This window comes from Phocoena phocoena, chromosome 13, assembly GCF_963924675.1.
Source record: "Phocoena phocoena chromosome 13, mPhoPho1.1, whole genome shotgun sequence".
NCBI classification, from domain to species: domain Eukaryota; kingdom Metazoa; phylum Chordata; class Mammalia; order Artiodactyla; family Phocoenidae; genus Phocoena; species Phocoena phocoena.
This window is the reverse complement of record NC_089231.1, coordinates 64,250,881-64,390,888: the sequence shown is the minus strand read 5'-3', so window position 1 is coordinate 64,390,888 and position 140,008 is coordinate 64,250,881. Positions and strand designations below refer to the sequence as shown.

Sequence of the window (140,008 nt, the reverse complement as noted above, 5' to 3'; positions counted from 1 at the left end):
CTCTGCGGCAGCACGAGAAGACTCACTGGCTGACGCGGCCCTTCCCCTGCAACATCTGTGGCAAGATGTTCACGCAGCGCGGCACCATGACGCGCCACATGCGCAGCCACCTGGGCCTGAAGCCCTTTGCCTGTGACGAGTGCGGCATGCGCTTCACCCGCCAGTACCGCCTCACTGAGCACATGCGCGTGCACTCGGGCGAGAAGCCCTACGAGTGCCAGCTGTGCGGGGGCAAGTTTACGCAGCAGCGCAACCTCATCAGCCACCTGCGCATGCACACCTCCCCCTCCTAGAAGCCAAAGACCCTTGTTGGCCTGCGGGCGCCCAGGAAAGCAGGGGCACAGTGGCCAGGCCCCGGGTGTGGGGCAGTTCCTGGTGCAGCTCCCCCCCCCCGCCCCCCAGAGCTTTAATCCACAGTCTGTACCAAGGGGAGAAGCGGGCAGCCAGCACCCAGCCCGAGTGCATGTGGCTGCTGCACTGTCTGCCTCCTGATCCTGCCCGGCCCAGTTCCCCGTGAGGGCCATGGCGGGGCCTGCGGGAGTGGGTCACGGGGGGTGTCCCGCAGGCTGTGTTGGAGCAGGGGGAGGGGGGCCTCCCTCCATGCTGCGGGGAGCAGGGCTGCCGTGGCCGGGGTGTCTGTGCTGCCAGCCTGGCTCTGCGGGGAGCGGTGCCAGAGGGAGGGGACAGCGCCCTCCCTTCTCGAGCCAGGGGTCACCGCTCACTGGTGCTGGGACAGTCAGGGGCCCCCACCGCCTACCTCTCCACAGCTAAAGAGCCCTCTGGGCCTGTGTGGCTGTTATTCCTACTGATCTGTTCCTTTTTTCTTTTTGAATTGTTTTTTAAACCAAAACCAACAAGAGTTTATTTTCCTTCCGGCCCCTCGGGGCTGAGCCTGGGTCTGCAGACTGAATGTACCGGGGCAGCCACCCCCCCTGCCCGACTGTGGGCTGGGCGCCCACCCTCCAGGCCCCAGAAGCCCTTCTTGGCCAAAGGCTTCCCTGGGCCCCGAGCCCTGCCTCGGCTGCCTCAGGAGAGAGAGTGCTTTTCCCATAGTTTCTGAGGAATATTCTTTGTTTAGAGGTACTTGTTTTTTATTAAGAGAAAACCCCGTGTAACGTGTATGTGAATGTTGGAACTGGAAGGTCTGGGGTTGGTGGGGGGCGGGGGGAGGCTGGCCGCGGTGCCAGGACGTTGGTACGCGTTTCCATTTTCTCCGTGTGTGTGGTGTGCGCGGTACGTGTGGACTCATGTCGCGTTTCCTTCCTTCCTTGCCCATCAAGGTGGAGAGACTTCTGACCTTTTGCTACCTCTTGAATTTGTGAGAACAGAACGTTGGTTGGTGATGGCAGTTGTGGCCGTGACGCTTGTGTTTTCCTTCTGTCGCCCTCCTGGGCCCCCCGCCTGTGCCCCCTCTCAGAAGGGGCACCTGTACTTCCTCTGTGCGCGTGTGGCCACGTGGCCACCCTGAAGGTGTTCTGAGTGTGCTGCTGGGCGTCAGGGAGCCCGAGCTGCCTCTCATCTGGGCCCGAGTGGGGGTATAGGTGCTCCAGTCCCTGGGGAGACCCCAGCACAGGACCAGGTGCCGGGAGACAGGAGCCACACAGTGGGACAAGTTCCTGGAGGCTCCCGGCCAGGCCAGGATGGGGCGGAAGTGAGCCCCCCCCATCCTGTCCCCTGGGCCTTCAAGAGCCTGACCTCGGGAGAGCAACAGCCCCTACCTGACCAGTGCAGAGGGGCTGACCACAGGGATGTGTATATTTTCTCCCACCCCCCTGGCAGGGTGGGGACCTGTTCTGCTTTGGCATCTCTGGGCGGTCTGGGGAGAGGCTGGCTGCCACCCATGGGCTCAGCTCTGAATCCCACCCTACCCTCACCTCTCGCCTTGGGCTCTCCACCAGCCTCAGACACCTCCATGGGCCTAGAGCCATGCTCACAAGGCCAGGCCAAGGTTGAGAGGTCGGCACCACTGTCCTCAGCCTACTGCAGCCACAGGGCTGGACCAGCAGCTTTATCTTTTTCATTTTGCTTCATGTTTTCATTTCTTTTTCTTTTTTCTACTTTAAGTTCAGACCAAAAAATTCCGGAGTCATCCCCTACCCCCACCCTCCACCCCTCCAGAGACCCTCCAGCTGAAACCAGAGCCTGAGTTCAGGGACCCGAGTGGTGGGTGTTGGGAATGGGGGCACGCAGGCCACGTGGGGCCCTGCTGAGCCCTTGGGGTACCCCCGGCCTCGGGCTGCTCCTCTCCCCTCTGGGGACTTGTGTTCCAGCAAGTCAGGCGGGGGCCCCTCCAGCGCCTCTGCTCTCCCGACCCCCCTACTCCGTCAGCACTTAAGCCACACGACAGAAGTCTGTAGCGGGAGCTACCTGGGCGTGGCCCCCGGTGAAGCAGGTGGTTCATGGCAGAGCTTCAGGGACTGGGCGCAGAGGCCCTCACTCGACGACCTTCCTGCGACGTAGTATTGTACCCACCTGAGTATTGTATCATATATCGAGCCTTCTCTGTATTTTAACAAGAAAGCGAAACACTAGTTTCCTATTTAAGACTTTAAGGGTTTGTGGGGCGGGCAGGGTTAACACGACACTTGGTTTTGTTTTCCTTTTCCTTTGGTTTCATGTGGAATGTGTGCTTGTGAGTGTGTGCATGGACGTGTGTTAGAGCCTCACCAGGAGATTAGGCTGTTGGAGGCCAAGGGCGGCTTACAGTTCTCTGCTTTAGTCACTTAATTCCTGAATGTTTCGGAGAAACAGGAAACAGAAAATAGCAGATGTCATGTAGGAAAGAGGATAAACAACAACAAAAAAAAAAGAAAAAAAGCTCACATCCAAATTCACAAAACCTATTTTTTAAACCAAAGCACATTTTGAATGCGTATGGAACCTCAATGGGCTCAGAAAAAAGATACTAATATATTTATCGCATTGTTTACATAAACTTTTACAGTTTCAGACCTCAGCAGATAAAAGGCCAGTCCCAGTGAACCCCACCTTCCGCCGGAGCCCCTTCTGAGTAGGCCCTGGAATGGCTCACGGGCAGAGGGGCCGCCGTGGGGCCGGGGCAGGCGTGGAGGCCCCTGAGCCCTCCTCCCAGCCCGGGCCTCTCCCAGCCCAGCTGGCACCAAAGAGCTTGGGCCCGTGCTGACCCGCCCCCCCAGGCCTCCTGGCTAGACTGTGGTGGTCCTGCCAGCTAGCACAGCAGGGGTGGCTGTCAGTTCTGGCCACAGGACCTGAGCCTGGGCTTGGGCCCTGGGATGGAGGTGCGCCCCCATCCCGCTTCTCTGCCTGCAACCCTTGGGTGGGTTGATGTGAGGGTCCCTCTCAAGCCAAAAAGCCAGGACCTTTGCACAGCTCCGTGGACTCCAGCGGGTCCCCGCCCCCTGGGGACCCCCACCTCCACCCCGGCAGTGGGAGGGGCTCACTGGGCCAGTCCTTACCTACACAGACGGTGCAAACACTCTGAACAGTGTTGTTTTTGTATCAATATGTTTGTGCAGTGATGAATGTATTTATTTCTCAGACTTGGGGCGAGTGAGCGGTAGACGGCTCCACCACCGCACGCTCCCGCCAGACCGAGCCCACCACCGGGGCTCCTTCAGGATTGCAAAAAAGGTAAAGAAGAAAAGATGAACCTTTAAGCAAATACGAATCTCAGAGACTTGCAGCATAGCCATACACCTCAGCCTGTGAAACGAACAATCTGGACCCAGATGGACTTTCAGAACCTCACACACCCGTGTGTGTTACTGTTGGTCGCCACTTGGGGGCTCTGGGCTGTCCGCCGCCCCCCGCCCTCACACCCACCCGTCAGTATTCACTGGACTGGCTGTGTGCAGGAGTGCGATCGGGGCGGGCTGGCTGGGCAGGCGGACCCCAGCCGCCCTCCCCGCGGCCGTCCTGAGTCAGGGTGAGGCCTGGGCAGCCGGGAGGGCAGGGATCAGGGCAGAGGTGGCCGCATCCGTCCCGTCCCCTTGGCTTGTGGGGGCGAAAGCAGAGGCGTCAGGCCTCAGAACAGACCAGGGATCCCAGCCCTACCGGCCCCCTGCAGGGACCAAGGCCCTCACTATTCCCCAGAGCCAGGTTGGGCATCATTGAACCTGTGAACCCGATGCCAGGAAGGGGTTGTGGAGCCGGGCCTGACCAGAGCCTCAGTCTGACATTCCAAATCGGGGTGGGTGTACGCTGTGGGAATTGAGGCTGCCTGGGACCCCCTGCCTAGGACCACCCATCCCCCACCGGGCTTGTCGCCCCACTTTAATTTTCTACCGGGAACCCCTCCCCCTACCTCACCTTGCTATTTATTGCTGTAATTTATTGACCTCAAATATGCTGCATAACAGACCTCACTCAGGGCAGAGAGGATCCCCAGGGCTCCCCCCCTCCACTTGGCGGGGCCCTGTGGGGCCAGGTGCTGAGGGGAACCTCTCTGTCCCCCACCCATCACTTGCTTTCCCCCTCCCCCGTTGAGGGACCCCAGGTTGGGCACTGGCCCATTCACAAATACCTCGAGGGGGAGGGGAGGGATGGGGTTATAGCTGTTTTGTTTAATGGGAACTGGAAGAGGGATCATGTCCTGCTATACGCGCCCTTCCCCGGAAGGGGGGACCACGATCGCACTCCTGTACTGGCCACCGCCACTGTCAGTCATCACACTGAGTTCACTTCCCTCGAGAATTTGGATAAATTCAGGTCAGAGCTGCAGGTATGCAACCCTCAAGTGTCATAGTAAAGCAGTTCACCGATCTCTCCATTCAGAAGCGTGCAGTCTTAATGTACAGTGATGAGAAACTGTTATTTTATGATCTTTTCATTAAAAGCTTGATTGAAAACTTGTGTGAGGCCTCTGTTCTCTGGCTGTTCTCTTGCTAAATGAGAAACTGCTTTCCTTTCTCTGTCCAGTGCTTCCAGGACCTGGGAAGGTGGGAGCTGGGGTGGACATCTTCCTGCCTCAGGCCTAAGGATGGGTTTCAGAGGGGCCTAGGCCCTCGGTGGCATGTGTGCGTCTGGAGTTGGCAGTTGGGTCAGCATCCTTTCTGGCATTGTTGGCCAAAGCTGGCCGAGGCAGTTTGGGAAGCAGGGGGTGTGTGGGTGGGGTGTGGACCCGGTAGCCTGGGTGAGAGGAGGTCTGGCCCATGCCCAGGACCATGCATTGGAACAGCAGGATTGGACTGGGGCAGGGGGTGCTCATTACTGCAATATTCCCCCCACCTGCCGCTTGGTCTTGGGGTGGGGTGGGTGGGAGCCGGGAAGGGGGATAATCTTAGTCTCTAGGGTCGGGGACAGTAGACCCTATTCCCTGGAGGACTGTCCCTGCTGAACCAGGGTGGGGGTACCAGGCTGAGTGAAGACCCAGGAGGAGGAGTGGGCTGGGCCTGGGAGTGTGGTCAGCCAGCTCAGCCCTCAGACTCCATGTACTGCAGGCATTCAGGCAGCTACAGGGCTGCAGCAGGCGAGCCCCCAGAAGAACATGGGCTTTGCTGCTCTAAATCTCAGTAAGTTCTGTTCAATTGTTTTAAAATTCTTTTTTTTTTTTTGGTATATCAAAGCAATACTCAAACATAGTTTGAACAATCAAATGGCTCTTAAAAAGGCTTAAAACAAAAAATGGTTTCTCATCTTCCCAGCCCATCCCCACATCGTGCAGGCAACCAGAGTCCAGCCTCACAGCAGGTGATCATTTCAGTTCATCTCTACCCTCTTCCCCTTCCCTCCTACCCCTGCAAATAGTTATTGGACATTTCCTGTGATCTAGGGCTTGGCAAACTTTTTCTGTAAGGTTGCCAGATAGTAAGTGGGCCATTCAGTCTCTGTGGTGACTCACCTCTGCAGTCACAGAGCAAAAGCAGCCAAAAAGGGTAAGCAGACGGGTGTGGCCATGTCCCATTCAATTGCATTTACAAACCCTGGTGCAGTGTGCAACTGGCCAAGCCATAATGGTTATCACCATGTACATTTGTTTATTGCTGGGCCAACTAGTGTATTGGCCCTTCTTATTTTTCTTGAGGTTTAATAACGATCTTATCTTTTTAATTGCTCGGTTTGATCTGAGCTTCTTTCTCCACCCTTTGACTCTGTGAAATGCCTCCCGGTACAGTTTTCCACAGAATCAGACACTGTCTGTTCTGACGCCTACTGTTCTGCACAGATTGGGCTGGCGTCCTGCCTTTTTGTCCTGCAACAGAAGTCCTGTTTTCTGGCTTCTGTGTGTTCTTTTCTTGGGTGACACGCTTGTTTGGTAGCGTATTTGCTCCAGTACCATCCTGACAAAAGAACACATGGGAAGCGGGTTTCTTGAGACTTAAAATGTTGAAAATGCTTTTAAATGACACGGAATTGGTAGTTTGGCTGGGTATAGAACTGTGGATTGGATGTCATTTTCCTGCTGAAGTTTGAAGGAGTTGCTCCCCTGGCTTCTACCTTCCAGCATGAGAAGAAGCCCAGTCCCCTATGTGTGACCTGATTTCCTCCCTGGAAGCTTTGGTGTCATCTCTCCATTTAGACGGTTTTCTATTCGTTGGGCAGGTGATGGGTTGGTTCTACTCTGCAGGCTCATTCCCTTCAGTAAACTCTTACTGATTTTTAAAGCATCTTAGCAACTTTTTTTTTAGGTGAGGTATAGTTGATTTACAATTGTTGTGTTAGCGATTATTTTAAATTTTCTTTCTTCTGTTTGTACCTTGATTGTTGCATTTTGTTCTCTTTTCCTGGATGTAATCTCTTTCTGAGGAAACTGTAATTTTTTGACACTTTCTACTGTTCCTTGCATTGTATCTAGTTCCCTTTTAGATCCACTTTTGGTTTGTTTTTATCCTGTTCTATAATTTTAAAGACTTTTCCTCAAATGTTGGGTGGTCTTGGCAGTTCATATTTAAGAATGAGACCCTAAAAAGCTACTCGGAACCAGTCCAACTGTCACCTAGGGTGTGTGGGTTTCATCGCACTCATCTTGCAGGTGGGATGGAGGGAATGAGCATCACTTCCCCGTGTGCAGAGTTGGCCGTGGTGCTTTTGACGGAGGCGCCAAGGCGAGGCCTCACGCCTCTTAGTGCGGATCATTGGAGGAGGTGGGAGGTGAGGGGTTACTCCATCACAGCCTGAGTGAGTTGGGCCTGGTTACAGAGTCATTCTGTGGGTGGAGGTCAAGGATGGGGTTGAGTTGTAGGCACCACTGTTTCCTTTCATAAAGGTTTTGTTTAAAATGTGCCTCTTTCTGAAAACCATCTGAGTAGGGCTGTGCGATGGAGGTGGTTTGAGCCAAGAAAAGGAGTCGGGCAGGAAAAGAGCTGCTCTGGGTGCCCTGGCGTCCAAAGAAAGGGACGGAGGGAGGGAAGAAAGGAAAGTTCGAGGAGAGTGAGCCGGAGGCTGCTCCCATCTTCACGCAGGAGGCAGCCCCGAAGCGGAATGTTTTCATAGACCTTCTGGAAAGACCTTTTCTGAGTTCAGCAAATGGAGAGGAAGCTTTTGGACGGCTCCCCCCGAAGCCGGGGGTGGGGTGGGGGGTGGGGCAGCGTGTCGTTAAAGGTCTTCACACTGCAGGATGTCGCTGCTGCTGATTCCGAGGGGCCCCCTGCCTCGTGGGGCACCTGGGAACGCGGCTGAGGGTAGATTTTTTTCTGGTCACTGTGGTTTACGATGTTACCTGGACTTACTGTGGTGATCATTTCACAATGTCCATAAAGATGGAATCATCGTGTTGAGCTCCTGAAACTAATGTTATGTGTCAACTATACCACAGTTGAAAAATGCAGTTGACAGTCTGGGCTTGACCCCTGGTTAAAGGGCCGGGTGACCCTCCCCCCACTGCCCTGCCCTCAGGGGCCACCCAGGACTCCCTCACAGCGGGGGAAAGCAGGCTGTGGGGGATCTGGCCGATGTAGCAAAGGACCCCAGGCTGGGAGCAGAGCATGGGGTTGACTCCTCACGGTTCTGAGGACCGGAAGTCTGAGACCCAGGTGTCCACCAGGTGGTCTCTCTCCAGAGGCCTCTGCATGGCGCGTAGATGCCCTCATCACCCTGTGTCCCCATCTGTTAGTCCCTCTGTGTGTCTGTGGCTAGATTTCCCCTTACAAGGACCCTGGTCAGACTGGGTTAGGGTCCAACCCAAAGACCCGTCTCCAGACACAGTCACATTCTGAGATGCTGGGGCAGGCCTTCAACGTAGGAATTCTGGGGGACACGCTTCAGCCCACACGGGGCACACAGACCTGCCATGTGCGGCCTCGGGTGGCTGTGGGGGTACCCAGTGACCCTCTGTCCGTGTTGGCGCCATTGGCACCCTCTCTCCTGCCTTGGGGCACAGGCCACCTCTGCCCTCAGCAGGTACCTGCTGGGGTCACAAGCTCCTCACTGAGGCATCGCTCCTCGCAGTGTGCCCCCTGGGGAGTCGGGGGTATCCCCAGAACCTGCCCACTTTGTGATGCTACAGGCAGTGATCCCTCGGCCCTGGGGTGCCTCCCAGGATGTGGGCAGAGCTCATGCCAGTGGCCGTCAGTGCACCCCCCAAGAATTCCTCTTCCTGTCCCCACACTGCCTGTCTGCTGACAGGGATGAAGACCTCAGTCTTCAAGAGCAGGGCGGGGGAGGCAGCCGCTGACCGGCCTCCTCCGGCCCTTGGTAGGAGGTGGGGCTGCAGGTGGGGGCAGCAAATGAGACAGCTCATCACCTGACCTGCCGTCACAGTAACTCAACGTCTAACCATTAAACAGGCTGGTGAAGAGCTGTGAGGAGCTGGTCAGACACCAGGCGCTCAGGCAGGGCCGCCCCACGGGTGGGGAAGAGTGCATGCAAAGTGTGGAGGCATCAGAGCACGTGGTCTGTTTATGGGACTGAGGTGGCTTCCCTGTGGCTGGCGTGGGAGACAGTGGGGGGCTGGCAGGCGGGCCCACATTGGGGGGACTCTGTGCCATTGAGCCATTATTTGATACGTTGTGGTTTACGGGAATCTTTTTTCTATTTATTTTGGCCATGCAGCTAGGCTTGCAGGATCTTATTTCCTGGAGCAGGGATCGGACCCATGCCCTCGGCAGTAAATGCGCAGAGTCCTAACCACTGGACCATCAGGGAATTCCCCTTTTTTCTCTTATCAGGCAAAAAATACAAGTTTCAAATACAAAAAAAAGGGACTGTGCACAACAGGCATGGATTTTATAACTATTCTTTCTCTGATTGGACAGACATTTATTGAGCTCCTGGCACCACGCAGATGTCCTCACCCGACCATGCACTGAGTGTGCAACCACTGCATTCAGCCCTGAAGACAGGGTTGGGGGCCCTGCACTTTCCTGGGCTGTGCCCCTCGGTGAGGGCGTGTGTGGGGAGGGAGGCCCGGAGAAGAGGACCTTGAACCTGAGTCCTGGGGGAGGGGCAGAGCAGGGCCAGCAGGCTGGGTGGGAAGATAGGCAGGTGCTTCCACCGGGTCCAGTGGGAGCAAAGGGCAGGGGCACCACAGCCGGGGGTCTGTTTCCATGGCTCCTGTCGCCCCCACCGCCAGGGAAGTGGCTTGGGTTTCACCGGAGGCTTCCTCAGACCCAGGCTTTCCCTGCAGAGTTTCCTCCTAAAGACCAGGGGCGGGGAGGGGTCAAAGCGCCCCTCGGCTCACCCTCTGAGGCTGCAGAACAGCAACCCAGGGGGTGGCCAATGTCACCGCCGTGAGGGCTGGATGCAGGCCCAGCTTCTCGCGGGGACAGGGCACCTGAGCTGCCACTGCCTGGTGACCTGTCGTCACTGAGCTTCCCCACGTAAACCGGGATCAGGACGCCTAGGCAGTGGGCGCGGTGTGGTCATGGGGACGCTGTGAGGGGATGGAGGGTCCCCCGGGAGTGCAGAGCTGTCCCACGGGACTGGAGCTTGTGTTCCAGGAGCCACGGGAAACTGGAAAGAGAAACAAGTGGGCCAGATTCTAGTGTGTCATTAAGCCCAGTATATTCACAGTATTTCATATGTAATCGATACAAAAATTATCAATGAGATGGTGCTTCGCAGGGTTCACATCTCAGTCGGGACCAGACTTTCAGGAGCTCGGCGCCACCTTCTGGGGCTGGACGTCCAACGCTGGAGCCAGTGATGGTGCCAGGCTCAGAGCCTCAGCCATGTGGTGTGAGTCACTGGCCCCCTGGCTCTATGAGGGAGTTTGGTAACAGCCCCACTTTACAGGTGGAGAAACCAAGCCGCAGAGCTGGAGGGGGATGTGGGGCACTCACACCAGCACCTTTTTATTTTTTTCTTTTCCATTACGGTTTATCACAGGATATTGAATATAGTTCCCTGTGCTATACAGTAGGACCTTGTTGTTTATCCATCCTATATAAAATAGTTTGCATCTGCTAATCCCAAACTCCCAATCCATCCCTCCCCCATTCCCCTCCCCCTTGGCAACCACAAGTCTGTTCTCTATGTCTGTGACTCTATTTCTGTTTCATAGGTAAGTTCATTTGTGTCATATTTTAGATTCCACATATAAGTGATATCATATGGTATTTGTCTTTTTCTTTCTGACTTATTTCACTTAGTATGATCATCTCTATGTCCATCCATGTTGCTGCAAATGGCATTATTTCATTCTTTTTGGTGGTTGAGTAGTATTCTGTTGTATATATACCACATCTTCTTTATCTGGTCATCTGTCAGTTGTTTCCATGTCTTGGCTGTTGTAAGTAATGCTGCAATGAACATTGGGGTGCATGTATCTTTTCGAATTAGAGTTTTGTCTGGATATATGCCCAGGAGCGGGGCTGTTGGATCATATGACAACTCTTTTTTTTTTTTTTAATTTATTTTTGGTTGCGTTGGGTCTTTGCTGCTGCACGTGGGCTTTCTCTAGTTGAGGCGACTGGGGGCTACTCTTCATTGTGGTGTGCGGGCTTCTCATTGCCGTGACTTCTCTTGTTGTGGAGCACGGGTTCTAGGCGTGCAGGCTTCAGTAGTTGTGGCTTGCAGGCTCTAGAGCGCATATTCAGTAGTTGTGGTGCACGGGCTTAGTTGCTCCGCAGCATGTGGGATCTTCCCGGACCAGGGCTCAAACCCATGTCCCATGCATTGGCAGGCGGGTTCTTTTTTTCTTTTTCTTTTTGTTTTAGCGGTACGCGGGCCTCTCACTGTTGTGGCCTCTCCCGTTGTGGGGCACAGGCTCCGGACGCACAGGCTCAGCGGCCATGGCTCACGGGCCCAGCCGCTCCGCGGCATGTGGGATCTTCCCAGACCGGGGCACGAACCTGTGTTCCCTGCATCGGCAGGCGGACTCTCAACCACTGCGCCACCAGGGAAGCCCGGCAGGCGGATTCTTAACCACTGTGCCACCAGGGAAGTCCTGGCAACTCTATCTTTAGTTTCATGAGGAACCTCCGTCCTGTTCTCCAAAATGGCTGCACTAATTTACATTCCCACCAGCAGTGCAGGAGGGACAGCTTTATGGTAGGCACCCAGCTGTATCTGCTGACTCCTCAGACTTTCCTATTTCTTTTTCTTGCTTCCTTGTAGGTCCTCCAGCACTGTTAGACCTGAGCAGGAGGGTCATTCTTGTCTCTTAAAATCTTAACGGGAAGACTGCTAATACTGCCTCCCTAAGGAGTGTGTTTACTAAGCAGCTTTCATCAGTTTAGAGTCCCTTTCGATCCCTCTTTAAATTTTCCACAGAAGAGGAGCTCTATCCCGCGTGCTGCTCCTACTGAAATGCTCTACTGAAGCTGGTGTTCTCCCTCTTTTATCCATGTGGTGAATGACGTCAATTTTTTGATCTTGAACAATCTCTGGAATAAAGTCTTCTTGGTTTCATGTACCTTTTTTTTTTCAATGTACCCCTTTGGATTTGGTCAGCTAATTATTTAGGACTTTTGCATCCAGCTTCATAGTCTAAATTGGCCAAATGAAAGCCGACTTTAAAAGGACAAGTTTACCTGCAATTTCACCAATGAAATAGCTTGTCTTTCTCTTGTTTCCTTTAAAGATCTTATCCGTGTACATTACAATCTTAGTTATTTCAGCATACATAGTAAATCATATTCTTTTTTTCACTAGACATCATATCTCTATGTATGCCACATAAAATACATCATTTCAGTAACTACAGTGGTGTCCTCTTTGTGATGACTGTAACTACCCACCTGAGTGAACCCACTTAACGTGTTGTGGTTTAAGAATTTTATTTTTTTCTTCCTAGATTAAGTTCCCAGGAGTGGGATCATTGGGTCCAAAGATAAGAACCTGTTTACGGATCCTGATCTCTTTCCCACAGGAGGCTTCTCAGTCCGCAGTGCCGTCGGCAGCGAGCGGGAACAAGCCAGCCTCGCCTTCTGCTTCAGGTGCGAGCACCCACCGGCCTGCGCGGTCCGATGGCTGCCCGTGAGCAGCGGTTCCGAAACGCCCCGCGCTCCATCCATTGTGACGCGGGTCCGGCGGCGGCGGGCAGAGCCGGGGCATGGCCGAGGCGCAGGAGCTACTGCTGCAGCTGCTGAAGGACAACCGCGACGGGCGCCTGCGGAAGCAGGAGCTGGAGGAACTGGTGCGCGGGCTGGAGGCCGAGAGCGAGAGCCTCACAGCGCGCCTGCACGACCTGAGCGAGCGCGAGCGCAGGTGCGGGCTGCTCCTCACCTCCACCCGGGCCTTGGGACCGAGCCGACGTGCGGGGGCACCGCGAGGTGGCTGGCATCCCGGCGTCACCCCGGGCCGCGGAGCCTCAGTTTCCCCTCCGCAGCCTGCAGCGGCAGCGGAGCCAGGCGGCGCGGGCCCTGCGCGGCAAGGCGAGCGAGGCGGCGCGGGAGTGCGCAGGCCGGGCGCACCGGCGGCTGGAGGCTGCGGAGCAGCACAAGTGGGACCTGGTGGGGCGGGGCCCTAAATGGGGCGGAGCCTTCGGGGGCGGGACCTTGGACGGGGCGGGTCTCTGGATGGGCGGGACCAGTGAAGGGGGAAGGGCCTTGAGTGCGACGGAGCCTGGGGAGGGGGGGCCTTGGACGGGGTGGGACCTTGTGTGGGGCGGGGCCTGAAGCAGGGTGGGACCCTGGACGGGGCGGGGCTGTTGGTGGGCGGGGCCAGTGTAGAGAGGGATCTTTAATGGGGCGGGGACTGCGGTGGGGGCGGGGACCTCGCAGAGGCCCGGACCGCCCCCTCGATCCCGTCCAGGAGCAACAAAACCGTCAGCTGCAGGAGCAGTGGGAGGAGCTGTCAAGCCAGGTACCTTCAGGAGACGGCTTCCGTCTCACGCTTCCCCTAGGAAGCCCCACCCTAGTCCCCATTTCCGCCGCGTCCCCGCCTCCCAGGGTAATCCCCACCCCTAGAAGCCCCGCAAGCCCCGCCCTCACAAGCCCCACCCCCCAGCTCTTTTACTATGGAGAACAACTGAGTCCGCAGCGCGCAGAGCGGCAACTCGGGACCCAACTGGTGGCTTTGCAGGTGCTTGGGTGGGGCCCCGAGGGCAGGAGCGCTGGTGTGGGCGGGGCTTTGATGACCTGAGGGCGGGGCCTTGGGGCTGAGGTCGGGCGGAGGGGGGCATGAACCTCTTGGCCGGGCGTTGGGGCGGGGTCTGGCGCGGCGAGCTCGGGGAGTGCCGGACTCCTGACCTTCCCTGGATCCTCCGGAAGAAACAACTGGAGCTGGTGGAGGCCAAGCACGCCAGGCAGGCGGAGGCCCTGCGGCAGGTGCGGGCGGAGCCGGGTACTCAGTGGGAGGGTCGGCTTGGGGTGTGGGTGGGGCCTGGGCAGGCGCCGGACGGTGGAGAGGGCTGACTTCCCCGAGTCTAATCAGGGCTCCCCTCATGCCAGAGCGCACAGCGGATGGAAGAGGCCTGGGCCAGCTTCCAGGAGCAGAGCGGAGTCTTGCAGGTGCCGCCACCCTCCACTCGGAGAGCCGCTCACCTCCGACCCCACTGCGGCCTCCTCCCCCGGAGCTGCCGGGGCCTGCCTCACCAAGGTCTTCCCAGGTGTGAGGACTCACTCCCAACCCTTCCAGGAGCTGCAGGGGAAGGTGATGGAGGCGGCGACTGCGCTGGACGCCTCGCAGGGCGGCCCGGAGCCGTAAGGGGTTAGGAATGTCGGGTGTGGGGAGGTGACTGTGGGCCCGGACAGAGGGCACATCGCCATGCCTGTCTCCACAGGTGCGAGTCGCAGCCTGGCCGGGGGCAGGGATGCGCGGGCTCGCTCATGGAGGAAGTGGCCAAAGCGGACTGTGTGAGTGCGGGCCTGGGCGGGGACGGGCTGGAGCCGGGACCTGCCCCCGGGGCCACCCACACACACGTGACCACCCCATAAGGGATTTTCCCCCCCTCCCCCAGGGACCCGCCCCTTGATACCAACCTCGCTGGGCGGCCACGCCTGCCACGGGACGGCCCACCCAAGCACCACTTCCGCATAGGGGACCCGCCCCGTAGTGCCACGCCCCCCACGGAGCGACGCGCACCCACGGGCTCCGCTCCCCCAGGGGGTTCCCCCCACCACTCCCAGGCGCGGAGCTGTACGTCGCTCCCTCTTCCCCGCAGAAGCGGCTGTTCGGCGGCGCGGGTGCGGCGGACATCAGGTGAGCCGGCGGCGGGCGCGGCGCTGGAGTCTGGGGTCCGGGGTGCGCCCGGCGCCCCGCCACCACCCGTCTGCCGGTGCGTCGTGGTCCGCAGGCTGTGGGCGCTGGGCGCGCTGCAGACGCTGCTGCTGCTCCTGGGCGTCGTGGCGCTGCCGCTGCTCTACCTGGCGCTGGTGAACCCCTCGGCCCTCCGCCGCGGGCTCATGCGCCCCGGCTCGGACGCCGCCATCCGTCGCCTGCGCTACACGCTGGCCCCGCTGCTGGAGCTGCGCGCGCGCGGGCTGCTGCCCGCCTAGTGCATCACGCCGGCTGCGGCCGCCAGCACCCGTGTCTCCCGCGTGGTTTCTGGGCATCAGGCGGAGGGGTGGGGTGGCGGGGGTGACTGGGGAGGAGAGGGGAGAGGGGAAGGGGGACTGGCGAGGGGTGGCGGCGAGAGACGGCGAGACGCGGGGGTGGCGGCGAGAGAATGGGAGACACCGGGGCGGGGGCGTCATGTGTCCTCGGGCCCATCGGACGCCGGGCTCCTCCGGGTGGACCTTGGTCCCGAGAGGCTGCCGGGCCCTCGGTTCCTCCAGCCCCGCCGCCCACTCGGGAGGGGTAGGAATTGTTACTAAACCCGCTCTCCCCTCCGGCGAGCAGAGCCCCGGGGCACCGGCTGGCGGGTCCCCGCGGAGGTCCGTGTCCCGCGTCCGCGTGGTGGTTACACAGTCCCCGCGGCGCCTCTCCTCCCCTTGGTCCGCGGCGCTCTCCCGCGTCCGGGCTGTGCGGACCGTGCGCGCTCACCACTGCGGTCTTCGCGGGCATCGTCTCTTCATTTATGTAAATGTTCTGCTTAATGGAGATGGACCTCGCGTTTCACTTAGTCTCTGATGCAGACGCTGCTCGATTTTTATTATTTACTTTTTTTTTTTTGGTAGTGAAATTGTATCTCCTGTGCACACATACGTGCGTTTTTGTTTTGTTTTTGCGGTACGCGGGCCTCTCACTGTTGTGGCCTCTCCCGTTGCGGAGCACAGGCTCCGGACGCGCAGGCTCAGCGGCCATGGCTCACGCGCCCAGCCGCTCCGCGGCATGTGGGATCTTCCCGGACCGGGGCACGAACCCGTGTCCCCTGCATCGGCAGGCGGACTTTCAACCACTGTGCCACCAGGGAAGCCCTGGGCACATTTTTTATATTTAAGGGCTAGGTGCATTTCTTTTCCTGCAAACAATTCATATTATTTTTTCATGTTAAAACTATAGGATTGTAGGGTTTCCTTCTCCCTCAGTTTTTTCAACGCTCTTTTTTAGGATGCATTTTACCTTCGAGATCTGTTGTGAATATTTCCCCAGTTTGTCTTTCGCTTTGTTTGGGGTGCTCTTTTGCTATGTGTTGTTTTGGTAACAATTTGCTTTCCTGTACTGATCCTGGATTTTCTGGGTTATGAAGGAAACTGTTCCCGTCTTCTTCCAACACTTGCATGCTTCCTTAGTTTATATTCAGCCTGTTGTCTGCCTCTGGAGGTAGGGACTTAGTATGGTTTAGGATGTGAGGACCTTTTGCATTTGCTTGATTGGGATTACACTGAAGTTAGGATAAGTTTGCAGAGAAATGTCTTCCAAGCCTCGGGCGACATCTCTCTCCATTTTTAATTTTTCTCAGCATTTTGTGGTTTTTTTAGTGTAAAGGTCTTTCATGTCTTTCCATTTATTCTGAGGGATTTTATGTTTGGGGTGCTATTATACATGGTATAGGATTTTTTTGTTTTAATTTCCAACTGTTTATTGCTGGCATATAGAAATACAATGACTTTTGTGTATGGACCTTGTAAACTGTGGTATTGCTGAACTACTCCCTTGTTAGTGCTTTGAAACTCTTCCGTAGCTTCCTCAGGATTTTATAAACAATCTTATTGTCTGTGAGGCAGGACTGTTTCTCTTCTTCCTTCCAAACTGTCTACCGCTGGCCACACACTCGGTACAAAGCTGATTAGAAGTGGTGAGAAGGAGTGCCCTGGTCTTGCTCTGGATCTTGTATTTCATCATGACTATGTTAACCATGTTTTTCTTAGAGATCTTTATCAGATTGAGGAACTGTTCTCCTATTTCTAGTTTGCTGATTTTTTTTTTTTGGCCATGCAGCACAGCTTGAGGAATCTTAGTTCCCCGACCAGGGATCGAACCCATGGCACAACAGTGAAAGCATGAGTCCTAACCACTGGATGGTCAGGGAATTCCCAAGTTTGCTGATTTTTTATTACGAATGGGTGTTGAATATTGTGCAGTGCTTTTTCTGCACCTGTTGATCATATGGTTTTCCTTCTTTAGTCTGTTAATGTGAATGACCCTGATTGCGTCTTAAGCCAACCTTGCCTTCCTGGGATAAGGCCCACTTGGTCATGATGGTCCTTTTTTACACATTGTGTTCAATTTGCTAATATTTAGTTAAAGATTTTTGTGCCTGTGTTCATGAGAGGGATGTTGCCCTGTCTTCTAATTTTCTTGGAAGGTCCTTGTCTTTTTTTTTTTTTTTTAATTAGTTAATCTATTTGGCTGCATTGGGTCTTAGTTGCGGTACACAGGATCTTTCATTATGTAGTGTGGGCTCCTCACTGCAGCATTTGGGCTCTAGAGCGCGTGGGCTTAGTTGCCCTGCGGCATGTGGGATCTTAGTTCCCCCACCAGGGATTGAACCCATGTCCCCTGCATTGGAAGGCAGATTCTCAACCACTGGACCACCAGGGAAGTCCCAGAAGGTCCTTTTTAATATCAGGGCTGTGTTGCCCTCATAAAAAAATGAATAGGGAAGTGTTTGTTCCTCTCTTTTCTGAAGGATAGTGTGTAACACTGGCATTATTGCTTCCTTACATATTGAGACCCATCTTGGCTTTATGATGAAAAAAATTACACCTCAATAATTTTAACACAGAAAAACGTATGAGTCATCAGTGTATGTAGCTCAGTGAATTTCCATAGAATAAGAAACAATGTTACCAGCATCTGATTCTCCTCCTGCCTTCCTAGTGGCTCCCTCCTTCAAAACTAACTTGTGTCCTGACTTCTAACACCATCAAATAATGGTGCCTGTTCTGGAACCTCAGGTGGAGTCATTCAGCAAGTACCTTTTGCTCAGCAGCATCCACACTGCCTGCTGCAGTTGTTCATTTATTTCCATTATTGCCCTGTATTCTTCTGCATGAATAATCACAATGATTTCTCTCTTGTCCAAGAACATTTTGGTCATTTACAGGTTTTGTTTGTTAGGAGTAGCGACCTCAGGACACTATTTCCTGCCCAGATTTTGTAAGTCTGTCGGGTATGTGTGTAGGCGGGGAACTGCTGGCTTGAGCTGCTCAGCCTTGCTGGATGCTTCACACCCAGCAGCAGCAACTGAGTTCCAGGTGCTCCACATGCCCCAATGCTTGACATTATGTATCATTTTATGTTTCAGACAGGCAGGGGGGTGAGTGGGTATCACATTGTGGTTTTAATTTGCAATGATGACTAATGAAGTTGAACACCTCTTACTATGTTTATTGGCTGTTTGGACAATGTCTTTTGTGAAATGCCTGTTCAGGTTTTTTGCCCATTTTTCTATTCAATTGTGTCTTACTGATTTTTTAGTAGTTCTTTATATATTCTGGCTGTAAGTCCTTTGAACAGATACAGGTAATTGCAAATATCTTCCCAGGTTTGTGGCATGTATTTTCATAGAGTCCAATTTAATTTTTTCCCCTTTATAATTAGTGTTTTGGTTCTGCTTAAGAAATCTGTGTGTTCTGAGGTCATCAAGACACGCTTCTGTATTTTCTTCTAAAAGCCTTTAAAGTTTACCTTTAACATACATCTTTCCAGTCCACCTGGAATTAATTTCTATGTCTGATGTGAGGTAGGCAGTCGAGGTTGAGTTATTTTCTATACTGCTATCCAGTTAATGCACCATTATTGCAAAGACCATCTTTCCCTGACTGCTCTGCAGTGTCTGCATGTATGTGGGTATACGTCCCTGGACTTCATCTCTTCCACTGTTCACTTGTCTTTCCTTGAACCAGGAAGCCACAGTGTCTTAACTTCCATGGCTTAAGTATAATTCTTTTTTTTTTTTTTTTTTGCGGTATGCGGGCCTCTCACTGTTGTGGCCTCTCCCGTTGCAGAGCACAGGCTCCAGACATGCAGGCTCAGCGGCCATGGCTCACGGGCCCAGCCGCTCTGCGGCATGTGGGATCTTCCCAGACCGGGGCACAAACTCGTGTCCCCTGCATCGGCAGGCGGACTCTCAACCACTGTGCCACCAGGGAAGCCCAAGGATAATTCTTGATATCTAGCTGGTGGGTCTTCAAGATCCAAATCGCTATATTTTGACCTTTGCATTCCCATATAGATTTTAGACTTGCCAATTTCCACTACAGAACTTTCTGGGATTTCGATTGGCATTTGCAGTGAAACTACAGATCAATTTGGGGAGAAACAAACATCTGTATAATGTTGGGTTTTCCAACCCATGAATATTTGTTTAGATCTTCTTTCTTTCAACATTTGTAGTTTTCAGTGTTTCTTATGAGTAGGTCATTAGATCTTTTTCTTGGTATTTGTTTAGGGTGCAATTGTAAATGGTACTGTTTTCATTTTTGTTGTTGTAAGATGTATGTACACACATACACACACACACATAATTGACTTTTGTATATTAACCTGTATTCTGAACCTTGACTATAGAATATATTCAGATTATTTTGGATTTTTATGTACACAAAGGCCATCTCTGAGTTTTATTTCTCCTTTCCAGATTCTTACACTGTTTCCTTTTGTGGCCTGACTAGACTGGTGAGGGCCCCCAGTGCCAAGAGCTGAACAGAGGTGGTGAAACACAGTATTGTCTAAGGGGACAGCTGTCAGTATATCACCTTTAAGCATTTCAGAGTTTTTCGCAGACACATCAAGGGAGTGATGTTTTGGGTACACCCCGTCCTGACTGTGGACCAAGCTTCCCCAGAAACTCCTCGAAGGTATCAGGCTCTTGGGTTGGTCTTTTGTCTCCTGCGTCATCGAAAGAGGAACTTGACTGTTTTAAGATTTTAAATTTCATTTTGTTTTCTGTCTCTAAAGAAATCTATTTGCTTGTCAGCTTGTGGATTTAGATTTTTCTACCCAGTACTGTAAATAGCATTTCTAACTTTTCAAGATGTGTAATTTGCCATATTGCCAGAGTCTTGGACGTGCCATTCAATTGACTTTCATTTTAAAGCCAGTTTGACAGGCTTTTCTTTCCAAGTATTGTGGTTTCAAATCAGTTCTACTGTGTTTGCGTGTGTTTCTACATTTTATAGTGTGTTTGTCCTGCACTTCCTATGCTCCCCCCTCTTCCTGGTCTTCTGTTTGATCTTTCTGGAAGTCACACCCGATATTCTGGTTTCCTTTCTACTTGAACAGGCTCACCTCTACCCACCTCCCCAAACCCGACCTTAAAGCATTTAACTTGGATCATCCCCTTGGCTCTTATGTGTATTTTGTCTGGTGTTTCAGTTCCACTCTTTCAATTTCTAAGTATTTAGGGTTCTTCCAGATATCTTATTGATTCCTAACAATTCCGTGGGATCAGCCTAACGTGGTGAACAGGTACGGATGGGGTGCTGCTGCTGATGGACTGCATTTCAATTAAGTTTTGCTGTGTTGGGTCTTCGTTTCTGTGCGAGGGCTTTCTCTAGTTGTGGCAAGTGGAGGCTACTCTTCATTGCAGTGCGCGGGCCTCTCACTATTGCGGCCTCTCTTGTTGTGTAGCACAGGCTCCAGACGCGCAGGCTCAGTAGTTGTGGCTCACGGGCCTAGTTGCTCCATGGCATGTGGGATCCTCCCAGACCAGGGCTCGAACCTGTGTCCCCTGCATTAGCAGGCAGATTCTCAACCACTGCACCACCAGGGAAGCCCCGGACTGCATTTCATAATCGCCATCAGGGCTACATGTGTGACGGCATCCTGTGTTCTATCACTTGTACAGAGAAGGATGTTGAAATCTCCAACTCTACTAGTTTATTTCTCCCCTGAATTCTGTCAAATTTTGCTTCGGAAACACACGTACACACAATGACGATGAATCTATTTCCTCTACTTCTGCATCAGGTCCATGACTATAAAGTGCACTGCTTGTCATCAGCATATAATTGGGTCTCATGTTTATCCATGTTTATAATTCCTGCCTCCTGACTGGAGTGCTCAGTTGTCCGTACTTAACAGAATTAATGATGCAGTGGGACTGTCGTCTGCTATTGCAAAACTTTTTGTCCCATCTTTTCTTTTTCCTTTCCTGCCTTCTTTTGGAGTAATTTAATATTTTAAAAAGTTTTTTTAACTTACATATTGGCTGCTTCTTTATATTTATTTATATTGTGCTTCCTGCAGCTGAGTGGGTGTTTTTCACCAACTCTGGAATCCTGTTGTGGCTGACTGGAGCGTCTCATTCAACTCTCCTTTTCTTTATGCCTCATTTTTGACTTTTTTTTGGTAATTTCCTCATTTGCCTCATTTTTGGTAATTTCATTGTTCTGCCTTTCACTGTCTGCAGTCTCTTCACCTGTATCTTACCTTTTTTTTTTAAGTTACTTTTTAAAATTAATTATTTTTGGCTGTGTTGGGTCTTCGATGCTGTGTGTGAGCTTTCTCTAGTTGTGGCGAGCAGGGGCTACTCTGTTGCAGTGCGCGGGCTTGGCATTGCAGTGGCTTCTCTTGTTGTGAAGCACGGGCTCTAGGCGCACGGGCTTCTGTACTTGTGGCACGTGGGCTCAGCTGCTGTGGCTTGCGGGCTCTAGAGCACAGGCTCAGCAGTTGTGGCACACGGGCTTAGTTGGGATCGCGGCATCTGGGATCTTCCCAGACCAGGGCTTGAACCCATGTCCCCTGCATTGGCAGGCAGATTCTTAACTGCTGGGACTCCAGGGAAGTCCTTACCTGCTTTTTAACCAATCTTATATGTGACTTACTTCTAGATATTTTGTCATCGTTTTTTTAGTTTTGGGTCTTTGGAGGGTCATGTGGGTGGGGATGGATACTGCGGGGAGGTTGGTGCATGAGGACGATGGTGTCCTGGAGTAGAGGACCTGAAGGTGGTCGAGAGGGACACCGGGAAGGACCGGAGCAGAGGCAGGATGCAGAGCAACGCCTACGGAGGAGAGATGAGAACGGGGCGGCCGGGTGGCCTCTGCGGGAGCCCTGAGAGCTATCAGGGAAAATACAGTGCTATTTTCGGTACATCTGTGCTGTGGTGAGTCGTCTTTGTGAAGCTCACAGTCAGGGCACCGGGGATGGCCCCTTGTGGCTGCGAGGCTCCTGGGCGGGCACCCCCCACCCCTAGCTGAACATGCACTTAGTACTGGATTGGTTCCAACGCAGTTTTTTTGTTTTTATTTTGTTCACGTTGGTTGAATCTTAGGTTGAATATAATTTTTCCATTTTTTATACACAAGAAAATACTTCATGTACCTCTGAGAACAAGACAGGGAATGTGTCCAGTGTAAGCATAGCTCACACCTGCGCAAAGACTGGCTCTGATTGTCATTCCAGCCACACGGGCCACGTAGGCGACACCTTGGGAGGCAGCGGGTTGCCGGGCTCTGCAGGGGCATCTCAGCCCATCTGTCCATCTGATGAGGTGGCAGGCCGTGCGCAGCAGCAAGCAGTGATTGCGGCACTCTGCCCCTCAGTAGGGGATGTCGTTCTGATAGTACTGGATCATGTCATAGGTCCGGCTCCTGGGAGCAGAGAGCAGAGGGGATTGTGAGGGGCCTGTGCTGGTCTGGGGACCCGACCCCCGGAGCCACCCTGCTACACCCCTGGAGGTCGAGTGCCCGATCGCAGACTTTTTGTCTGCCCGCCAGCCCCTCTCTCCCTGGGACACTTGCTCCCTCACCCATGGCCACAGCCTCCCTGTTATGCCCTGTCTCCTCCTTGCTCATGGGCCCCAAAGTGGGCTCAAGAGGATGCCCTTCCTCAGCCAGACGCCTGCCCTCAGTCCTGGGGCCCAGGATGTGGCCCGGGGGTGTGTCTGTAGGAGTTGACTCCCAGCCTTGGGGCCTCACATGTGGCTGGAAGGGGTCTGTGCACTCCCCTTCTGCCCCGCCTCACATCACCATCAGGAGAGCCTGCCTCATGCCGCCCTCCAAACCCCTCCTGCTGCCCTGAGCCACCCCACTTCTCTGCTCCCCAGTCAGCAAAACCAAGTGGCGCTCCTGTGCCACTGGACCTCGGCGGGTCCACCGGAGCCAGTTCTCTGTCCCCAGGGTGTGGACCTGGGGCCTCTGCACCTCCCGGGGCCTGGACTCCCCTCGCTCACCCTGTTGTTGAGCCTATAAACCTCAAGGCCACCTTCGACTGTCACAGCCCCTGAGAGCCTGTTCCCAGGCCTGTCACTGAGGCCTGGCCCCACCACTTCTAGTGGCCCCAGTTCCCCCACCAGGCCCCTCCTGTCACGGCCCCCACAGCAGCTGAAGGGGGTTGAAGCCTCTCAAAACTCACTTCCTGCCCCACTGGGCTGGGCGTCTCGGGGCAGTGCATCCTGTCACCTGGCCCAGGTGGGGGCCTGCACAAGTGCCCACTGAACACTGGATAGGTGACATGGGTGCATGGGTGGGGCAGGACAGGGTGACTTGCCTGTTGCTGAGGAAGCAGCTCTGAATGACCTTTAGAATGAAATTTGCGGCCTCTCGCTCTGTCATGTTGGGGCTGAACCTGTGCCTGGTGGTGGGAAGGGCCGTGTCAGGGCTGCCGCCCCCAGGGCTCCAGGCTGCCCTCCCTGCAGGGACGTGGCCTAGCCTCCTGTGGGGACACGGTTCCCAGCTGGCCTCAAGGGCTTGGGCTCCTTCCCAGAACCTCCCGGGCCCAGGGCCCTGCAGCCAGGGTAGGACTGGCAGGGGGCTGAGCCACTGCAGCCCCGGGGCTTGGCGCAGACACACCCTTGAGGGACGAAGGGCCGCAGGGTACATACTCCGCCTACGTCAAGGCACCTCACACACGGAAGGTCTGGGGACAGCTCCTCACCCAGGACCCCGTCTGTCTGGGCGTCCAAGGGGGAGCACTTGGCCTCGATAACAGTCCCCATTACCAGCACTCGAAGGGCTCCCATCTCAGGGGACAGCCGCCCCCCAGTGGCCTGCCTGCCGGACCTACTTCAAGAGCTTGATTGTCTGGCCGCGGAAGCAGGGAAGGCCCGTGTCCAGCATGAGAGTGACCAGAGAGACGACGGCGTCCATGTAGGGCCTGGGGAGAGGCAGGGAAGGAGGTGGACAGAGGCCAGCCTGGGTGGGGGCCCTGCCTGTGGTCAACATGCAGCCCCTGCCCAGGGCCTGCCCTCGGCCCCTGCCATGGTTCTGTGCCTGGCTAAGGAAGGGATCCTCCCTTCTGCACGTGCCATGCAGGCTTCAACAGACTCGGGTTGGAGTCCAGGTGTCCCCACACTGCTCTGTGGCATCAGCCACATGACACTTGGAAGCCAGGACCTGAGTCCCCGGCACGCAGCCTGGGGGTGCAGGGGCTCAGGCTAGGGAGGAAGGGCAGGTGGGGTGCTCAGAGGGGCCCCAAGGCGTCGGCAGGCGAGGTCAAGCCTGGGAGATGCAGAACGTGGCAGGTCACTGATGCCTGGAGCAAGATGCTGCTGGCACAGGTGGCAGAGATGTGACAGGAAGGCAAGGGCTCAGGGGGCCTCCCGTGCATCCCCCTGCCCCAACCCCAGTTCTGTGTCCACCAAAGGCCTGAGATGACCCGAGGAGAACTTTGAGGGGTGGGCGGGGCTTGCTGGATGAACGGGCCCAGTATGGAAGCCCCTCCCTGCCCCCCGCCCCACCCGCAGGGCTCACCGCACGGCCAGGTAGCCGCGGACACACATCTCCATGAACCACTTGAAGGGGGTGGCCTCCATCTTGCCCCCCATGATCATCACCATCTCGTCCGTCAGCTTGATGTCTGGTTCCCAGCCGAGGTTGCCACCCGGGGAGCTTTCAAACATGAAGCCAAAGTCTGCAATACCCCAAAGAGCCATCGTGCTGGGATCAGCTGCAGGGCAAAGCTGGGTGTATGCCCTGTAGCCGCTGTTTCCTGGGGACACTGGGGAGCAGCGGCTGGAAAGGAAGCCCAGCTCCCCAACCCCCAGAGCCCCTGCCCCGGTGCCCCCGCGGCAGGATGCCCACCCACCGATGTGGATGATGTGGCCCTTCTTGTCCAGCATGATGTTGCCGTTGTGCCGGTCCTTGATCTGCAGCAGGAACAGCAGGAGGCTGTAGGCAGCCATGCTGCGGATGAAGTTATAGCGTGCCTGTGCAGAGACAGCATGCTCAGGGTGCCCTGGAGCTGTGCCCTCTTGGGCCTGCGGGCACCCTGGAACCCCTGGGCCTGCACCTAGATCAGCAAGCCAGACCTTGGTAGTCGGAGTGACAAGTGGGTGCATCTGAGGTGCAGGGCTGTGGCCCCTTCCCCCCTTCAACTCCTGTCAGCTTTCTCCTGGGGAGCCCCTCTCGAGTCATGCCTTTCATCCCAAGGAAGGTTACAGATGCTCTGGTTTTACCCCCAGACATACGAGGACTTAGAAAACAGGGTGCTGACCAACGCAGGAGCTGGGGCTGGCGGGCAGTGGGGCCGCCCTGCTGCCCACCTGCTGGAAGGCCAGCGTGGACTCATCCCCGTACTGGCGTGTGAAATAGTCGTACATGCCAAAGTCGGTCTGGCGGCCCAGCTGGTCCCGAGAGGTACAGTCAGGGATGCACTCGATCACCCCGCACTAGGGAGGAAGGGCCGAGGCTCAGGCTGCGGGCACACCACAGGGTGAGGGACAGGGGCAGCGCCCAAGCAACTGCTTGGGAAACTTACCCCAGGGGCGGTGGCCACCACCCGGTACGGAAAGACAAAGAGATCCAGGCCAACCAGCTGGAAGATGTTTTTGAAGAGGTCGATGATCTGCAAGGCCAGCATGTCCTGGGAACCAGGAGAGACTCAGGGTCGTAGTGGGCTGCTGGCTCCAGGTGCCTGCGGCCCTGCCCAGTGAGGGGGAGGGGGAGGAGGGAGGGAGGCCCCGTTGAGCCTCACTGCCCACTGCTCCCTGGGCAGACTGCGAGGATGCACTGCCTGGCGGTGGGTGTGAGTAAGGGGCACCCATTCCCCGGGGCAGTTCCCCCTGAGCAGCCAGGGTGTACAGCGGGAGGGGGGCCACTGGAGAGGCCTCCGGGTTTAGCAGAAAGCCCTGATGTACTCCAAGGCAACAGAACCAAATGGGAAACCAAGGATTCCTATTTCTGTATGATGCTGAGAAGTGTGCCTGGAGTCTTGGAGAGAGGCGGGCCTGCCCCGGCCCCTGCACACCTCCGGCCCTGCCCTGCCTGCCCAGCCCACTACCTGACGGCAGTCGTCTCCCACTTTGAAGATGGCTGCTTGCCAGGAGATTTTCTGGCCATCGGCCTCCTGCGTGCTGCCCTCATCCTCGGAGTCTGAGCAGCACCGCAGACCTGCACAGGGAGAGGCTGCCTGTCAGCGGCGGGCAGAGAGGCCCTCTGAGGATGCTGGGGGTGAGCCCTGATCATGTGCCTGAAGCAACACAGAACCTTAGGGATCATCTCTGCAAAACCCTAAAGAGGCCAACGAGGCCCAGCAGACACCAGGGGTCAGTGGGTGGGGCCACAGGGCCAGGGTCTCTTCCTAAGAACAGCTGAGGAGCAAGGACCCAGGGCCACACCCTTGTGCTGCTGTGCTCCCGACATTCATGCCCCCCCAGAACTGCAGAGTGTGATGTATGTGGCAGCCACAGCTGAGGAACAACCATGCCCTGTCCCTGGAAGAGGCCAGAAGGATCCTTCACAGCACTTCAGGAGGGAGCAGGGCCCTGCTGACACCCCGGCCTCCAGACAGAGAGAATCGACTCCTGCTGTGGAGGCTGCCAGCCTGCGGTCACTCTCACGGCAGCCAAGCCGACCAGTCCTCCCCGGGGCCTCTGTCACTGCACACGTGCCTGCCACCCCCAGACAAGGGCCCAGACTGACTGGCCGGAGGCTGTCACCGTTCATGGGGACCCCAAACTACATCGGACGTGCCCCACTGACCTTCCTTCTCAAGTTCACTAACTCCGCATCGTTTCACCTTGAACTTAGCCAGATACGGGGCCTTTGCAGCGCTGGAAAACAAAAGAGAATGGGGTGCAAGTGACAGAGAATGGGAGCCCGTGAGGGGGAGTTTGCAGGTGGTGCCTCACCTCTGCATGGGCGTCCCGGACTTGTAGTCGATGTCCAGCACGATGGCCTCGGGGTTGCTGGGCAGGTAGCAGCCTATGAGGGACAGAAGGGACATCCCAGGGCCCGAGCAGGATGAGGCTTTCCCAGCAGACGGGGCTGTGCTGAGGCCTCAAGGGCCTTGCCTGCGGCACTGCCGACTCCTTGTTCCAAGGCCGGTAAGGCTGTCTTCCCTGACTCTGTGCTGTTTCCCTGGGCCCATCCTGACGTTCCACATGGGGCAACCACCTCCCGCAGACGCTTCTCCAAGAGGACACCCTAAACCCTCAGCTTCTCAAGCCACTGGCCGCCAATGCCACAGGACACAGGAGCCCCAGCACCCATCCACCTGACACCCCCAGCTCAACCCTGTCAGCGCAGGTTGAGAGAAGGCCCTTCCTGGTCAGGGACCACAGTTCCCCGAGCCCCCGGAGGTGGGGGTGCTTGAGGCGGGGTCCTGGTGGGAGGGACTGGGCCCCTGGGGAGCATGCAGGCCCCCACCTCATCCACCCTCCTTCCCTCGCCAGCCCAGCCTCCCTCACACGGCCCAAGCTCCACTCTGCTCTAGAGCCCAGCTGGCTCCCCAGTGCCTCGGGGACACGACCCAGCAGCATGGTGTCCTCTGGGAGGCTGAGTGTTCTCTGGGGCGGGGCTGGGCAGGGCTCAGCACAGTCAGGAGAGGCCCACCCAGGGCCCTGCACTGGTGCCCACCACTGAGGCGGGCAGTGGGCAAGTGTGCAAGGCCAGGGTTTTGAAGAACGAGTGTGTAAGACTTAAGAATGGAGAGCTGTGCGGTGACGTCTGGGTTCCCATCTTGTCTTGAAAAGACACGGATCTGACCACGTGGCAAGAGCACCAGGGAGTGGGGCATGGGCGCCCTCATCCTACAGGCCCTAGCACACCTGGGACACCCCTGCTCCTCCCTAAGTCCACTGTGTGGCCTGCGTTGCTTCTGTTACACTGGAGCTCAGGAAACTTCTAGAACCACAGCTGCCAAGGACAGGGCCTCGGCCTTCAGAAAACAGCTGTAGCTAGGAGAACCAAGAGTGACCACTGGCAGGGGCAGGTTCTGGAGAGGGGTTCTGGGCACCCAGGGTCCCCCAGACCCCCGTCTCACTGGCCTCGAACCCTGCTCACCAGGCTGCACCTTCACTTCAGACAGAGCCGACAGACAAGCCCTCTTCCTCTCGTCACCTTTAGGGTAGGGCCTGGAGAACAAGACACAGACACTGGTGTCTGTGGCTTCGGGGCACAGACAGGCCCTCCTGTCCGAGGGCCCTAGCCCTGCACTCTGCCACCTGGGGCATGGGAAGGGGGTGTACAATGCTGTGGGGGTCAGGCTGCGGGCTACGTGGTTTACTGGCAATGTGGCCTCGGGCAGACCCTCAGACCTCTGCGCCCCACGACAAGGCGAGTGAAATGGAATCACGCCTCACGTGGCAGAGGCCCAGGGAGTCCACCCTGACCCTCCATCTCTGCAGCCACGTTGCCGCTCTGCTTAGAACTGGTCAGGAGAGGACCATGGGACACATGGCCCGCAGTGATGGGGTAGCGGGGGAGCCTGAGCACTGGGGACAGTGTGGCGACTAGGCACCTGGAGGAACAGCACTAGGGCTCCCCTGCTGCCTCCCCAGGCGCTTGGCCAGCATCTGCAACCCTGGGGCCCCATCCTGCACAAATGGGTGGCCAAGACGTCCAAAGTTGGCGTCTGCTCCACGTGAATGAGGGCCCAGGAGGTGAATCAAGAAAGGACCTCGCGGCTGCAAAGGAGTCTGGTTTCCCTAACACCACGGGGACCATCAGAACCTGGAGAGCAGGTGTCCTCAGGCTTGGGCAAGACCCAAAGTGAACCTGAGATGTTGTTTTCTGTGCATCTTCTATGCCCACGGGGGCCCTGGACGGTGGGAGCAGACTCCCCGTCTGGCTGTTCCTTAGCAGGAGACGTCAGGAGTCTACGAAGCTCCTTGGGCAGCTCCCACAAGTGGGGCCTGGAGAAGATGCCACTTACTTGATGATGGCTGACACGTTAGTGATCTTGTTGAAGAAGTCGAATTCCCGCTGGTAGAAGTCCTTGGCCGGGCCAGACAGGGAGCTTGTGATCTCTTCCACCAGCTGTTCCAGGAGGTCGCCAATGTCAGCTGCAGAGAAACCGAGGGTGAGCCTGCAGTCCTGGGGACCCTCTCTCCAGACCCCACCCAGAGGAGGTCTGCCCTCCTCAGGGTGCTGATGCCCGTGAGGCTGTGGCGAGTGAAGGGCCCCAGGATCACGGATGCTCACGGGGGCCGCACCTGAAGCGTGTGGTGGTCTCACGGGAGTACCTGCATCTGACTGTCCCCTCTTCCAGGGAACGTCATTTTTACTTGAAGGAGTGACTAACAGATAAGGTAAAGTCACTCAGATGTAGACTTATGGCAGGTATTTTCTTGAAAATCAATAAAATGAATCTGCCATTTAAGGAAAACAACTACAAAACTTTGTTAAGCTTGACAAAAAAGCCTGACAGTTTCCCAGCACTCAGAAACGTTTCTGTCCTGTGAGGCAGCTGGGGCTCCACACACAAGATCTTTAAATACTGTGTCATGAAATGCGTCAGCACTGGAGACCCTGCCCTGCACGTTGGGTGTGACCACAGCGGGTGTTACAGGTCTTGCGAGGGGCGAGTGCAGGGCAAGCAGGGGCTGGATGAACAGAGAGTGAGGCTCACAACACAGTTCAGACTCCTCACTGCACTGAACCCCTGAGAAACCATCCCGCCAAGCTTGGTAGCATTGGCGGGGAGCACTCATGGGGGCCTGAACACCAGACACTCCTCCGTTTCCAACTATAGGTCAGCAAGGCCCAATCTCCTGCAGCCACTTCAGCCCAAACAGCATATTCTGACATGAAATGCAGAGGCAGAGTGAGGGGATCTCCCACCGCACTGATGACCTCATCTCCCACAGGCACTAAAGGGGCCTGTAAACGTGTTAAACAATGCTACTCTTCTTGCTCACTTCTTTAAAAGTTATGTTTATGTGAGATGGGTCTCTATTTTTTTTAATTTTAGCTGCTTTGGGGCTTTGTTGCTGCACGCAGGCTTTCTCTGGTTGCGACGAGCGGGGGCTACTCTTCGTTACAGTGTGCGGGCTTCTCACTGCGGTGGCTTCTCTTGTTGCGGAGCATGGGCTCTAGGCACGCGGGCTTCAGTAGTTGTGGCACACGGGCTCAGTAGTTGTGGCTCGCGGGCTCTAGAGCACAGGCTCAGTAGTTGTGGCGCACGGGCTTAGTTGCTCCGCGGCATGTGGGATCTTCCCAGACCAGGGCTCGAACCCTTGTCCCCTGCATTGGCAGGCAGATTCTTAACCACTGCGCCACCAGGGAAGCCCTCTATTTTTAATTTCTAATGTTGGTGAGTATGGATGGCCAAAGGCCACATAAACCCAAGCTCTTTGAGGTTCTGTAGTTTTCAAGGGTGTGAGGATCCTGAGATGACCTGGTTTGGGAAGCGCTGCCCGTGGAGCTGCAGGACCGAGCCATAGGGTCTTGGGAACCAGGCAGGGGTCAGAGGTGGGAGTGGAGGAATGATGACCCTGGGCAGGTGGTAAGTACGGGGTGGGGCCCGAGGGACGGGCACTCACGGTCTTTCTGGTGCCCCTCTTCATCCACATAGATGTTCGTCTTCATGTTCCAGATGAATTGGTGTGCCAGGAGCTGGGACTTGGATGCCGCCCACAGAATATATTCCCGCACATAGCCCATCTGTAGGAAAGCAAGGTCAGCCCAGGCTGGCCACACTCCACCAAGAGAGGCCACTCTTATCCAAGCAGCAATAACTCCACGCTTGGCAGACCCAGAAAGAAGCGTGGTCGAGCGGTGCCGGCTGTGAGCACCTCTCCTGCGCGGCGGAGTTGAGCCCGAGTCCAGCTGGCTGGCCAGCCGCCAGGGTCTTTGTCTATGCAGGCATGCACCAGCTTTTGTCTCCTCTGTTCCCTCCTCTGGACTCTAAGCCCTAGACTCTAACCAGCTTCTGCTGTCGTCAAGCACGACGCGTGGGCAGGCGGGTTTCAAATGCGCCCCTGTGGACTGGTGTCTAGAAGACGCTGCCCAGTGATGGACGGGTCCCAGAAAACCCTACGTCACTCCCAGCTCAGGCTGAATTCCCATGTCCTAGGTTACAAAGGCAGCTGGCCTTTCTGGAAGACTCCTGGGGTGCAGCCTCTCCCTCTCCACAGTCATTTGCGGCCCATCTGGTAAAGTATTCCTTGGACAGATGTCCTCAACTTGGGTGGGTGGGCTTCCCAAACAGGTCAAACTTCAAATAACCCAATTCTAACCCAGCAACTAGATCTAAAGATGAACCATGAATGTGCAACCTCCAGTGCAGGGTCTCCAGGCTTGGCCAGGGCATGGGGTGTTCTGGGGCCCTGTGGGCCCAGGGCAGGGGGGTGTATGGGCAGAAGCAGGAGGGGTAGACGCTGCTGCCCTCAGACGCAGGCTTGGGTGTGGCACCGTGATGAAGCGCGGGTGCTGAGGGCTCCGGGCTGTGGTCACCCCGTGGGTGTTTTCTGGCCAGGCCCTTTGCCAGGCCCCTATGTGCATGTACACTGTTACGGCTGAATTATCCACCCCCACACCCCATTCATATGTTGAAGTCCCCCCCCCACCACAGAATGTGACTGTATTTGGATATAGGCCTTTAAAGAACTGATGAAGTTACATGAGATCAGTAGGGGGCCCTGATCCGATCTGACTTGTATCCTTATAAGAAGAGATTAGGACACAGACAAATGGACAGCCACGTGGGGATACAGGGAGAAGCCGCCGTCTACACGGCAAGGAGAGGGCCTTGGGCAAACCAGCCCTGCTGACACCTGGATCTCAGATGTCCAGCCTCCAGACTGTGTGGAACGAGCTCCCTGTAGTTTAAGCCCCGAGTCTGTGTACTTTGCCAGGGTGGCCTGAGCTCACTAATACACATGCTGTCTCCTCCAACCCCTTGGCCACTCCACCCAGGAGACGGGGAGCTGGATTTGGGAGCTAGGGGACCTGCTGAGACCCCCATCCAGCAGGTACGGGTCCCAGGCCAGGTCGCCCACCCTGAGGAAGCAGCCAGCAATGTTTCCAGAACCTGTTCACCCAGCACAGCAGGACTGGGCCTTGGGTGCTGGACGACCACATGGGGGTGAGAGACCTCAGGCCCAGGTCCCAGCTCAGTGGCCCTGCTCCTGGGCTCCGTCCCGCTGCCCGCCCGGCCCTCCAGGCTGGTAGCCCTGTGCTGCATGCCTTACCTTGTCATACCTGAGGGCCTGCACAATCTGGGGGATGTAGAACAGGATGGCATCCTGTGTGGTGGGGGAGGAGCAGTCATGACTCAGGAAGGGGTGAGAGCACCAGGCAGGACAGGGGTCCCAGGGCCCCACCCCACCTGGACTGGCCCTGCTGTCACTCCACCCCCAGGACACGTCCTCACCCTCAATCAGGCCTGCCCTCTGTCCCCCCGTGGGGCTGGGCAGCCCCCCGAGGTCGACCCAGCAGATGGGCTCACCGGCGGGAAGGACCGTAGGACTTTGACTCCATACTGCGCCGTGAGTGGGTGTGGCGGGTACATGCTGGAGAAGTAGGACAGGCCTGTGGGTGGGTCTGCGGGTGCCCAGCACAGCACATGGCTGAGCTCGGGGGCATCGGCGTCGATGGTGTGCCAGGTGACCAGGAACTGGGGAGGAAGAAGGGAGTCACAGGGATGGCCCCAAGGAGTGAAAACTGCAAGGCATTTATAACAGCTTCTGACACATTACATACAACAGCACAACTTCAACCAGGGTGAAATACACTCAACGTTTTTCTACTATAAACACAGTAAATGATTCATCCGAAGAGTAGATAACACAAGAGATCAGAAAAATCGTGGTACCACTGAGGTCAGTGGGTTTTGGTTGTGTTCCTCGCCTCCAGGCATCCCTGGAGGCAGTTTTGTTTCTGTGCACTTAGGACCAGGCCCCAGCACACTACCCGCCATGCTACCTTGATGGCTTCGGGGATGTCACTAACGGCTCCTGGGTCCAAGCGAACCAGACGGGTCACCTCATTGCCAATAGCTTCTGTGTTTTTGAACCTACAGGCAAAGAGGGTGTGGGTGGCAGACACTGAAGACGGGGGCTGGGGGAGCCCTGGACTAAGGGATGTGGACCAACACCCAGTGACATCTGAGCACTGTGGCTACTGACATGGTGTTTACTGTGACCGGCTGTGACCCAAGGGCAGAACTCCTTGGAGCAGGAATGATCCTTCCAAGGACACCTCCCTTGGCCTGGCCCCCAAAGCACCCATCCACGTTGTGGCACCTGTGGGCCAGAAGGCACGCTAGCAGGTGGGAGGGTGGGTGCAAAGTGTTCAGGTGTGACCGCCCAAGGCTAAGGCAGGCAGCTGCTGCCTAAATACCGTCAGGCTGCGATCCTGTCCTGAGGAGGACTTAGGACCCGAAGAAGGAAGCAGTAAGTATGCACCATGGGCTCTGGGGAAGAAAGGCCCACCCTGCACGCAGGCACATGGAGTCTACTGGGATGCAGCACAGGGGGCCTGGGAAGCCCCTCTCAGCACCTACCAGCCTGAGTCCTGTCCCTGTTAAGAGCTGCCTCAGGACAGCTCACAGGACACTCAGTTGCCAGCCACCCCTCTGAGTAGCCTGCTGCCTGAAGATGCCACCCAGGAACCAACCCAGACCCCCCAGGCCTACCTCCCAGAGTAACCACAGGTGTTTCCTTTCCTCATCGAACAAGGTGAGGCCCTGGGGTGCCCTGATGTTATCTCCTCGGGCTCCGGGGTGCTGGGCCCCTGGCAGGACAGACCCTACCACTGCACAGGACTGGGGAGCATCTGGGGCTACGATGGCTCTTCCCTTACAGTCCTTGGCTGTGACACGTGCCCTCCCCCTGCCAGGTGCCTTGTGCTGGACCTCCGGCACGGCCTCTCAGGCAGCCCACCTGGCTGGCAGTTGCACGGCCAGATGAGGAGAGATGTTCCAGGCGAGGTTCACATTGTCCTTCCACTGCTTCTCGCTCAGGCTGATGTACTTGGACCTCCAATTGGCCACGCTGCTCTCTCCAGCCTGGTCCAGCTCTAGCTCCGGGGCTGACAGTGGGTTGTACCACGTGATGAGACGCTCGATCTCAGTGGCCTGGTGAGGGACACAGACACGGATGTGCCTCTGCGTGGCCCGCGCCCCTCCCCTACCCCAGCGCTGCAGGCATGGCGCACGGGCCTCACCAGCAGGGACAGCAGCAGCGTCCGGCGCTTCATGTAGTACTTGTGCAGCTGGGAGCCCCGGTTGGTCTTCTTGGACATGCCTGGGGATGGGGGGGGGGACGGCACAGAGTGTCCCTTGGAGCTGCTCTATGACCCTGAGGACCCAAGGGACCCGGCAGCAAAGCCCCACCGACCTGACTTCTTGGAGATGGTGGACATGCCGCTAGACAGCGGGTAGGTGTTGATCCAGCCCTGTGTAGCCTGCTGGCGCGAGCCAACCGCTATGTCCAGATTGCTCCGGGTGTCCTGGTTATCTGTGGGCAGACACTGCATTCTAGAAAGAGGTGTCTGGACCTTCACCACAGACAAAGCAGCTGTGGGGGAGCAGGTGGGGGAGACGGCCGGTGACGGCTTCCCTGGACGAACCAGGCGTCTGCAAAGTTCCTCATGAACCACTGCAGATGGAAGCTTTCTAAAGTGTGTTATGTTCCCCTGAGCCCAAAGCAAAGCAAATCGAGGAGCCGCCTTGATCAGTTATGGCACTGACCTCCCAGTGTCCTCCTACATGGCGATGACTCGGGGACCCGTGGGGACAGATGGCAGGGCTGCCTGCCCTGCTCTGAGTGGAGCCAAGAGCTGCTTACAATCACTGTGCCTGCTTTTCCCTTTCGTGGCGGCCAGGCTGTCCACGTGGGTCTGCCTGCAGAGACATGCGCCTCCCGCAGCCTGGGCGTGTGACCAGCTACATGCTTCAGAGAAACAAGAGCAGGGCTTCCTCCTGTGGGGGCGGCTGCTGGCTCCCACTTCAGCGCCTTTCCCTGACCCCGTCCACCCTCCATGCTCCAAGATGCAGCTCACACGTCACCTCTTCCAGAAACCTGCCCCTGGTCCCCAACTGCTGCAGGGCAAGTGCCTGTCCTCAGGGGACGTTCCCACGACCCCCCATGTTGGAGTCACCTGCCGGTAAGACTGGCCCCACCAGGTGACAATGGACCGTGCCCTATCCCTTCCAGCACATAGGCCGTAGTCCAATACAGACTGTCGGGCATGCAGGGGGCCCCTGAGAATGGCCCCGTGCTGGGAAGTTACACCAGGGGGTGTCTGCCTGTCTGCTTGGAGACCCTGCCCTCCTTCCTGCTCCCCAGCAGCGGCCAGAGAAGAGGTGACCGGGCAGGCATGGGCCTCTGGTGACCATGCAGCACAGCTGAGGCTGGGGCTCACCTGGGGGAACGAGCTGGCTGGCGGTCAGGTACTTCTTATCTGAGAACATGGCGGTCCAGAACTTAATCATTATGCTTATGTCCTCACGCAGCCTCTTCTCTCCCTGCGTAGGGAACTTTGGGGGACAACTGCAAACAGCCAGGGACGAGGGTGAGTGCCAGGGTCTAGGAGTCAGGAAGCGCGGCAAGGTGGGGCGCGCAGCCTCCTAATGACAAGTCGGGCCACTAAGCCGGGGGTCGGCACACAGCAGGCCGAGTGACCCAGGCCTGGGGGCTGGGGGTGGGGTGGGGGCAGCACCTGAAGTAGTCGAAGGCAGTGGAGTAGATCTTCTCGCGGAGCACGTTGCGGATGGTCGCATTGGGAAGCACGTCCGCGTGCAGGAGGGTCAGGCCGAGGGTCAGCAGCCTGCAAGACGGCCCCGGTCAGCGAGTGGCGCCTCCTGCAAACCTCTGCCTGAGCTCAGGGCCCACCTGCAGGCGGCAGAGCCCTCCCGCCAGGGCTGTGGATCGGGCAGGTGGTCACCTGTCTCGGATTACTGTACCCTGATGCCTTACGAAAGATTTTTTAAATCTTCACTTTTGTTGGGGGGAAAACAACATGTGTGTGACTCTGCCCCTCGGCCAGAAGCTTTGGTCCCACAAACTGCAAACCACTCCCTGAGGTACCATCACCTACGGGGACTACGAAGGTAGAACTCAGGTTCTAAGAACAATCTGCTTGGATTCTGCAAGATCAGGGCTGCCCTGCAGGCATCCGCAGACGCGCTGGTCAGGAATGGGCAGCCCTCCTGCTCGTCTCCATGGCCACTTCCCATGGCTGGGATGGTCCAGCATGGATCCTCTCCTACTAACCCATTCTCGTTGCAATTTGTAAAAGTATAGGTCCACAACAGACTGAAAATTAGGGAAAAAGAGAACTAGCCCTTGGGTACTGGTTTGAGAAGCACGGCCCGAGGGCGTGCCCAGTGGGCTTCAGGAACATGAGTCAAGAGCTCAGGGAGGGGAACAGGTAGACGGAGTGGTGCCCACCTGCAGGGGCCCCTCACCCTCCTTCCATCTGAGCCCCCAGGTATCTGCAGGCCCAGTCAAGAGCCCTCCCCATGCCAGGCCAGGCCCTCTTGCTGCGTCCACAGCGCCCCTGACCACCGCACCTGGTTTGAGGCCCACTGGGCCACATGCTGCCTATTGGGGTGTGTGCCCTCCCCCGGTGTTGCTGGTTTTGCACAGGGCTTGGTGTGCAACTGGCACAATCGGCCCCAGAGGGTAATGGGCCTGAGCTGTCACACCAGGCTCTGCCACACAGCTGGCCGTTCTTCCCTCTCCAGTGTGTCACCAGAATCCTTTTGCTGCTGCCCACCCCCAGCGTTTGGCTGGCCGGGTCCCCACATGAAGCACCTCCTGCGCACTTCCCTGCTGTGGACAGCACGCTGCCCCATGTCCCCAGCCCCGAGAGGGCGTGGTGGCCTCGGCCATCATGTGCGGATGCCTTTCCCAGGGGGGCTCGGTCAGTTTCTGGTGAACAAGTGACCAACCACAGGAAACCCGGGGGAGCAGGCCCTGAGGTGAGCTCTCACTTGAAGCGGGGCCCGATGGCCGCCACATGCCGGTTCATGCTCCCCGCAGTGCCCCCAATGCTCAGAGACATGGACCGCTGCAGTAAGCTGGAGAAGATCTCCACCTGATCAGAGCTGCAGTACTTGGCAATCTCGAACCGCTGCACCAGGAACTGGACGGAAAGGGATACGCTGCTGGTGGGGCCATGTTGCTGGCGGGGCCAGGTGGCCGCCCACCCTCGAGCCACCACTGCCTGCCAAGGAGGGGCTCAGGCCCACAGGAGGGCAGGTGGGGTCTACGGGGCAAAGGGACGAGACCGGCGGGGCGTGGGGAGAGAGATGGGCCAGTTACCCCCGAGGTGGGGCAGTCTTCAACCTGGAGTCCCAGGGCAGCCCCCGACCCCGGGGAAGAGTGGGTGGAGCACAGGGGAGACGGGGGTACGTACATCGATCCAGATGCAGTGAGGGGTCACCTCGGGGGCACAGGGTTTGGGCTGACTGGCTTCCGACGCAGCCAAGGGGTCTGCTTCCTTTATCTCCGCAGAAAACAGGCCGAACTTCTGCTCCACTGTCATCTGCCAGGCCCCCGCCATCTCCCGCATGAACTGCAAGAATGCAGATGTTAGCCCCTCCGTGGGGCGCAGAAAGAGGCTTGCTGGTTTTTTGGCGTTTTTTTTGCGGTACGCGGGCCTCTCACTGTTGTGGCCTCTCCCGTTGCGGAGCACAGGCTCCGGACGCGCAGGCTCAGCGGCCATGGCTCACGGCCCCAGCCTCCTCCCGGACTGGGTCACGAACCCGTGTCCCCTGCATCAGCAGGCGGACTCTCTACCACTGCGCCACCAGGGAAGCCCCCGTTTTGTTTTTTTAATCATAAAAGGAATATATGCTCACTGAACAAAATTAGAAAACCGAGGAAGGTATGAAGGAAAAAAAAAATCACTAAGATCTCCCCATGATCCCACTTTCCAGCCTTTTTTCACCAGAAGCCCCTCCTGGACCACAGCCAGGAGGTGTCCTGCTTTGTGGTACAGCCCACCTGTGACAGCACTGCCTGGAAACCACGCAGGGGAGGCCGCCTGCTCAGGGCCTCTGGGCTGGCAGTGGCAGGGGCGTGGCGGGCTCCAGAACCCAGTTCCTCCTCTCCACCCCCATGGACCCCACACGACACCTTTATGCCGCTATCCGGGCTCAGGGAAGAACCGTGGGGGCCGAGTGGAGCCTGTGACCCCACCAGCCTGGGTGAGGGGTTCGCAGGGGAGCAGCCTCTGTGGCCTGACAACAGCCAGTGGCTCCTTCCAGGGCATCCAGAGCCCCTGCGGGGACACGGGAACCCCATCCCTCCTCCCATTCCATGGCTGCTCAGGGCGCCAGGCAGCCAGTCTCAGGTCCCCTCACCCACTCGTTAGCAGGAGTGAGCAGTGGGAGTCGGGGCAGCCCTGAGGAAGAAGGCAGGGAGGTGACACTCGCCTCTGCCCTCCTCCCTGCCTGCAGGCACAGAAGCCATCTGGAGGCCATGAGGTGAGGACAGAGTCCAGCGCAGACAGAAGCCCATCCACGACACAAGGATGGACTCCCGGCGGTCGCCCCTGCAGCCAAACGTGTTGCAGGGTGGAGGGTAAGGGAGCAGCCCACCAGGTTGCCTGCCCACCATTTGTACCCCCGTCCTGGTCGCCACCTTGGCCAGGGCCTGCCTTCCAGGCTCGTGGCATGAGTGTGAACAAACACAACTCAGGTCCAGGCTGACTAGAAGCAGCCTACAGACTGCACGGCGCTCTCCGCTGGGGGCAAACAGCTGTGAAGGGAAGCGGGGATGGCGTGGCGGCATTTCAGGCAGGGCGGCTGGGGAGATCCCAGGTGGAGGATACAGCTCAGACCAGCCCTGGAGAAAACCTGTTTGAGGACAGCGCTGCCGGGGAGGGAGCGGCACCCGCAGTCTAAAGCAGGAGCCCACCGGGGCCGGGACAGCAGGGATTGCAGGGTGCCTGTGGCGGCAACAGGGGGCAGAGGGGCCTTGCTGGTCAGACACTGTCCACCTCTGCTCTGCGTGAGCACAAGCAGCATGGACAAGTCCGGGAGTGGAAGGGTCCTGATCTGACCCATTTTCCTGGCTCCTCTGTGTAGAGAAGGTGGAGGGGCCTGGGGGGATAGCAGGGGCTGGGTTGTCTCCAAGTGCAAGGGAGAGACAGGGGCTGGGCCAGGCTGCTGGGAGGTGGTCAAATTCTGAAGATGCTTTAAAGATAAAAGGTAGACCTGACAGGATTCGCTAAGGCTCGCCGTGGAGTGTCGGGGGGCAGAGAGGGCCATGAGGATTTTGTCTGGGCGTTTACAGACTGCGGGACGGTGGGGGCCAGTCTGGGCCTGTGCTCTTGTTACGGGTTACAGAACCAGGGGACCAGAATTCTTTCCTGTCTCAGTGGAACGAAGGCCCAGACCCTTGTGCTATATGAGACCAATAAGATTGCTCAGGCTTTATCTCCCCACGAATGCAAAAGACTCCAGCAGCACCCGCCTCTGAGTTGGGGCTACGGACGATTTTTGTTTTCTTCTTTGTGCTCATACCTTCCAATTGCTCCATAACCAGCAAACATTGGCAGATAATAGAAAAAATGAAACACCAGGGTGCAATGATACTAAAGACATAGAAATATAGGGGAACGGCCCCCACTTTGGGGTGTGGAGCATAGTTGGGCCTGGACAGCAGATCGTTGCAGAGGCCAGGAGCAGGGAGACAGACAGCCTTCAGCCTTGAGCCAACAGCAAGAGCTTGGTGACACCAAACCCACACATAGCTGTCGGGCTGTTGAGGAGGGCAGGTGAAGAGCTGCCAAGAGCTGCTTTCCAGAGAGAGATCACATTTCCCTGGGAAGGATGAGCCCAACAGCCCGGGGCCAGCACTAGGTCTGGCACGAGTGGTGGACGGACCTGCCAAGGCCCAAACCTCAAGCCAGCCGAGCTAATGATGATGGCAGAGGCAGGGGACAGACTGGAGTCTGACAGACCCCAAATGACATAGCAATTTGCTTGGCATAAAAACCCCTCCTTGGGGACTTCCCTGGTGGCTCAGTGGTTAAGAATCTACCTGCCAATGCAGGGGACACAGGTTTGATCCCTGGTCTGGGAACATCCCACATACTGCGGAGCAACTAAGCCTGTGTGCCACAACTACTGAGCCTGTGCTTTAGAGCCTGTGAGCCACAACTACTGAGCCTGCATGCCACAACTACTGAAGCCCGTGTGCCTAGAGCCTATGCTCCACAACAAGACAAGCCACTGCAATGAAAAGCCTGCGCACTTCAACGAAGAGTAGCCCCTGCTCACCGCAACTAGAGAAAAAAAAAAAAAGGAAGATGTGAAGGTGTGATGTAAAGCAGGAAGAACCCACCCTTCTTGCCAAGATGAGCCCCTCGGGGGTGTGGCCTTCACTTCAGCCACCAGGCACAAGGAGAAGATAAAGCAGCAGGGCCCCTTAGTCTCCACTGTTTTTCTAAACACAGTGTCAGGTCCACGGTCACAAACTTGAACACAGATGACCCTGATGCTAGAACTAACCGACCAGATAAGAATTTTCAAATAATTATCATAAATATGTTTAGAGATTTACCAGAAAAGATAGAAAAGGTGAAGATACAGAGATTCTCGGGAAAGAAATACAAAGTATAAAAAAGAAACTGAAATACTAGATCTGAGGATTATGATATCTGAAATAAAATACATTTAAAAATGGTTTAACAGGCTTCCCTGCTGGCACAGTGGTTGAGAGTCCGCCTGCCGATGCAGGGGACATGGGTTCGTGCCCTGGTCCGGGAAGATCCCACGTGCCGCAAAGCGGCTGGGCCCATGAGCCGTGGCCGCTGAGCCTGCGCGTCCAGAGCCTGTGCTCCGCAACGGGAGAGGCCACAACAGTGAGAGGCCCGCATACCGCAAAAAAAAAAAAAAAAAAAAAAAAAAAAGGTTTAACAACAGAATGAATAAGGCAGGAGGAAGTACTAGGGAACTGGAAGGAGGCCAATGAAAATGGACCAAAGCAAGAGAAAGAATGAAAACAACCCAAGAGAATGCTGACGACCCTCGGACACTGCCATCGTCACAACATCTGCACCACAGGCGTCCCTGGAGCCCAAGTGAGAAGGGGCGAACCAGGTAAAAAATGTATTTAATGAAATACTGGCCTGAAACTTTCCAAGTCTGATGAAAAACCTGACATCTCTAGATTTAGGAAGTTCAAGGAATCCCAACATAAAATACACAGAAAACCACACCCAAGCACAACAGAGTCAAACTATTAAAAATCAAAGATAAAAAAACCCTAAGAATAGCTAAAAGGAAAAACAAACAAACAATAGCACATACTGAGAAAGGATGATAATTTGTGGATTTCTCCCCAGGAACAATGCAAGCCAACAGATGATAGATGTGTGTAACATGCCAAAGGCAACTTAGGATCACAGACCCAGGAAGAACAGCCAAAGCACGAGATGAAGGTGAACTAGGCTGCAAGTTCACTCCCGCCACCTGCAGCCCAGGAAGCGCTGAGGAGAACTACAGACCCAGGCCTACAGAGGTAAGTGAGGACGGGAAACGGTCTGGATACACCCGTAAGGCTTAGGAAAAGCATGTGACAACACAGACAGCACTGTTACAAGGCGTGTATCACACAGCAGTGAACACAGATGAAGACAATACACGCACGGGTCCTGACGGAGCGGGACGTAGCTGTGACTGAAGAGCCCCTGCCCTGCAGTGACAACAGGTGCCGTGAGGTGGGCCAGGTCGGCTCATCCTCACAAAGACTCTGTGCAGACCCCTTGCCATCACCCTCGACACACAGGCAGGGACCTGTCCTGGAACCCTGAAGACAGCACAGCCAGCTAGGCGAGAGCCCAGACCCAACCGACTTCCCTCCGGAGGGGCAGGGGCCAGTGTCTCTGCTCCCCACCACCCGACTTGGCCCCTCCACAGACGCCTGCCACCGTGAGCTGGACACAAACTCCGTGAGGAGGTACGACTACGGTCGGCCACCTCCACGCCTGGAACACTCCAGTTCCATCCTTGGAAGTTATCCAGCTGACCCTCAGGGGCAAAATACACAGAACACTCTTTCTGACCACTTATCTCATTATCTTAAGAAACTCAGAAAAAACATGTCCAATCCCATTACTGTGAAAATTAATGGGATCTTTGAAAAATACATCTGTTCTTAGGTGTTCATCCCATCAGCTGAAAGGGTGTGTAGACCCTCCCCGTGGGCCCCCTCCAGCAGGAGGGCTGCTGTCCCAGAGTCGGCAGGTAGGACGCGGTCACTGTGGATAAACACAAGTGTCCACTTGTGGAGAAATGGCTCCCCCTGCCGAGCTTTGGAAAAATAACAGCTTCAAGCACCACTGGGTCCTTTAACACACTCCCTCTGGTCCCAGTGACAGTCCTGTGGGCAGGCTTTAATATCACAGTCTTGCTTACATATGAGGCCCTGTAGGGTGAGGGGCTTTCCCGGGGTCTCCACGCTTGTCATCCAAGGGGCCAGGACTGGCTCTCCACCTCTCACCCCACAGCCGCCTGCAGCCGGCGTCTTACCGGCACTTCCACTCCATTCTTGCCAGCCAGCAGCCACTCCCAGCAGGCCAGGGCCGTCTCCATGCCGTGCTCGTTGAACATCTGGAGGGGACCCCAGCACAGGTGATGGAGGAGCTGCGGGTCACAGTCTGGAACCAAATGCATGCTGTTCAGAGGCCCCGACAGGTCGACCCACAGCCTCCCTGGGTCAGCAGGACAATTGGCACTGGCCGGAAAAGCGCTGGCCTTTTAATTACAGCCCCACCCCAGTCCCGTGCGTGACGCCGCAGGGATCTCCCGGGGGAGCGCAGGCTCTCTGCGTGGCCAGGACTCGCTCCCTGGGACAGCAAGGTGGCCCGGGCCTGGGCGGTACCTTTGCTGCTGATGAGCATGGCCGTCAGCTTGAACATGGCCTCTGTGTAGTGCTGAGGGTCACCCGCGCCCAACGCTGCCTTCAGCTCCTGGACCATCATTTTGTTCAGGTCAGACGTCTGGCCTGTGGCGTCTGAGAAGCGGATCATCCCATACACCTGTGGAAGGTCAGCGGAGGCTCATGTGGCCTGGCCACCCAGACCACGGGGCTTCGTTGCCCACGCGGAGTGACAGGCTCGTCTGGGTGCTGCCGCCACCGCGCATGGTGCCCCGGAACTCCTCCTCTAGAAACAAGTGCTGCTCCCACCATTCTGGACAGTCCCCGAGGGCGGGGACCCGGCCCTGATGTCTGAATCCAACACTGAGCTACAGCAGAGCTGCCTGCACATGGGCTAAACAAGATCAGCCGCGCGCTTCTTGAGTCGGACATTACTTTTTTTCCCAAGAAAGGTGTTGCTCTCTTATTCACAAGACTTGACTAGAGAGGAGCTCCCACTCCTTCCAAGAACCAAACCTTCCCCCCAAGACAGACCTCCCGCCCCCACCAGGAAGGAGAGGACGCTAGGGGGCCCCGACCCGGCGGGCGGCTACCTCGCCTGCGTAGCGGTTGCGCAGGTTGAGGGATGCCATGAAGTTGGAGTAGTCCTTCTTCACGCAGGCTGGCCGCTCCGTGAGCTGAGTCGCCTGCAGAGACGGGACAGTGACTGCACACCCTCGTGGCCAAAGCCCAGTGCAGTGAGGCTGTCATGCTCAGACCCGGGTTATTAAAATCTCCAGCAATGGCGAGTGAATAAAATGAAACACCTCTAAACACGCTCTGGGGTCTGCCAGGTCGCATGGAAAACAGAGTTTTAAACATTTTACTCTGAAACATCTCCGGAAGGCAGCTGGGACTACAGCTTTGCTCCATGGCCAGCTACTTCACCCCCACTGGTGTGGCTGCCCACACTTGGAAGGGACCTCGGCTCACACGGCCCCCACTTCCCCTGCCTTGGCCTCGCCTCTCCAGTCTGCCCACCCCTCCAGGCCCCTCCTCCAGCTGGACCTGCCCAGTGTCCCCAGGGCCACCTCACACTGTCCCTTCAGCTCTGTTCCCTACACACCAGCACTGCCAGTCGTCATACACAGACACTACTGGAGACAACCAACCATCAGATGCTGCAGTTTTGGGCAACTTTTTATTTTGGGTGGTAGGGGTGGGGGGAAAGAAGGTCAGGGGAAAAGATATAAACAGTAAAACTGAACCACAAACAAAAAATACACGGTTTTCTCATAAAAATTTTAAGCTGGTTCATTTTTAAAAAGGTGACCTGAGAGTGCATTACATTTTTTGGAGACAGTGGCCTGGAGCAGGCATGTGTGGGAAACTGGCTCTGCCACTCACTGTCCCTGACCTCGGCCTGCTTCCCAGGAAGTGGGGACACGGGGTCCTCTCGCCAGGCTGAGCACAGTCCTGAGGGACCGAGAGCTGCCAGACCCTCCCTTGCATCTCTCTGACCCCGCTCCTGTGCCCAAATCAACCCCCAGCCCACTCCCCTCTGGGCGGAGAGGTCAGCCAGGCCACAGGCTGCACCTTCTGCAGGGCAGGGGCTCTAGGGCCGGGGTCTCCCAACAACCAGCGATCAAAACACAAGATAAAAATGGTCCTTCCCTCCTGAGCAACAGGAAAGGGAAAAACCTAACCTAAATCTACTTTTCTGTGGAAAAATCCCAAAATCTTTTAGGCAACATCACCTTGGACCAGGACCGAGCCCTGGTGGCCTCTGCCCGCATCCTCAGCCTGCCTAAGGGGCGGCTCCCTTCCCACCTGGGCGCCTGGCCTCCCCTGACCCCAGAGCGGGCAGCATAGAGGTGCATGTGGCCGCCTGGGCTCCCACGGACCGCAGAGACCCTGCACTGGGCCCCAGGGTTGGGAGACACCAAATCGCACCACTGCCGGACAGGCCACTGCTGCCAACCACCAGCTTTGAGGCGAGTCTCTGATCTGGTTCAGAGGGAACCCCTCAGCGCACGTGCTGCCCCTAAATGAACCTCGAGCAGAACGAGACGAAGCCAAGGACATGGGGTGCAGCTCGGTCCAATGGATGGCCAGGCCAGCGTGACCATAAAACGTGCTGACCGTGTCCAGCAGGAAACTTCGTCCGTCGTGGACCTGATCCTCATAAAGGATCAACCTTAGAGCTCCGTCAGAAACATGGTGAGCAGCTCCCCCGAGCCTGGGGTCTGCCACAGACACCGCAAGCTCCCCATATGGGGGCAGGGCTCCCACGGCTGGAGACCCTGCTCCCCAGAGGCACACGTACCCCAAGGGTGGTGTTCTGCTTGTTGTAGCTGGCAAACTGAAGGATGCTCTCGGTGGCCATGGCCAGCCCCGTGTGCTGCGACAGCCCCGACACCCAGTTCTGGTGTTTGTTCAGGTATTCCTGAGACGGGGAAGTGCCGTGTTATTTTAAAGGTAAAAGCAAGCCTTGTGCAGCACGTGTGAGGTGGGGGAGGGAACCCTGGCTCTAAGGCTGGCATCGCCCGCCCTGATCCACTGAAGAGATGGCTCCGCTCGGGCTGCCACTCCCTTGGGACCAGAGCCAGAGCCAGAGCCAGCCACTGTTCCTACTGGCCTGCCGGGCTCCTGGCCATGCCACTCTCGCCCAGCCCGCATGCACCCCTAGTCCTGCCTACCATAAGCGGTCGGCTCCCCTGGGCCTGCCCCCCAGTCCCACCGCACCTGCCCTCCTGGCCCCTGACCAGCATGCTCACCCCACAGGGTGTCCCATTACCCTGGGCCTGGACCAGTGTTCCTGGTCTGCTAGTTCACACCAGTGCTGTCGGTATTTCCAGCACGCTGTCTGGCTACAGCTCTCTGCAAGGCTGGAAGGAGCTACCCAGGATGCTTTTTGGTGATTTCAAGAAAGTACCTGTAGGTGAGACTTGGTGACTGTGGGCGCCCACTTCATGGCCTCCTGCAGGATCATCGCACAGCGCGCAGCGAAGTCCTTGACGATGCTCTGGAAGAGGGTGCACCGGGCTGTCAGAGCTTAGTGAACACAGGGCTGGACCATGTGCCCCAGAGCCTTGTGTTGAAGTTCGAACCCCCGGCCCACCTCTCGCGCTTCGCAGGTGTCGGGAACGGTAATGCGATAGGGGGCGTCCGGAATGTCGTAGTAAGGCTGGTCCTTGTGAATATCCTGAAAGCACACAGGTCCCTCTTCCAAAGCAGGTCCCTACGTAGCACCTCCCTCCCTTCCCCCACCCCTCCCATCTGTGATGGGAGCCCCCCAACCCCCCATTCACGGCTTGTGGCATGAGCTAGGCTCAGAAGGGTGGGCGGGGTACTCACGGCGTTCAGTGACAGCGACAGGGTCTGCAGGATGTCCAGCATGGTCTTCAGCACCGTCCCGCTCCAGAGCAAGTGGGGGAATCTGCACCCAGAGCCACCTCTCAGGGCCCAGAAGCCACCTGTCCAAGGAGCTGTGCTCCTTAAGGCCCCTCACCCCTCCTGCTGCCCAGCCCCAGCCCCCACCAGCCCCATCATCTTGGTTATGCGCTGGCCAGACCACTCCCTGCTTCGCACAGGGATCCTCCCTGTTTTCAACCAAGGCCCCTGTACCCTCACGTGGAACACGGCAGGACAGGTGACCCTTGAACAATGGGGCGCTGGGGGTGCCGACACGCCACACAATAAAAAATTTGCATGTAACTTATAGCTGGCCTGCCATTTCCGCAGTTCCACAACTGTGGCTTGTGTAGCACTGCAGTGTTTACCACTGAAACCCCCCCCCGCTGCTCAAAGCAGGTGGCCCTGGGCCAAGGGAAGCAGGCTGCAGGCTCGGTGGCCTGGCTCAGACACGCCCTCCGGCCCTACCTGGATGGGCACATGGTGTCTGCTGCAGGCTCCGGGGATGCCTGCGGGAGCTGCAGGCAGGCCTGGCATGGCAGTGCACTGAGGCTGGCCCAGCCCACCATGAGGGGCCTCACCTGGGAGGACCCGTTCCATGAGCCTGCCGTGCCTCTCAATACAGCAAGGAAAGCCCAGGGTGGAACCAGCTCAGAGTGAGCTCCCCTCCTCCTGAGGGCCTGGGAGAAACTAATTCCACCAGGTCCTCTGGCCGGGCCCTGGGCTGGGAGACAGCACTTAGGATGGCTGTGAGCATCCCAGAGTGAGTCCAGAGCCCTGCAGCAGGGAGGGTGGGATCCCGAGAACAGGGACATAACACCCGGTCAGGAGATGTGCTCTAAGTAGCACCAACCACTCTGAACGGGGGAGGGTTAGGCCACTGACTCCTCACTTGCCAACATCCTGTGGGGGCTGCCCCGCCCTTTGAGAGCTGTGACTCTGAGTCCACTTTTCTCTGTACTGATGATGCAAGGTCGACCCTTCCCTGCATCCCAAATCTAGACGTGTGCACACAAACATATGCGCACACACATGCACACACATGTGCACACACGTGAACACACGCACAACACCAGAAGGAAACCGAGCTCACTTGTCCACCAGCCCGGACAGGTACTTGTCGGCCACTCTCCGGATGCGCTTGTGGATGTGGTTGAAGTTCACCAGCAAGAACTGCGCATGGCGCTCCAGCTCCTCCTCGTTCTCCTTGGTCTTGGCCTGGATTCAGAAGAGACAGGTTGTAGGCCCTGCACGGCCCCGGCAGGCGTGCACTGGCACTCCAACAAGGCTTACTTTATCTGCCATCATGTTCAGGAAGGCATCAAACACCTTGTCGGCAACGGCGATCACACACTGCAGCATCCCTGCAACAGGAGGGCAGGGCATCAGCAGAGGGGACCACCGTCTCATCTGTCGCTGATACAACACTCCCCCAAACTCTCAGCTTTACTTGCATTTCCCCCCATGGCCCCCTTTCTGTCCCGGGACCCAGTCCAGGGCACCCCTTGGCATCCGCTCAGCACGGCTCTGAGCCCAGTAGTCTGTGCTGATTCCTTAGGCTTTCCAGTCTTTCTGTCCTCCCCACTTCTAAAGGGCACAGGCATCTTGTAGGGTGCCCCTCAATCAAGGTGTGTGTGATGATTGCTCATGCCTGGACCAAGCTCATGGGATTTTAGATGAAATGCCCTCCTGGTCGCATCTTATGGGGGTAGGGTGAAGTCGGTGCCCCCGTCACTGGTGGGCTGGCCCTGAATGCTCCCTCTACCCTCAGATGTGAGTCCCCAGGTCCAGCCCTCACTCTGGGGCAGGGAGTGGGGGGCAGCGGCTCCCGAGAACCTGTACACGTCAAGCTGCGCAGAGCCCCCCACTTCTCCTGGAAACCATCTATCAGTGTGTTCTGTGGCAGCTGTCCCTCTGGTTCTTGTCGACATTTTCTATCTTCCACATTCTTTCTCCTTTTAGCAACTGGAATTCCACCTGAAGGCATGTCCCTCCCCGTGTTTTGTTTATTCAACCGTCTAGTCAGTAGGGACTCACGAATGCTCATCATTTGTGTGGCTGCTCCCTCTGGTTGGCTCCTGGGCCCTGCAACACACCTCCCCACCTTCTCCTTCTCTCTTTTTCCTCTTGTTTCGGCATGACCTTACTTTCTGGCCCTGCAAGGTGCCTGGGTTCAGCCTATACTCTCCCTGCCCCAGCTCTCCCTAGAGTCACCATTCCTCCACGGAGCCCAGGTTCCTTCTACTGGAGAACAGTGTTCTGAGACCAAGATCTGGGCACTGGGTGTGGTCAGTGCTGATGGGGTAGAGCAGAGTTTTAAAAACAACAGTAGGAGAACCACAGTGTTGGTGAGAGAACTGTGAGAAAACACCAACGTTTCCTCCACGACACACCTTGTGTAGCTAGGACGGTTGGTTGGTGGCCATCCCTGTGCTGCCAGCGGAGGGGGGCTTCCAGGCCCCCCACTGTCCTTCCTCGCCAGCCCCACAGGAGTCAAACCAACCTCTGGACTGTTGTGCAGGGTCACATGGAGCAGCACCTCACAGTCCCTGAGGTGATTTCTCAAAAGATTTCTCCAAGGACTGATTTTTCAACAGAAGAAAAAAATGGTACCCGAGACACCTGGGAGTTAGTTCTCCATTAGCAAGAACAAGCTGCTCAAGTCGTCAGTGTGCTGATGGTGCTGGCGTGGGAAGGACTCCTCACTACTTTTTTTTTCGTTTAATTTATTCATTTTTATTTATTTATTTGGTTGCGCCGGGTCTTAGTTGCAGCAGTTGGGCTCCTTAGTTGTGGCTCACAGGCTCCTTAGTTGCGGCAGGCAGGCTCCTTAGTTGCGCCATGCAAACTCTTAGTTGCGGCATGCATGCAGGATCTAGTTCCCTGACCAGGGGTCGAACCTGGGCCCCCTGCATCGAACCCCTCCCCCCTGGGAGCTCAGAGTCCTATCCACTGTGCCACCAGGGAAGTCCTAAGACTCCTCACTACTAACTGTATCAATGCCAAATTTATTAACCTTAGAATCGTTACTCAGCATTCCTCAAAACATTTTCCCACACTGTTAATCAACCAGACCTTGTGGATCTAGCAAATCAAGGATGCTTGTAAAAAAAAAAAAAATCATCCATCCAAGGGCACTTGGAGAGTAAATTAGAAGAATGTGTAAAAAAGAGTAAATCCATTGAATAATCTGTTCAGACTGGGGAATATCTGCAGGTATGTGTTCACTGACTCCAGGAAATTTCAGAAAGCATGATTCAAAAAAATGACTTTAAGAATAGTAAAACACTGTTCATTGAATCTGAAAAGCTAATTCTTTTTGCAATCAATCAATAAAAACAATATTTGTTTTAAAAGATTCTATAACATAACTTCATGAATAATTTCTTCCTAACATTTTAGGAACTAATTTAGTTTCTTAAAAACTTTTATTCTGAGAATACTTGAAATGATTGCTAATACCATTTACTGAATAAATGCATTATTACATGAGATACATTAAAAAATCTGTGGATTGAGCATACTAAATTTCATCAAATATTTAAACACATTTATAAACTCCATCATATTCTTCTAAGCATTTAATTAAAGCACAGGTCTAATATTTCAGTCTCTTCAATTTTTAAATACCTTATAAATCAGCACATAGACCAACACAATGATGCTACAATTTATCGTGTCCTTATACTAAAACTGGTAAACAGTGCCAGTACCATGCATTTAATTTTTTTTCTTTGCTGCCTCAATTTTAATATCTCTTCATGTTTTAATTCCTATTCTTATCTTAGGTTCACCTCAGTAGGGTTTTGGTGATGGGCACATTTTGATACCCTAGAGAGGTTAATTCTGTTTCTGTCTCCCTGGGAGTATCGTCCTGTTGGGACTGGTCACGCCGAGGCCCTGTGAGCCCAGGGTCTGAGGACACTGCATCCTGGGACTTGTAAGTCCTCATGTTTCACACAGACTTTTGTATCCTGAAACTTTCCCGGAAAAGAAGGATGCAGTCTTAAATCAGATGTGGCCCACAGGTCCTGGCCTGCTGGAAACGTGTGGTAGTGAGTGGGGTCTCCTTGTGGGCAGCAGGCCTGCTGAGGCGTGGAGCCCCCATGGCAAGAAGCAGGATGCCCCCCAGCGAGCTCTCTGCTCTCCACTAATGAGTGCCTCTAACAGGCTGCTCGCAGGACGTCTCTGCCCATCACCTGTTGGGCGCCCTTCCTACCTGGTCACTCTGAGACCAGGTGTGACCTTACACAGGTGCCCCGCCTCTCCCTGGACCATGCGGCTCTTTCTTGCTGCTCCCTCTTTCTTGATTGCATGAGAAAAACAACTACACGTCCCTACTTCACAAACACTTTAGTGGGAGAAACAAAATTATGATATCGTATATATAATTATATATAATATATATGTAATCTCCTAATGTATTTAGATACATACGTCCTAGTATATTTGCTCTTCTTTTAAACAAGATAATAGAAATACTGTATCCATGCTCGAATTCTGATAATCTGTTAGTTGGGAGCCCCTGCAGCCTGATTCTCAGTCCTCTCAGCCTGCCTCAGACGCCTGAGAAGCACTACTGCTCCCTGGCCAAAAGATGCCCCAGGTCCATCCAGACCGTCCAAGGAGCCCAGGGTCCCTCAGCAGAGGATGGTGTCTGGGACTGAAACCTGGGGGCTGGAGCACATCTGAGCATCAGTGCTTCTACTCTCGGGCCCCTGGCAGCAGAGGCAGAGCCAGAAAGATGTATATGTTTTAGAGTCAAATTTTTTTTTTTTTTTTTTAGAGTCAAACGTTTTATACTGATCTTTCCAATGTAGTACATAGCCTCATGAAACTATTTTCTTGACACAGACAGAAAACAGGATGCAGTATTCTTTTTTACACTATTAAATCTCAGTTCATTATGAGAAGCCCGCAGGAGTCAACTTACCAGACTTGTCTTTCTGAATAGCTTTATCCTCAAAGTAGCAGAACATTACCTGGAAGCGGTCAGGATCTGTCGAGCGCAGGACCCTACAGGGAACAGCTCAGAGTGAGTCTGAAGCTCTGATCCCCCAGCAAATGGAATGCTGCCCGGGCGGATGAGGCTGTGAGGGCAGCCACCCCCTGTGAGCCAGGGGTTTTAAAGGTCACATGCACAAGGTCCTAACAGCACCGGCTGCATGTCCATCAGCCAACGGCGCATCAGGCAGCCACCAAAATGAGAGGCAGCTCTCTGTGCTGCTACAGAATATTCGAGACTTCCGGCTGGGAGGAAAGGGCGAGGTGCAGCGGGACAGGTGTGAACAGGTATGATCCCACATCCCGCTGTGTGCAGGTGGGATACACGCATGAGCACGTGGCTGATTTCTAGAAGGGAAAGATAAGAGACGGCAACAGGGGGCCTCTCTGGACGCAGGGCCAGCAAACGGAGACATGCATTTCTCCTCCTTAGCATCTTTTCTACCATCCAATGCTTTTCTTCTCTATTCTGTTTTACGCACCATGGACATTTTTACACGTAAAACAATATCCCTACCCTTGAGGAAAAAAGGAAGAGAAAGGAAAGGAAGGCATGTGCTTGAACCAGGGCCCCGGTACAGGGCACTTGGCATCTGGGGCTCCACTGAGACGGCCAGGCGCGAGCTCAGCAGTGCGCGTGGATGACGTCCGCACCCACCCTCTCAGATTAAGGCTCCGGCGCCGGGGGCTCAAGCGCAGACACTCTCCAGCGCCCTTGTGCACATGGCGAGAATGTGTGCTGTTGTCTGAAAGCTCTCCTGATAACTGGTGACTGGGATCTAAGCCAGGCTCTGGACTAAAGGCTTCAGGGCTGCTTCTCGGTGCTGACAGGAGTCCAGGGGACCTGGCAGGCAGCCTCGGGCAAGAGCTGGGCTCTCAGAACCGCCTGCCAACTAGAGAGCCTGCCCGAGAGCCCTGGGTCACCATGGGGCACACCGGGGAGTGGACACAGCCCACAGCCCTGCCGGCAGGTGCTGGAGGCCGAGGGGGCCCAGAGGCCTCTCCTGGAGCTACACGTGCCAGGATTAGACCCAGGCTTTTGCTGTCTTGGTTTGGCTTCGTTTTTCTGTGAAAATATATTCTTTGTAAAAAAAAAAAGACCAGAAGGAACGATACTAACCACTATGGATGGTGCTAGTGAGCAGAGTGGGTTTCTTCCCTCAACTATTTCCACAGTTTTGTATAATGTTCTCCTATTACTTATACAACTGAAAAAAAAATGTGTAATGAAAAAAGAAAAGTCAAAGCTCCCTTGGCTGTGGGGACTCTGGGACTGCCGGGAGGAGGGGACTGAGGGTGGGAGGACTCACTCCCACTCACCCAAAACAGCTTCCATCTGGTTTATATGTCAAGCTTCCAAGCAAGATCCAATCTACCGGAGGGTCTCGTGGCACCAAATAAAGGTTAAATAAAGTAGTGGCGTTGTCCAAACATCCCTCGCTTTAAGAATCAATACTTTGTTTTAAGTGGTTTGAAAAAGACCTTATTCTGTATCTAACTGCACCTGTCTTGTGACCTAAACAAATGTCCTCCTGCAGCCCCCCACAGCGGGTCCACAGGGTGGGCGGCTGGGCTCTGGACGTCCTGCTGCTGCTTCCAGTCTCCCTTTACAGGGAGGCAGCAGGCACTGCCCTGGAGACGATGTCGGTCTCAGGCCAAATCAGGGACCGTGACCTTGGGCAGCTTCTTTGAGCGCCTGGGCCCTGGTTCCCTCCTGTGAAGTGGGGTGTACAGTGCCCACCTTGTGGGCTTGCTGGGGGGGCCTGTCAGCGCATGGAGCTCGTGCAGCGCCTGTGGGGCCGGTGCTCCATCCATGTTAGTACTTCTAGCTGTCAGCTCCCTGTGGTTGCAGAGGCGTCCTGAGTGTCAGGTGCCCAGAGGACTGTGTGGAGCAGCCCCCCCACTTCCCGTTTGCTGTCTGTGCTCCAATGTGGTCCTGGAACCAGCCTGGGGGGTGCCTTAGAGCGTCTCAAAGAGGGCTGGTTCCCGGCAGAGGCTCCGATCCGTCAAGTGCACTGAGTTGGTGGCAGCTCTGGTGACAGCTCAGAACCTGTTCCCTTGGGGAGGTGGCACCAGCGTCAGACCCCTGGTGTGTTACTACACGTGGCATCCAATGATCAGGAAGGATAAGCACAGGAGAAGAGCAGAAGGGGCTGGGGGTGGTTTTTCTAAGACAGCTTACTTGTTAGGAGGAACTGAGAAAAGCCCAAGCCTGGAAGGAACACAAACGTAAAACCAGCTCAAGCGGGGGTACGGGTGGCGAAGCTCACATACCTCATGTATTCCAGCCGGTAAACGGACAGAAGGTAGGTGGACATGGCGAAGTCCAGCTTGTTGATGAGGGCGGACACCTCGGGGGCCGGGTCCAGCAGGTTGATGATGGTGCTACGGAGCTCGCTCAGCTCGGCCTAGGGACAAATGCCAGGACTGCTTGGGCACGGGTGGGCGTGGCTGCTCCCCCAGATGCAAATCCCAGGGCCGGGCCCGTGAACCAGACATGCAAGACTGGCCCTCACTGTCCCAGAGGGCTTCCCGAAACCCTGCCCGGTACCACCCGTCTTTGGCAGGCAGGCATCCTTACGGGGGTGACTGTGTCGTTCTTCATGGCTGAGTTGTACTGGAGGACAGACCGCAGGGGCTCTTTGCTGGGAAAGGTGAGCAGGGGGGACTTGGTGGCTATTTCACAGACGCCCTCGTACCACTCTTCTGGCCAGAGTCCTGCAAGAGAGCATGGGCTGAGGTGCCTCCTGGCTCGAGAAGAGCTCTGGCGGGGCCCACGCTGAGCTTCTGGAGTTGTGGGTCCTCTGGTTGAGCCACTGTCCCAAATATGTGGCATAGAAACGAGTGTGTTTCCTAATGGGGGCAGGTTTCCCTAAGGTATGTGGTGTTCCCAGAACCCTAAACGACTTCGGGAAGTGTTCCCTGAGGAGGCGGCAGCCGCACTGGGCCTGTCTTGTGCGTGGGCACAGGCACCATTAGGTCGGGCCCTTTCGCATCTTGGTCCTTACTCTGCACTGTCCTCCCTGGGGCAGCAAACGTCCCCTACCTGACCCCTCCACGGCAAATCCCATCAGCACAGAATAGAGCCAGAAATCCCGGAAGAGCTTCTGCAACCGCGGCTTCGCTTCTTTGATGGGCAGCAACCGCCGGGTGAGCTGATGGGCCGAGGAGAGAGGGAGAGAAGGTGGTTACCTGCATATGAACCTGACACCTACAGGCGTAAGCTTGAGATCCATTCTCCAGGCTTCTTCTCAGAGAACAGGTCAGTCAGACTGGACAGGAGAAGGCACAGGGCACAGTAACCAGCAGCCCTCAGAGAGCTCACCCAGAAACGCTCCTGAGCCTCTTGTATGCAGGGCGGGCTCTGCACTGGGAGGGAAAAGCCCTTTGGCCTCATCGGGAGGCAGACAAGCAGCAACCCAGAGTTCCTGGGGACCCAGGGATGGGGTGCTTGGTGTTCACAGGCGGGCAGGAAACAGGGAGCAGCCGCCTGGCCACAGAAGCACCAGGTCCAAGGGCCGGAACCATGGCGGGCGGGGCAGTGACCTTGGGCAGAACCACAGGGTGTGAAGCAGGTAAAAGCAGAGTGCTCGGGGGCAGGGGTGAGGCTGGAGTCCCTGCGTCCCTGTCCCCATGGTGTCCCACCCAGTGCGTGGCAGGGGAAGGCGCCTTGGGTATGGAAAATGGTTATGTGTGCACAACGCCTGGTGGACAGGTGGACCCTCCAGAGTCCCCAGCAGAGGTCGAGCCCCCACACAGCGCTAACTAACCTGCAGCGAGGGGTGCTCAGCGGTCCAAATGCTTATGATCTATGAGTGCCAAGTATGGGCTAGGTGCTGGCCAGGGTTTGCCTCCTGCCAGGGCCCAGGTTCGACTCCTGGTCAGGGAACTAAGATCCTGCAAATAGTGCGGCGTGACCAAAAAAACCCCCCAAAAAACCACCACAAACTAAAAATAGAAATGATCACGGTGCCACGGCCCTCTGCGAACACCTGAGTGGATGTGAGCATGGGAAGCACCACAGTACGGCCCTGGCTATCCCACAACGGACAGCAAAGCGGGGCTGCATGTCCTGCAGATGGCAGACAGGCCCGGGCCAGGGTCTCCTGGTGCTCTGAGTCTCTACCTGCACCCTCCCCTCCACTGTCCATGGAGGGACAGCTCACAGGAGGGTGGGGACACCTTGCCTAGCAGGCACGTCACCCCAGAGCCCAGGATGAGGTCGGGAGCTGCGATCACTTAGAGGAAGAACTCGGAGCTGGAAGACACGAGAGGAGCCCTCCCATGTCCAGGGGAGCATCAGAGCCGCCGCCCCCGACGCAACCAAGCCCTGGGCCACAGAGTGTCCTGGCTGCTCCTGTAAGCTCATCCACACAGAGACGGTCAGGCCTCCAAACACTGGGAGTCACAAGCCACTCGGCAGTGACTAAAGACACAACGAGGGCTTTGTGCTGACAAAGCTAGTTGAGCGGTGTTTGATCTGGGATGTATTTACTTTGGAAAACACGACAGCAGTCCGGCACCAAAGGTCACACTGAAGCCTGCTGGTGACTTTGGCCGATTCTGCCCCTGCAAAGCCAGTTCTCAGCAGCACAGAGGTGAGTAGGTTTCTAACGTTTCTGCCGATTATGAATTATTATTTGAGGTGGTTAGAGATGGGTAACTGATTTGCTTCCCTATCCAACTACATTCAAACGCTCTCTACACCATCTTAGAAAGGGTAAGAGGTTTTGTTAAGCTGCCTATGATAACATTCTGTCAGTTACGCTAGTGGGACTGTCAGCCAACCGGGGAGGAGGGACTGCGCTAGGTTAAGGACCTGAACTGGGAATGGTGCTGGGGGCTGTGGGCGGGCACCCTAGTTCTGGGGCATCACAAATGGTTCAGAAAAATGACGCGTGTCATACACGCGCACACACACGTACGTAGAGAGACCTGGCAAGTCTGGAGACGCGGGTACAGGGTGGGTGTTCTCTGTGCTGTGCTTTCAACTCGTTTGTGAGCCTGAAGTTATTTCAACCTGAAGACTGTCCACAGCTCCATTACCCCCTCTCCGTCTGGGCCGGGAGACAGCAGCCAGGAGGAACGAGGGACCACAAAGCCCAGCCCCGCTCCACGCAGCCAGCCTGAGAAGGCGCCATAGGAAATGCCCATAAAAACAAACTTTCGAATGATTTCCCTTTAAAAAATACTGCTTCTCTTCAAAGATAGTAATCTGGATTTAAACACAACCTAGTGATAATTTTAAAGTATCTTCTTTAACTCTTGTGATACTAAATGGCAAAACAACAGGAAGATTTACCTTTCAGGTACCTAATTTTTTACCACATAAAATGAGATATATTATGAGATACCTTCTGCTTCCTCTGATGAGAGCATAATGCAAAGTGTTTTGGGCTTTTCATCGTGTAATACAGGAATAGGAAGAGTACAAGAAGCTTCCACACTTACTATCTGAATACAAGAGCAAAAAGATACGAATGTTTTCAACCTCTGCCTCCCTATCTGGTCTCAGATTCCTTTTCCTGAACTTTTATTTATTCAAGTTGGGTTTTTTAAAGCTTTTTTTTTTTTTTTTTTTTTGCGGTACGCAGGCCTCTCATTGTTGTGGCCTCTCCCGTTGCGGAGCACAGGCTCCGGACGCGCAGGCTCAGCGGCCATGGCTCATGGGCCCAGCCGCTCCGCGGCACATGGGATCTTCCCGGACCGGGGCACGAACCCATGTCCCCTGCATCGGCAGGTGGACTCTCAACCACTGCGCCACCAGGGAAGCCCTTAAAGCTTATTTTAACCTAAGAAGGATACTTTCAAGTGTAGCCTAGCAAGAAGACCTCTTCTTTTCTCACTTTTTCAGTGTCTTGCCATCAATACCCACGCCCAATTCTACCCAGAACCTTGGCCCGGTTCCGCCGGCAGCCACACACATTACACACTGTGTCCTGAGTGCAGGCAACGTGTGTGGCAGCCTCGGCTATGGGCTGGGGGGAGGGAAGGGAACAGGAAAAGACAACAGACAGTTTTAAGTCAGAAACCATGTGACTTTCCCTCTCCAAAATGTTGTGATTAGAGGAGTGTGCAAGCTGACTGTGTTAAGAGTGCTGCAGGGAAGAGCCGAGGTGGGAACTGGGGCAGGGACAATGGTGCTGGCACTCCAGGCCAAACGGGCAGAGCCCTGGACACAGGGAAGGGCTCCACTAACCAGGGTCTAATCTAGTCACTGGCACACTCAGGCAGGCTCAGCACCCCCGATACGCACAATGCTCTGCGCGGGGAGCTGAGTCACCAAAGCCCCTGGTCCAGCACCGGCACCCAGAAGAGGCTCTGCTGAGAGTCACTGCCATTGCCAGCACACCATCTTCAGGCCTAACAAGTCCCAATATTTACCTAATAGGAGCCAGTGATTCTTACCTGGCCTGGAGGGGAAGCAGACATTCTGGTCCTCAAAAACGTACCAGATGGTCACATACATGACAAACCTGACAAGACACTCTCCTCTTTCTGAGGTGATTAGAAGGGATGCTGGGATCTTGCATGACTGAGCAGCAGTATAAACACCTGCTGTCACTGTCCTGGACACACAGAAGCATCGAATAATAGCTCATTTCCCAGGACGCAATTCACAACCAGGAAGGAAGCAAGAGAAGGACAAAGCCGTCTGGCAGCCAAACTGACGTGACAGAGGGAGGGATGGGAGACAGATGGCTCATCCCACAGTATCTGTTAAAAACGTGCCTTGTTTACTTAAATAGAGGGAGCGCCCCTCAGGCCTTCAGTAAGAGCTTTCTGACAGCACCCTCACCTAGACCCTATACACCTGGTGAGACTATTTGTAACCCCAGCCAGAAACACTTCAGTGGGAGAGCTCTAGTCCCTCCTGACAGCAGTGGGAGCCGACTGACAGACACAAGGAGAAAACGTACACCTGCAGCGAGCTGTACCCTCATCCCCCATGGCTGCAGGAAGACCGGCACCCACCATGTCCACTGGGCCCCCAGGTGATCCCTGCACTGCAGACACAGTCCAAATCACACAGATTAAACCACCCCAAATAACTGCTAGTGCAGGAGGAGGAGCCTCAGCCTGCCTGGCACCACCCCCCCGCCCCCCACCTGGCAGTGTCCTTGTGAGCCATGCTTTACTGCACATGGGCCCCCATCCGGCTGGGGTACCTGTGTGCCTCCAAGGCCCACCCAATATGTCATTTGAGGAAGGGACACAAAGTTCAGTGAATGAATGAAAAGGAAACTCCCTGGGGCCCCTGAGCCCTATGGTTTTGCACACTTTCAACAAGGGGTTCTGATCTGGGCCCAGGGGTCCTTCAGGCAAGTTCAAGAAGCCACACAAAATGTCAGGCGTCTGTTTTAACTTCAGCAGATCCTAAAATGGTTAGAGACTGGCACCCATGGGGCCCCTCCTGGGTCGTGGCCGGGGGCCTGCAGAGGTGTGTGTGTGAGTGTGTGGGGCAGGGAGGGGGCAGTCTGCCAGGCTGCCCTCACCACGTCCTACTCTCCCTCCAGCTCCAGCTCTGCCAGAATGCAGCACCTGCTGCACTCTCTCGTGGTGTCCCTCCTCCTGGTATCCGTGTGTGGGAACCTCGGCCCTCGGGGTCAGCCTGATAGCAGAGGGGGAGACCCCGAGTCTGCGGACCCCCGGTGGGGGCAGCTGAAGAGTGGAAACCTGAGCAGACCCCTCCTGCCTGCCGACTTCCACAAGGAGAACACAGTCACCAACGAGTGGATCGTGGATGGGGAAGAGGATGAGGACTACCTGGACCTGGAGAAGATCTTTGGGGAGGATGACGACTACATCGACGTCGTGGACGCGGTCTCGCCCGTGGACCCTGGGACTGGCGCCGGCAGCGTGCTCCAGCTCTTCCCGGGCAAGAGCCGCATACAGCGGCTCAACCTCCTCAACGCCAAGTTCGCTTTAGACCTCTACCGGGCGCTGAAGGAGCGGGTTGGTGCCTCAGACAATGTCTTCCTGGCGCCCGTAGGTGTGTCCACAGCCATGGCCATGCTCTCCCTGGGCCTGCGGGGGGACACCCACGAGCAGGTACACGCTGCCCTGCGCTTCACCGACTTCGTCAACGCCAGCACCACATACGAGCTGGGCACCGTCCACAACCTGTTCCGGAAGCTGACCCACCGCCTCTTCCGGAGGAATTTCGGGTACACGCTGCGGTCCGTCAGCGACCTGTACATTCAGAAGCAAGTTCAAGTCTTGGACGACTTCAGAGCCAAGGTCCGACAGTACTACTTTGCCGAGGTCCGGGCAGCTGACTTCTCTGATCCTGCCTTCATCTCCCAAACCAACCAGCACATCTCGCGGCTCACCAAGGGCCTCATAAGAGACGTGCTGGAGGATGTGGACCCCGCGACTCAGATGATGCTCCTGAACTGCATCTACTTTAAAGGTAAGAGGTGGCGACATTTCTCAGGGCAGACGCGCGGGCGCTCTCAGCTCACAGGTGGGCCGAACTGCAGACTCTACCTCCATTCCCCTGGGAAACCCAGACACGGGGTCAGCTCGCAGGGACAGGGAAGGTCCTGATGAGGTGACAGGGCAGCTGACACTTAGAAACCCTACGCTTTACGCCTCGCCACAGCCTTGAGAGACCGCCACTGTTATGAGTGTCTCCATTTTACAGACAGGGAATTAAAATGCTGCTCTGCGGAGATGGCGGTAAGGGACAGAGCCAAGCTCCAGCCTCTGTTAGATCAGAATAACGCAAAAACCTTTCCAGCATCAGGTCAACCTGGATCTGAGCTTTTTCATTTCCCTTCCCAATGGACAAAAGGCTGAAGACAGGTTCACCCTGAGTAACTGACATTCACACCCCTACTCATTTCTAGGCAGGTGGGAGTGGGGAAATCAACCCTTATGTCTAGAGCAACTGTTCCAGGCCAGCACCAAGCACCGAGGCACTTCCTAAGGAGGACCCCTCCCCCACCGCCAACCACCCACACCTGCGCGTGAGCAACGCACGCACGCACACACACACACAGCCCCGGGACTCTAGAGATAAATGGGCACGAGTCTGTAAATACCAGGCCTCGCTTTTAAAATGCCCTGGTGATGGGGCTTCCCTGGTGGCGCTGTGGTTGAGAGTCTGCCTGCCGATGCAGGGGACACAGGTTCGTGCCCCGGTCCGGGAAGATCCCACATGCCACGGAGCGACTGGGCCCGTGAGCCATGGCCGCTGAGCCTGCGCATCCGGAGCCTGTGCTCCGCAATGGGAGAGGCCGCAACAGTGAGAGGCCCGCGTACCGCAAAAAAAAAAAAAAAAAAAAAAAAAAAGCCCTGGTGTGACCTGAGCCAGGAGAAACCTCTACTGCCCTCTACCTGCCCAGCAAGCCGAGGGCAGACATGAGGAGTGGGGTCACTGCACACTAGTGCGGTGACACGCAACCACTCTCCCCTCTGCCACCAAGGACTAGTGGGCACTGGCCAGGTCAGTCCCGGGAGGCCACGTTCCCTGGTCAGCTCCAGCACGGTTTACAGCAGTCCAGGGAGCCCCTCTCCTGGAAGTGGCTGAGGGGCAGTGGGGCCAGAGCACCCACCGGCCAGGACAACCACTCCGTGCCCAAGCCGAGGCCCCCAGCGGCTGTGCGGAATGCTGCCAAAGGGCAACGCAGGGGGAGGGAGCCAAGACAGGAGGAAGGGTTCAGAGGCTGAGCCAGACCCCTGCCTCCCCCGACGCCAGGCACAACGCCAGCCTCGCCGTGGGCAGGTCCAGGCCAAGGCTCCAACAGGCCCGTGACAGGCACACGGGACATGCTCAGTGAACACACACATGTCCTTTCATCCCTGGCTGGCGGGACAGGTTTGGGAATGAAAACTGGAGGTCAGCCCTGGTCTCACTCCCCTATCCGTGTGGCCTCGCAAGTCCCACTGTTACATGCTCAGTGGGTTTGATGTTGCCAGTGACACTTGAGAGCGATTTCCCGTGTTCAGGGGTGACTTTGACAGTGAGTGGGAGACCCCTGGGTGGCACCAAGGCCCTCAGCCCTCAGCCCTGCCAGCCTGTGGGCACCCCGACTTCCAGAGCCTCTGCCTCAGCGCAGTCAGTATTCAGAGCAGGCAGGGACACGTCCCAACATGGGAACCAGGGTCACGAAGACGGCAAACGTGGCAGCAGGGCACATGAATCCTTGCCCACACACCGGAAGGCTTGCTGGATCAGGGCTGGGAGTCAGAGAGATGAAACGCCAGCAGCACCAGCTCTCATGGGTGCATATCACAACAGCGTCTGGATGTGTAACTCTTAGCTCTAGCTCCCAAATCTCTATCACTACTTTGATTTTAATTTCAAATGTTACGAGCACTCTGTAAAACACAGTGAAAACAGAGGTTAGGCCTCAGGAGCAAAGGAAGGACAGAACCCGGGAGAGGCGGGGCGGCTGCAGCAAACCTGGGAAAGCCGTGGCTGGAGCCCAGGGGAAAGGGAGTCTCCCCCAGGGCAAATGGCACAATCTGGGGAAGGGGAGAGGCCAGGGACACCGCTCACACCCACCATGCACAGGGTGGCCCCCCACAGAGAGCTGCTTAGATGCCTGCCTCACGGGGCTGAGCAGCCCTGGACCCAGACCAGAGGCGGGCGGGCACTGCTGTTACGCCTCCCCCAGGAACCTCCTGCTTTTCTGACCCCCTGTGCCCCACCCACCAGCTAGAAACCTTGAACAGGTCACTTGGCTTCTCCCCTCTGCTTGCTCATCTGTGAGATGGGGGTGGTGAAAGCCCCGTCCCTCACGGTTGCTAGGAGACGAGGTAGCACAGGAAGGGGCTGGAGGAGGCCTGGCACATGACCAGTCTCACCAGTGGGCGGGCAGCCCTCACTTCCAGTTACTAGCATCTTAGAGCCACAAAGACATGTTCCCACTCGGGCACACAAAGCTGCCCCGAAATCCAAAGTGAAGGTGGCAATGGCAGTGCTGCCTCCCCAGGCATCCAGCCAGTCCTCATAGAGCTGATGGGAGCTCAGGGCCCTCATCTTACAGAGAGACACGCAGAGGCCCAGGCAAGGCAAGTGATGTGCTATTTAATGTCAGGATCTAACCCAGCATTCACCTGGTCTATTCACCCCATCTGCCCTCATCCGCTTCCTACGAGAAGCCTCTAAAACAGTGATTCTCAGTGTGGCGGGCGGGCCAGACCAGCAGCATCAGTATCGCCTGGGAACCAGTGAGAAACTTAAACTCCTGGCCCAAACCAGACCTGTGGGTTCATACGGTGGGGGTGGGCCATGCAGCCTGTTTGAACAAACCCTCTAAGAGAGCATTTAAACAAAAGCCCATTCCTGCTGACCTCACAGGGTCCTGGGTGAACAAATTCCCAGCGGAAATGACACACAACCACAACTTCAGGCTGAATGAGCGAGAGGTGGTCAAGGTCCCCATGATGCAGACCAAGGGGTCCTTCCTGGCGGCAAGCGACCAGGAGCTGGACTGCGATGTCCTGCGGCTGGAGTACATGGGGGGCATCAGCATGCTGGTGGTGGTCCCGCACAAGCTGTCCGGGATGAAGACTCTCGAGGCCCAGCTGAAGCCCCAAGTGGTGGAGAGATGGCAGAAGAGCATGACAAACAGGTGCCTCTGGGGCCAGGGGACTGGGGGCCCAAGGATGCTGGGGCTGCAGTCACTTTAGGGAAAGGGGCATGTGCCCCATGGGCCGCTGTGACTTCAGCCCGAACTTTCCACTTGGTGAGAGGAGACCAGAGAGCATTGGTGAGAAATGCACCTGTACTCTGTGATGTGGGGGCAGGAGCGACCCGGCTCTGCCACACACTTGCCCTGACCCCCTGGGGTCACTTGCTGTGGGCCTAGAACAAAGACAAGCCCCCAACCCAGTTTGAGAAGCCTCGAGGTGCTCCAAATCCCCTCAGGGCGTCACTTACCATCTGAGTCAGGACCACAGGTTGCGCTGAAGGCTCAGTGCAGGAAGGACGCACACGTCACCTCCCTGTCTTCCTGGATCCCGCCAGGCCCGAGTTAACAGCTGAACCTGGTCTGGGCCTCCTTTCAGGACCAGGATACAAGGAAATGCAACTGAGGGACAGGCAGGCTCTTAGGGGCAGGTCTGCCCAGGCAGCTGGGCAGGCACCAAGCCCTGTCACTTTCTCCTTAAAACCTGTTCTGTACCAGCCTCCTTCCTAACCTCACTGCCCACGACCTTCACCCTGAGCCAGCGGGGGCCTGACCGGCCTGCCGTCCCATGCTCCGTCTACCTGCCACCAGCCACCAGGCAGCATCCCCACCTCCCTCTTCCTGTGAACTCTCTGTGGACCCCCACGCACAGGATGCAGCCCTCTCGCTGCCCAGCCTGGCCCACACGCTGCTCTGCTCTCCCCTGCCCTCCTGCCCAGAGTCCTGCACTCCCTCCAGCAGGCCCTGCTCAGGGCCCCCAGATCTTGTCCCCCCTCCTCCAGGATGGCCCAGTGGTTAGGCCTGTTCTTGTCACTCGGACGCTAACAGGCAGTCTTTACACTTTGCTGCTTCACGTATGGGGTCCTGGCGCACCAAGAGGGAAGGAAGCTCCTGAGAAGGGGGCGCGTCTGGCATCTTAGCCCCACAAGCGCCGTCAAGGATGGAGAACGCTAGCACTGGCTGGTACAGAAAGCACTCTGTTTTTAAGTGCACTGACCTGCACTTCAGCTCCTTAAACAGTAAAATACCAAATGCCTGAAAGCAGGGACCCAAGTGAGAGAATGATGTCACATGTCTGAGCCATAAGCCAGTAACAGCTCTGCCCCCTGGCTGGTAGGACACAAACCATACAGTACCGAGGACATGACCGCACAGCAGTAACCATGCCTCAATTCTGAGTGCTGGGATTACAATGGGATGGTCTTTCCAAAATCCTCTACTGGCAGGACTAGGATATGCATTTTAAGAAGTGTTGTGTCAATTCTGTGGTACACGGACTGGAGGCGGTTGTGTGTGTTTATGGACGTTCAAGGGGAAACGTGATTCCTCTGCAACTTGCAGTTAGTAGAACCAGCCCTTCTCTTCCCTGACCAGGACACGGGAAGTACTCCTGCCCAAGTTCAAGCTAGAAAAGGACTACAACCTGGTGGAGGCCCTGCGGTCCCTGGGGGTCACAGCGCTGTTCGACAGGAACAGCAATATGACGGGGATCTCAGACCAGAGGATTGTCATCGACCTGGTAATGCCCGTCCTCTGCCCATCCCCATCCCGCCCCAGGTCTGCCCCCCTTGGAGCCCCTGCTGATACCAGAGAGAAGGCAGGTGCCCGGGAACACCCCAGCCCAGCAGGCCTACTATGGCAGAGGCCCCAGAGCATGAGCAGGCGGTTCTAGGGCCACGGTCCTGCCCGCAGAGTGCTGTGGGCAGCCCTGGGTGGCCATGGTGCACAGTGCCAAGGTGGCACCGCTCACACCACACTCAGCTGATGCGTGAGGACCGAGTCCCAAGGGCCATCCTGCCCAGCCACGTCCACGCCTCCCCTGCGCTCACTTGGTCCCTTCCCTGAAGAACACGAGACTACCCCCCCTTGCCCGTCTGTGAGTGACCACCGCTATCTGATAGCTTCCCTTTTGTCCTGACACAGTTCAAGCACCAAGGCACCATCATGGTGGACGAGGAGGGTACGCAGGCCGCGGCCGTGACCACTGTGGGGTTCATGCCATTGTCCACCCAGGTCCGCTTCAGCGTCGACCGGCCCTTCCTTTTCCTTGTGTATGAGCACCGCACGGGCTGCCTGCTCTTCCTGGGCCGGGTCGCCAACCCCACCAGGTCTTAGTGGTGGAGGCCGGGGCGTCTCGAGTGCTCTGGGGCATCCGCAATTCCATTTCCCTTCCAACAACGACCACGAGGAGCTGGGGCGGTGACCCCGTGGCTCAGGCCACCTTTCTGGGAGACATGGACGAAGGACCGCGATGCTTGCTACCATCAGGGCTGCAGAGCCCCGAGGTCACCGCAGCTGTAGCGCGGCAGCTGTCTCCTAGAGGGTGTTGGCGCCAGACAGACCAACTCCCTCCACCTCTCACAGCAAACCCCTCCCCGGGCCCAGCATCCCCCCTCCTCCACTCTGTCACCCAAAGCCTTTCCCCCCCAGGGCTTCCCACCTGACAGGGAACATGGGCAGGAGCTGCCCCCTCCCCAGAGTGCTGACAGTGAGCCCCCTCCCCAAGGCCCAGGGTGCCCTGGCCTCGGACTCAGTCCTCTCAAGGCCCAACCTCCTGAATTGAGGCTAAATGTCTCTGCACCTGCTTTCACCTCACGGCCGCCCAGAGGACGGCATGTACCCGTAGCCATGCCTTCCACCCTAGAGATAAATAAACATCACCACTTTTACTGGGTATAATTCTACTTTTATAAGGTCAGATAACTAAAAAAGGCCACATTCAAAATAGAAGACACCCCAGCAGTGCTAGACATCAACAGAGTGACCTGAGTGCCCAACAGTGACCCAGAGCAGGCACGTCCTCGGGCTCGGATGTGGCAGTGCTGCTGCATCCTGGGGGCGGGAGCGGGGGCGGGGGGCGTGGATGGAGCTGCCTGGGGGCTCCGGAAACACCAGTCTGTATGTGCGGCACACGCTTCAGCTTCCATCCCCAGACACAGGGAGACCCTCAGACGTGATTGTGGTGCATCTGGTTCGAGAATACGGGTGACATCCAAGGACTATATTTCTGGACCCTTGATTCCAGGGCAAGACCAGTGGAATCCACACAGGCTGCTCAGGGAGAAGAGCGCAAGGCCTCCGCAGTGCGGGGCGGGGGACAGCGCCGGGGGCTTCACAACTGCCACGCGTGTGGCCGTCAGACTGGGACCCCATGGGCCTGCAGTGGGCAGTGGGCTGGGGTCAAAGCCTGGTTGGCCTGACTCCACAGAGGGCTTCTGACCCAGCGAGACTGACACAGTCACAGGCAGCAAAGGGGTGCAAGAATGCTCCCCGATGTGGAGGCTGGGTTATCCCCATCCTCACACCAACCTGGGGCTTCCACTGTTACAGAGGGGGCACGCTCAGCCACAGGCCTGAGTCCCACCCCGGCCCTGCTTTCACCCCTCACCCTCTCCCCCTGCCCCCTCCACACTGCCTGAGCCAGGGCCCGTCCAGTGTCTGCCACCCAGGGCAGGGGGGCCTTTCCCTGTCATCCCTCTTGCCCTCTCAGGGAACCTAGGCTTGCTGACCACCCTCTCCAAGTCCTCCTCTATTCTGAGTCAACACTGTCCTCCCTTGGGCTTGTCTGACACTTCTGGTCTTGCTGCTGGTTCCTCTGGCTCCTCCCCCACACCCCCATGTGCATCTCAAGACTCCACCTTCAGCCCTTCCCCACATCCCCCACCCAGAAGGCATGAAGACACGTGGCCCAGGTTCCTCTTCGACCCCCAAGGGTCAGAGAGCTCCAGCCCCTCAATCTGCTCAGAATGCCCTTGGGCCCCCTTCAGAAACGAGGTGCCTCCATGCGGCAGATATGAACCCAGAGCACAGGCCTGCGCCAGGCTGCCTGGGTTCCACTCCGGCTCTGGCACTTTGAGGCAAGTTCTGTGCCTCAGTCTCCTGTCTGTGAAACGGGGATAACACAGTCCCTATCTTGCAGGCTGTTGTGAGGATGAAGTGGGTTGCTGTCTCGAAGGGGTTCAGGTCAGTGCCTGGGTTACCACTTCTAGCCCAGGGGTCCCTAACTGGGGGCCTACCTGGGCCCCTCCCCCTTCCCTTCCTGAGGTGAAGTACAAATGCTTGAGGACAGACACCATCTCTACGAGGAAGAGGGAGCAGTTTTCACACAGGTCTATGACTGGAAGTGTTAGTCCCCAAACATCCTTTTACAGGCACCAAGAGAATAACCTGTCCAAGGCCACACAAGCTGCAAGTGGCCCGGGTGCCCGGCCGAGTGGAGTGCATGGACATTTTCCACGCTTTGTGACAGCGGGGCAACTATGTCTCCAGCTGTAGGTTCAAGCAATGGAATCAGTGACATTTCTGAAGAGCATCACAGAGTCACAGGACAAAGACCACCAAACGCAGGCAGGAAGGAGCCTCGGAGGCCATGTGAGCTGGTGCCCCCACCCCAGGCTCCCAAGATCACTGATAAGGGAACAGCTGCATTAGGGCAGAAACCCATGCTTCCTGCCCAGACCCACTGGCACGTCCACTCAACTAAGTCACTGAAGACACTGTGTCATCGAAAAATCCAAAACAGAGCATCTTTTTCTTTAAAATAAAAAATTAAAAAAAAATTTTTTTTAAGTATAAAACATTCAAGCAAACAAACAAAAAAACTATGGAAGTTAGTTTCTCCCAGAAGGTCCAGGGTTAGGGTGAGGGCTAGAACCAGAGAGCAGAGGCAAGAACCATGGCATCTGGGCTCTGTGTTGAGCAACAGAATCAAATATTTGTTTCCTCCTCCACAATATAACCATTAACTTGTTGACACGACGATACTTATTCCATTCATGTAAAGGTCACCGTATTGGAGGAGACACGGGTGTTTCAGGTGAGCATGTGCTAGCCTATCACTGCTAACATATCTACCTGCCCTGACGCACCAGCCCCACAGAAAGTCACCCCATTTTTTGAGACACTCTGCTGGCAGAGCAGGTGCGGAGAGACTGGGACACTCTCCCAGGACCCCACATGCAGGGCCAGGAGTCCAACTCCGGCCCCAGTGACCCTAAAACTGGTGTGCCCCCACCCAAACCTACAAGTCATCGCTCCCCCAAAGTGCGAAGTGTCCCCTATAGACTTCTTCCATGCATTTATTAAACTCCAAACAACAACCGCCAAGCACACTTACAAGCTCACAGGCATACATACGGGTCAGAGAACTGTGGGGCTCAAATATCCCAGAACTCGTTAACTTGAGAGGCCCCCCGGGCGTGCTCCCTGCCTACCAAACCTGCTCTCCATGGAGCCCTCCACGGGCCAAGGACTTCATGCCCCTCGCCCTTCCCTCCAGGCCAACAAAGTGTCCTCGTGGCGCTTCTCAATGCACTGTGCGCGAGTCGATGTCAACCATGACGTCTTTAGAAACCGACCTGTGGGTGCTGGTGTAAACCGGCAGGGTCCCAGCAACCCACAGGCCCTCGAGGGGCTGTGGGGGCCCTGACCGCAGGGAGAGGTGGGAGGGCTCCTGGGGAAAGTGGGAGGCATGAGGCAAGCCCAAGCTCCAACCCTGCAGCACGCTTGGGGAGAGATGCTGTCCTGGAGCCCGGCTGAGTCAGCCACCTTCAGGGGAGGGAGGAGGGGACAGGCAGAGGGTGGGGGTGGCCCGAGACGGAACCCCACCCCCCCACCCCAGACATAGTCCGCGACTATCAGTCTCACTATCAGAGCCAGGGACGATAAGCCAGTTAGCTGCCGGTTCCCATCCGCCTTGGTCGGCTGACACTGGACCCCCAACGGTCCCCAGACTCAAATGACAAATGCCCACAGAAGCAGAGACAGAAACTACTTTGCAGAGATAGGAGAGGGCTCCCCAAACGTCCACCGGGCCTCGACGCCCCTGGGTCACCACGCAGCCGGAGGTCAACCTCACCACGTGCGGGGACACCCACGTAAATGCTCGAGGCTCGAATGAAGAGGGAGAACTGGAGGCGGAAGCAGGGGCTTAAGCAGAAGGCAGGCTAAGTGGGAGCTCGAGAATCACCAATGAAACAAAGCCGGATGCGGGCCTGGCTCAGGTCTGGCAGCTGGGAACGCCTGGGCCAGGAAAAGTGACATCTGTAAGGGCCATTTGGGAAGAAGTGGCCGCAGGCTGAGACAGGACAAGACGGACACCGGCCCTTGACTGCGGCAGTGCTGCGGCAGAGACAGGCCTGAGCCATCCCCGACAGGGCACCAAGGGCTGCAGCCCCAAGGCCCAGGCACCAACCAGAGGCCCCAGGCTCACTATGGGGGGTTGGGGGTGGGGGGAGGGGTTGGAAGCAGCACCTGCAGGCCATAGTCAGAGGCACCTGAGCCGGGTGGGAGCTCAGGGAAAACCTAAGTCAGACCCAGACACCTGAGGAACAGGCAGTAGGGTCCTGGTCAGCTGGCCAGGGGTTCGGCCAAGCATGGAGAAAGGGGGCGAGGCAGCAAGGCCACAGCAGGCACATGCCCACGGGGCAGTCGCGGAAGATCGGAGACACAACAACAGCTGCAGGATCCCTGCAGCCTCAGAACAGCACCTTTCAGGGAACTCGCTGCAGGTCTCTGGGCAGCACTCAGCACGAGCACCACACCTGAGTCCGAGACACCAATGGGCGGGTACTCACCACAGCGATCACGGGGATGAGGACGCCCAGGTTCCCCGCGCTGCTGGAGGCCTGGAGGAGAACAGAACTGAGTCACTGATGAGCCCACGCTTCTTTCATTGAAAAGGAAAAAAAAAAAAAAGACCTGACACAGTGTCATGAAAACTGAAATTCCTTAATCTACACGAAACAATGAAAAAGATATACAGAGAAACATGTATGAAGATGCATCATCTTAACAGCAAAAGAGGGAAACAATTTGAATGTCAAACAGGAGAAGGATTACATAAACCGTGACAACTCTGCACAAATATCACAAGCTGTTACAGAGACTGCGCTCTGAAAAGCACTGTTACCTTAAAAAGTGCCCAGATCAAATATTAAATGTAAGAAAGTATGCTCTCACACAGTGCCAACTACGTAAAATAAATAGATTTGCATAAAACACCTAGGAGAAAGTCTGTCAAAAGGTTAACGACGATTGGATCTGAGGAGAGAAATTTTTACTATTTATAGGTTTCTGTATCTTTTCTATAATGAACACACATTCTTTCCAAGTCTGGGAAAATTTGGGGGTTACTTAAAAATAACTAAGTAGGGCTTCCCTGGTGGCGCAGTGGTTGAGCTCTTCCCTGGTGGCGCAGTGGTTGAGAGTATGCCTGCTGATGCAGGGGACACGGGTTCGTGTCCCGGTCCAGGAAGATCCCACATGCCGTGGAGCGGCTGGGCCCGTGAGCCATGGCTGCTGAGCCTGCGCGTCCGGAGCCTGTGCTCCACAACGGGAGAGGCCACAACAGTGAGAGGCCCGCGTACCGCAAAAAAAAAAAACTAAGTAAAAAGTCAGCCACCTGGCCAGACACATGAGGAGCAGCCCGGCTCGGGAAGCCCAGCTGCTCAGTTGACCATGAGGGCATCGACTGCCCACTGCAGCAGGGCTGCTCCATCTTCAGGGATGGACAGGGTCAGGACACCTTGCCGAGGCCCCATGGCCATGCAGGGGTGGGGACAGAGTCCTAAGCTGGTGTCCCCCCAGCTCTTGATTTCTGTCCTCAGCTCCTGGTGGTCAGTGTGTTGGCCAGTCTCCACCCCACCCCACCCCCCACTGCTGCCCCACAGACACCTGGCCTGTCACTGTAGGTGGGGGATGGGTGCATGGGCAAGCTCAGCTCGGCACCCAAGGAGCCCCTACCCCAGCCGAGGAACGAAGCAGGACACCTGAGTGTTGAGCCCGGGAGATGCAGTGAGAGTGGTGGGGGTGGGGGTGGGGGAGCTGGGCCCTGGAGCCCTCAACAGGGTACAGCCTCGGCCTCCTTGGGCTCCAGGTGTCTCCCCAACACCCTCGAGCCCCCATCTCCTGGGCACAGGGAGCTGGGCCCCACTCAGGAGACAAGAGGAACAGTGGCCTAGCCTGCTGTGGCGGGGAGCAAGGCAGGGCTGAGCAGGGCAAAGGGTCTCAGGCCCTGTTTGCACCAGCCCCTCGCTCCTAGGTGAGACTTTCACTCGAGGCTGCTGTTCACTCGCTTCCACCTCAGAGAGGCCTTGAGACCACCCGACGTCCCTGTTTTGTTCCCATGCCTGTCCCGCTAAGCCTGCAGGGGCAGCCCCTCGTCTGTCTGTTCACTCCCGCCAGCACCCTGGGAAGGAACCAGTCCCCCGTTCCTGATGTCACCAGGTAAAGGGAGAAAGCACAGGTTTCAAGGCGGTGCCCAGGGCTGAGCCCTACCTTCAGGGCGGGCCCCTTCTCGCTGGCCCTCTCACTGGCCCGCTTGCCCTCCAGCCCCAGCTGCACAAACAGCTCCAGCAGGTTCATGAGCAGCTCGTCCACCAGGTGCTCGTCCTGGATGTTGGCCGCGATGTTGGCCAGGGCATTGATCACAGCCAGTGAGCAGTGCCTGTGGGAGAGAAGTGACACGGCCACAGTGCCCGCCCCCAGTACTGTGAACGAAGACCCCCAAGGCGAGGGACATGCCACCAGAGGATACCAGCCCTGAAGGAAAGTCAGCTGCTGCGGAAGAGACCCCAACCTCCCCCGAGACAAGTTGGGGGCCCAGGGGCTGTTCAGCTTCCAGGAGCCTGCGTGTTGGGGCATGTTGACAGTCTCGGGACACTTCCTCCAAGTGCCTGGGCAGCCACGCAGCTGAGAACGGGCATGTCGCTCCCCGGCACTTCCAGGGGACCCACTTCCCCTCCAGTTACAGTCTCCCTTCATCACCACCACCCAGGAAACCCTGACGACACTTCCTCCTCCACCTGGGGCTGAGGTTAGGGTCAGCTCACACCAGACACTCAGGAAGTGCTCAGTGGTCCTGATGACCTGCCCCGACCCCGTCACCCCATGTAAACCCTGAATAGGAAGCTGACACTGCACACCAGTGGGGTGGCCAGGCTCTGAGTGCCAGGTCAGCTGGATGCTGCTGCAGCCGGGCTGTGCCAAGTAGCTCAGGTCTTTAAGGCCCAGTTTCTTCCTGAGTAAACAAGGATAATAATTTCCTCCTTGCAGGGCGTGGGGGAATCAAACAGTCCCTGTGAAGCATGTAGCACATTGTCTGCCCCCAAAATCACAGAGCAACGGCAGCCAGGACAAAAGGCACCTTCCCAGACAAATCTCTAGGGGGGAAACGGATGGCAGTGGATGCCTCCTCCGGCGGGAGACCAGTTACTGTGGGTGGCACTGTCAGAAAGTGCTTTAGGAAGGAAATGTGGCAGAAGATGAGGAACTGGTAAGTTCCGTACATGGCACAGGCCGAGCAGCGAGGCAGAGGTGGGATCAGAGGTCAGAAGGAAAGACGGAGGGGAGGGGCGAGGAGGCGCAGGAGCTGCTCTGGGAGCAAGATGCAAGGGGAAGAGGTTTTGGTCTGTGTGTCAGTGTCACTGCAGAGACCAGAACGGACAGACAGGAGAGGGAGGTGAGCTGGCGGCCCCCTAAGGCCACTCCTGCGTTCCAGTGGCTGGCGCTCCCATGGGAGCGGCAGTGAGAAGGCAGAGAAGCAGCCATTGTGCTGAGAGCTGTCACATGCATACACACAGCCTCATACACCCACACAGCTGGTGAGGAAGTTAAGGCACAGAGAAGATGAGCATGTCCTGAGTTCATTCACACAGCCGCACTCCCACCCCCTCCCCTGGGTGGAGTGGTCAGGAGGGGAGAGGAGAACCTCTGCCCTGCCCACCGCCCTCCTGATGTCATCTGACCAAGTCCATGAGATCCTCCAAACACAGGAGGACACGTCTCGTCCTTGGGGCATCCCTGGGGAGGGCGAGGACTCACGCAAACATCATACACCCAGGGCTGTCAACGTCTCCTCCCTTGCCCTCTGAATCCACCCTGAGGCGAGCATCCGTGACCGCACAGGTATGCAGCACCAACCAGCAGAAACACTGGAGAACTATCTAATGTGCGGCCTAGGGCTGGCCAGACAGATTGCGGCACTGCCACCTGATGCACACCATGCTGACATCTAAGATGACGACAGGCAGGAAGGCTGGTTCTGCTCTGTGAGAACACGGTCACCCGGGGGCACTGTGCCCACTGGGTGAGGAGCTCAGAGATGCTAGCTCAGGGGCGGCCCTGTGCGGGTCATTCCCGCCTGGGTACATGTATTTCTAACATGTAGTGCTTTTGTAAGAAAAGATGTTTATTTAAAAGACAAGTCCCCACATCTCACATTTTCAAAGGATCGAGAGCAACAATGAGGTTGCGAAGACTTACCTGTAGCCGTGGTCCTTGTAATCTTTGGTGGCAGAGTACACAACAGAGCTGGCCTTCACGCTGATCTGCTGGAAGAGATTCCACACCTCCTGGTAAATGTATTGCTGGAAAAGAGTGAGGGACATGTGACCACATCTCCTCTGGGAGCGCCCTCCATGGACACCCAGAGGGGACACACTGGGGACCAGGGACAGTGGGGCCTGAAATAGCATCAAGGCCAGCCCTTCCTAAAGGTTTATGCAAACCTCAACTTAGACACCAAGAGTGGAATAGGTTCCATTTCCATTCTATTCTATTAACATCGGCAAGAAAATAGTTTAAACCTCTTTCTCCGGCACTCTTGGAACCATTACACTATTCTCCTTTACTTGGAAAAAAATCTCACCATTCGGTGTTAAGAAAGTTGGGAGCATTTAACTCTTCCGCAGGGTAAGCTTAATGTGTATTTCCACATTCCTGGGAATCAAGGAGTTTCGCGAAGCTTGCCCAGGGAGAGTGGGTTCCCGGCCGTGCTTACGTTTCCGGTGATGACCAGGCAGCCAAGCTGGTCGATGATGAGCACGTCAAGCGGGGAGGGGGGCTGGCAGAACTTCTGCTGTAGGATCTGCAGGATCGGCTCCATGACTTTTGGGGTGTCCCTCAGGGCCACTGCGATGTGGCCCAAGGCTCGGATGGTGTGGTCCGGAATCAGGTGAGCATCCCTATGGGAGGGAAGGACAGACACGCCCTGGGAATGGTGCTCCAGCACGCAGCAGGGAAATGAAGCCGGAAGCCAGGACCTGGACCCCAGGGTCATCAGTCTCTCAGAGGAAGCGTCCATCTGAAAGTGACAGCCTGGGATCTGCAATCACCAGCACCAGGCGGGAAGACAGGTCTTTTCCCCCAGTGTCCAGGGTGGACATTCGAAGGTGGGCTTCAGCAGACATCGCGGGACAGACTCAATGCCCGACGCCATTCTGTGCCAGAAAGCGGCATAGACGTGCAAATGCCAGCGGCCCCATGAGCCTGCAAAGGACCAGCTAGCTGCCCCCGCCCCCACCCCCCCGGACAGGACAGGACGTACTTGTCACTCTCCTGGGAGATATAGAGCCGGTTGGAGAGGCTGGCCAGGAAGGCCTCCACGATCACTGCATCCACAGTCAAGCCAGCCTTCAGGCATCTGAGCAAGGAGGAGGCCAAGCAGAATGAGGCATCAGAATAACCAGATGAGCATTTTGTGTTTGATTTTGGTTGAGTTTTTCCTGTCTCGGGTCTGCAAGGTTTAAAGACCCGCTCTGAATACTCTTTCCCCAGAAATCTGAATGAACATCATTACACAGAATGAATTCAAAGAACAGCTGTAGATTTCACCCTTTGACAAGTATCTCAGTTGAAAATAGTAACTTCATTATCTTGCCCAGAACGGTCTCCCTTAGGGTGTCATACTCATGCCAATTCCAATTTAAAATTCCGTTTCTCAACAAAAGTCACAATAGCTGATTCGAAAGACAGATGGTCCCACGGTGGCTGAGGGAATGTTAAAATTACATATCGAGGTTTTAATAGTATGGAGAAATGCTTATGCTCTAGAGAAGGGGAAATCTAACAGCCCTGAGGAGCATGAAATCTTACAAGCATCTCTCGCTCCCCACACATTTGGCTCCCAGGCCACAGAGTCAGAGAAGACAGTCTGACAGAGTAGCTGGGCTCCAGCCCGATGGCCCCGAGAGCAAGGCGCCAGGACTCAGACAAGGAGAGGTACGTCTCCTGCAAATCAGAATGTATCTGGTCCCCAAGTGTGGACAGCAAGAGTTCACACAGATGGAGCTGGTGCTGAAGGGACATTCGGGCACGTAAAACCTCTCATTTATACCAAAAATCACATGGAAAACAAGATGAAATAGGACCACATGTCATCACTCTGGATGATGGGCTAAGGGATAATTCTTTTCTGTCTACTTTTCTACAAATCACAGGTTTTCTCTGTTTTTTATTACGTTTATGATCAAGAAAAGAAAGGCAGGAAATTTTTTTTTTTTCTTTAACATGTAGCAATCTCCCTTTTCGGATCCAGTGCAGGTTTAGAAGCTTCCCTGAACAATAATGTCTCTGGCTCTGCCTGACACTCCGCCCCTGTCCCCCTCACCCCGAGGCCGCCCACCTGCAGACGTTGTCAATGGCAATGTCCCGCAGCTGCTCGTACATGGACGGCTGGCTCTTCTTCCCCGACGCCACATTCAGGGTTGACTCGGAATGCTCATTGGTTACGCTGATTTTTATATCATTGCCAGCAACTGGAAGTAAAAGTTCAAATATCTGTCTGGTTATGCCTGTCACTTTCCATACCCGTGTTTGAAATTCAAAACCAAAATCACATGTAATCATCTTTAGCTATAAAAGCAATCACTTTACAAAGACTTCACCAAGCATTTCAGAATCCAAAGTGTCAGAGAACAGAAAGAATGAAACAAATGTTTAAATCAAGGAAGCACATTTAAGTTACAAAGCAATGAATACATAAAACAGCAACGTCTTAAGAAATGATTCAGAAGTCCTGGCCCCTAGGAGCTCAGCTCCAGCAGAAAGGCAAGGGCATGGCCTGAGGGCATCCAGCTCACGAGCAGGAAGGTGGGAAGGGTGGGCAAGCGTGAGAGCAGGGCCCTCAGTCTCTCTCCACCTGAAGGGTGGGACTACCTTGGTGGGACTGGGGTCAGCATGGTGATACCACTGCAGCACCCGAGTGCGCAGCAGGGTACTTAATTAACACTGGTCACCAGCCGTGCTCTGGGCCTGTGGCAGCGGAGGGGACAGAGCTCCAGGCCCAGCACTGGGACATGGGACGCACACTGCAGGATGCCCCAGAGAGGGCAGGTGCCAAAAAGAGCAGGCCTGGAGCGGGGCCTGGGGCAGTGGCAGCGTGAGGGAGGCCTGGCACCCCAGGGGGTTGTGCAGGGGAAGCCTTGGGAGGAAAAGGCAGAGGAGCAGCCCAGGGATGGCAGCCTCTCGGCCAGTTACCTGTGTGGTACTGACTGTGGCACTTGTACAGCTTCACCAGCACAGGGGACGGGACCACCAGGAAGTCTCGCAGGGATGGCGTCACCGAGTGCACCACCACCGGGAACCTCTCGCACAGGCGGCCCAGGCCCTGCAACGCACAGCGGGCCATCAGGGGCCGCAGGGAAGGTGCCCACCCCTTCAGACACCAAGTCAATCAGACTTCCAAGGGCCACCCGGCCATGGGGCACAAAGACAGAAAGGGGGTGGTTGGGAATCTCTCCACCCAAAGGCGAGATTCACTGTTAAAGTGTGTCCATTTCTTTTAGAAGAAACTTAGGGGAGAAAGGGCACCAAGCATTACTTTTACACAACGGCAGACGTGAAGTCAGTGGGGTTGGGACAAGGTCAGAGTCTCGGCACAGCAGACTGGCGTCTGAGGCCTTGGGAACACCCGGCAGATGCAGGGCAGCCTTCACAACGCAGGACTTGGCTGTGCCTGGACCCCACTTGCAGAAAGCCTGCTGGCTGTCAGCAGTGGCCTCCCAGCACTGAACTTGTCCACATCAGACTCTAGTTCAAGTTCCTAGAGGCAGCAGCTCAGACCTCGCTGCTGGTGCCCCCCACAGCCTGGCCACGGCAAGAAGGCCCTGCTGGGGCTTCCCTGGTGGCACGGTGGTTGGGAGTCCGCCTGCCGATGCAGGGGACATGGGTTCATGCCTCGGTCTGGGAGGATCCCATGTGCTGTGGAGCGGCTGGGCCTGTGAGCCATGGCCACTGAGCCTGTGCGTCTGAAGCCTGTGCTCCGCACCGGGAGAGGCCACAACAGTGGGAGGCCCGTGTACCTCAAAAAAAAAAAAAAAAAAAAAAAAAAAAAAGGCGGCCCTGCTGACGGGTGTCAGCACCACGCCCCCAACCACCCCCACCGGGGCCCTTGAGACTGACCTGCAGACAGCAGATGAGCAAGGGCAGGTGAGCAATGATGACCTTGCTGGATGTCTTGGACTGCAGCTTCTCAGACAGCTTGATGCACAGATTCTCTGCACCTAAGTTCAGAACAGAGGAGGGTACGGACCTTTAGCAAAGGCCAATGGTCACAAAAACTCCTTCATCAGTCAAAATAGAACGTGACTAAACCCCGGGCTCACTAACTCTGAGAAGCGGATCCACCACAAAGTGTCGGAGGTGGGCGTCCCTGCTCCTTTCCTGCTGCTATGACAACACCATCCTGCGGGGTGGGCTATCCCTCCACTGCCAGCCCCCACCCTGTCCCATGTCCTGAGCATGGCTCCCCCCGAACCCCCACCTTCCTGGACCAGCACCATCTTCCGCCCTGAGCCCCCTCCTCTCCTCGTAAGCGGAGGACACGCCAGGCGGTGGCACGGGGAACCCACCCTGCTCGTCCTTCACAGCCCACACCATGAGGTCCACGCAGGCGGCACTGGCCTGGCAGCGCAGCTTCAGGGGGCTCAGCTCACTGTGGGTCCGGTCCATGTCGTGCAGGATCTTCTGGAGCTCCCCCTGGCTGGTGTTGAACTGCTCCAGCACGAAGTCATGGACCTCCTTCACAAAGGAGGTGGGCAGGTCTGCAGGAGGGAGAGCAGGCACAGATTCAGGCTGTGAGCAGCCGTGGTCTTTCCCTTGCGACAGACACCCAGGGAGAAGGAGCTGCTGCTGGCTACCATGCTTCCAGGAAGGCCGGCTGGGGCGAGCCAGGACGGGCACGCACGCCAGCCCTGCACACATGCTACCTGACACTCAGAATGGTCACCTCCCAGCGAAATGCGAGCCATGCTTTGTTTTAAGCTGTCAATACACTCAAACCTGAACACGAGACACAACCTGGGGAGTGCCATCACCAGAACTGGTCTGCTTAACGAGAAGTACTCCTGTGATACTTTCTAAAAAGGGTGTCAGTTATCAGATGTGGGAAAGCTGGATGCAGCCCGAGGAGGACCCCCTGCATAGGAAGACACCCAGTCTGCAGCCTCTCCCAGCTCTCGTCCTCGGGCCTGGACAGTGCAGGAGACCCGAGAGACGGCACAGGCAGAGGGCAGACTGGCCGAGAAAGCCAGCAGCAGACTGGCTAGGGGAGGCCACAGGCTCCGGGGTCAGGCCGAGCAGCCAGCACCTGCCGCTTTTCGGGAACCTAGCCCTCATGGTGGCCCCAACCAGGCTCAGGCCCCAGCAGTGCTTGGAATCAGATCAGGAAAACAGCTAAGGAGATTATGGGACACCCACAGGACACCATGTGGTCATCAAAGCTTTTGTTTATGAAGCACATTCAGCAACTTAAGGGAAGAGCCTAGGAAAACTGTTTAAAACACACAAGAGAGCCTGGAAGGAACTGCTAACTCCGTGTGTGAGCTCCGCTACTGACAAATTATTCTGAGTTGTAAGATCACGACTGCCTCGTTTTCTCATTTTTTTTAATGTTTTGAAACATGTAAGGCAGACACATTAGACTGTATGCCTGACCAGGGGATCAGGACGACCCCACACGTCCGTGTCAGACATCAGCCGAGGAGACACACCCACCAAAGAGGCTGCGCTGCTGGCAGCACGGGGGGCAGGACGACAGATGCATGTCCCTCATCACCTGCTTCTCCCAGGAACGTGTCCACGTTCCTTGCAGATGCTGTGAAGCAGCCCTGGCACAAAGGCAGGACCCCACCCTCACCTTTCATGTAGTACAGAGTGTCCCGTAGCATCTTGAATGTGGCCACATAGAGGGGGTCGCTGAACACGCTGTAGTAGAGGTCGGCGCTGGGGTTGGCCTGCGGGTAGAGGCATGGGACGCGTGACTGGCACCGTGACTCCCTCCTCCCTCCTACGCTCACACTGCCCAGAGATGCCTGCGGGGAGCAGCCCCAGGCCCCTGGAGGATGGACCACCTCCTCTCACTGAGGGCTCACCCTCTCCAGGCATCTTTGAACAAGGAGAGTGGGGGTGCAGGAGCCACAGGGCCACAAGACCACATTGCACCCTGTCCCCATCAGTCATAGACACGACAGCTGGGGCACCTTCGGATTCGGCCTACGTTTTGTAACTAAAATTCACTTTAAATTTTCTTTAGCAATCTCATCTAAAATGTGACGCTAGTTTTCTTCTGGGGAAAAAAATTCATCCGAGGTCTAGTGAGTTGAGTAAGATGCTGTTAATTTTTCTGCACCCTCAGTCTAGTGCAATGGAAAGGCACGATTTACAAAAGTTCTGACACAGGTAAGCGCGGGGAAGGCAGATGCAGAGGCAAATCCACAGCGGGAAGGGGCCTGCGGGGTGAGGCTGGTGGAGGCCGTGTCCCATGGGCACCGGTGCCATCAGAGGGCACTGCGCGAATGGCCCTACAGGCACAGTCCTCATGACTCCCTGCAGGGCAGATGTGACACTGGCTGAGGTTAAGGTGAGCAGGGGTCCCACCCCAGAGCCAGGAGGGAGGAACCCGGGCGGTGCAGCCCGGCCCCAGGGCCCCAGAGCTGTGTGATGAAGGCCCTGCCAGCCTCTGTCTTCCCGGCTGAGAGTGGGTGTGCCGTGGGTTCAAGGAGAGGGAGTCACATCTGGCACATAATAATCACAGTCACTGCCAGTGAAGGTGGATGAGGAGGAGGATTATCCTGCAGTGACTCAGGTTCGAGCTTTTTTTTAGCCACAAAACCAATTCTTCAAATGGATATTTACACTAAAGTCCAAATTATGAAACAAAATATGTGAAACTGCTCTGTTCTGCGGGGAAAAGGGCCCCAAAGCCTCATGTTCCTGGCATTCCTCTCCCCTCAGGACCCAAGCCAGCTCTTCACCACGGACGGCACTCAGGCCCAACACGTCTGGCTGCTGTGCCTGCCAGCCCAGCTCCAGCCCTGGCCTCCTGGTTTGCCCAGGGTCACACGACCCCACACCAACAAAGGACACCAGGACACCTCTGAGAGCAAGCACAGTGAGAGCTCAGGCCCACGGGCAGGAGGGCTGCGGACCAGCTGGCAAGTGACCGGCCACACACCTAATGCCCGCAGACAGCGGGGTGGAGTGCATGAAGAGCAGGAGCTGTGGCCTGCAGCACAGGGAGGTCCCTGGTGGTACCCTTCCCGCTTCATAACTGAGCCTGGTGGTGCCAGGCGCTGCATGTCTTATAATCGGATGAGAGAAAGAATGCCAGGCTTAACAAGGAATCTGAGCCCAGCACATGGCCACAGCAGTCATTAGCCTGGAAATTGGTGAACTCTCTGGACCCTGACAAAAGGGGGCTGATCCAAATGTTCCCAGGGACTTTGAGGTCTCCCAGCAGCGACATTTAATGATTTTATGAATAAAGCTGTGGGCCTTGGTTCCAAACATGCTAAGGACAGAAGATGCCTGAGTACACACCCCTCACACTCACAAGACAGGGCCTGCAGTGCCTGGACTGATGAGGGGTGTGTCCCGAGCCCTGGCAGTGGCTCTGCAGGCACCGTGGGGGCAAGGACCACAATGGAGCAGAGTTGGGGCCCAGGCCGCAATCCAGCTCCCATGCTGACCATGGGACGTGGGCACCAGTTAGTCCTCCCCGAACCTCTGCTTTCACCTGTGAAGTAGAGACCCTGACCACTGCTGAGGGGCCAGGACAGGGCACCGGTAGGGGACACATCTAAAGGAGCCAGGCACAGGGCAAGCCCTTGGGTGGCAGGTGTGCTGTCGTCACCGCAACGTACGCAGAAGTCTCAGGGCGAGCCTCTCCCTCACTCCAGTGGCCCCACCCCACCCACTGCAAACCCTCCCCACTCCCCCCACACAGGTGTGCCCGGCAGGTGATCTCAGCGTGATGCCCTCAGAGGGACGTACCTCCATCACAGTGGCTACGACTGCATCCAGGGACTTGAGAACAGGCTCCTCAACAATCTTCTTCACCTGCAAGGGAAACGAGACCTCGTGAGCACCTGGCACACATAGGGGGAGACAGGAGTGCCAGCTCATTCCACTGAAGAACAAATCGTGCTGATGTATGAAACCATATCACAAGCTCACAGTGAAAAATGGATGGAAATAAGAGGCCAACAATGAGCACATCACTGGAGCCCCAAGGCTCCAATACACACACAAATGTCCCTAATCCTGCCATCACCTAGAACTTCTTTCTTACCATAGATGGGAATGAAATAAAAACAGAAAAGGAACCAACTCCCTCAAATCTGGGTACATTAGGTTTCCATTTCCAGGAAGCAAAAGCACTGAGACTCCAGGCAAGACTGATTTTTCCCCCCCCGAGGCCCCTCCCAGATGTGGTAGACCCCCGTCACAGCCAGTCCCCAGGCGCCAACGATGCCCCCTCCCCAGGCCAAGGCGCTGGCTCTTCCGGGCGCTGCAGCACACACTGCGAATTCCTCACAGGAGCACTGGCCACCCCCACCCCGGCCCCACTCTGTACCAGTGCTCAGGACAGGAAGAACTGTTCTGCCGACCGAGAACCGCCTGAGAAAACTGCCTCCACGTTACAGTGCTTTAAGGTTATTTTTAAAACATATGGATAATGATAAACGACATGCCAGGAGAAGAAATTTAAAAATGGTTTAGAAGAAAACCTAACCTTGAAAGTTAAAAAAAACTGAAAAACAAATTCCCCTGAACGACCCAAGACATCCAGCCTTCAACTGGAATCTCTTGACACGACCCTAAAGAGCTGCTGTCCCGTCGGGACACTGACAGCGTGGCCGGCTGGGGGGTCTCAGGACAGCCGGCTACTGAGCAGCTCACCCTGGCTCCACCCTGCCCGCCGACACTGGGTCATCTTCTTACTTCTCCACCCATAGCCACCACCTCTGGGCCATTTCTGTTCACACTCCTCACAGGCAAGCGCCACGTCCCTGGCCCCCGCCTCACCCCGACCTTCTTCTTCTCTCTCATTCGTTCCAAAGCAGAAAGCCCTGTCTTTGGAGTCTGTCCTGGCCCACCCAAACCCACCATGCAGCACCCCGGTACAAGCATGGCAACTTCAGGGGTGGGTCACAGGCCCAGCCACTCCAGGACTCAGACAATGGCATCTCTGATGCGACTGCAAAGGTTACACAGAGGTCCCCAGACAGGAAACACTAGCTCTGTATTACTCCAAACAGAGCAGCCCCTGAGCTGGGTCAAGTGCAAGAGCAGGTGGGCTTGGGGTCGGACCACAGTCTGAGCCTGGGCCCTGCCCTTAGCCCTTAAGGTACTTGACACCAACTTCCTCACCTCTAACAAGGGGACGCATGGCTGTGCCCCACGTGGCAGCTGCAGGGACAAATGAGAACATGCCGCACAGTAACTCCGAGGATGTGTCCCTCCTTCCCTCTTTAATCTGAAAACTGTGACTACCAAGCTGTGCTGTGAAATATAGGCTGACACAACTAGCAATTCCACTGGTTGATATACCCGTGGTCCATCTATCCATCAAGGCTATGCTTACCAGGTTTACGAGTTCCCGGAGCATCTCCAGGGGAATACTGAACTCCTTGTAAGTGATGCCATTGAAAAGAGGAGAAACGGAGAAGCTGGAGCTGATGGTGGAGAAGTAGTAGTCGGGCTCCAGGGCACTCCCATCAGGCAAGTAAGAGGCTGACGGGGCAAAACCAGAAAGTCAGTCGTGGGAGTATGAGACCCAGATACTCCCTCAAGAACCAACAACGGTATCGATTTTGCTTTTGTTTACACTCAAATTCCATGTGAAGTAAAGGCTGATATGATTCAGCAATCCCACTCCTGGGCATATATCCAGAGAAAATTCTAATACAAAAGATACATGCACCCCAACGTTCATAGCAGCACTATACACAATAGCTAAGACATGGAAACAACCTAAATGTCCATTGACACATGAATGGATAAAGAAGACGTGGGGGCTTCCCTGGTGGCGAAGTTGTTGAGAGCCCACCTGCCGATGCAGGGGACACAGGTTCGTGCCCTGGTCCAGGAAGATGCTGTGGAGCGGCTGGGCCCGTGAGCCATGGCTGCTGAGCCTGCACGTCTGCAGCCTGTGCTCCGCAACAGTAGAGGCCACAACAGTGAGAGGCCCGCGTACCGCAAAAAAAAAAAAAAAAAAAAAAAAAAAAAAGATGTGGTACGTATATATACAACGGAATACTACTTAGCCATAAAAAAGAATGAAATAATGCCATTTGCAGCAACATGGATGGACCTACAGATCATCATACTAAGTTACTAAGTGAAGTAAGTCAGACAGAGAAAGACAAATATCGATATGATACCACTTATATGTGGAATCTAAAAAACATGACACAAATGAACTTATTCACAAAACAGAAACAGACTCACAGACATAGAAACCAAGCTTACAGTTACTAAAGGGGAAAGGGGGTGGGGGAGGGATAAATTAGGAATCTGGGAGCAGCAGATACAAATTACTCTATATAAAATAGGTAAACAACAAGATCCTACTGAGTAACACAGGGAACTACAGTCAATATCCTGTAATAAACCATAATGGAAAAGAATCTGAAAAAGAATATAATATATATGTATAACTGAATCACTGTACTATATATCAGAAACTAATACAACATTATAAATCAACTATATTTCAATTAAAAAAAGAAGTAAAAGCTGGATTGCAAATCCTTGGGGAGGGTTGCCTCTCACTGGGGTGTTTCAGGTCAAAGCTTAGGTAGAATCATGTCCTAATATTTTCCACCCAGACATGTAAGAACAACAACAAAAAAAGAATGACACCTTTTTACAGGTTAAGAGCCATGACAGCAGGAGGCAGCTTACAACAGAGCGGGGGCAACAATACTGAGAGGAGCTGAGACGCTGGAGGCCAACACGGTGAAGCCACAGAGGGGGCTGGACTGGGGGTGGGGTGAGGCCAAATTAAAGGGAACAGGTGGGAAGAAGGTGGGAAGGGTGTGTGTGTGCGCGCATGAAATGTGTGTGAAAACTACATAAAACATGTATATGTACAGTGTGCATGAACACATGCTCCATGTGTTTTCCATTATATATGCACCCCTGTGACCAGCTTATCTCACTCAGCATCACATCCAGGTTCATCCACGTTGTCACAAATGGCAGGATCTCCTTTCCTAAGGCTGAATAATATTCCTGGAGGGCATTATGCTGAGTGAAGTAAGCCAGTTACAGAAAGAAAAAAACTGCACACTCTCACTTATATGTGGAATCTAAAAAACTCAAAGACATGGGAGCAGAGAGTGTGGTGACCGGGGCGGGAGGTGGGGAAATGGGGAGATGACGGTTATGCGGGCTGAGTCCAGAGAGCTAATTACACCGTGCTGGATGCTAGAAATGCGCTGAGAGAGGAGGTGCTCTAACCACACACGCACACACACAATGGTGACTATGTGAGGAGATGTATAGTTAATGGCTTGACTGCAGTAACCACCTCACCACATTTATGTATACCAAACCATCATGTCGTTCACCTTAAGGACATACCAGTTTATTGTAAAAAATAATGATAGTCATAAGAGAAGGCAAGAAGTCTGTGACCCGGACACACACCACGACATGAGGATGACATCCTGCGTGGCTGACCCAGCGCGTGGTGGACACAAAAGGAGGCAAAAGGCAGAGCTGCAGGAACCACAGGTGTAAGATTTGGGATTTATGCAGGGGTGTCACTGATAATGGAACGGATGGTGCCATGAGGCGTGGAGGTCTTGTTTCCCCACTTCCTCCCCACAATCTGCATCTTACTTCCTTCGAGGAGAAGGTGAAGGCTATTTTAACAAGTGTCTGACACTGCACAGAGCTGTCACACGAATCAAATTCAGTAAATTACCTGAAAGTCCTTTGTGAACAGCAAAGCTCTACAGAAAGTATTACTCATTAAACATAAGGGATTACATGCAGTCTCATTACTATGTTCTTTAATATTATCCACGCACTTAATGACCTTAAACAACAAGAAACAAGAGAAGGACCCACCGCTAGTATTTCTACCTGAAAAGCAGTGCTTTCACAGGTTAATGTACTAAGATTCAGATGGCAGGCATTTGGGGTCCTGTATATTATCGTCTGCACTTTTCTCTATGTTTGAAATATTTTTAGATTCAAGTTTAAGAAGTTTAATCAAAAATAGAAAATAAATGCTTTCTAAAAGCTTGACACTCAAGATGCACAACAGCAGTGCCTGGGGGCTCGGTCAGCAGAAAGGCGAAGCCCACCTTCGAAGTAGTGAAAGGTGGATCCTCCAGGTGAGCTGGGAGGGGGCACCCCTCGTTCAGGGCTGACCTGAAACACACAACCACACGCACAGATAAGAAAGGCCAGTCAGACCTCAGTCAGATCTGTCTCAGACAAGGCTCCCTCTGCTGGCCAGAGCCCTGGTTCAGCCCCACCTCCTCGCTGAAGCCCACCCTGGCTACAGGTTCTCTACTGTAATTCTAAATTCTTGTGTCTAGCCATATATTCTACACCTGATGACTGAGCCAGACTATTGTCAGTGTTTCGTGTCCCCGTCTTTCTCCATGAGTCAATTACATATTCTCTACAGGCACCAACTGTCTTGCACTCAGAAAAGAGTTGGTGCCCAAACACTTCACCTCCCAGGAGATGACTCACTTATAAATCTTAAAAAGGACAAGGCAACCTTTGTATTAAACAGAACTCTAATGAGAACCCTTCACATTCCCCAAGTTCCCTCAAACTACACGCAAGTGGGCACCTAACAAGCCCCCGTCCCCTGTCGGTCTGGGCGCATGGCCTCACCTGCGAGATGCTGGACACGCTGCTGGCCTTTCTCTTCAGGGTGCCCTCCTGACACACCGCCAGCAGGTTGCTGGGGAGGATGGAGCGAAAGTCGTTGAAGGACCGCCTCCGTACACCTTCCAGCTCCTCGGGGACATGGAGGGAATGAGGAGGGACTCTGGGGAAGAGCCTGGACAGAAGGGACTCTTCCGTGTTGCTGTAACGCCCAAATGCGCGGGAGATTCCTATGAGGCATGGGACCGCGTACTTGCAGAGGTATTCTGGAAGGCAGAGGGAAGCCGTGGCAGCACCACCTGGGGACCTGGGACCACCCATCTCAGGGCCCCCCACCAGCAAGTCCAAGGGCCAGAACTAGCCATGGCAACAGGCCCAAGCCCAGGCACTGACCAGCAGTATTTTCCATCCATCCTCAACCACGGCTGCAGACACGGCCTGTGGGTGGGAGGTCTTAACCACGCACAGCACCTCCAAATCAGTCCCTCAGCCACGTCACCTGAGCAGGCTCCCTTACGGGACTTAATCAGTGCATTTAGTCCTTCTGGGAGCAGATTGGTAGCCTCACACCAGAGGAAAAATGACCTTCAGACATGTTACAGGTGAAGAAACCGAGCCCCAGAGGGGGAAGTGGCCCAGCATTCAGGCAGCAGACCTGTGCTCATGACCCCACGTGGGCTCTCAGCTAACATGCAGCAAAGGTGACGTCCACCAGATACACTGGTTGCAAAGAACAGAAAATCTGAAGACTGGGAAAAGCAAGGGGATGGATAATCACAAACAATAAAAAGAAAAACATACCTTTCTCTTGAATCTCCAAGGCCTGGCACATTCCCAAAAGGACATGCAAAACCTGCAAAAGCGCCTCTAAAATCTGGAATAGCCAAGGAAACATAACACACAAACTTATAAACAAAATCAGATAAATATCACAAAATTAATTCAGAACTAGAGGGAGCTTTAGACATTCTCTTGTCCAACCTCATTCCTGATCCATAATCCCCTGCACGGAAGCTCTGCAGAGGGGTCAGGCAACAGACCTTCTGTGGACAGAACCCTCCCTCTCTGGCTGGTCCACAGGCCTCCTAACTCTGGAAACAGGTGACAGGCCCCCAATCTCTCTTCACAGCTCAACACCCCTGGTTCTTTCCATCCGTTCCTTATGATTCAAGTGCTTGCTGATGGCCTGCCTGACTCCACTATAGCTCAGTGTGTAAGAAACCATCTCCAACTGCAGTGTTCAGACAAAACACACTACTATTCCAGCGATGCTGGGGATCTCCCTGAGTAATCACCAGACTCAGCATGGACCCCAGACGTCTGTGGACATGACACTGGCTTTCCAGCAGCCCTTCACACTGCTGGCTCCATGAACTCACAGAGAAATGAAATCCTTAAGTGTCTCTCACACATGCTGCCTCAAGCTGTGCCCCTCCACCCGCAGGGCTGGTATTTTTTTGCCCGTCACTGAGCCCCACAAAAGCTCAGGGCATAAGCTTCAGTTCACTGCGAGGGTCCTCGATTCCCAGCTTGGCATCCGAATCATCTACAGACGAGACGGACTTGCTTTCAGGATTTTCATCCCCGGTCCTGGCTAGTCCTAGCTGTTCAGCTTTCACCGCAGGGGCAGGCAACCAGAGACTCCTGCCAGGTGCCCCTGGGGTGGTCCTTCAGGTGGCTCTGCAAACCCTGCCCTCCGCTACACTGCTGACCCAGGATGTCAGGAGAGGTGTGGTCCAGGCCCTGATGAAGAGCACCTAGACCGAGTCCCTCTCACTTCCCCCGCTTCCAGTCTTGGGGAATCCAGGCAGAAAAATGAAGTTGGTCTGAGGTGACTTGTTCATCACCAAACTGCTCACGTTTTGCTAGTGTCAAATGATGCGGAACAGTGAGGACCTGGAAAGCAATGTTTCGTCCATTTCACGTATTAAAGTTATGCCACCATCTTCTGTGGTGACCTATTTCAATAGGTGTTACTGATAGAAAAGCCCTGTTAGTTTTTTAAATAATATGTGATTCTAACGCATCTAGTTACCTCTTTAGCCAACCCACAAGTAAATAAAGAACCTAAACTAAGAAAGAAGGGTGGAGACCAACATAATGGCAGAAATAGGGACACAGAATTTACAGTGTGATAGTAAGGAAAGAGATTTTAAAAATTATAAAAGATACAGGGGGTCTTCCCTGGTGGCGCAGTGGTTAAGAATCCGCCTGCCAGGGCTTCCCTGGTGGCGCAGTGGTTGAGAGTCCGCCTGCCGATGCAGGGGACACGGGTTCGTGCCCAGTCCAGGAAGATCCCACATGCCGCGGAGCAGCTGGGCCCGTGAGCCGTGGCCGCTGAGCCTGCGCGTCCGGAGCCTGTGCTCCGCAACGGGAGAGGCCACCACAGTGAGAGGCTCGCATACCACAAAAAATAAAATAAAACAAAGAAAACCTTCCTTCTAAAAAAAAAAAAAAAAAAAAAAAAATCCTCCTGCCAAGGCAGGAGACACAGGTTTAAGCCTTGGTCCGGGAAGATCTCACATGCTGTGGAGCTACTAGGCCTGTGTGCCACAACTACTAAGCCTGCGCTCTAGAGTCCACAAGCCACAACTACTGAGCCCATGTGCTGCAACTACTGAAGCCCATGCACCTAGAGTCCATACTCCGAAACGAGAAGCCACCATAATGAAAAGACCATGCACCACAATGAAGAGTAGCCCCCGTTCGCTACAAGTAGAGAAAGCCCTCTCGCAGCAATGAAGACCCAATGCAGCCAAATATAAATAAATAAATAAAAGGAGAGAAATATGAAATACATTTAAGTAACATTTCCAACAAAATAAACTAAAACTAAAAAAACTGGAGCACTTGAAGGAACGGCTCCAGCTTTCCAGAAAATCTTCTCCTATGAACGTCAGTCCCCAGCATTGAGGCAGGAGGACGCGTGACCTTTTGCTGGCCACCTCACAGGGCAATTGGAAAAGCTGAACGAGATAAGACTCGGGAGGTCAGCAGGGGACTAAGCACTGCAAGCAGGATTTAACATTTCTCATGTGTGTGACTAACAGTATGAAATAAATCAACATAAACAATCCAATCACTTTTTTTTTTTTGCCCTGTCATCACTTTGGGACTCTCAGATCTTACAGAAACACACACCGAGTCACCACACACTTACCTCATCCCTGAGGGAAGGGTCCCTATAAGCCACGTCAGACAGCAAAGTGACCAAGCAGAAGCTGAAGCTCTCGGCCACTGGGAGGGTGCCTGGAGGCAGAAAGACAGGAATCGGATCATCACACTGACTGGCCACCCCATCTGGCTGTTCCCTCTCACACGGCTGCCAAGGACCTGCTTACAGTGGAGGCCGCCCTCGTCAGGATGAGCCTCCAGAGAACAGATATGGGCCCAAGGTGTTTGTTGAGAAACACCCCTGCCTTCCTTGTAACAAAATGTTTTGGTTCAAGAAACTGAAATGCTTGCTGAGCCAATTTATAGTCTGAGATTACAGAGCCTCTCAACATGACAGATTCCATGTTTTATTCCCAACCTAAATAAAATTGGGAAATCAATCTTGGTAAGACTATGGGAGATGTTCCATGGAGGCTAACTGTCAAACAACAATTACTATCACTTAACTGAATTGATGTTTTTTTTTCCTTTTTTCTTCTGACAGGTGGAGAAAATCCTCAGAAGAGCATCCAGAGATGTGCTCTATTCCTTGTAGGTTTTTAAGCCCTTCCCTGACTGAGCCTGCCAGTACGGAGATTCTCAGGAGCAGAGCCTCAAGGTCAAGAAGGGAGCACTACACCCAAAAGACCACAAGTGAAGCACCACTTCTGCACTTTGGAAAGTTTAGACCTGCTGCCGAGGAGGTCCAATCACTATTAAACATTTAACCAATTTTGAACGTTGAGCACTGACTCAAAGACACACACACACAGAGCAGACGACCACTGCGTATCTACTTCCGCACACGTGATTCTTAAATGCAGCTCTAGGTCCTTCTCAAGCTTGAGCGTGGCCGGAACCACCAGGAGGGCTTGTTGAAACTCAGTCTGCCTGACTCCCGGGCCCAGAGTTCCTAACTCAATAGCTCCAATGTGGGGTCTGAGAATCTCCCTTCTGACAAGTTCCCAGGGTGCTGATGCTGCTGGCCCAGGGATGGCCCTTTAAGAACTACTGCTATGGCGTTTATCAAAGCAAAAGTGATACTGCCTTAATAGAAACTAGGAGACTGAAATATTACCCAATAATTGGAAATTTATATATCTCTAACAATGTTTTTTTTTAATAAATTTATCTATTTTTTATTTATTTATTTTTGGCTGCATTGGGTCTTCATTGCTGCGTGTGGGCTTTCTCTACTTGCGGTGAGCGGGGGCTACTCTTTGTTGTGGTGTGTGGGCTTCTCACTGTGGTGGCTTCTCTTGTTGCAGAGCACGGGCTCTAGGCATGCAGGCTTCAGTAGTTCTGGCTCGCGGGCTCTAGAGCGCAGGCTCAGTAGTTGTGGTGCACGGGCCCAGCTGCTCCGCAACATGTGGGACCTTCTCGGACCAGGACTTGAACCTGTGTCCCCTGCATTAGCAGGCAGATATTTAACCACTGCGCCACCAAGGAAGTCTCTAACAATGTTTAAATAATGCTAAAAAACTCATTCGAATGAGTCCAAGTATACAGAAGTGATATTTGTTTTGAAATAAAATAGGATCAACACTTTCTAGTATTCTACTTCTCCCCAAATTAGATAACAATGGTTGACACAGATGTTTCACTTTTCAGCAATGCTCTATTTAATCTGCAGTCTTTCAAATTCCAGGACACCTGAATAATTTGGGGTCTGTCAGCTTTAGGTACAGTAAGTCACCAGAAATGCTGAAAACCCCAAGGGCAAGAGGAACACGGGCAGGCACAAGCGGATGTTCATGAGGACAGCACACTCTCCAGCAGACTGAGCCCACCTGACAAATTCAGGCCATGCCACCAACAGAAAGGACCAGGGCGTTGTTTGCAGGCACCAACCCCCTGCTAGATCTGAAGGTGGGGGCCTTGGACTCAGAGAGAGAGATTACAAGGAAACTTTAGTCTCATGGGTCATGAACTCTGAAATGTTGGAGATCTTCCAAGCTGATTTTGGAGTCTTGGGAAATCTGTTTACAAGATCATGAGTGTTATAAGCGTTTAGCACAATGCCTGGCATGTAGGGGACCTATGTAAATACTTCGGGAGGGACAAGAGGAAGAAGGCAAGGAGGGAGGAAGGGAGGGGAGGGCAGTGGAGGGGAAGAGAGAAAAGATTATCTAACTTTCTCTTTGACCTTAAAGAGAGATCAGTATCGAATACAAGTTAAAAAGAAATACACATGAATTTATTCCATTTGCAAAGATGCAAAGTTCAGTGGAAACTTAGCAACATCGACAAAGCCATAAAACTACTGACAGTGGACATAGTGGTTGAGTCCCAAACTCCCACCTCAGCCCTCCTTTCTGTGCAGCCACCAGGCCATCTGGAGAACTGACCTCACTGCAGGGTGAGCCTCTCCATCTGAGGCAACAGACCAGCTCAGGGACAGCAGGGGACCCAGGGCAGCCAATGGGACATGAGCAAAGGTTCCTGAGGGTCCCCGTGGTCCTGCTCAGGTCCGCTCATCCCGCCCAGGGCTCTGGGCAACGTGAGAAAGTGCTAGTGCTGCAGGCACAGGAGTGGAACCAGCTAGAAGCATCCTAACTGCCGCGTTAGTGTGATTAAACATTCAATCCTCACAGACGGGAAACACACAGATGCTTCCTCGCATTCAGGGAAACTTTAAGCAAAACTACCTCTGCCTTTCCGAGCTGTGCTTTCTTCTACCCAATACACTTTCGGAAGACCTTTAAGAAGTCGAAGAAGGTAAGGAACCACAGAATCTTTGTGCTAAAAAAAAAAAAAAAAAAAATTACATTTAATTAAGTACACAATTGGTAGCTTTTTAGCACAGACTGAGCCCAAAACAAAGCACATCCACATCCTGATCATCTCAGAGAAGGGCGTTTGCACAGCGTCGCACCCTTCCTGCTGCACATGGCGGGCAGCGTCCCTACGGCCAACAGGAAGGCCGACACCTGCCCTCTGCTGCTCAGGGTCCAGCCTGGCTCTGGCCTCCAGAAGAAGATACGTGTGCACACACTCAGAACTGCCTCCTGCCAGGTGTTTAAAGTCCCCAAACCCAAACCTCAGGACCACATCCTCCAGACTGGAGAGCAGCTTACAAACTTGGTGATGCTTCTTTCTGTTGTTCACAGCCCTTGTGCTCTTCCCTTCCTTTCATAAATTTTCGGCTTCATGTTTCCTTTTGCTCCTCTCAAATTGAGCATTAGACTTTATAGCCAACGTTAGCCAATGGAAAAATTACTTTCATCTAGTTTCCAAACTAGCCAATCAGCATAGAGTTCATAACCTTCCACCACTAGCTCTCCTGGCTGTCTCCCTACATGCGGCTGCCCCCGTGAAGGACAAGTGTGCTCCAGAGAAGGGGACACTATCTGATGTTCTGAAACGCTGAAAAAACATGTAGCTTTGAATACATGGTTACAAATTCTGCCACACTCCTTTCACCAAAAGGCAGAGTCAAATTTGCATCCCCTGAAAACAGAGCTGCCTTGGTGACTTGCTTCTAGTGTACAGTCAGACCTCCGTATCCAAGGGTTCCACGTCCGTGGATACAAAGAGCCGACAGTACTACACCATTTTATATGGAAGACTGGAGCATCCTTGGACTGTGGTACCTGCAAGGGGTCCCGGAGCCAATCCCCTGAAGATGCCCAGGGATAGCTGCATGTAGAAAGTAGAATGAACAAGCCTGACTTCCCAGGCTCGCTCAGAGATGGCAGAGCCACTTCCCCCGGCTCTTTCTCAGGACATGCACTCTTGCAACCCAGACACTATGCTGTGACCAAGTGACACAGCCCAGGCCACACAGGGAGGCCATGCACATGGAGGGGCCCTGGCCAAGAGCCCCAGAGAAGGTCCAGCCAGCGGCCAGGATCAACCCCACACACGTGGGGGAGAGGCCTTCAGGTGACTCCAGGGCCAGCCTTTGAGCCACCCCAGATGAAACCAAATGGAGCAGAGACTGGGCTCTTCTGAGCACTGGCTAAATTGCAGATTCATGAGCAAAAACCTCTGCCAAACAAAACCAACTAACTTTGGGGTAATTAAGCCACCAACTTTAGGGTAATTTTTATGCCACAGCAGGTAACCAAAATAAATAGAGAACTTTCTTTAGTGAAAACAAAACCATTTTTCCTGTACAACAATTGCCCAGGGAACTGGTGTACTAACACACACAAGACCCCAAAGGGGCTGCACACCAAGGCCCTGCAGAGAGGAAGCGGCCCGGGCTCTTCCCCACACACCCTGCAATGGTGTCACCACCACTGCTACTCTGGCCACGGCTGCCGCCAGGGCAGCCCACTAACTGGGCACAAAGGAGGCCAGTGCCAGCGCCCACCAGGGATGGAGGAAAGGAACACAAACTCCAGGTGGATCACGAGAAAGCTGGTCCCTAGGCACAGGGGCCAGCAGACACCGGGCTCCTCTCTTGGTGTCCGTGAGGCCTCCAGCTTCCTGGGAAGCTCAGGCCAACTGTGAGCCCCATGGGACAGCTGCTGCCACCCCTGCCAACCACTGACCCGGAACCCAAACCACACCAAAAGTAACTTGTACTCGTCTCTTCCCTGCCATCTGAAAAAACCCAATACAGGTATTAGGGGCTCACAGGTAAATCCAGCAAGTGATGTGTTTGCCAAAGATAGTTTCAAGTAATACTCATTCAAATAGCAGTAGTTTCTTATACAGGTTTCTTTTTTTGAAAATTTATTTTCCTCCCTTTATTTCTATATTTAAATTTAAATAGGACCTGTCAAATAGAAAATGATTGTATTTATTTTCACATTTGTAAATAAATAGGAAGAAGAAGAATTAAAATGCAGCTTATGCATCTAATCTTGGTTTTTCATGTGGCCTTGATCAGGTAACCTATTTAATTTTTGAAATACTTCTCTAAAATTAAAATGCTTATTTTTTTTCAAATGTATAAATACTCTGTCAAAAATATTAATTCTTATTGAAGTAAAATTTCCAGGACATGCAAGCTAACTTTTTTAGATGAATAAAAATTCAAATAGCTGACATCTTTATATTTTTAACATAGGATGATTAAACTTGGAATTTTAAAAAATGATTTTTGGCAATGATAAAAATAAACAGATAAAAGATTCTGTATCCAGTGACTGAGCATTTGCTTCAATTAGCCTTGGTAAATACTAAAAAATGGCCACTTTCTGTTGTAGTGACAAAAATGGTTTGTAAATCACCTTTAAAAGACACATTAACATGTACTCTAAAACAATTTATATCATAGTTTTGAAAAAGACTATTATGTCACAATTATCTCAAAGAACACTGTCTTTTTGGAAGGAAAAGAAGTGGTTACTCTGAGTCTGGCTCCCGAGTGTTTTGCCTGAGGTTTAAAATCAAGTCTACTCTGGAGGGTACATGATTACTTCACAAAGCACTCTAACATTCTGTCGAAAACAAAAACCGCACCTTCCTGAGGACGTGTCCATAGAGGTCTCATTCCCACCAGTTCTGCTCCCTCCCCATCACTCGCCCTCAGCTGACCACTTACACCAGGTAGGTTCTCGAGCGCTCCTCTAGGCCTGATTTAGGAGTATAAAGTAGGCACAAACTTAAACCCTAACTGCACCCTCTTTTGCATGCAGAAACACTTTTAATTTAGCCAAGTCCTACCTGTAGATCAGATTCAATGAGAAAAATGCCCAATGCAATCACCGCGTCTCTCCGCCTTTCATCCAACTGGAAGATGCCATGGAAATCGACTGGGCACATACATAGCAGCTTCTGGACCTAGAAAATGAGACCAAACAAACAAAAAAAGCCCATAGCTTAAAAATATATAAACCCACACTCAGATAAACCAGTACCAAAAAGCCCAGTGAATATATACAACAAATAAGTCATTTTTTTCCAATCAAAAGGTCATTAAAAAGGACACCTCCAGCCTCTGAAATGATGGTATACACACCCCTCCAAGGAACCTGGATCAAGAGCTGAAAGGCTGTGTCCACGGAGGTGGTAAAGCACCATGGCTAACGTCTGCCCTTCGGTGTCAGGGCAGTCCAGGGTCCCCACCTCCCAGTGGTGCCCGTGAGCAGGTTATGAAAACATACAGGTAAGCTACCTAGAGTCACAAGCTCTCCCCTTAGGGCTCTTTAAACATTAAATGTGTGTAAAGCACTCAGAACTGTGCGGGGCACACAGTACGTGCTCAATAAACAATATATATTGTTACTGGACATGGCATGGTGGCAGGCAGAGGGCAGCAGGCAGGCAGTCAGCAATTTCCTGAATAAATAGAAACACTAGGATTATCGTCAGAACAAACCAACAGTCAGTGTCTGTCATAAAAGAACTAAAAATCAGGATTTATTATGAAAAGGAAATCAGGTGATGCCAATCTTGAAAATCTCTGCCAGAGCAAGCTCTGAACAGAGCTTTAAGATACACCAGGAGGCCCTAACCTTGCTGTCCCATGGACCCAATGAGAAGTCTCTCACTGACATTCACGTGGTCTGGTGGGATGTTCTAATAGCAAAGGAAATGGAAGCCAGTGATTGCCATTTGCCCTGAAAATGCATCAGGCAATTACCATTGTAATTTTTTATAGAAAGTAATTTGCTGTTGTTCCCTTCAGATTTTAAAAGGGCAAATACAAGAGGAGAAACTGAAACTGGCAAAGATTATGTAAAATACTTTCACCCCAGTGTTGTGTATACTAAGTGAAACTCTGAAACAATCTAAATATTTAACATTAGGAAAATAATCATGATGAACCACTGGATCAAATATTAGGTTAAACCCTAACTGCTGATATTCAACCATTTTTGACCTACAAAAACAATGCTTTTGTAAAGTTTAACCTAATGTTAGACGTTAAAAATGGCATTTTTCTATGACTAAGCAGTGACACAGAACAATGTTCTAAATGTTCTATAAGCTCACAAAAGGAATGATCTGAATTACATACAGAAAAAATGCTGGAAGAAAATACATCAGGGAGTTCCCTGGCGGTCCAGTGGTTAGGACTCAGCACTTTCACTGTCGTGGCCCGGGTTCAATCCCTGGTCGGGGAACTAAGATCCCGCAAGCCATGAAGCGTGGCCCAAGATATACATATTTGTATACGTGTATATATGTATGTGTGTGTATATATATGTGTGTATATATATATATATGTGTGTGTATATATACATATATATATTCAAAGTGTTAATAGTTTTGACAGGATGACCAGAGGTGAGACATTTCTTCTTCATGCTTTTTTATATTTGCCAAAATATGTTCTAAAGGAAAATATTTCTTGTGTAATCAGAAAAAACATCCAGTAGGTTAAAATAAAAATATATACACATGAGGGGGAATCCATGCTTGTGTGATTAAATGCTTAGGCAAAAGAGCACACAGCAATGGGCAAGCGAGGAATGGAAGTCGAACTTCCCCCTCGTCACTGGGAGAACATGCTTCATGATCAGGGGAAATAAAACACGAAGGAGCTGCAGACCAAGCACGGTAAAGCGATCGTTGCAGAGACTCACACTCACATAACAGACAGTCAAGTCTCTAAAGAAACACGCCTGCAAATAAGAAATCCAACACAAGGTGGATTATATGAGAAGGAGCCATTGAGATCCAGAGCTGACCCTTGAGCCGCCACTGACCCGAGGCCTGTGGAAGCCCTCCCACAGGCCCCACCCCGGGCAACACAGACCTGGGGAGGGGACCCCAAGGCTGGAGGACAAAGTGAGACTCAGAAACGTGACAGGACTGGCCCAACCTCATTACTAAATATGGAAAAGCTGTAACTGTACAGAAAAGATGACCCTTCAACAGTCCCACATGTCAACACAGACAAGCCTAAGATTTTATATGCTCATGCTCTCAGTCCTGTCCTCTGTCCCTGGAGGCTTTTGGTGAGGCAGGGTAAGGATCATGCTGTATTTTTCTGTGGAAGTGAAATACATTTGGACTTTGGAGTTAGACCCAGAGTCACCAGGCGACACGTCGAGCCTCAGCTTCCCGTCTATACAGCGTCCCCGTGGGGCCAGGTACGGAGGCAGAGCCCTCACCTGGGCTCAGGACTCGCTCCACGGCAAGTGGTGGGCATAGTTCACACCACTGTGCAACAGTAACGGCCTTCAAATGGCTCCTATGAGGGTCGATGGAAGCAGGACGCCTATAACTCATTTACTCACTGTTCACTGGGCACTACTTGCGGGAGGTGCCGCCCATGAACCTCAGACCAGGCCCTGCCCTCATTCCAGAGGGGGAAAGACAACCCAGGTGAGGACCAGAGATGAGGTCATGTAAGAGGCATTAATTCTCCCCGTTGAAAGTAAGGGAAGAGCTGTCTCTCTCCTTCTCTTTCTTTGAGAACTCACACTAGAAAACTTGCCAAAGGAAGGATTTCCTCATTTCTTGGAACGGTGCATAAATTCTTTTGAAGACTAGACTGGCACTTTGCGAGCTTTATGACTTAGGAATGTCTTTCTCGAGGACCTGGGGAGCCATCTCTTTGGAATGTACACATCGAGGGAGACAGTGCCCATCTCCCCATCTCTGGGGAGGACAGGAGCCTAACTTCCATGGGCTTCAGACTCCAAGTTGCAAAACCACCTCCTGTCATAAAGGTGGGAGGATGAAGCCAATCAGCTAACACAGTCCATCACTCCAGTTACCAGGTAGTTAGCACGAACTAAGTGTGACAAATGGTGCTGACAAGTCCTCTTATTTGATTTTAGCCCAGTGAGACTTCTAAACAACTATAAAACAATAAATTTGCACTGTTCTAAGCCACTAAGGTTGTGGGCATTTGGAATGCCCACAGCAATAGGAAACTTATACAGTTGGTCACAGAACTGTAAACAAAACTCAAAACCTGGACTGCCTATCAAGAAAGATATAAAAATTAATCAGGTTACAGGCAATATTTATTTCCTTCTTTACTCTTTTCTGTATTTTCTGTAAGGAATACTGTTAACTGCAGAATCAGAAAAAAAAATTTTAAATAGTAGGAACAATTTTGCCACTAATGCAAATCTTATTTCTAAAAGGACAATAATACTTATACTCTTAGAGCTCAGAAAATAAGAGAAGAGTGTATAATATTTCAATGGATAGAATCTGGGTAATCCAAGAACAAAGAAGTAACATAAAACCGGAAGAAAATCTAGGTCAACTAAACGAAGAAGATGTTTTCTACATACAACAGTCCTACTACAACTTCTTTAATTCTAACATCTTAACATCAGCAAAACAACTGCTACTTAACTATAATTTCCCCAAGAGTCTCAACCTACGTAGGAAGGTTTTTAAAAAGCAGGCGATGCAGCTATCTGGCCCTGACACAGGCACGTGGCTGCAGAGAGAGGGATGGCTGGGTGGGGACCCAGGCCGGTGCCACCTGGGACAGGAGGCGCAGGCACGTCAAGCTCAATCTCACAAAGCAGCCTTGAAAATGCTTCACAGCTCTGTGTAAACGAAAACCAAATTGATTAAATTACTTCATTAGCAAAAAAAATCACGGAAATACTGGATTGTGACATTGAGCTTTCCTTGGTAAAATTTCTCTAAGGAAACACGCAGCACACACAGGCCCAACCCCCATACCGAGAGGACACTCGGCCCCAGGCCTGAGGCCCACTGACGACCCCCAATCACAGGCAGGGTCCCAGGCAGAGGCCGGGGGAGGGCGCGGCCTCGGCTGCCAAGCGTCCACTTTCAGGAGATCGTGTGCCATCCTGCTTCACAGGTTGGGCAACTTGGCCCGGACGGGTTAAGTATGATCTCAGGCAGCAGGCACTTCCCTAGACCCTCTGACTTCTGTCCCCCCGCTCATGCACCCCCACTGGCCCCCAACTCCGACACAAACTCCATGCACATGTGCAGTCTGGCAAGGGAGGTCCTCCCACATACCGACACCCAGCCTGGACCTCTGCCAGGCCGCTTCCAGGGTCTCCACTGTCTGCAACATTTCTCAACCTGCCTCGTCTCCCCACAAAACCCTTCCATCGTTCTAAGACGCAGCTCCCCCTCTCCTGCTTGTCAAGCTGCTCTGGACATCAGGTCTATCCCCTCACACCTCTGAGGAGCCCACCAAGAACCCTGGGCTGGGATGCCTGCCCTTCTCATGTCTTACCTTGGAGCCCCTGTGTACTTACCTTCCGTCCCCTGCAGACGGGACTGTGTCCCCCTGGTCACGTGCCCACCACAGCCCCATTAACTATCCCCATTCTACGGCTTACAAAAGTGAGGCACAGAGAGGTCAAAGTTCTAATGCAGAATAAAGCTTCAACATTATAATGAATAAAAAATGAAAAAATAACATTGAATAATTTTCTTCAGAAGTTTACAACAAATTAACAAGTAATTTGGTTTCTTTGAGGTGAGGGAGGGAAGAGCCTGTCATTATTAAAGGTCACTAAGCTCAAAATCTGAAAGAGACGGCTGGGGTTGCTCCCATTTATGAAAAGGATCCAGAGGGGTTGGCTCTGCACGCCACTCTGAGGAGGCCAGTAAGGAACAGACCACAGGAGGCAACAGAGGTAACTTCCTTAGACTTTGAGAAGCCCTGACAGTACTTTAACCCAAGGCTTGTTAAGAGAGATGCCTTGAGGTGAATTTACTGCCAAAGTAAGGAAATGCCGAACCAAGTTAGAGAAAATAAGATGCCCTCACAAGTCTGGATGAGTGGGCAGAACACCACAGATGAGAACTCAACATAAGAGTGGGTGTAGGTCAGGTATGTAGGTCAAAATAAAGCTACAATAATAGCGTTACAAGCTGGCCAATTAAACTTTTAAGTATGCAACTTTTGTTATCTGAAACCTCTGGGAATACTCTTCCTGGAGAAACAAAAGTCCCTGAGAACTGAAGATTATGCTTTAAGTATTAGTGGTATTTTGTTGTTGTTAAATCTGTTTTTTAATTCTCATTCTCCTACGCCCTGCCCCCTTAGAGAACAGTGAACATAAGTCAACATTTTCTAAGTGACTCAGAGTGAGCATGATAGACAAAGGTGATTGTGACATGATGCTTGTGTCTTAAAACTATGCCAATTTTGGCAAACTGACAAATCATGTCCCTCAAGCCTCAGCTTTCCCAGGTATAAAAGGATGAACAGATAGATTTTTGCAATGTCTGCTCTAGCAATAAAATCCGGTGAGCCAAGAACTTCCACCTGCAGCGATGAGAGAACAGCAGGATCTGGATTTACCTTCCTGCCAAAAAACAACAGAAAAATGGACAAATACATGAAACCACTGGTTTCGTACACTGGAAAAGCAGCACAGGACTGAAAAGCTTAGGGGAGAGGAAACAAGGTGAGCCCTACAGCTGCCCTGATTTTCTGCCAGAAGATGTATCCTGGACCACAAAACAGGGAAGGGCATCCCAAGCAGATCATGCTGGTCTCACTAAGCTGAGGAGACAGAAATGGGAGTACTGGAAGTCTAAAAGCAGGTGGGAATTCTGGAGAAGAGAGAGCTCAACAAAAAAAAAGCTCCACAAATCTGCAAGAGTTCCCCTGAGTCTTTGATGAATATACTAAGACAGACCAGGATAGGGTAATACTCCACAATGTTGGGCAAAAAACAACCAAGGAACTGTGAGATGAATGGTTCCTGGGTTCTCAGAGAGCTGAGAGGAGTCTCAGTTACTCCCAGCCAGAGCGAAAAACCCGCAAAGCATTCAGTGGAGAACTCAAAGGGGCACACCTCAGCAGTGGGGCTAAACTACCCCTGTCGCAAAAGCTATTTCAGACCTGCCCTAACAAAGTTTAAAAACCAGCTCTGCAATAGATGCAGAAAAAGCATGTGAAAAAATTCAACATCCTTCATGATAAAAACACTCAACAGGGACTTCCCTGGTGGTCCAGTGGTTAACACTCCACACTTCCATGGCAGGAGGCACGGGTTCAATCTCGGTTGAGGAACTAAGATCCTGTATGCTCCCGGTGTGGCCAAAAAAAGAAAAAAGCAAACACTCAACAAACTAGGAACTTCCTCAACCTGATAAAGATTATCTATGAAAAACCCACAGCCAACATTTTACATAGTAAAAGATGGAAAGCTTACCCCCCCAAGTTCAGGAACAAGATAAGGATGTTCACTCTCAACACTTCTACCCAGTGTTGTGCTGGAGGGTCTGGTCAGGGCAATTAGACAAGAGAATGAAATAAAAGCCATCCAGATTGGAAAGAAAAAAGAAAAACTATCTCTATTTGCAGATGACATGAGCTAAAGGAGAGGTAACCCATCCCCAGGCCACGGACCAGTACCAGTCCATGGCCACTTCAGAACCGGGTGGCACAGCAGCAGGTGAGTGGCAGGGGAGCAAGCGAAGCTTCATCTGTATTCACAGCCGCTCCCCATCACTTGCATTACCACCTGAGCACCGCCTCCTATCAGATCAGTGGCGGCATTAGATTCTCACAGGAGCGCAAACCCCACTGTGATCTGCACATGCGAGGGATCTAGCTTGCATGCTCCTTATGAGAATCTAATGCCTGATGATCTGAGGTGGAGCTGAGGCGGTGATGCTAGTGCTGGGGAGCAGCTGCAAATACAGATTATCATTAGCAGAGAGGTTTGACTGCACAGAGACCATAATAAATCAATTGCTCGCAGATTCATATCAAGACCCTATCAGTGAGTGGCAAGTGAAAACAAGCTCAGGGCTCCCACTGATTCTGCATTATGGTGAGTTGTATAATTATTTCACTATATATTACAATGTAATAATAATAGAAAAAAATGCACAATAAACAATGCACTTGAATCATCCGGAAACCATACCCTTCCCCCACACCAGTCTGTGGAAAAACTGTCTTCCAAAAAACTGGTTCCTGATGCCAAAAAGTTGGGGACCACTGATCTAAAGAATCCACTAAAAAAAAATTAGACCTAATAAATAAGTTCAGCAAAGTTGCAGGATACAAGATCAATATAGAAAAATCAACTGTAATCAGACTTTCAGTTTTACAAGATGAAAAGAGTTCTAGAGATGGATGGTGATTGTAGTAAAACACTACAAATGTATTTATTTATTTTAAAATAAATTTATTTATTTATGGCTGCGTTGAGTCTTCGTTGCTGTGCGTGGGCTTTCTCTAGTTGCGGTGAGCAGGGGCTACTCTTCATTGTGATGCGCGGGCTTCTCATTGCAGTGGCTTCTCTTATTGCGAGCATGAGCTCTAGGCATGCGAGCTTCAGTAGTTGTGGCACACAGGCTCAGTAGTTGTGGCACAGGGGCTTAGTTGCTCCATGGCATGTGGGATCTTCCCAGAGCAGGGATCGAACCCGTGTCCCCTGCACTGACAGGTGGATTCTTAACCACTGCGTCACCAGGGAAGTCCCTATGAATGTATTTAATATCACTGATCTGTACACTTAAAAGTGATTAAGATGGCAAGTTTTAAATTATGTGTATTTTACCACAATAAAGGAAACGGGGGAAAAATCAACAGCATTTCTATACAGTACCAATGAACAGACTGAAAAATGATATTAAGAAATTATTCCATGGTGACTTTTATGTCGTGAATTAATTCCATTTACAATACATCAAAAGAACAAAATACTTAGGCATAAATTTAACAAAGGAAGTGCAAAACTTACATTCTAGAAACTACAAAACCTCACTGAAAGTAAAGACCTAAATAAATGGAAAGATATCCCATGATCATGGATGATAAGAATTAATATTAAGATGGTAATTATACACTGAATTGACCTACAGATTCAACACAATCCCTATTATAACCCCAGGTGACTTCTTTGCAGAAATTGATAAGCTGATCCTAAAATTCACAGGGAAATTCAAGGGACCCACAACAGACAAGGCTATCTTGAAAAGGAAGAGCAAAGTTTGGGGACTCACTCGTCCCAATTTCAAAACTTACTATAAAGTGACAGTAATCAAGACAGTGTGCTAGGGTAAGGACAGATATATAGACCAGTGCTAAAATAAAAACAGCTGCCACCCTAGAATTCTATAGTCAGCAGAAATGAAGCTGGAAAAAAAACTTTTCCAAATAGGACAAAGCTGAGAGAATTAATCACACTTGCAGACCTGTACTATAAGAAATGTTAAAACTAATAAAGTAAGGGGGACTTCCCAGGTGGTCCAGTAGTTAAGACTTCACACTTCCACTGCAGGGGGTGTGGCTTCAATCCCTGGCCGGGTAACTAAGATCCCACATGCCTCATGGTGTGTCCCCCCCCCAAAAAAAATAAAGTGTAAACATAAAGAAATGAAGAGAACTGAAAATACTGTATATATGAATATGCATATTTTTCATATTTTATGATTATTTAAATAAATTATAATAATGTATTGTGGAGTTTATAACATAGAAGTAAAAATCTAAGACAGCAATCGCAAAAAAATGGGGTCAGATCGAATTACAATTATAAGGTTATTACACTATACGTGAAGTGGTATAATGTTATTTGAAGGTAGACTATGATAAATTAAAGAGATGCATATTTCAATCCTAGAACAACCACTTAAAAAGGGAGATCTATAGCTAATAAGCCAAAAGTGGAGGTAGGGCTTCCCTGGTGGCGCAGTGGATGAGAGTCTGCCTGCCGATGCTGGGGACACGGGTTCGTGCCCCGGTCCAGGAAGATCCCACATGCTGCAGAGCAGCTGGGCCTGTGAGCCATGGCTGCTGAGCCTGCGTGTCCAGAGCCTGTGCTCCACAACGGGAGAGGTCACAACAGTGAGAGGCCTGCATACCGCAAAAAACAAAAACAAAACAAACAAACAAAAAAAGTGGAGATAAAATGGAATACCAAAAAATGCTGAATTAATCCAAAGGAAAGTAAGAAAAGAAAAAGAGAACAAAAACTAGATGAGACAGATAGAAAACAAATATCAAGATGGTAGATTTAAATCCAACCATATTAATAATTACATTAAATGTAAATGGTCTAAAAACTCCAACTACAAGGAAGAGATTTTCAGACTGGAAAAGCATGCTACATGCTGTCAACAGGAAAATCACTTTAAATGTAAAGGCAGAAGCTAAAAGCAAAAGGATGGAAAAAGATATACTATGCAAACACCACTAACAAGAAAGCAAGCTGGAGTGGCTGTATTAATAACAAAGTAGATTTCAGAACAAGGAATATTACTATTCATGATTATAAAGAGGTCAACTGATGACAAGGATATAACAATCATAAATGTGTATGAGCCCAAGAATCAAGTTTCAAAATACATGAAGCAAAAACTAACAAAACTCAAAGGAGAAATCGACAGATCCACAGTTACGGTTGGAGACGTCAACAATCCTCTCTCAGTAATCAATAGAACAAATAGAAAATCAGTAAAGATACTGAAGACTTAAAAAACCTACCTGACCTTACAGATATTTATAGGAGACTCCACCCAACAAAAGCAGAATACACATTCTTTTCTTGTACAATTGGAAAATTCACCAAGATATATCTTACCTATGCTGATTCTTAAAGCAAGTCAATAAATTTAAAAGAACTGAAATCAAACAATGTTTTCTGACTGCAACAGAATTAACTTAGAAATCAATATCAGAAAAACATCTATAAAACTCCCCAATATTTTGGAAATTAAACAACATACTTCTAAATACCTCTGAGTCAAAGAAGAAATCCTATGGGAAATCAGAAAATATTTTGAACATAATGAAAAAGAAAACACAACATATTAAAATTTGTGGAATGCTGTTAAAGCAGCACTTAGAGGGAAATTTATATCTTTAAAGGCTTATATTATCAACAGAAAAAAGGTCCAATATTCTATGATCCCATAGTTATATAATTATAAGTCCCCCCAAAAGATCTAACAGACAATTTTCCTAAGTGAGAAAAGACATCTAAAAAAACAATATTTAGGGCTTCCCTGGTGGCGCAGTGGTTGAGAGTCCGCCTGCTGATGCAGGGGACATGGGTTCGTGCCCCGGTCTGGGAAGATCCCACATGCTGTGGAGCAGCTAGGCCCATGAGCCATGGCCACTGAGCCTGTGCGTCCAGAGCCTGTGCTCCGCAACGGGAGACGCCACAACAGTGAGAGGCCCGCGTACAGCCAAAAAAAAAACAAACAAAAAAACCCACAATATTTAATATTCATACTAAATGTAATTTTCACAAATCTATTTAAACTGGTCTCAAATATTCCCATCTACAGGCTAATCGTGACATTTTATTTTACTTATTATTAGTATTTTAAATTCTTCACCAATCCCCTAAAGGCTATTAAACTGTTAAACTGCTCTTAAGATAAAGTCAACCATCATTTCCACTACCTGTCCTGGGTGCTCACGTCCTGCCCACCCCACCCCCACCCCCAAGCTATAACCACTATAGCCTACTCTAACGTCATCAAATGAGTCAAAAATGTTCCTACCTCTCGCCCTTTGCACAAGCTGTATCCTCTGCTAGGAGAATTCCTTTGTACACACTTCATCAGCTACCTCCTTCAGCTCTGTTTAAAATCTTCCTTGAGGGACTTCCCTGGTGGTCCAGTGGTAAAGAATCCGCCTTCCAGTGCAGGGGACGCACGTTCAATCCCTGGTTGGCGAACTAAGATCCCACATGCTGAGGGGCAACTAAGCCCGAGCGCCTCAACTAGAGAAAACCTGCATGCCACAACTAGAGATAGAGAAGTCAGTGTGCTTGCAATGAAGAGCCCATGTGCCACAACTAAGACCCGATGCAGCCAAAAATAAATAAATAAAATAAGTAAATATTTTTTAAAAATAAAAAAATAAAGTCTTCCCTGGTCCCCCTATAAACTGGGAGCCCATTTTATCTCTCCTCATACCATTTACCTTTTTATTAAATTGAGATAAAATTCACCAACATCATTTACTTTTTAAATTGAAGTATAATTGATTTACAATGTTTCAGGTGTGCACTGTAAATCAATTACACCATTTAGAGGGAAGAGAAGGAGAGGGAGGAGGAGGAGGGAGGTGGCAGCTGGTGGTGGAGGAGCAGGAGCGGGAGGGGGATGGAGAGGAGAAGGCTCCTGGGTGGCATGGCGCACCTGCTCCTCCAGGCGCTGCCCAGCCCCCTGTCAGCCAGGGCTGAACCCCTGCAGGATAAGGAAACCTGCGTGGGTACTAACAATCAAAGCTAGCTACATCTGTGACACAGGACCCTGCTGTGAACAGTCTCAGTGCTGCAACTACTACTATGAACTCTGGTGGTTCTGGCTCGTGTGGACCATCATTCATCCTGACCTGCTGCTGCTGGAGCTGGAAGGCACTGTATGGTGGGGGAGGAGTTGGAGGTCGGTTCACCACTTCCTCATAAGGAGGTAGTAAATAGTTTGGTGAAAACCTGAAATAAAATGGCAGCGCTGAGTAATTGTGGGCAGCAGTGTGGCCCTACAGGTGGCAGCTCCCCAGGCGCCAATCCCACCAGGGGCTCCCAGGAGGCTCAGAGCAGCCCCTTGTCAGGCCCAGCAGAAGCAGCACGTGACCCCCCGAGCATCGCTGACCCTGAGCCCTCCAACATGCCAGCAGACCCAGCAGCCACCAAAGCCCCTGGGATGGAGTCCAGCGGCTCTGTGGCCGGCCTGGGGAAGGTGGACCTTGGGACCTTCCTGGACAAAGATTCCGAATGTAAGGAGGAGCTGCTGAAAGAGTATAGCTCCGAGCAGGGCAGCACCCTCCCTGACAGCAAAGACAAGACACCCGGCAGACATCATAGCTTCACAGGTGACTCGGGCATTGAGGTGTGTGTGCGCAACTGGGGCCACCACGATGACGACCTCAAAGAGTTCAATGTGCTCATCGACGATGCTCTGGACATGCCCCTGGACTTCTGCGACAGCTGCCACGTGCTGCCCCCTGGCGACAAGGAGGAAGGGCTCTGCCAGCCCTTGGAGGAGTAGGCCCAGTCGGGCACCCCCACCCGCCGTGGCTGCCTGACTGCCTGATGCTGAACACCATCAACGAGCAGCAGCTCCCCCAGCCAGAGCAGGCCCTGGCTGCACCCGAAAACTTGGCGACGCAACCAGGATAGGGGAGAACCATGAGAGAAGCATTAAGTGACGGTGTTCCTTGTTTTTTTTTTTTTCCCCCTCTGCTCCTGCATTTTCCTGCATCTCCAGGTAGTTTGGGGTGTGGGTGCCTCGCCCCCCATAGAAACACAGTGTCACGGAGGGCCAAGAAGTTGTCCTGTGACTCATTCCTCATACCCCACCCTGTCCCCCTTTACATCAGGTCTCACTACCTGCTTGGGTCAGAGATATGTGTGTTTCAGAAGCCCCCAAGGAGGGGATGAGACTGTGCCCTGAGGTGACTCTTGGTGATGGAGTGGATTCATGTTCTGGTGTGAGTTTACGAGAACCTTGCCGCATCTCAGTCCAAGAGAGGTGGCAGGTCTCAGCCCTGGGTGAACCCCCAGAGGTCCGGGGATTGTTGCCCCTTGCTGCCAGTGTCTCCGGAGCCGTAACTGGGATCCTCCTGTGGGTGGATGAGAGCTGACCGGCGGTTGCATGGTGGGTTGGTAAAGGGCTTGTGCTCTCAAATTCCAGGTGACGAGATCGAGGTGGCACGATGCATCCTGGAGGGGTCCCTTCCCAGCAGGTTCTGGCTGCGGACTGATTCAAGTGTGGAACATTACACCTGCCTTCTCTTTGGTTTTTCTCTTTTAAAAAAAAAAAAAAAAGCGAGCTGAAAATAAGAACTTGACCAATGGGCAGGCAAGAATTCTGTTTTGGAAAAGGAAAATTTGTGGCTTTTTTCCAACTTGGCCTTCAAAAAGTCCTGGCTACAGTTGAGCCAGAAGGAGATGTTTTGTGTGCAGGCTTGAGTGGGGGCTATCGTTGGACCTCCTGTGGGTGAGCAGGAGGCCCTGTGCTGTGGCAGCAGATAGAGGTGTAGCTTTCTGCATCTCTGCCCTTTGATCTGTGCCCACAGGTGATCAGTACCCTCCTCCACCCCAAGCACACATCTGCCGGCCTTCACGTCTCACTGTTCTCTACGAACAAATGAGGAGGCTGTGGGTCCTGAGAAAGGGCAGTCCCGCAGCCTGACTCACACAGTATTTTCTCTTGATTCTGAATAAGTTGTTTTATTTATTTGTTTTTTCAAACTGACCATTTGGAAAAAATGCCTTGGTTATCTGTGGTTTTCTTGCCCTTTCCCTGCTCCGCCCCTCCTTGAATGGGGTAACTAATTTTTGTAGCCTATGTCAAGTGTCTAAGTGGCCCAGGTAGGAGGGTGAAGGCAGCCATCCTGAAGGACCACAGGATCCTTATCACTGTAGTTTGGCTTCAAAAACCAGTTGAGCTCTGACAGGAATAATCTGAATGGAAAGAGCAAACTGCCGAAACTAACATTCCCCGTCCAGCCCTGTTCATATGAAGAGTTTGGTTCTTCCCCCACTCTTGAACGATGACATTCAGACTAGGCATTGATGTTATGGTAAGAAAAGAAAGTATATATACGAATACACATGTATATATGTGTATGTGTGTATATATATATATATGTGTGTATATATATATACACACACACACACATACACACAAAATAGACAAATCCAAGGCTGTGAGATGAATGAGTGTCTGAGTTTGGAGTCCACAAAACCAAAATCTATGTTGAACAAAGTGCAGTCCGTATACAGTGACTTCCTGGATAACCTGTGTGTGTCTGTCCATCGTGTGTGAGCCCCCAGCCCTGCTTTCCTGTGAATACACTTTGATCAGCAGCGACACTGCTCACATTACCCACGTTTGGAGCAGGCGCAGCCCTCTCAAGGTAATTTATTTTACGCATTTACTGTTTACTGAGCAAATGTCTGTGCACTTGGGTGTACTCAGCAGCACTGTCGGCGGCAGTCCCCACGTTTGCCAGAGATGCTGTGCTCCAAGTAGAGGTTTTACTCTACCCATCACTGAAATTTGCACATTGCTCCATGGACACTCAGAGGCCTGTGTTCTGCTCCCTGTAAACGGAAACGTGCTCTGAGCCTGTCTGCCTCCCTCAGCTGCTCCTGGCCCTCGGCGTCAGCCCCTGGGGGTGTCCACAACCGCTCGGGACAGAAGGCCAAGGTGGAGCCTCAGACAGAAGCTGGACTAGATCTTCAGTGTCAAGCTCGGACTGGCTGTGGCCCAGACGTCAGCCCTGCCCAGAATTGCCAGGAGGGTTTGGTGGCCACCACAGTGCTGTAGGGCTTACCTCCCTCTGCTGAGGTCCAGCGCGTGGCTGGTGTGTGGCGAGAGTGGGCAGGAGTGTGCCAGCAGCCCTCAGATGCTTTTCCTGCCACCTTTTTTTGTTTTTTGTTTTTTGTTTTTATCCCAAACAACTCACTGAAGTGTCTCAAGATCAAGTTTTACCACAATGAATCCTGCTTGAGTTAACTGGTTGAAGGGATGGATTCTGGCGCTCTCAGGATTCCTTCCCCAGTCAGAGTAGGGAACTGGTCCATGTGTTTAATGCTGGGTTCACTGCAGCATCCAACCCGAAAGGCACAAGAAGAAGAAAACACAGTGCGTGGAGCTGGGCTCGAGTCCAGCATCACAGTCTGGCCCCTGCTACATAAGGCTGCCCTGCATGACAAAAGACGTAAGTAGGGAGCTGAAGGACTTGTGAGGGAGCCAAAAAGATTTGAGGGAGTCTGATGTTCCAGGTGAACTAGAAGAAAGGGGTTGGTTGAGGGTTTGGTGCTACATTTGGAAGATTTGCAAATACACATTCCTGTGTGAGGCACATCACCCTTTATCAGTTATTGTGAATATGTGTATTTTAAGCAATAAGATTCAGCTGGTCAGACTTTTCTGGGCAGCCTCAGTGACGCATTTCCTGTGCTGTGATTGTTCTGAAGACAGAGTGGCTCTAACCACTGTGAGAAGCCCAAATAAAGTCGATCCCCGAAAAAAAAAAATTATACCATTTATACCATTTACTTTTGCTTCATGGCACTTGTTACCATTTTAAATCATATTTACTTGTAGTTCTTTGTTTAAGGTTGTTTGTCTCCCTCCATGGTAAACGCCATGACAGCAAGATCATGTCTATTTATTTGTCCCTCCAAGGTGCCCATCCAGGGCCCAGCACAGTGCCTGGCAATCAGCAGGCACTCAGAGACTTAGTGCATGAATGAATGGGTGGATGAGGTCACCATCTTTTGCTTTCATAATGGTGTACCCTTGGCTGTCCTGAATCCCGGCTTCCAGACCAGCTCTAAACAGAAACATTCAGAAGAGAACGGCTTCCACAGCAAAGATAGAGCCTCTCAGACTCAACGAATAAATGCAAGGGAGACCTGAGAGGTTTTGCCTCAAACCTGTATATACGCATCAGGTTTTCACACAAATGAAAGTAGGGCTCTGGCTGGCTTGGCAATGTTCACAAAAGGCCAAGCTTTTTTCATGAGAGAAGCAAATACAAAAATATATAAATAAGAAACCAGGAAAATAAGTACACAGAAACATTTCAGCAACTAAAATCCATGATGGGAACAGCTGCTGGTGGAAGGGACTGGAGGCAACCACATTTTTACTGGATGCAAACTGCAAACACTGACAGAAAAAAAGAGAATCCACAGTGAGGAGTCAGAAATAGAACATCTTTGCCCTCTGGGGGAGCAGACTGCTAATGACACACCACTCCTGATTCTCCCTAGGGCACTGAAACAAACAACACAGCCATAATCAGCTTCCTAACGCACACCAGCCTCAGGCCCTGAAACATCCAGGGATCTTCCTTGTCTCATCAATTAGATGCAGACTCTGAGTCTAGGAACATAAACAAGGTCACTTGCTTTCTTCTCCAGCCTCATCTCCACTCTTCTCTTTAAACACATCCTGTTCCGCCAAACACTATCACCTGCTGTTTCTCATTCTCCTCTGTGCTGTGCCCTCTGTTCTCTCCATCTGAAATGACCCTCCCTCGCCAATGCGCTTAGTACTTGCAAATGCCCATCCTCATGGCTTCTAAGCCATCCCTATTTAAAATCTCAACTCAGGGTAACCTCCCAATACTTTTGCTTTCTCGGAGCACTTTTCACTTTTTTACCTTATATTACATTCTTCACAAACCTATTAAGAGCCATGGAGAAAAGGTTTGGGGCCCAAATTAGAAATTATCTGCACCTCCCACTCCCACCCCAGCAAAGTACAAAACAGCTAAATATCCTCCCAGGGTATTTTTATTGAAAACCTACACAGTTCACCACCAGCTCCTTTCTGGACAGACACTGGCCAGCCCTGCACCTAATACTGCTGCTACTAATTTGTAAGTTAGTTGAGGGTCAGGATTGTGTGCCCACCTAGCAAACCCAGAGTGGTCACAGCCAGGAGTCAGTGCTCAAGCAGCAGGACTACAAGCATGAAGAGAACACAGAACATTCAAGTTTCCACATAACGGAAAACAAAAACACAGCAACATCACACGATCCTAGCAATTCTGCCTTGGGAGCTGTTTGCTTAATTCACAATATAAATAGCCAACCACAGTCAATATCATTATCTTGGGCTCAAAAGAATAAGGTACCCTTTTAGGCTGACTGAGTTGCCAGGAAAAAATACAGCAAAATCCAACCTTGTGAAGCTATAAACATGCACAAGGTGTCTTGCTGATGCTATCACAACTAAGTACAATCCTCTGGAAACAGGTGGGCAGTAAACATCAAGACCCATCAGTGACTTAACACAAGGATGTAATTCAGAAGAAGACAACATGCTAAGTGTACAAACATGCTGTTTTACATGGAAAAACTAGAAAGTCTAAACAGAGAAATGCTTAAGTATGGTCTGTCAACGCAAAAAGTGACATGCCACTATCAAAATAATAAATATGGGCTACTTTTGCAAAAAGCAATAAAGTGAACATAGCTATATATGGTTAAAAACTAAAAAAGAGCTTTAAGAAATGACAGTGCTGATGGGTTAATGTCATGGGCTGAATCGTGTCCTCCATCAAATTCATATATTGAAGTCCTAATGCCTAGGTACCTCAGAATGTGACTGTATTTGGACACAGGGTCATGAAAGAGGTAATTAAGTTAAAATCAGGTGATGAGGGAGGGCCAGTCCTACCAATCTGACTGGTGTCCTTCTAAGAAGAGGAGATTAGGACACAGACAGACACAGAGGGAGACCATGTGAAGACACGGGGAGAAGACGGCCATCTAGATGCCAAAGAGAGAGGCTTGTAGAGAAACCTGCCCTGCTGACACCTTCATCAAGGCCTTCCAGCCTCCGAATTGTGCGAAAATTCATTTCTGTTGTTTAAGCCACGGTGGCCCTTTGTTACAGCAGCCCCAGAAAACTAATACAGTTAATGTGGCTTGATTACAGGTAAGATATTTTTCTTCTTCCAATTTCTTCCTAAAATATTTTAGAGTTGATTTAATCACACTGGTTTTAGCAACATGAATATCCTCTGCCGAAGCTTATTCTCTCTCCTCTCCGTGTTTTTGTTTTGTTTTGTTTTGTTTTTTAACATGGCGTCACAAAGGAATGGGAGCAGGATGGGAAATTTTCAGCTTCGTGATGCTGAAAAAATGCCAATACCAGGATTTTCACTCCACAGCAGACCACTCTAAAGGACAGACTGGATAAACATGAACTCCAAAAAGCTCACTGTCCTAAGCACCTGGCCACATATTCCTCCAGTTACTTGTAAGAGTTACCCAGAGCGTCTCCTGAAGCACACCTGTCCACCAGGGCGGGTCCAGCCTGTCCCTAATGCCGCAGTGCCCTTTAAACATCAGGTCAATAGTTTATTGACCTCAAGGTTCTGGCACCCTAACTGAATAAGAGAGAGTATTTTCAGAAATGGGGAAGGAGTCTGATCAAAGCCTCTTGAGGGTGGGAAGAGGAGCAGGAGGGCACGGAATGCTGCCTGCTTTGCAGCTCTGCCTAGAACTCTCCACATCCTGGGCTCAGGGTCCGTTAGTACGGCACAGGCCAGGTGAGAATAGGCAGGAACAGGTCCCCTGACTTCCAGGGTACAGAGGAGTATGATCAGGCAGAGCCAGGAGGAGGCTCAGCAGGGGTGGCTCAGCAACATTCTCAAGACAGGCAAGATCCAGGAAAGTAGAGCAAAAGATGGGCAGGCAGATGGAAATCAGAGATGGATTCAGTGTAGGCAGGACTCTCTCTCTTCTCAATTTTTCTCCTCTCTTTCCCCCAGAGGGGGAGGGCTGAGGCCTGAGTGGGCCTCATGGAGGGTGTCCTCAGAGGTGGGCTGCAATCCCAGGGGTGGGCCTCAGGGCTGGGACTCCAGTCTTAGAGGCAGCCTAACAGGAAGAGGTCAAAGCTCAGATAAGGATCCTAGAATAGATGCCCAGGGCCCTTGGGTCTGGCTACCTGAACACAGCAGGAGTCTGGTCACCAGACATGGGGCACAAGAGCACATGGGGGACTTGCAGCAAAACTGACTTGTTGCTGGTCACCTAAGCAATCAAATTAGGAGTTTATTTACCTGGCCTAATGCATACCAATTAACAATAGGTGCTCAATAAATGTTTTCTGGATGAAACAGAAAAATTAAGGACAAGTAAAATGCACTCAGTAGTGATAGGCTTGGCTTCACGGCCTGGGGTTAGGGTGGGTGAATGGAGTAAGTCAACCCCACTGTGGCATGCCGAGGGACAAAGATAGGGTAAGTTGTGTCATTAATGTGTCTCAGTGCCACTGAAAGCATGTCAGGCTGCCTGAGCTCCCATGTCTGAGCTGAGGTGTCAGGTCTAGTTCAGAAAACAGCCTTCCTTGGGTCAACCCTATCTGCATCAGGCCCCACTCAGTCCTCTGTCTTCTCTGGAAAAAAGGAGGAGAAAGAGAAATGAAAACAAAGAAATGGGTGCGGGGTTTCAACACTCATCTCCCTGCTTAAGTCTCCAGCTTTCTTATCCCAGAAAGGGTACTCAGAAACTGGGTACTCAGAAACTCTTTTACTCTTAAGAACCTCAAGAATCTTTCCCTTAGGAATGCTAAGGGCTTCTCATCAACTGTTTTAAAGTAGAGGAGTGCAGCAAGCAGACATACAGTACAGGACTAAATAGTAACAGTGATCCCAAGTACAATCAAGTCTCAAAATCGTAGATGAGGACAAGAGGAATTCACATATTTCCGATGCAATCAGCCACCTACAGAAACCTCCTCTTGAGAAAGAAGTAGCTTTGGGTCCTCAGGACCACACACACATACATAGTCCTCCTTGCAGATAAATTTCATTACAGTGAAAGGATCCGAGCCAGAGAAACAGACACAGGTAGAGAGTCTGGAGAAAGCTGTGCAAGGGCTTCCTCTTGTCTCTCCCTCCTGTGAGGGTGCACCCCAAGCACACACCCCTTACAGCAGCAAGCAATGCAGTAACACGAGAGTGATGTCTGTGCCAAGATTTTTACTGGGGGCTGGTCATTTAGGCACTGCCTGCCTAGCAACCATCAAAATTCCAGATTCCCAGAAGGAAAGCAGGTGCTCACCGTAAACCATGCTGCTTACACAGAGTCAGACACAGTGAACCATCCTGATCAGTTAGAGAATGGAAGGAACGGTTCAAGCAAAAAGTTCCCAATGCCAGCCAAGGGCCAACCTCGTGAGCAAGCCCTTTTGAAGACGGCAGCCCCGGGGACTTCCCTGGTGGCACAGTGGTTAAGAATCCACCTGTCAATGCAGAGGACACGGGTTTGATCCCTGGTCCAGGAAGATCCCACATGCCGTGGAGCAACTAAGCCCATGCGCCACAACTCCTGAGCCTGTGCTCTAGAGCCCGTGCGCCACAACTACTGAGCCCACATGCCAGAACTACTGAAGCCCATGCGCCTAGAGCCCATGCTCCACAACGAGAAGCCACCGCAATGAGAATCCCGTGCACTGCAACAGAGTAGCCCCCGCTTGCCACAACCAGAGAAAGCCTGCATGCACCAACGAAGACCCTACGCAGCCAAAAATAAATAAATTAGTAAATTAACAAATTAATTTAAAAATAAGAAAGACACTGGCAATAATAGCCTAGTTTTTTGTTTTGTTTTGTTTCTTTTGTGGTACGCGGGCCTCTCACTGTTGTGGCCTCTCCCGTTGCCGAGCACAGGCTCCAGACGCGCAGGCTCAGCGGCCATGGCTCATGGGCCTAGCTGCTCTGCGGCATGTGGGATCTTCCCTGACAGGGGCACGAACCCGTGTCCCCGGCATCAGCAGGTGGACTCTCAACCACTGTGCCACCAGGGAAGCCCGCCTAGTTTTAATTTTTAAAAAAACAGCAGCCCGGGCTCTGTTAACTCTTTCCTGCTATGGTTTGTAAATGAGCCGATGAAAGTGAATGGTATTAGGGAGCCCAACCTAAAAGCTGCATTAATTCATTGTAAAACATTGTGTCATCTTGACTAAGATACAAAACTATGCTGCAGTTACAGAATGTTCTTGTGACTAGTGAAGAAGACTGAAGAAGGTGAATTGAGCTGAAGGTGCATTTTTCAGTTACTGAGTGAGGAAGGGTGCTGCCACTCCTAGAGCCGCTGGACCCTCTTCAAGATCATCCAATTCCCTGCACCCTCTTCTCCAAGTCCAGCAAGCAAACTTCTGATACAACTTTTGGTCCTCCTCCTAAGAAGAGAATGTGCTGACTAGCTGGCATGGATTTGAATCCATAAAGCAGCACTGTGGTCCATCACTCAGGCTCATGCAATAACAGTGATCGTTCATTAGGCACCCACCTGCCTCCCTTTATTCATGTCATTCTGTCAATCTTTGCAATACTTGTATCAAGTATGGCCCTTGTATTTTGCAGGGGAAAGCAGAGGATCAGACTGGCGAACTGACCTGCCCAGACTCACACGAATGTAAGTGAATGACACAGGATTTAAATTCAGGTGATCTTATGGCTACAGCCCATAGTCTTTCCATTCTATTGTACTCCTCCTTTAACTAGAAGTCAGGCTGGCATCAGTCTCCCAAGACCTGCTCACTGTGCAAGTCTGAGAACCTACAAAGCCAAGGAAGGACAAGGTCACTCTGCCAAGGTGTGTGCAACAGCCTTTTAGCTTCACCTCCCTCACCAGAGCCATAAAACCACTCCCAAGCGCTCTTCTGCTGTCAGACAACGTTCTTTCCATCCACCAGGAAGCTGCAGGGAAGAATAATCCCATCCCTTCGTGCTCACTCATCATCACGACCTGGTGGGGGAGGAAAGCTGCCCTTTACTGTCCACCTACTCTGAGCCTAACTCTGGGCCAGGCACTTTCTGCCTGAACTCATTTAATGCTCAAGAACCACTTCATTTCACAGATAAGGACACAGAAGCTCTGAGGGTTGAAGGAACGTCCAAGACGACATACAGTGACGGTGCAGGGACGTTCCGACTCTAAAAGCTGCGTTTTTCCCACTGTCCCAGGCACTCTTGAGGCTGCCTTTCTCCCAAGATAAGGAACCCCCGGGGCCTGAATTCTTTTCTTCAAACACCCTCTCTCAGCCGGTCTAACGCCCCCTCTAGTCTCAGAGAAAAACAATGCGCAGCAAATGTGCGTCTCAGAAACCGCTTCCAGATACGCTACTTCATCCGCCCTTCACCACTGAGGGCAAAGCGCGGAAAAGCGCCCCTTCCCCGAGGACGGCAACGCCCCAGAGTCAAGAAACAGAAGACAGGGCGAGTGGGGAGCCGACCCCAGGCTCGACCCCGGCCCTCGGCTCTGCCCGCGCCCCCTGCCGCCGCCCCCGCCCGGCGGTGTCACCAGGCGGCCCCGCGGCTCAGCCCGCCCGAGCTCACGGCCCCGCCCGCCACAGGGCCCCAGACCTCCGCCTGCCAGCTCCCCGGCCCTAGGCACCTAGCCGCGCCGGCTCCTCCCTCAAGAGCACCCCGCGCCCCCGGCAGCCAGGACCCCCTCGGCCTCCCGCAGACCCCCGCCCCGCCTCCCGCGCCCCGGGCCCCTCCCCCTGTCAGCCCGCGCCCAGCCGCCGAGCTACCTTCTCCAGGGATGCCGGTCTCTGCACGGCCAGGGAGCGGGCCAGCGACAGGACCGTGTTGAAATAAAAACCCCGTGACGCGCCAGCGCCGGAGCCCGAGCCGGAGCCGCCGCCACCGCCTCCCCGGGCCGCGGCCGCCGCCATCACCGTCCCGCGGCACCGCCCGCCGGCTTCCCTCACCGGGATCTCTACCGCCGAAGCTCACGGCGCAGGCGCGGCTCCATCCGGCCTCCCCGCCACGTGACCTCTCTGTTGCCTACGCAAGCGGGGCGTGGCCTCGGGCAGATCCACCGCTGGGGGGTGCCGGGAGCCGTGCGGCCTGCGGCGGTCGCGAGCGCCGGGCGTGGCCCCCTCCCCCCGATGCGGTGCACGATGGTCGGCTCCGAGGCAGGGCCTCCGCAAGCTTCTGGCGGAAGGAGTTTGCGCGGCGACGGCTACGGGCGTACGGGAGCTTCTGTAGGTTCTCTGAGATACTGCAGCTGCCCCGTGGTCAGAGAGCGCCCCTCGCCTCGGCCGCGCCCGGCTCCTCCCGCCTGCTCCAGGCCGAGCGCTGGCGCCATGTCGGCCTATCCCCGAAGCTACAACCCGTTCGACGACGACGCGGAGGACGAGGGCATCCGGCCGGCGCCGTGGACGGACAACCGCGACCTCGCGGACTGGCCCGGCGCTCCCGCCGACCGGCAGCAGGCCCTGCGGGAGGAGGTGTTGCGCCGGGCCGAGGCCACGGCCGCCAGTACCGGCAGGTCCTTGTCCCTGATGTACGAGTCCGAGAGGATCGGGGTCGCCTCCTCCGAGGTGAGTCCGCGGTCGCCGGGGCTCCTGGGGGCTCGACCGGTCAGCCAGGACGGGTCTTGTACTTTGGTGACTGGACGGTCGGTAACAATCTGTTAGCTACGTAGAGACGCGCGTTTTCACACCCGAAAGGGGCAGTTTGCCCCTGGCGATCTCCTGAGCTTAGTCCACAGGGTTGTTGTTTTTCTACGCCTCGTCAGGGGTCATCTCCACGCTGTTCGGTCCAGGTAAGTAGGGATTCTAGACAGCAGACCCCGGGTTAGGGACGTGGAGGGTCTGTTTCTTTTACACATTCCCTGGACAGAAGCCTGGCCCGTGGCTTCAGCCCTTTCTCCTGGAGTGACCCAGCGAGGACTGTGCCTGCTGGTGTCAAGCGTCCGAGGAGATGGACCTTGGGTTCTTCCCGGCACTGAGCGCTCCTCCGCCTCGCTAGGAGGAGAGTGAAGGTCTTGTCTGCCTGGACACTGCTGAGTGCGCCGGACCCCGAGTCTGGTCGAGTCTAGGGCCTTACGTTTCCTTCCCGATACCGACGAAGATGTCCTGGAGAGACGGGGGCGGTCTGTGACAGTCTGCCGTCCCAGCTTAGCTTCTGCAGTTCTTCTTAACGTCCATAGGTGGTTTCAGAGAGTAGGACCTTGGGTAAGAGCTGTTCTTTCTTAGGCACCACATTCTCGCCTCAGCGTACTAATGAAACAGTTGTGTTGGGCATTTCTTTAGAAAGTTTTTTAAAATGTAATAACCTGTGATTGCTATATCAGGTAAAAATAATTCAATTTAAGCATTTGTAGTTCTGGAAGCTAAAGCATCATGTTCTTCCCTGGGTCTCTTCGTAATTCTTTTCTCTGGGAAAGTTCCCTCTGACCTGGTCACTTACAGTCTTGGACAGTCTTGAGGTCCGTCCCATCATTCTCCCGTTACCACTTCCTTGGGTTATCTCCCTTCCCCACTTCTCCTTATCACCAGATCCCTCAGTGCCCCACCTGCCTGTCTTTAGCCTCATTGAGGAAGTTTTGCTTGTGTCTACTGGATTCCTACATTACAGTCTAAATGGAAAATGTTGACTTAAATTTGGGAGGATTGCCTGAGGTCTTAGGGCCCAGGTGGAGGGGTCACTTGATTAAGGGTCCCAGGCCCAAGGAAGCCAACTAAGGTTTAAAAAGCCATCTTTGGGGACTTTCCTGGTGGTCCAGTAGTTAAGACTGTACTTCCAATGCAGGGGACGCGGGTTCGATCGCTGGTCAGGGAACTAAGATCCCACATGCCAAGCAGCACAGCCAAAAAAAAAAGACATCTTTGGCAACTGAGAACGGGTGAAGTAGGAAATCAGAGTGACAGAAAGTAGAATACTGTGGCAGAGGATACCCTGGAATCTGGCTTCTAAGGCTAAGGTGTAGATAGGAGGAGGAGGAGGGACTTCCCAAGGAAGAGAAGAGTCACGCAAAGGCACTGGCCCAACGCCACAGCTCCTGAGCAGGAAAGTGTCGCCCAGGAAGCCTTCCAGGAAAGGGCCTGGAGGAGGAGCTTAGGACCCAGTACAGTCAGAGGGAAGGTCAGGAGTGCCAAAAACACAGAGGATAACGTTGTTTCATAAGGATTGTGGTGACAAACCCCATGCTGCCCCCAAAGTTCCTTCTTTCCTATAATGGGGACCATGAGAGCAAAGGCAGAGTGGCACCTCAGGCCGTGAGGCAAAGGCAGAGTGGCACCTCAGGCCGTGAGGCTTGGCATGGCCAAGCCAGGTGTTGCTGTGAGAGGTACGGTATGATCATGACTGAGCAGGTGACAGGCTCTGTCATCAGTGCGATTACACATGGAATTTTTCCAGGATTGAATCAGTTCTCAATTATTGGAGGCCCTGGGAGGCAGGAATGGTCAGCACCCCCGTCTCCACCCTACCCCATAATCTCCAAGTTGTCTTACTGTCTTTGAATCCCTTTCATCGCTCTTTCATTCCCCTGGGGGATTTGGGGGGGGGGGTTGGTGGTGAGCTCTGTCCCAGCAGACCCCAATCACCACTAAACTAACCTCCTAACTTAGACAGGTGCCCGTCACATACCCAGCTGAGAGGTGCCGAAACAGGACACATGTTTTAGACACTGAGGACTTGACTTTTTTAGGCCCAGCGTGGCAGCAGCAGGAAAGTTACTTAGTCAGGTCACCTCTAGTGAAGGAGAGCTGCCCTTCTCCTGAGAAACCTGTAGGGTTCACCTCTCTGGAAGGCTCTCGCCTCAGGTCCTGACCCCACAGGATAGAGGAGAGGTGGGTCGGCCTGGGGAGCACAGTGCAGAACCATAGAGGCTTTTCCACTTCTCAGGCATGATTTGTTTCTTCTTTTCTTTCCCTAAGGTATAATTTTTGTGAAGTGATAATCTAGTCACAGGGTTCAAAATTGAGATGATACAGAAGGCTGTGAAGGCTGCTCCCACCCGCTGCTCCCCTACCCCCTGCCACTCACCTTCTGTTCCTGCAGTGTCCCTGTGGAGATATTCTGTGTATAAAAACATGCTTAGGGCTTCCCTTGTGGCGCAGTGGTTGAGAGTCCGCCTGCCGATGCAGGGGATGCGGGTTTGTGCCCCGGTCCGGGAAGATCCCACATGCCGCAGAGCGGCTGGGCCCGTGAGCCATGGCTGCTGAGCCTGTGCATCCGGAGCCTGTGCTCCGCAGCGGGAGAGGCCACAACGGTGAGAGGCCCGTGTACCACAAAAAAACAAAAAAAAATGCTTATACTTATCTTTTTCTTTTTTTTTATAATTTTAACTTAAGCAGAAGTGTTCTTTTTTTTTTTTTTTTTTGGCCACGCCGAGTGGCTTGTGGGATCCTAGTTCCCCAACCAGGGATTGAGCCCAGCCCAGCAGTGGAAGCGCAGAGTCCTAACCATTGGACTGCCAGGGAAGTCCCATGCTCTTTCTGCGTCGTGGTCCCTCTAGTGGATGGCTTCTGTTTCTGCGACCAGTCCCCTAATGGTTTGCCTGTTTGTGTCCCACGTGGACGCAGTCTTCATGTGCCCTTTCACCACCCTGGCCAAGGAGACTGCCTGCCCCCTCTGGCTGCTGAGCACGCGCCAGTGATGTTTTGTGGGGCCCAGGGTCTCAGTTCAGGGAGTCCAGCAACAAACCTTGGATGAGGGCCTGAGTGGCCAGCTTGGTTAGCATCAGCGGAAAGGGAGTCGGGCCAGGATGCTCTCAGCAGCCCGGCCAGCACATCCTGCACACGGTCTCGTGTGGGGCCCCCTCACCTCATTGAGTCTTTCCAGCACTCGACAGTCGCCAAACCCTGCTAGGCCTTCAGTTCAGAGAGGTGGGCCACATGGGGACGGACACCTCTGCAGCCTGGGAACGGAGGCCATCACAGCTCTCTGTTCTGGGTGTCCCCGTGAGTTGGGGTGGTGCCCTCATCCTCTGGGCAGACCCGTCCCCTCTCCAGGTGAGGGGCTGTACTGACCAGAGCCTCCCCTCCAAGGCAGCCCGGGCTGGTTCTGACGCAGCCAGAGTTCTTAGCACAACCCTATCCTGAAGCAGAAGCTGATGGAGGAAGAGGATCAGCTGCTCGGTTAAGTAATTCCCAGTAGATTTTATAAAGGATCAGTGATTGAATTCAACTGTTGAAAAGTTCTAGGATCAAACTTGCTGGCTTCTTAGCTGTGAGGCACCTTGTGAGGCCGGGTCTTTACCGTCCAGGCAGGTCGTACATCCCACACCAGCGCCGTGGCATCTGGCTGTGTCTGCTGCTCCTTCCTAAAATGTCCACCCGTGGCCTCCATGGTGTCTGGGAGACCTTGCTTTGCTGACCAGGAGTTGTGCTAGGGAAGCCCAGGGGCTGTCTGCTCTGCAGCCTTCTGCCTCTGAGAGTGAGAAGTGCTGTTTAGAGGTGTTGTGGGGGTCCCCAAGAGCACCCTCAGGTTTAACGATTCCCTAGAAGGACTCAGAATTAGTAGAGCTGTTATACTCACGGTTGTGGTTTGTTACAGCAAAAGGATGCAGATTAAAATCCTCAAGGGAGACAAGCTGGTGGGCAGAGTCCAGGAGAGCAAGCACAGCTTCCCGTTGTCCCCTCTCTGTGGAGTTGTGTGTGCAGCCTGCACTCCCCCCACTGTGACGTGTGACATCCCGGAGGCACGGCTGCCTGCCTGGCTGACTAGAGTCTCCAGCCCCTCCAGAGGTCACACTGTGTGGCTCAAGGCCCCCCACCCTGTAAACCACATTGCTGGTGCAGACTGTCAGGCTGACCTGAGGACTCTGGGAAGCAAAGTCACTCTTCAGGCTAATACGAGGGCAAGGAGCCAGACAAGGCCTTTCTCGGGAACACACGGTATGAGCGGCCCGGGCAGCCTGCACATGCAGCAAGGGGCACCAACCTTTGCCTTTGGTGGTTCTCTTGCCACCTAAGACCACTCTACACTGTCACTCCTGCCGGGACGGAGCCCCGCATTCAAGCATGTTCCCCGCCAGCTCCTGCGTCCCTGCTGGTGCGTATGTGTGTCATGCTCCCTGGGAAGGGGAGCGACATTGATGGGGGTAACTCTCAAGTTTCTAGATTCAGCGTATCGACTCCAGATCGACCTCTGCCTGTTGGTTGTTCAAAACCAGAGTTTAATCGCAATCAGGACAAGACACTTAATGCTGGCACCTTCCCCTCCAGAGCTCGGGCGGGACTCAGGTTAGGGTGGGGGCTGCGCCATCCCCAAGTGCTGGCTGAGGATTTACAGAGAGCCTTCCTCTGCGGGTGACGGGGAGCTACAGAAAGTGCAATGCCATCACGTCTCATCCTCCCTAGGAACTCGTGCGCCAGCGAGGGGCCTTGGAGCGCACAGAGAAGATGGTGGACAAGATGGAGCAGGATCTGAAGACCAGCCAGAAGCACATCAACAGCATCAAGAGTGTGTTCGGAGGGCTCATGAATTACTTCAGATCCAAACCCTCAGAGACCCCACCTGTGCAGAATGGCACCCTTGCCCCCCAGCCCAGCAGCAGGTGAGCAGTGCCCGTCTGGCCGGAGCAAAGCAGCAGAGGGGGGTTTAGTGCGGGTGGCCGAGCCTTTCAGGACACTTCTCATGCCTTAAAGAGACCAAAGGACCCTGAAAGTTACTCACTGGGAGGGATTTGTCTTCAGACATTTTGAAACAAGAAGCGTTCTCCACTGCTCTTGATTGTGTGATGTGACCGCTGTTCAGTCTGCAAACTCTGCGTGAATTGGGTCTCCATAAATTACTGCTCCTGGTAATTTGAAAGAGAGAATGTTCACTCTAATTAGTATAAATGTGACTCACTTCACAGAATTTTTGCTTTAAAAAGTTTTCATGTCCAGCTTCCCCATATCTAATTCAAGTTGCCCATTGATTATCATTTTAAAATCAGAGATTATTTTCCTCAAAATTTTTGGCTAGAGGTATAATAAAATCATACTGCAATTTTGGCTGGCATATAAATGCCATGTTTTCAAACGTAAAATAATTCAGTTTCTGCTAAAACGTGATTGTTGCTCATATGTTAGATCGTTGTATCTGTCTTTTATTGTAAAGACAATATCACCACATTACAGAAAATCTACACCTTACCTACCGTAACACAAAGAATGTAGGTTGCTCCCCTTATTCAGTGTTTTCATAATTGCAGTTAGAATATTCATTTGGCTTTGTATCTTGGTCAGAAGAGGCATTTGATTTTCTCACATGGGCACTGTTAGAAAAGACTGCACTGTCACAGGTGCTTTTCCTTTCTAAAAGCTTTCTTCTTCTCGTAACTTTTATCCAAAGGTTGAAAGAAGGCATAAGTACAAGTAAAGACCAGGAGGCACAGTACCAGGCCAGCCACCCAAACCTCAGGAAGCTCAATGACTCAGGTCAGTGCTCCCGCCCACACCTGGGTTCTGCGGGGACACCTTGCACTGGGTAGGGGCGTCAGGGGCCTCAGTGCCTCTCTCAGGGAGCAGGGGGTGTGCGTTATGGCAGGTTCAGCCCTGCTCCCCCATGGAGGGAGGGATAAGGGAGTGGGAGCCTGGCCTGTATAGCTCTGAGATCTTCAGGCAGGGAAACACCTGTGCTGAGTAGGATATGACCCCCCGGACATCCACGGCTTAATCCCCAGGCCCCAGGAATATGTCAGGTCACATGGCAAAAGGGGAATCGTGGTCACAGAGGGAAGTACAGTTGTTGATCGGCTGACTTGAGGTGGGGAGATTATCCTGGGTTTTCCGGTTGGACCCAGTGAAATCGCAAAGGTCCTTTGCAAGTGGGAAGGAGGCAGAGGAGAGAGTGATGGAGTGAGAGGTTTGAAGGTGTGGGGCTGCTGGCTCTCGGGTGGAGGAGGGGCCGCTGCTAAGGATTGACCTCCAGGGGCTGGAAGGGGCCAGGAATCAGATTCTCCCTAAGTGCCTCCAGGGGAACCAACCCCACTGACACCTGGGTCTGAGGCCAGGGAGACCCAGGTTGGACGTCTGACTTCCAGAACCAAAGGATGGTTTGTGGTATTTTGTTGCAGTGACAGAAGGAGGCTAACGTAGCCCCCGAGCCCCAGTGGGCGCAGAAGCGGCCGTGTGGACAAGGAGTGTGAGATAGGAGGTGTTTTGTGTCAGATCGTCCCATTAATATCAAATGATGGGCCCAGAAACATCCCTCATCTGGAAAGGAATCAAGGCCTCCTGGGGGCTCTGTCGACCCCTAGAGAGCCAGGCACATTGGAAGTAACCAGATGCTTCCTGTGCCGCCTGCGGGCACAGCCGAAGGGAGGCTTGGCGGAGGAGGGCCAGGAGGTTCATCTGGGAAGGCAAAAGCCGCAGAGGAAGTGGGAGAAGACTGTGCGCTGAGGGGCTTCCGTAGGCCATGCTGAAGGAGAGACCCCAAGTCTAGAAAGAGATGGTCCCCAGAAGACATAACCTGGGTGACAGGGCTTTTCTGTGTGCATTTGGAAACTGAGGTTCAGAGAAGATTTCTGGGGGTAAATGTGCATCATTTAACGTTTCTTTTTCCGGAGCCTGTGTGGGTTTGCGTGGTGGCTGCTCCAACTGCCATACCATTACGTGCATGAATCTCTTTCCTGAGCTCGAGGGTCCGTGGCTGACCAGGTGACCCATAGGCTGGGGTTCTTTGATCTCCAAGGGGCTGCCCTCAGGAAGTGTCTCCCTCCCGCCCCTTCCCTGTCCCCTGCCTGCCTCTCTCAGTGGCCTCAGAACCAACCGCCTTAGTCCTTCCACCCGTTTTCCAGATTAAGATGACTTTTGTGAAGCGGCATTTCAAGTGTGTCAGTTAACCGTCCTCCTGGTGTTTCTTTGTCAACTCAGACTCCATCCCTGGAGGGGCCGATTCTGCCATGAGCTCCGAGGCTTACCCAAGGAACCCGCACCTGCGCACCTGTCACCAGAGGATTGACAGCAACCTCGGTAAGACCAGAGCACCGCCACCAGCACCACGGCTTGTGTGCGCTGGGGCCCCCCGTTGTCCACCCCTGCACACACACACACACACACACACACACACACGTGCGCGTGTGCAACATCCCAGCCCCTCACCCTCTCTGGGGTCTGCCCGCTTGTCTCCGTCCCCACCTCTTGTCTGGGAGGTGACAGTGACAGGGTCAGGGTCTGGGGACTACCCTGTGCAGCCTGGGCTCTGCCCACCCCCCTCACCACCCGGCCATGCCACCCTGCTTCCTCCGTGTGCCCTGGGCTCGGGCAGGGTCAGGTGAGCAAAACTGGAAGGCTCGCGGGAGGCGGCCCAGCAGGTCAGGCATACATGGGGCCAGCAGCACCTTGGCCACGTGGCCAGGCACCCTGCTTCCTGGGCCTCAGGCTCCAGGGCGCCCTGTTGTAACCACATACCTGCTGGCTTCTCTGGTGTCTCCCTAACCAGTCTCCAGAAACACAGGAGAAGTTCAGTTTTGTCCCTACTTTACACCCAGGGCCCAGAAGGCGAGAATGGAGAGAGGAGGGGGTTATTTGCAGTCGGGTGGAGGAGTTGGCCCCTCAGCAGCCCCCTCTGACCTTTGCTCCCTGCGTGTGAACCTCCCCCATGGCCACCCAGGTCACTTGCCAACCCTCCTTCCCCTTAGGGGATGGCAAAGAGGGTGAGACAGAAAGGAATGCTTCCCCTGCTCTCTCCTCCCAGGGGACGCAGGCCCCCAGCTCTCCCAGGGCAGTGCCCACTCCAGCAGCCCGGGCTACTGGTACAGACAACACGTAAGGCAGACCCACATCCTTTATTTAACCTTCATTTAACCTTTGTTTCTTAGCACATAGACTCATTGTAGAAAACTGTGAAGTGAGGCAAGTGCCCTAAGGAAACCAATACCCAAATTCCACCGTCCAGCAGTGACAACTGCTTTGGTGTCATTCCTTCTGTTTCTCCACCCTGAACCTCAACTGCTCTCTGCCCTTGGAGCCCAGGGGCACCCCGGAGGTCACTGCTTGCTTGTCCTCTGGACTTGGCCCTGGAGCCAAAGGCATCAGGCAGAGGGTGTATCTGCCAGGCCTGACTCCAGAGAAACACAGGGACTGGCGGGCCCTCCGTCCTCCCCACCAAAGGTTTCCCCACCAAGAAAGGCTGGCACTGGTGCCTGCTGGAGGGAAGACCTATTGCAGGGGGCGAGATTCAGGAATGCAGGGAGTGCAGCAGGAAGAAGACCAAGGACAGCCTACCCCAGAGGCTGAGGGTGTGCATTGGGTCGGCAGGGTGAGCGGGACACAGAGCAGCGCAGGGGACCCCAGCACGGCCGTCCATGGTCCCTGCTGATAGGGCCACACGACTGCCCCGGGCAGGTCCCTCTGCCTCTTGGACGCCCGGCCCTGCTGGCGGTCCCTTGCCAGGTGGCCCTCCCTGATCCAGCTTCTCACCCCAGTGCAGCTCCTTGTGGGTCCCAAGCCGTCCCAGCTGCCGGCAGCTCCCTGAGACCTGGGTGTCCTTACAGCTGTCAGTGTCCATGGGATACAGGGGCACAGGCTTTCTTTTCTTTTCGTTGTTTTTGTTGCGTTGGGTCTTTGTTGCTGCACGCCGGCTTTCTCTAGTTGCAGAGAGCGGGGGCTACTTTTTTTTTTTTTTTTTACGGTACACGGGCCTCTCACCGCTGTGGCCCCTCCCGCTGTGGAGCACAGGCTCCAGACACGCAGGCCCAGCGGCCATGGCCCACGGGCCCAGCCGCTCCGCGGCACACGGGATCCTCCCGGACTGGGGCACGAACCCGCATCCCCTGCATCAGCAGGTGGACTCCCAACCACTGCGCCACCAGGGAAGCCCCAGGGGCTACTCTTTGTTGCGGTGCACAGGCTTCTCATTGCGGTGGCTTCTCTTGTTGCAGAGCACGGGCTCTAGGCATGCAGGCTTCAGTAGTTGTGGCACGCGGGCTCAATAGTTGTGGCACATGGGCTTAGTTGCTCTGTGGCACGTGGGATCTTCCTGGACCAGGAATCGAACGCGTGTCCCCTGCATTGGCAGATGGATTCTTTTTTTTTTTTTTGTGGTACGCGGGCCTCTCACTGTTGTGGCCTCTCCCGTTGTGGAGCACAGGCTCCGGACGTGCAGGCTCAGCGGCCATGGCTCATGGGCCCAGCCGCTCTGCAGCATGTGGGATCTTCCCGGACTGGGGCACGAACCCACGTCCCCTGCATCGGCAGGCAGACACTCAACCACTGCACCACCAGGGAAGCCCTGGCAGATGGATTCTTAACCACTGCGCCACTAGGGAAGTCCCAGTAAGACCATTTCTAAAAAATCTGATTCTGCTTAGATTTATGGTGCCATTGCCAACTATTTGTGTATTTTGACCTTTTTCACTTAATATTTTATCTTTAACTTAGTGAAAAGGCTTACAAAGCACCACCTCTTCTGTTTTCCCCCAGCTCTTTCCTAGTAAAAGGGCAGAAAGCAGCTCTGGGTGTGACCCCGTCCCCATACCCTGTGCACATGCACACACACATTCAGGGCACACACATGCACACACACACACACACACACAGGGAAGGGGCTTTATATTCATCTGGACAGAGTCAGTCACGTCACGACTCCCCTCTGCGGTCTGCACAGCCCCATCAGGGGACCCCGGGCCCCTTGGCTGGTCTCCTCCCCACTCATGGTCAGTTCTTTCTTTGTCACTGTGCTAAGGAAGCCCTTCACATACTCGAGGCTGACCATGGTCTTATAGAATTTATTTCTCTTAAAAATGAATTGAGATTGATTTTTACAACTTTTTTAAAAGAAGGGAAATACTTATTATAAAGACTGGAAAAGCCTGAGGTGTATCTCAGATGTGTTTCCAAATGGGGATCTTCCTCTTTGCCACTCTGGACCTGTGCTTGACCCAGCTTTAGGGAGCTGGGGATGTAAGGTTCAAAGGCAGCTGAAAGGTGTGTGGCTCTATATGAATTTCTAAAATAAACACTGTGTACTAACAGTGGGTGTCCTGGTGGGTGGCAGGGAGGAGTGGCTTTCCTGTTAAGCGCTACTGCTTTCTCTTCACTTGCACATGTTTTGGAGCATGTAACCAATGCCCTGGCATCTGGCCTGTCTTCCAGGAAAGAGGGGTCAGTGACTGCAGTGCTGCCGAGCCCATGGGGGGAGCATCTGGGGTTGCAGGTCCCGATGCTGTGACTTGGCTCAGGCCCATGTGTGCTCTCCTGTCCCACAGATGAGCTGTCCGTGGGCCTGGTCCGGCTGAAGGACATTGCCCTGGGGATGCAGACAGAGATTGAGGAGCAGGACGACATTCTTGACCGGCTCACAACCAAGGTGGACAAGTTAGACGTCAACATCAAGAGCACAGAGAGGAAAGTTCGGCAGCTTTGAAGACGGAGGCGGATTTCCACTCCATCGTGATGAAAAGATTTGAAAGGTCTTCTTTTAAACGCCCAAGAAATTTCAGTTATTACTTTAGAATGTGATTTCACATGTGTTTGCAAATGTTGTAAGAGTGGGTCTCAAAAGAGGTTTTGTTGTAGAGAAAGCATGTGCCCCACTTCTCTGAGGGCCCTGACTGGAGGTGTGCGGGCAGAGTGGTGGTCATGCCGGCCTCTGCTTCCGTCTGCTGTGTTTCTCGTCCCCAGGCCTCTGTGAGGTAGAGCGCTGAGGGCCATGTGACCCGTGTTTGTGGGCATCCTTCTCCCCCCGACCTCCACGAGCACATTGTGATGCTCTGAGCCCCTTGGCAGGCGTTTGATTTTAGTAGGAGGGGGTTCAGACCAGCCCTGCTCACTGTGACGCCTGGAAGCACATAGGGAGCTGGGTGAGCCCCGCTGCCCCTGCACAGGGTCAGGAACACGTTCTGCCCTGGCTGGAGGCTCCCTGGCCAGCTGGCTGAGGCCTGCAGAGCGTGAGAGAGGAGCATCACACAGACGTGCTCTACCAAGCTCCCTGCCCTCAGGTCACCTGGACCAGGCCCCCCATCCAAACATGTTTACTCGGTGCCTGGGGTCCCCTGGCCCATCCAGGATTCCCACCCACTCTTCTGTGCTGCTGGCAACATGCCTTGACCCATCACTTGATTCTCTGGCCCCAGTTTTAGGACTGGAGCTCCACTAATGAGACTGACTGTGCACAGAAGGATATGGCTTTAAAAAAAGCCCAGATGTTATCATTCTACCTGGCCTAGCTTGTTCTCTCTTCATTTTACAAAAAAAGAGAATCATTTAAAAGTACTAATTAAAATTGATTTCTGTACTTAAAGGAATTTCTTTACGTTGGTACCTCCAACAAAATAATTGAAGCCACGAGGTCCTGGTCTTTTTAAAAGCAAATAAATTAAAATATTTTGAAGATGGTGAAAGGGACTGATTTTAATAAGACAGATTAGGTTGGAAACCTTAAAATCACAGTGCCTTTCACCCTGAAACCTGGCCCCGGCACGGTGACCTTCACCACTTTGGTTCAGTAGAATATAAACAAAGTCCCTTAAAGCAAAGGAACGTCTTTAAGGGGCAGCAGCAATGCAACAGCGTTTATGTAGCAATTCAAATATAAAAGTTCCATCCCATAATGCCTGACTTTCCTAAATACACTGACAGCCTCTGTGGGCAGACACATCTTTCTGTCATGTTCCAACCGCCCTGTGAGTCTGACCCACATCACTGGGAATGTCACAGGGCGTTTGGATGCTGTGGAAGGTAATCAGACCCACATCTGCTTATCACAAGCCCATCATGGTTGTTCTCCTGGTAACTGGAAAAAGGAAGAATTTTACATGTCCACCCGGCCTACACTGAACGAGTTCACAGGGCCTCCAGCAAAAAGGCTGCTCCAAAGCGTGACACCAGGATGCAGGGCAGCCTGGGGGTGCCTGTCCACCCGGCATGTTCCAGGGTTTTCCTCCGTGACGCCTTCCTCAGTGGGTGTCATGATAACTGTTCCTGCTCCTTGCCCTCAGGCATAGACACGTGGAGATTAGTCAGCACGCCTAGACCTGAGCTTCTCCTTCAAATAAATACAGACAAAGGCCACTGCCAAACACTGTCTGCAGCCCTCCTCTCACGTAATGGGGTTAGTGATTTAACCAATTTGAAGCAAAGTAGCACCTTATTTTGTGTCTTTCGTTGGATTGATGAAGCCGATCACCACCACCCCCTTTTTTACCCCAAGCTGTGGAGGGAGAGTTGCCCTCACTCTTCTAGAAACGTTTCCCTCACACGTCTCCCCGTATATTTGGTTCTGTTCTTGTTCAGATCCCTCATTCTAAAGCCTGGGCCAAGGGCCTGTCTCATCCTCGTGCTGGGCAGCATCTCTGCCGGGTCCCCACCTGCTCCCGCACCCACTGAGGGCCAGTGGCTGCTACTTCACACAGCAGAGCCGCTCACACTTTCAGAGAACAAAGCAGGACAAGAGAAGCCTCCAGGACCTGCGTGTAGTGACTGTGAGCAGAGGAAAACTCTGCCCTCTGGACGCACGTGTCAGGGAGAAATGGGGGTACCCGGCTGGGGTTGTCCTTCTTGCCACATGGGGTCCAGAAGACAGATCTGGAATTCCACGGTCAACCTGGAAACAAACTGTGCCTTCCAAAAAGTGGCTTTTCTAACTCAAGGTTGGTTACATGTTAAGTGTGCTCCTAACTTAACAATAAGCACGTTTTCCTTCGGAGGAACTTTTTAACGTAGTGATTTGTAGTTAACAGTGGCAGGTTGCCTCGTGGACGTCTTTTTTGCGTTATATAGGAAAGGAGACCTGAATTTACCTCAGGTGGCAAGAATGGAAGTACATAAGTGCTTTTTTTTTTTTTTTTGTGGTATGTGGGCCTGTCACTGTTGTGGCCTTTCCCGTTGCGGAGCACAGGCTCCGGATGCGCAGGCTCCGGATGCACAGGCTCAGCGGCCATGGCTCACGGGCCCAGCCGCTCCGCGGCACGTGGGATCCTCCCAGACCGGGGCACGAACCCGCGTCCCCTGCATCGGCAGGCGAACTCTCAACCACGGCGCCACCAGGGAAGCCCACATAAGTGCATTTTAATTTCTCTTTCTTTAACTTCTTTTTGTGAATATGTGATTTTAAGTGTACACCACAGCAATTTAGTAAAAATCTTATACTTTGCCTACATAGGCCTTTTCTGCAGAATTTTTAAAGTTACCAATGTTGTTAAGCGTCTTCAGCTCTGATGGGTGAAATGTGTACAAAACGATGAGCGAGTCATTAAAAGTGCACATGGGAGGAGGGGCTTCTGCTCAGAGTGTGTGTCAGGGCAGCTCTTGTACTTCATGCCTTCAACTCAACAAATGACCATATTCCTTAAAATAAAATGTGAAGTTGTTTTTTAATCAAACTTTGCCTCCTGTGAGGTCCTTTTCAAAGAGCTGGTGGCGGCGGGGGGGAACCCTCCTTGTTGAGTCCTCAGGTGTTTGGTTCTGGCTGCCACGTCTCGTGCTTCTTGAAAGCCTGTCAGTCCATCTGTCCTGCCTCCCGGTGCCTCTGCAACACTGTCCAGCTCAGGGCTTGGCACACCCTCGAGGTCCAGAGATTGGACGTTTTAGGCTCACAGGCCAAACAGTATCTTCACGTCATCTTCCCTGTGTCCATCCCTAATGACCTCACTTTAAGTTAATTACCTCTGTAAAGACCCTGTCTCCAAATGTCACGTTCTGAGGTTCTGGGGGTTTAGGGCTTCAACATATTAATGTGGAGGGGGTTGGCAGGGACCTGACATCTGACAGCCTTTATCTTCTTGGTGGGAACAGAGAAAGAGGATGGTAGAGGTGGATCATCAGGGAAGGGCTGTCAAAGGCCCAGCTGAGATGGGGACTCAGAAGGACCCTAGTAATTAACACCTTTTATAGACTTTTTAAAATAGTGGGGTTTCCAGCCCTGGAGTCACCAGGTGCTTTCGTGGCTGGAGTTCAAGAGCAGGCCTCCTGCCTGGGGCTGCCAGCAGAGCCGAAGAAGGCAAGTGAGAAGCCAGAGCTCTGGCCTGAGGCCTCGGGAGAGGGTCTGGCTCCTTGACTGGATCACCAGGCTGAAGTGTGGGCGCTGGCCCTGGAGCTTGGAGCAGAGGATGACTGACACGGATCTTTGCACTTTAGTGCCTCGGATTCTCCCAGAAGAATTCTCCTGAAGTCTAGGCAGGACCCGACTTGAAAGTAGGCCAAGAGCCAGGAGTGAAGCAAGTCGCATGAACGTGCACAACATTGCTTCCCCCACAGAGGCGGCTTTTAGGGCTTTGGACCCACAGAGGACAGAGACAAACCTCAAACCAGGGGCACCACCAGGCCATTTAGAAATTAAGTCAAAATCAAGTTCTGCTAGGGTTTGATTGACTTTTTTTTAACATTTTACTTTGAAGTTTCAGTTCTTGGAGACAGGCTGGTGCTAATCATGCCAACCCACCACTTAAAAACCTGCTCTGGGGCTTCCCTGGTGGCGCAGTGGTTGAGAGTCTGCCTGCCGATGCAGGGGACGCGGGTTCGTGCCCCGGTCCGGGAGGATCCCACATGCTGCGGAGCGGCCGGGCCCATGAGCCATGGCCACTGAGCCTGCACGTCCGGAGCCTGTGCTCCACAACGGGAGAGGCCACAACAGTGAGAGGCCCGCGTACTGCAAAAAACAAAAACAAAAACAAAAAACCTGCTCTGGCTCCCAGCATGGTTACAACAACAGTGCTTTTAGGGGAGCTAGCACATGATACCACTTCCACAGCCCCAAGTGGGGGTTCCAGGCCCACAGGCCAGAGCGGGCCAGTTTCTTACAGAGACTCACCAAAGTAACAATGACTATTTTATTTTATTTTTTATTATTTATTTATTTATTTTTGGCTGCACCCCGCGGCTTGCAGGATCTTAGTTCCACAACCAGGGATTGAACCCAGGCCCCAGCAGTGAAAACACCGAGTCCTAACCACTGGGCCACCAGGGAATTCCCAACAACGACTTTTAAAATGAGCTAGAAGGCCATAATTACTCATTTACAACAAGAAATATAATTGTCAAACAATTTAAGCTGGAGTGTAAGCTGCAAACTCGATGGGACTCCGGAGCTTGTGCCCAGTGCAGGGTGAGCACTCAGCAGGTTTCTGTAAATGAATGGCTTAAAAAAAACGAAGGCCATAGGGGAGTGAAATTCTTGTCCAGTGGATACGTGAAAATGTGCTCAACATCACTAGCCATCAGGGAAATGCCAAGTCAAAACCACAATGAGCTATCACCTCACACCTGTCAGAAAGGCTGTCATCAAAAAGATAACAAAAAGTGCTGGTGAGGGGCTTCCCTGGTGGCACAGTGGTTAAGAATCCACCTGCCAATGCAGGGGACACGGGTTCGATCCCTGGTCTGGGAAGATCCCACATGCCACAGAGCAACTAAGCCCACATGCCACAACTACTGGAGACCGCGTGCCTAGGTCCCATGCTCCACAGCAAGAGAAGCCACCGCAATGGGAAGCTCACGCGCCACAATGAAGAATAGCCCCTGCTCGACACAGCTAGAGAAAGCCTGCACACAGCAAGGAAGACCCAGTGCAGCCAAAAATAAATAAATAAATAAAAAACACAGTGAGATATCACCTCATAGCCGTCAGAAAGGCTGTCATCAAAAAGACAACAAATAAGGGCTTCCCTGGTGGCGCAGTGGTTGAGAGTCCGCCTGCCGATGCAGGGGACACGGGTTCGTGCCCCGGTCCGGGAGGATCCCACATGCCGCGGAGCAGCTGGGCCTGTGAGCCATGGCTGCTGAGCCTCTGCGTCCGGAGCCTGTGCTCCGCAACGGGAGAGGCCACAACAGTGAGAGGCCCACGTACCACAAAAAAAAAAAAAAAAAAAAAAAGAGACAACAAATAAAAAGTGTTGGTGAGGATGTGGAGAAAAGGGGAGACCCCAGTGCGTGGTTGGTGGGAATGTGAACTGGTGCAGCCACTGTGGAAAACAGTGTGGAGGTTCCTAAAAAAGTTAAAAATAGAACTATCATATGATCCAGCAATTCCACTTCTGGGTATTTATCCAAAGGAAACGAAATCACTATCTTGAAAAGGTATCTGAACCCCAATGTTCACTGCAGCACTATTTACAGTAGCCAAGATGTGGAAGCAACCTAAGTATCCATCGACAGATGAATGGAAAAAGAAGATACGAGGTACACACGCACCCGAATATTATTCACCCATAAAAAAGAAGGAAACCCTGCCATTTACAATAAAATAGATGGAACGTGAAGGCATTATGCTAAGTAAAATAAGTCAGACAGAGAAAGACAAATACTGTATGATCTCATTTATATGTGGAATCTAAAAAAACAAAAACAGGTTCTTCCCTGGCGGTCCAGTGTTTAGAACTCGGTGCTTCCACTGCACGGGGCACAGTCAATCCCTCGTCAGGGAACTAAGATCTTGCAAGTCACGTGGCGGAGCCAAAACAAATAAATAACAAAATAAAATAAAAACAGAGAGCAGAGTGGTGGCTGCCAGAGGTGGGGAATGGTGGTGGGTGAAATGGGTGAAGGTAGTCATAAGGCACAAACTTCCAGTTATAAATAAGTTCTAGGGATGTAATGGGCAGCATGGCAACTGTACTTAACACTGGATTGTGTATTTGTATGCTGCATACTTGAAATTTGCTGAGAGTATAAACCTTAAAAGTTCTCATCACAAGAAAAAAATGGGGGGAGAGGGATAATTGGGAGTAGAGGATAAAAAAATTAGAAAGAAAATTGAAACATATGAGGTGATGTCTGTTAACCAAATTTATCATGATGAAGGGAGCTCAGCTCGGTGCTCTTTGATGACCTAGATGGGTGGGATGGGGCGGGTGGAGGGAGGTCCAGGAGGGAGGGGATATAGATATACATATAGCTGATTCACTTCATTGTACAACAGAAACTAACACAACATTGTAAAGCAATTACATGCCAATAAAAATGAATAAGTAAAAATAAATTTTAAAAATTTATCACGGTGATCATTTCACTATATATACATATATTGAAACATGTTGTACACCTGAAACTATTACAAGGTTATGTGTCAATTATGCCTCAGTTAAACTGGGGAGGGGGAGTGAAATTCTCACTACCACTGCAAAGCCCATTCCCTCCCTGCAGGAAGGCTATTGGAGAAGCCAGGTTAAAATCAGAAGATCTCTTGGTGCTTAGTCCTCTGTAGACTGAGCACCACCAGGCAGGGCTGTGTGGTTTTCACCTTTGCACCCCCCCCCCCCCCAGCTCCCAGAAGATGCTCAGCACACATGGGCCAAGTGTATTCACCCCCTAAAAGTCCATTATCTCAGGATCTTAGAAAGGGCTTCTTTCCTGAATTCCGGTAAGGGGCAGTTTTAGTCTGGTTTTCTTTTTTTTTGGTTTTCTTGAATATCTACCCAGAAGTCATTTTTCTTCTTCCTGATGCCAAAGCCCCAGTCTTGTTCAGTGCAAGTCAGGCAAGGATGGCCCACTCTTGCCTGGTCGCTTTAAGAATGAGAATGCGACCCAATGGGTCATGGGTCAGGGATGGGAAGGGGAATCTTTCTGGAGGTTTCCAGAGGAAGTGCTCTTTGCTCTTAAAAAGGGATACAAAGGAACAACAGTCCTTCCTCCACTGGGTCTCGTCATGACTGGATTGGGTGAGGCCTGGGGTAATTGCAGCCACCTAGCTGCCAGCCAGAGGATGAAGCCAAAATCTGAAGGTATTTAGACCAAGAAAATCAGAGGAGGACTTCCCTGGTGGCACAGCGGTCAAGAATCCGCCTGCCAATGCAGAGGACACGGGTTCGAGCCCTGGTCTGGGAAGATCCCACATGCTGCAGAGCAACTAAGCCCGTGAGCCACAACTACTGAGCCCATGTGCCACAAATACTGAAGCCTGCTGCACCTAGAGCCCATGCTCCGCAACAAGAAGCCACTGCAATGAGAAGCCCGTGCACTGCAACAAAGAGTAGCCCCCGCTCTCTGCAACCAGAGAAAGCCCACGTGCAGCAATGAAGACCCAATGCAGTCAAAAATAGATAAATAAAATAAATAAATTTATTTTAAGAAAAAGAAGAAAGAAAATCAGAGAAGCAGACCCAGGGTCTGGACATCCTGGTTCTTGAGCTGCCTGACTACAGCCCTTGTGTTATGGGGAATGACAGATACCCTTACTGCTGTGACTATTTTGAATTAGGGTTTCTAATCATCACAACAGAAAGCTGGCCTAGGAAGGATGGTTATATCATGGGTCCATGGTAAGTAAATTCTCCTAAGGTCACTGAGTCATTCTAGAGCTGCAGGAATGGAGCCATCTGATTGCCTAATCGCAGGAGGGTTGAACCCCAAGCTGAATCATCACTGCTTTTTAATAGGATTTGCACTGGGAATTAAGAGGATCCTAGGTGATCTGGGGGGTTAAACAAAAACGAAGTCTTCATTTTCAGAAGCCAAGATGTTCAGAGGAACTGCTATTATGATGGGTAGGAAACTGAAATGTGTAAAGAGGGACCTGAGTAGGAAAAAAAAGGGTTCATGCGCACAGGCTCCGGACGCGCAGGCTCAGCGGCCATGGCTCACGGGCCCAGCCGCTCCGCGGCATGTGGGATCTTCCCGGACCAGGGTGTGAACCCGTCTCCCCTGCATCGGCAGGCGGACTCTCAACCACTGCGCCACCAGGGAAGCCCCAGGCTAGCTTTTGAAGGTTTCATTTTGTGTGAGGAGAAGGATTGAAGTTTTCTGTCCACCGCCTACATCATTAAAAGGATGTTCCCTGGGAATTCCCTGGCGGTCCACTGGTTAGGACTCTGCACTCTCACTGCCAAGGGCCCAGGTTCAATCCCCGGTTGGGGAACTAAAATCCCACATACAAGCCTCGAAGTGCGGCCAAAAAAATAATAATAATAAAAAAACTTCAAATAAAATTAAAAAATAAAAGGATGTTCCCATATAGAGATGAGAGCACAAGGAAAAGCTATTTTAAGAAACTTTGTCCCTCAAATAGAGGTGGTAATCCCAGGATGTGATGCAAGACTCTCGCAGCAGGTAAGCCAGAGTCCTAGTTTTTTTCAGGCAAAAATCTCTAGCTCTGGCTCTCACTATTACAGAATGGCCACCCTGCCTCCCGTAATAATGGGACCTAAGTATGGCATAAATGCTATATTGTAGATTGAAAGTTATCTTAGAATGAGAATCAAACTACTACTATTACTTAAAAGGCAGGGTTTCAGCTGCAGGACAAGTCAATTACCATTGTCCTACTCATTGTGGAAGGGAAAAGGTATTTCTCTCAGATGGAAAGTCAAAACTGAGCAGGAAATCTCCAGGAAGTACAAATCAGGCTGCACATTAGAATTAGCTAGGGGCTTCAGAAAATTCTGACATATGAAAAGATTCTCAACCTCACTCCTAATAAGAGAAATGCAAAATTAAACTACTCTGAACATTTTTTCCACCTATCAGGTTGCAAGAATCTGAAAGTTGGACATATAATTACACCAATATCCGGTTCTCCTCTACTTCTGAGAATATGGAGAGAATGCAATTCCTGCTCTCTCTTCATTTAGGCTTGTCATGTGACTCATCCTCATCCGTAAAATGCAAGCAGAATTAACCTACTTCCTCTGGGATGAAACATTTAATAGCTGGTGCTATTCAGCTAAAGAGACTCTCCAGTTCTGCTCCCCAATTCAACAATAGTGAGAAGTTCAAGTGTTGTGCTTGGTGTAGCCTCGGGACCGTGGTGCTTCCACCAGCGTGGATTGCTGAGTCGATGCTCAGAGGAACATGCCCTGTCTATGACTAAGTCAGAAATAAACCCTTCTTGTATGAAGCCACTGTTGCATACACCCAGCCTGGTCTGACACACACTGTTGATGAAGCTGTGGGGAAACAGCTGTTCTCTTCTGTTATTGCTGAAGGACAAAACAGTGTGTTACAGAGGGCAATTTGACCATATCTGTGGATGTGCATATATCCTTTAATCTGCAGTCCCATTTCTGGAAATTCATTCACAGAAAGACCTGCTCTTATAGACTGAATGTTTGTGTCCCCCCAAAATGCATAAGTTGAAACCTAATCCCCAATATGATGATGGTATTTGGAAGTGGGGTCTTTGGGAGGTGATTAGGTCTTGAGGGTGGAGCCCTCATGAATGGAATTAGTGCCCTTACCAAAGAGACCCCAGAGAGCTCCCTTGCCCCTTCCACCATGTGAGGACACAGGAACCAGGAAGTGGGCCCTCATCGGACACCGAATCTGCCAGCACCTTGATCCTTGACTTCCCAGCTCCCAGAACTATGAGAATTGAATTTCTGTTTATAAGCCACCCAGTCTATGGTAGTTTAACAGCCCAAACAGATTAAGACACCTGTATACATGTGAAATTACAGGCATACAAATACAGTTATACATTGTGACATTGTTTGTAACAACAAAAGTTTGGAAATAATTTGAATATCTGTCTGTGGAGGCTGGTTACATAAACTACGGTATATCTTCACAATGGAATAGCATGCAAATGTAAAAACAAACAAACAAAAAGTTCTCTACATACTCATATGGAAATATTTCCAGGATATCTCATTAGATTTTTTTTTAAAGCCAGATCCAGAAGAGTGGATAAAATGTTTCCTTTAGTGTAAGAATGGGGGAAAATAAAAATATTCTTCTTTTTACTTGCATAAAGAAACACTTGTATAATACACAAGAGGCAAATAAAAATGGTAAAACAGGGACTTCCCTAGTGGTCCAGTGGGTAAGATTCCATGCTCCCAGTGCAGGGGGTCCTGGTTTAATCCCTGGTCAGGGAACTAGATCCCACATGTGTGCTGCAACTAAGTCCGCATGCCACAACTAAAGATCCCACGTGCCACAATGAAGATCCCACGTGCCACAACTAAGACCTGGGGTGGCCTTAATAAGTAAATTTTTTTTTAATGGTAAAACACAGGGACCTCCAAGATAGATGGGGTGGGAATAAGACTTCTCAATGAATATCATTTGTATCATTTTTGTATTTGAACCATATGAATGCATTACATATTTTTTAAAATACAGTACTCAGGTCTCCCCATGTCAATTCAATTAAATTAGTCTCTTGAGATGAGGCCTGAGCTTTTCATTTTATGCCACCCAGGTGATGAAATGTTAGCAAGAGTTAAGAATCGCTGCTTTTTGCCTCAGTCTCAGATGGAACAAGGGATTAGAGAAGTAGTTTTGTGTTGCAGGTGTGGGTAATATTTGGCCCATGCTCTGTATTCTAGAACCTAACTCTGGTAGCTCAAGTCAGTCTTTGTGGATGTAATCCTATACCTGGATGAGGGAGCTCCGTCTGGGTTGAGTGTTGATGGTGCTGTGGATGTAACAAGGAATCATGTGCCAGGCTATCTGGGGATAAATACTGTGAAACAGAGAACTGACCAGACATAGAGATGGAGTAAGAAGCAAACCAGTACTGAATGTATTTATCAGGGGTGTGTGGTTGAAACCAGGGGTCTGTTTCAGGGAAGAGAATATCTATTAGAAATCCTGGGTCATACTGGGAGCAGGACAAAAGGTACACATTCAATATGGAAGATTTTTGATCTAAAGATGGCAAATCCATGGGCCAAATCCAGCCCACTGACTGTTTTTGTGTGGCTTGTGAGCAAAGAATAGTTTTACGTCTTTACACGGTTGGAGAAGAAAAATCAAAAGAAGGATATTTCATGACACAACAAAAGTATGTGAAATTCAAATTTCAGGGCCCATAAATAAAGTTTTTGTGGACAAAGCTACACTTACAGATGGCCAAAAAGCACATGGAAAGATGATCAACATCACTAATTGAGAAATGCAAATCAAAACTACAATGAGGTATCACCTCATACCAGTTAGAACGATCATCATCAAAAAAAAATCTACAAACAGGGACTTCCCTGGTGGTCCAGTGGTTAAGACTCTGTGCTTCCACTGCAGAGGGCAAAGTTTCAATCCCTGGTCAGGGAACTAAGATCCCACATGCCGCGCTGTGCAGCCAAAAAAAAAAGAACTACCATATGACCCAGCAATGCCACTCCTAGGCATATACCTGGAGAAAACCATAATTTGAAAAGATACATGCACCCCAATGTTCATTGCAGCACTATTTACAATAGCCAGGACATGGAAGCAACCTAAATGTCCATCGACAGTTAAATGGATAAAGATGTGGTACATATATACAATGGAATATTAGTCATAAAAAATAAAAAAATAATGCCATTTGCAGCAACATGGATGGACCTAGAGATTATCATACCAAGTTAAGTCA

The 140,008-nt window shown here is 52.9% G+C and overlaps 5 protein-coding genes and 1 pseudogene across 7 annotated transcripts in view; 5 read left to right on the top strand and 1 right to left on the bottom strand.

Moving 5' to 3' along the window:
• The window catches only part of HIC2 (HIC ZBTB transcriptional repressor 2), a 3,566-nt gene extending 3,273 nt beyond the window's left edge, over positions 1–293 (top strand). The window contains exon 2 of the mRNA XM_065890358.1: positions 1–293. This exon is cut by the window's left edge and continues 1,523 nt beyond it. Within this exon, the coding sequence (XP_065746430.1) occupies positions 1–293 (293 nt within the window).
• A 12,116-nt stretch (positions 294–12,409) lies between these two features.
• TMEM191C (transmembrane protein 191C) lies at positions 12,410–14,795 on the top strand. Its single transcript, XM_065890520.1, has 10 exons — positions 12,410–12,564; positions 12,686–12,809; positions 13,111–13,161; positions 13,306–13,380; positions 13,569–13,625; positions 13,749–13,808; positions 13,936–14,000; positions 14,081–14,153; positions 14,462–14,499; positions 14,594–14,795. The coding sequence occupies exons 1-10, from the start codon at positions 12,410–12,412 to the stop codon at positions 14,793–14,795; spliced, it is 900 nt and encodes a 299-aa protein (XP_065746592.1).
• A 7,373-nt stretch (positions 14,796–22,168) lies between these two features.
• Positions 22,169–116,768, bottom strand: PI4KA (phosphatidylinositol 4-kinase alpha). Of its 3 annotated transcripts, XM_065889925.1 has the most exons (55): positions 116,587–116,768; positions 94,357–94,473; positions 91,386–91,479; positions 88,745–88,833; positions 86,386–86,458; positions 85,591–85,850; positions 85,047–85,113; positions 82,313–82,461; positions 80,719–80,784; positions 78,584–78,680; positions 77,298–77,489; positions 76,849–76,949; positions 75,925–76,054; positions 75,071–75,203; positions 73,994–74,089; positions 73,448–73,631; positions 72,931–73,034; positions 70,945–71,113; positions 69,243–69,293; positions 54,072–54,180; positions 53,607–53,743; positions 53,300–53,433; positions 50,955–51,037; positions 47,315–47,385; positions 47,115–47,239; positions 45,965–46,046; positions 45,729–45,812; positions 45,543–45,632; positions 44,934–45,053; positions 43,222–43,314; positions 42,632–42,788; positions 42,280–42,407; positions 37,155–37,313; positions 36,730–36,881; positions 35,454–35,561; positions 35,157–35,284; positions 34,130–34,249; positions 33,957–34,036; positions 33,674–33,867; positions 32,715–32,805; positions 32,239–32,406; positions 31,982–32,035; positions 30,332–30,452; positions 28,723–28,852; positions 27,852–27,922; positions 26,699–26,771; positions 26,550–26,620; positions 25,849–25,958; positions 25,327–25,431; positions 25,112–25,237; positions 24,655–24,775; positions 24,321–24,480; positions 23,635–23,724; positions 23,119–23,202; positions 22,169–22,220 (listed from the first exon to the last, which is right to left on the bottom strand). In XM_065889925.1, the coding sequence occupies exons 1-55, from the start codon at positions 116,728–116,730 to the stop codon at positions 22,169–22,171; spliced, it is 6,297 nt and encodes a 2,098-aa protein (XP_065745997.1). In that variant the 5' UTR covers positions 116,731–116,768. The 3 variants fall into 3 exon arrangements, with proteins under 3 accessions (XP_065745997.1, XP_065745996.1, XP_065745995.1); XM_065889924.1 differs by lacking the exon at positions 43,222–43,314 and having other exon boundaries at positions 116,587–116,730; XM_065889923.1 differs by lacking the exon at positions 80,719–80,784 and having other exon boundaries at positions 116,587–116,730.
• Positions 58,559–64,782, top strand: SERPIND1 (serpin family D member 1). The gene is made up of 4 exons (XM_065890148.1): positions 58,559–59,438; positions 62,337–62,610; positions 64,042–64,186; positions 64,591–64,782. Exons 1-4 carry the CDS (start codon positions 58,559–58,561, stop codon positions 64,780–64,782), a joined length of 1,491 nt encoding a protein of 496 aa, XP_065746220.1.
• On the top strand, positions 106,018–106,694 carry LOC136133148 (WW domain binding protein 1-like; annotated as a pseudogene).
• A 305-nt stretch (positions 116,769–117,073) lies between the features above and the next one.
• SNAP29 (synaptosome associated protein 29) lies at positions 117,074–128,264 on the top strand. Its single transcript, XM_065890465.1, has 5 exons — positions 117,074–117,381; positions 122,152–122,348; positions 123,131–123,216; positions 124,654–124,752; positions 127,989–128,264. The coding sequence occupies exons 1-5, from the start codon at positions 117,145–117,147 to the stop codon at positions 128,144–128,146; spliced, it is 777 nt and encodes a 258-aa protein (XP_065746537.1). The 5' UTR covers positions 117,074–117,144; the 3' UTR covers positions 128,147–128,264.
• Positions 128,265–140,008: the final 11,744 nt, after the last annotated feature.

Coding starts and splice junctions, on each gene's coding strand:
- TMEM191C (XM_065890520.1), top strand. CDS start 12,410: ATGGCCGAGGCGCAGGAGCTACTGCTGCAGCTGCTGAAGGACAACCGC. Junction 13,809..13,935: donor AGCAGAGCGGAGTCTTGCAG/GTGCCGCCACCC, acceptor CAACCCTTCCAG/GAGCTGCAGGGGAAGGTGAT. Junction 14,500..14,593: donor GCGGGTGCGGCGGACATCAG/GTGAGCCGGCGG, acceptor CGTGGTCCGCAG/GCTGTGGGCGCTGGGCGCGC.
- SERPIND1 (XM_065890148.1), top strand. CDS start 58,559: ATGCAGCACCTGCTGCACTCTCTCGTGGTGTCCCTCCTCCTGGTATCC. Junction 59,439..62,336: donor GAACTGCATCTACTTTAAAG/GTAAGAGGTGGC, acceptor CTGACCTCACAG/GGTCCTGGGTGAACAAATTC. Junction 62,611..64,041: donor CAGAAGAGCATGACAAACAG/GTGCCTCTGGGG, acceptor TTCCCTGACCAG/GACACGGGAAGTACTCCTGC.
- PI4KA (XM_065889925.1), bottom strand. CDS start 116,730: ATGGCGGCGGCCGCGGCCCGGGGAGGCGGTGGCGGCGGCTCCGGCTCG. Junction 94,474..116,586: donor GACCGGCATCCCTGGAGAAG/GTAGCTCGGCGG, acceptor CTCATTTTCTAG/GTCCAGAAGCTGCTATGTAT. Junction 78,681..80,718: donor TCGTAGCCACTGTGATGGAG/GTACGTCCCTCT, acceptor CTCTACCCGCAG/GCCAACCCCAGCGCCGACCT.
- SNAP29 (XM_065890465.1), top strand. CDS start 117,145: ATGTCGGCCTATCCCCGAAGCTACAACCCGTTCGACGACGACGCGGAG. Junction 122,349..123,130: donor GCCCCCCAGCCCAGCAGCAG/GTGAGCAGTGCC, acceptor TTTTATCCAAAG/GTTGAAAGAAGGCATAAGTA. Junction 123,217..124,653: donor CAGGAAGCTCAATGACTCAG/GTCAGTGCTCCC, acceptor TTGTCAACTCAG/ACTCCATCCCTGGAGGGGCC.